The 144,179-nt window shown below is 36.9% G+C and overlaps 2 protein-coding genes and 1 pseudogene across 2 annotated transcripts in view; 1 reads left to right on the forward strand and 2 right to left on the reverse strand.

Annotated features, from left to right (window-relative positions):
* Positions 1-914: 914 nt before the first annotated feature.
* FAP (fibroblast activation protein alpha) lies at positions 915-93,813 on the reverse strand. Its single transcript, XM_004608094.2, has 26 exons — positions 93,808-93,813; positions 93,394-93,478; positions 68,148-68,249; positions 66,618-66,712; positions 63,195-63,269; positions 61,513-61,565; positions 58,176-58,248; positions 57,354-57,474; positions 56,342-56,496; positions 53,996-54,099; positions 51,503-51,638; positions 46,884-46,928; positions 37,172-37,276; positions 37,003-37,073; positions 35,365-35,418; positions 32,877-33,001; positions 27,707-27,754; positions 22,094-22,192; positions 21,594-21,663; positions 20,652-20,846; positions 15,107-15,161; positions 5,220-5,319; positions 4,149-4,213; positions 3,573-3,645; positions 3,223-3,296; positions 915-1,855 (listed from the first exon to the last, which is right to left on the reverse strand). The coding sequence occupies exons 1-26, from the start codon at positions 93,811-93,813 to the stop codon at positions 1,754-1,756; spliced, it is 2,286 nt and encodes a 761-aa protein (XP_004608151.2). The 3' UTR covers positions 915-1,753.
* Positions 93,814-128,987: 35,174 nt separating this feature from the next.
* IFIH1 (interferon induced with helicase C domain 1) overlaps positions 128,988-144,179 on the reverse strand; it is a 70,871-nt gene continuing 55,679 nt past the window's right edge. The window contains 5 exon segments of the mRNA XM_004608093.2: positions 128,988-129,562; positions 129,741-129,834; positions 130,351-130,541; positions 134,519-134,680; positions 137,148-137,297. Coding sequence (XP_004608150.2) covers positions 129,383-129,562; positions 129,741-129,834; positions 130,351-130,541; positions 134,519-134,680; positions 137,148-137,297 — 777 coding nt within the window. The 3' untranslated portion in view covers positions 128,988-129,382.
* On the forward strand, positions 132,712-132,952 carry LOC129400354 (small nucleolar RNA U3; annotated as a pseudogene).

Consider the following 144,179-nt stretch of genomic DNA (forward strand, 5'->3'; position numbering starts at 1 on the left):
CCTGATGACTTTTAATTGCCTAATTTTTTCCTTGAGAGTGATTTAGAAACGATTCCTGGTTAATCCCCTCTCTCTTATTGGAGAAAATGAGTAATTAGAAAATTACAAGGAAATTCAGACTTGCTTCAGAGGCTTCTCTATTGCACAATAGAAAGGAAAAGAAGTAGAAGGATCTTCTCCGTGGTCCTTAGTCCATTCGTGGTGACATAGAGGGGGATAGGTGAGGTAGAGGCCAGTTTTAAATCTGTGAGAGATTACTCAGGCTTCCTGCGTCCTGTAAAGCATGTCTTCCTGGTGTGAGATGGGCTCTGTGATGGGTTCTGGGAGGGGTGGTTTCTCAAAGTAGTAGCAAAGAGTGATGAACTCAGGTATATCTGTAACGTTTAGACATTTAGGGTGGTCCGCGGTCTATGATATTTGGAGCCCCTTTATCTGTAATTTTCCATGCCTGTATCAGTTCTTGAGCTTCAGAGAATCAAGGAAGACTCGAGCTAGAGGTGGGTAGAAATCGTCCCTAGCAATCTCGTGCCAAAGAATTGTTCCCAAGGAGCTGCAGAGATAGCACAGCAGGTAGGGCGTTTGCCTTGCAAGCAGCCGACCCAGGTTCAATTCCCAGCATCCCATATGGTCCCCTGAGCGCTGCAGGAGTAATTCCAGAGTGCATGAGCCAGGAGTATCCCCTGTGCATCTCCGTGGGTGACCCAAAAAGAAAAAAGAAAAAAGAAATATCCCCTAGATAGCAGCTTCTGGGATACTTCCAACATTTACTTAAGAATTATCTTTGGGAGTGAGTCCTGAGAAGAATCATTTTAGTTTTCTTCTAAAATGAAAGAAGATAAGCCCCCTGAAAGTTTCTAATTGATGGAGTCAGTCACCAGAGCATTACCTTTATTGTAGCAGACATTACAACAATATTTTTGTTATTCAAAATGAACACCATAATATAGAACTAAAACCCACAAGAAGACACACATAGATATAACACTTTTCTTTCCTGCTGTTGATTTATTTATTTATTTTAGCTTGATGTGGCTTAGCAATCTGAAGACATTTACCAATACTAATTTTAAAAAGGGATACAAAATAGAAGCATTTCCAAATTTAAAGCACTTCTTAAGAGAAGTCTGAATTTAAAATTCTGACTTTATTCTTATCAAATTTTGTTGGCAATGCTGAAGAAGTCTTCTGTGAGACACTGAGTAAACATTTCTTGGAAGGGCAGCACGAGTGCAAACATCAGCACACTTCTACAAAACACATCTCAAACTTGACTTCTGAACAATGTTTTTTGCGTCCTCACAGTCAGTCATTTTTACAACAGTTGGGATCTAGCTGTCAAAGATCCAAAGCTGCATCTTGTTCTTTCTCCATGACCATCCCAGTATTAGACAGGCACTTACCTAGCATATTTACTTCTTTCTACATAAAACCAGGCACATGAAACCAATGCACACATACACAATCAAAATAACTTTTGACTTTATATTTTTCCTCAGATGGGAAAGCAAAGAAACACTGTCCAAAAAAAAAAAAAAGCAAGGCTCCATTTTCTTCTACAGAGTACAAGAAAATGCAAACATTATTGAGGTTGAACTTCAGAATCATTCTAATTTTTTGCCAGCCTTTAACACAGCATTCCTTTATTTGTTTATAACAATATTTAACAGCATAAAGAAGAGTAAAATAAACAAACAGTCTGAGGCATTTGTACCAAGTGTTGGGATGGTGATCCAGGCTGGTATCTGCATTGTTTTTAGTCTGTCAAAGAAAAACATTGCTTGAGGAAGTGGGTCATGTGGTTGTACAGGTGTTTTGTGGAGAGGCCAGATATGCCATGGTTCTGGTCAGAGTACCACTGGAAGACAAAGGGAAGAAACCAGTTTTCTAGCTATAGCTACACAATACAACTAGGACTTTTTCCAGCCCTCAGGAGCCGATTATTCAAATATTATGGAGAAATTCTACCTGAGAAAACTTAAATCAGAGTTTACATGGAAACATTTCAAATAGAATAATTGAAATCCTTCTTTGTTAATCTTCACTACTATTCTTTTATTTTTGCTCTCCATGACTGAGAGTAGTCAGCATCCTGGGGGATCAGAGGCAGGTTTGGTTTTCAAAGCTGGTGCTCAGTGGCATTACTTGGCTTCTTTGGAGCTCAGAGTCTTTATTTTAGAAAGGAGTAGGTTGGATTTGATTTTCCCTAAGACTTCTGGCTCAAACATTCCATGAGAATTTTAGCCTTGGAATCTTATTCCTCTCTGCTGCAGAAAATCTATAGTACATAATATAATAATTACCCATTATGAGTTAAAGACAGTATTAAATCTCAAAAGACAAAATAGGAAAAAAGTCCTTCAAATTTTAATTTTCTTTTTGAGTATTGTTGATAAGATGAATGTTTTCTACCAAATAAAGATCATAATGAAACTTATTAGATAAATTTACTCTGAGGTTCCAATTGAAAAAAAAAAAGAAAAATTTTATCTCATGATTTGCAAATTATTTTTTAAAAGCTTATTTCCAAAAGACAGGGTTTCCCTTTCTGGGTTCTTGTTTTCAAATATAATCAAGAGAGAGAGAATTTATGCTCCCTGAGGATGAAGAAAGCTAACTACAGGGCTGTCCCTGGTGTTAATATATTTTTCTCTATTTCACATTGTTTTCCCATTCCTATAACCTGCATTTTACCATTAGCTCATTCATTCATTCATTCATTCATTCACTAGTGAAAATATGATCTTTGGCAATGTGGCAGCCCTGGGCCTGGTGTTAAGAACATATTGATTAAAGAATTCTTTAATAGTGAGCAGAGCTGCATAACTTCAGAGAGGGCTTCTGAAGTCTCTTCACATCCTGCAATTGTTTCTTTCAGAACAAAACCTTGTAAAGTCTTTGGAACTCCGAGGTTTTGCAGGAACTCTAAGAATGCAGTGACATTCATGTACACAGGATCATAGAACTATCAGATGCTTGAGCTAGAAGATTTTCTAATCTTACCAGGGTGACTTTATTTTATATGTGGTGCAATTAAGTAAGATCCCAGAGTTGTCACAGTTTCCCTGGTGTCCATCATGGAATTAGTGAAGATGCAAGATGTATTGTTAATGTTCTGCCTACTTTTCTCTGCAACTTTTTGGGTCAGGTTTTAGTTTGTTTTTTAAAGAAGATTCCTCTTTAGGGGCCTAAGGCCATGAACATGAGTAAAATGAAATTATGTACCATTGCCTGGAAATCCACTTGTGCATTAACCAGAGCTTTAGCAATCTGTGCTGAGTTTTGAAAGTGCACATTATCTGCAACAAAGAGAGAGAGAGAGAAAGAGAGAGTTAAAGTGCTGCTAAATACCAGGAAGCATAGAGTGACAATGTACTGCCTGGAAATGAACACCAGCAATTATCTAGTCATGCAGTTGACATTGTCAGCAGTGAGTAATCACACTCATTTATGGAAATGTCCCTGACTCTTAGGTACTGACCCCAAGCATAGGCATAGGAGGATGCTTAATGTTTCTTAAACAAAGTGATGCTGGCTCAGTATTTTTATGTGTAAGAGTCTTGCTTAAACCTCACCATCTGCTGTTCCGTGGATGAGAAGATAGTCTACATTTCTGAAATATTCTGCTCTTGCCATCACAGTTGAATTCTGGAAAAGAGAAAAAATTAACATTTTAGTTGCTGCAAGTTCTAATAGAAAACTAGCTAAATCATTGTGCAATGGACTTAGCACCAATACTGAAATTATGTATTGCTTTGGTTGATAAATATTTAAGAGTCAGAGCAACACATTTTCATCATCATTTGCATTACTTCCATCTGATTCTTAGTTTGAAAAACTGAAAGTTTATGTGTCATATGTTACATATGAGTGAGACCTTAGGCATAAATGATGCCCGCTCAAGCTGTGTGGGGGTTGGTGGGGAGGAGAGGATTGAGGGAAAGGAAAGTTAGGGGAAAGAGAATGAGGAAAGGAAGAATAAAAATCAAAAGGAGTAAATCTTTTCTAGTGAAGTCTTTTGCAGCTAACAAAAGATCATCATATTTTCTGGGGGATGCAGGAAAAAAAGTGTAACCTCAGAAAGATAGCTTTAAAATGATTTATCACTGGTGAAATAAGTTAATGGCCCAAATAAAACTGAAAATGCTTACTTTATAGTGCTCCAGATTATCCTCCTTTGTTGGGAGACCCATGAATCGCTCTGTGTAGATTGATGCTGTGAAGATATAAGAATCTGCTTTGTCATATCATCTATGCCATTTAGCCAAAAAGACGACCTAGTGTAGTGCTCAATTTTTCCCATGTAATGAAGGTTCTTGCTTTCCTTTACATTAATGTTTCACTACAGTCATTTAGTTTGCAATTAATCTCATACAGGCTAAAGAAATTATGAGAAGATTATGGAACTAGGAGCATTTATTATTCAAAAGGGTGACCTTAAGCTCTTTTACCTCTATTTGAATCCCTTTAGGGAGGGGTGTTGAGATAGAAGTAACCCCATGACATGACTTCTCACAAGTCATTTCAAAGAAATCACAAGTGCAGCCATTGTGGATGCAGGTGCCTTCATTAATCTGGGATATAAATAGGTTCCCCCTTTTTCACCCCTCTCCACAACCCACAAATCCTCCTTTGCCACACAAAAAACTTATCATAATAATAATTTCCTACAAGTCACAACCATTTTAAAGTCCCCACAACAGGAAAGAGGTTCTGATGAAAACAAGTTCTTAGGATATTTATTAGAACTAATTTCAAATAATCATCCTGAATTGATGTTAATTATAATCAGAGGTACACCAGGGAAGTGTACTTCTTGAACAAATTGTTTCTTTGCTTTCAGGAGCAATAGCAAGGCCATGTGTGGTGTGAAAGTGAATTGCTTGGCCTCGGCCTGCCTTTGTGGCTGATGTGCTTAAAAACAAGAATGCTGCCACTGTGTGCATGCAAAAACAGTATTCCCTCTGATTTTTTAAGATTTGGTTCAACAAAGACCATATGATTTGGGGGACAGAATAAGCTATAATGAATTTTATCATTAAGATCTCTTTGCTAGAGCATGATTATAAGGAATTATATAAATCAACCTCTTTGCAGATGATCTTATTCCTAATGATTCCAGGGTGAATGTTACTGCATAATTTATTTTCCAAGCAACCTCAAATCTAGAGTAATTATGTGTTAAATGCTTTCGCAGCCCCATTTATGATATGTTTCCATACCGTAATATTCCCAGCTGGAGACTGGAGCCACTGCTATGCCACATTTGAAAAGACCAGTTCCCGAGGCAAGGGCGAGTGATGAAACATATCCTCCATAGGACTGCAGAGACATTGTTTCAAGTCAGTCCCAGGTTTACTGTCACAAACTCCACCTTTCAGTTTTAAACCCTAGTCACTCACAACAAGGACTAATGGGAACTAGGGCATAGGAATCGGATAGGTGAAATGTCTAGTACTCTGTACAGCAAGCTCCACCACATTTAACAGTAACTTCACCTCTTGTCAATTACACAGACTTGGTGTTCTGATCAGAAAGTGATAAGAACAATCTAAGAGATTTAATGATAAACTTTTCCCTAACAATTTCTATTCTGCTTCTTTAATCAAGCTTTTTACTAGAACAAAACTGAAATTTTACTTAAAAGAAATGCACGAAAAAAGAAATCTATTCTTAAAACATAAATACAAGATAATTTCCACAGTTTGCAAAAGTCCTGTGAGGCAGCACTTGTGTCTAGGTATTTATTTTCATAACAGAACAGCAAGAGAAGGATATAAGAAGCAGAAGAAGCCTTTAGATTGCTTAAAGCATGGCCAGAGTTTGTGTATAATGTGATATTACATATTCTGCTTGGAGGATTTCCGACATAGCAGCTCAGAGGAGGAAAAGTCATTGGTGTCTTTCAAGATCTTACATTTTTCTCCCACAATTTTTTTAGGGAAAAAATGCAAAATAGGATACAAATTCCACAGTTACAAATAAGTGTAGAGTCTCTTCAATTTTCTCCTCAAGGAATCCATAGGTGATTTAGAAATGCACCCTTAGTAACAGAAAGTCTCCCCATGTCAATTGGAAAGTTGAAGCGTTTGAAAATGAAGACTTGAACAGAACAAGTCTACATCTCCCTCTGGAAGACAAATTAGGTTTATATTAACATGCTGGAAGAGAGACACTTCCCTTGGAACAGGAAGTAAGTAGTATTCTGGGACATGGGATCCCTCAAAACAGTTGTGCTAAATTAGGAAATGATTCTCAGTGTTTATTCTCTCCCCAACACAAGGATGTCCTACAACTCATCAGAGGACAGAGACTTTACAACTAAGTAGAGATTTTTTTTTAAAAAAAAATCCTCTTTCCACAAATTCTTGGAATCATTTCTCTCAATCAGAAGAACTCATATATCAACTTTTGCTACAGAAAATTCAGTCTTAAAAGAGAATGAAAATGTGAGATTGAGCTGTATTGAACAAAAGAGACCAAGACACAGAGAGGCTTGGTGATGGCAGCTGGCCATTGTCAAGGATCTATTCTAAATCCATAAAATGCATGGGAAGGATAAGCCAAACAATAACTGAATTCAAAAGTTAAGGATCTGTAACTTGCTTGAATGGTCCTACTCAGTGGAATTTGATTGAGAATGCCTGGCATCTCCAGGAATATCAAGGGCTCTTTTTTAAATACTTGGAGAAGAACTAAAGTGGAGAACTAAAATCAAATCAGGGAAAAACAAAATTGAAAAGCAGAAGGCATATTTGTATTTACAAATAATCTCAGTAAGTAAAAGTTTTCTGTCAGGCTTAAACTTTCACTTATAATATAAAATTAATTTGTTTTTGATGAGTAAGTTAGCATCATTATAAAAACAGATTTTTCTTTACTTCTTAAATTTAGATTTGCATAAGAGTCAGTAAGCCTTCCTCTGGAAAAATAATTACTGTTATAGTTTCATTGGAAAAGTATATTTCCTGCCAATAACAATATAAGGGTCTTGTTTCTCCTCTCCTAACTGCCTGAACAGAAACTTGCAAGGAAGAAGTTTAAAATGGAAAAAAATTGCTTATAGGAAAAAGAGCTTCAAAGAGTCTGTTCAAATGTTAGGAACTGTTTATCTGTATCTATTAGTGATTAGATGATGGTAATATATCTATATGATATATTTATTCCAGGATGAATACAAATCACTCCAATAAATTTGAAAGAATATAAACAACCATAGCAGTAACATAACAAACAGAGGTATACTTTTAAATTTTCAGGCAGTCTAGAAAAACTATTTCGATTGTAGAAATAAAGTGGAAGAAAGAAACCGTGTTGACTTTTTTCTGCTCTCCCATCAGTGGGACTCCAAGGCAGAGTAGGAGGCTGCTGCAAGAAAGAACCCACGGAGCAGATTGGCCATGAGAATTCTGGAATTTTGTCCTTTGCACTAAGGATGCCTTGCCATTTTACTAAAATGAAGGATAGCTTAAAAAAATTCTTAGAAGGGCACAGAATTTTGAGGGGTTTATGGAACATGCTTATGTGAGCCATAATATACCTTAACATAGTTTTACCACAGGCAATAACAATAACTAACTAAAGTTTGTACAGCCAATGTACAAAGTTTTCGGTTTTTACAGTTTCACATAATGATCTCTTTTCTCCCACCACGTATCTCCCCATGTTCAAGAGCTCTCTCAATGTTCATTGAACTCTCGAAGCACATGCTAGCCTACAAACCCTGTTTCTCAACATATCATTTGGTCTCCCTGCCTCTCCATTTCATGTCTTAACTCAAAAGAAAACAAAAGACTCACTTCCAGATGACATCCTCTGCTTTTCTAATCTTAAATTGTAGAAACCAATTTACTATTTTCTTCTCTGGTATTGCTTTGTTTTTCTCCATGTGACGTAGCATCATTTGACGTACTATGTCATAATGATTTAACTTGCTCTAATCTGTGTTTCCAAGTACTCCCAATTCCATAGGCTTTTGTGTTAATTACATAAAATATTTGTCTTAACAAATGCATCATCAGCAGTGAACTTTCCATTGATAGTACAGTAACAGCAGAATAAATATTTGTTTTTATAACTTTCCTATTAACTCATCTAACCCTCACAGTTACCTGGCAAAGACACTGTGTTGCTGCAAATCCAGGTGAAGAAACAGAGGCTCAGAGAGCATGTGGAGCAGTCGTGAACTCAGCAAGCAGCTGAGTCTGGACTCGAACTCAACACCTAACCACATCCCATACCATCTTCTCTCTTCTCTACAGTAGAGTAACCATTTGGGGAAGCTTTCAGTTCATAGTCTAATAAAGTCTCATTAGAAGTGCACTTGTCCTACTTTTGCATTGTAGATCACACACAGTAATTCAAATTGCTTATAATTAGTCACTGGAAGAAAAAGGAACTAAGATTAAATCATGAACTAATGCTTATTCAACACCACCTGGCTAGGCCTATATTAACAAAGCAAAGCCCGTAAATGAGGTTGCTGTTCTAATAATTTAGGCAACCCCCCTGCTGCTCTTCAATTGTCAGAATAATTACTTCAGTTTCCTATGCATAAAATTGGGTTTTATGACCTCAGTGTTGTTGACATTCTGAGTTGGAGAATTCTTTTTTCTTTTCCGTTTTTGGTAGGATGCTGTCCAGTGAATTGTGAGATATTTTACAGTATTTCTGGATTCTAATCACTAGATGCCAGTGTCATTCCCCAAGTTGTGACAGTCGAATCTATCTTCAGGCTTTGCCATAGATCCTTTGAGGAGCAAATTTGCCTGGTTAAGAACCACTGTTCCTAGCAGTGCCTGTGTGTAACAGGCACTTCTTTGGTACAGCCCTGGACTCACAGTAGATATTTACAGAGCAGCTGAAAATAAGATTACTGGACTTAAATGAAAGGATGAGATAAATTAATCTCTTTATCTCTTCTAAATCACCACAACATATAAAGAAAATATAGAATTTACAGTTCATTGACCACTTGACTTCAAATAATGTGTATGCATAGATGTGTTATATTTCTTAGATTACTAATATGCCTAAAATTTCATGCAAAAGTTACTTTCTTCTCTGATATAGGATGCAAAAGTAACTGAAAAATCCTCAGTTATTAGCAACATTTTCCTCTTTATTGCCTCCAATTTTTCCAGAGTCTGGTTATGACTTCTTTCTATCTTCTATTTCATGGCCTAAGACAAGTTCTTGGTAATTGTTGCGAGTATTTCTGCTCACCTACTTCCTTGGCCCACCACTCCCTCCCTTCTGTCTCATTTTACTCCTTATTCTGTAGCCAAGATTCTCTTTTTAGGAAACCAATACCATCACTATTGATTTCAAGAGGTGCCCACAAAATCAAGTATGTTCTTTGAGTAATATATATGCTTTCATTGCATAGAATTCACTTACCAAATTATTATACTAAAGAAAATTTCCCTGAAAAATTTCCTAGTATGCACCTGGGGAGAAATGGCAAGGAAAGCTATTTCTTCAATATATAATTTCACCAAGTACCATGCTAATCATTTGAGAAACAAAGGTAAAAAAACAAAAAGATAAAGTCCTTCCCTTAATTTACTAGCATTCACATGAAAAAACCCAATAGTTAAAGTTAAAGTCAGTATGTGACCCTAGAAAATGTGTAAGTAGAAAAACAATTGGGTAAGTATTGTGTTTTGGAACAACTTCATAACCAGCAATTAAGCTTGTGAGGCCAAAGCAAGAAACATAACTTAGTGGCAATTAGAATAGCTAAGTGGGTGCTACTCAATTTTTAGTTCATAGACCCCAAACCCAACACATTACCTGTAATCTTTATAAATGCAAATTCTCAGACCTCATCCTGAAGTATTAAATGAGAATTTTTGATAAAAGAACCTTGAAAACCCTAAAGATTTTACACACACACACACAAACACACACACACACACACACAAACCAACCCTTAGAAATAATAAACCAATATAGTAAGGTAGCAGTTTACAAAATTAATACACAAATCTGTGATATTCCTGGTTGCAAATAGTGAGCTAAAAAAAATTATATGTCTTTTTCAAGATAGTGCCCTCAAACATCAAATACCTCGCAATCATCTTAACACGAAAGGTAGATGACAGGCTTATACAGTGAAATCTGAAAATCACTGGTAAAAGAAATAGGACACAAGGAAATGGAAAGATATTCCCTGTTTGTGGATCAAAGAATCAACACTATCAAAATGTATATTCTACCCCAAATTTTATACATATTTGATGCAATATCCATTACAATTCCAATGACATTCATCAAAGACTTGGAATAAATTCTACTGAAATTTGTGTGAATTCATAAAGCTCCCTTAATAATCAAGGAAGTCTAAAGGGGTGAGAGAAGAAAGAGATACAGGCATTGTATTTCACAACTTTGAACAATACTACAAAGATGTATAATATAATCAAAGCTTCATGGTACTTGTATAAAGATAGACCCACAACTAACAGAACAGGATTAAGAGTCCTGAGTTAAGCCCCTAGATTTATGGACAGCTTATGACAAAGAAACTAAGTTTATAAAGTATAGCAAAGGAAGTATTTTCAATAAATTATGTTGGAAAACTGGATAGCCACATGCAAAAAAAACTAAAATTAGAACTGTATATCACACCATCCACAAAGTGGATTAATGATGAAAATATTAGACTAAAATACATAAAGTGTATTGAAGAAAAAGTTGTGAGAACTCTTCAGGAAATTAATTTCACATGTGTCTTCAATGAGATGACCACAAAAATAATGACAACAAAAACAAAAATAAACAAAAGGGACTACATCATGTTAAAAAGCTTCTGCACAGCAAAAGAAACTCAAACTATGACACCCTGCTGTATGGGAGAAAACATTTGCACACAACAAATTAAAGAAAGAGCTAATATTCAAGATCTATAAAGCTCTCATATAACTCAAGAACAGAAAATTCAACAATTCCATCCAAAAATGGGGAGTGGAGGTAAACAGACATTTCCTCCAAGAAGATATACAAATGGCTATAGGCATATGAAAAAATGCTCATCAATCATGAATAGGGAAATGCAAATCAAAACAACATTGAGATATCTCATGCCAGTAAGAATGGCATATATCAAAAAAGTTTTGAAGCAGTGTTAGCAGGGTTATAGTGAGAAGGGAGTCTTCATCCTGCTGGTAGGAATAATGTTTGGTTCAATCTATATGGAAAGAAATATGTCTTACTCTCAAAAATTAAGGATAGATATCCCATACAACCCAGTGATACTCCTTCTGAGCATCTACTCCCCGCCCATACAAAAGCTTTACTTTAAAAAGATTTATGCGTGCCTCTGTTCACTGTAGCCCTTAGTACAACATACAAGTAATGGAAACAACTCAAATGTCCAACTATGAATAAATGGATCAAGAAGTTGTGGATTTATAGATACACAATGGAATAATATGCAGCTTTAAGAAAAGACAAAATAATTAAATTTGTCATTATATGGATTAAACTAGAAGATATAATACTGAGTGTGGTCAGAAGAAAATATAATACAAAATAATCTCTCTCATATGTGGAACTTAAAGCTACACAGCAAAGTGCCAACAAAGGCAAAACAACTGGAGAATTGATCCACAGATCTGAATTCTCAGTGCTTCAAGCAATATAGATTTTTAAAAAAATCCTTAAAAAATAGTTTAAAAGAAAACAAAATAAAAGCTTCCTTTTAACAATCTATCCAGATTTATTTTCCATGCCTTTATTTTATGAGGGAAGGCAGTTGCAGCCATACCTGGTGACATTTAAGGGTTACTGTGACCTCTGTGCTTGAGCATCCCTCAGGTGCCATGTGGTACCAGACTTAGAACTGGAGTTTGATATGAAGCTCATGGCTTAAACTCTATGCTATCTTTATACTGCCTTCTTCATTAACCTATGCGTCTTAAGTTTGAAGTATTCCTAACCAACTCAAAGTCCCTATGTATGACATTATCTATTACTTCAGGATCTGGGCAAGAATGTCTTCACTTTCCCTGAAATGCTTTACTACTAAACTACTTTGCCAAGTCCAAATGCAACTTTTTTTTCCTCATTCCTTCCTTTGCTCTTATAACCAGTATTTATTCTTCTCCCTACTTTTCTCCACAAGTTTTATCTGACCACAGTTGGAACATTGCTAGGTAGTTGCCATTTGCTATTTCCTATGTGAGAGACCCAGAACTCATCTTTTTATTACCTAAAAAATCCTATATCAGACCCAAGTTGGGGTCCAATAAAAAGGTACCACACAGATGAGGAAATGAATGTACCAATGATAAACTGGATGGAATAATAAATACACATTTTTCTATAACCCAAAGAATGAATTAAAAGACTGCATAGTAATAAGGTATTTTTTTCATTTCTTGGATATCTAGGCATTGGCAATACATTTATTATTCATTCTCTTACATATGCGCACAGATTATTGGGATGCACCTCATAATCATTGCCAAATCATTTGTGCAAAGTACACAAAAAAGGATATCAAAGCACTCTTTCATTCAAAAGTATTTAGATAAAAACAGCGAGAATCTTACGGAAGAATTTCAGATTTATACTAATTATTTTGAGGTGATTGGTGAAATCCTTAAATCATTCCATACAAATAGATCATATAAAACTAATTATAACTTTTAGAATTTTCTAGTAATAAAATTAAAGCTTTCACTTTGTTTTTAAAGCCCAGTTGTAAAAGCAGTTATAACTTTTAGATCAATACTAATGATGAAATAAATTTTCAGCTTGAAAATTTGAACCTTTGAATCATTTGCTTTGTAGGATAACATTTGTTTGTCCTTTCTGCCTTGCTACAGGAAGCTTAGATTTATTGGGTTACTCTAATCACAGTGCTCCCATTCCGTTGTGTTTATTTGTAACCTCTTTGTGCTCTGCTTCCCCAAGGAGGCAATCACCTTTATCTTCTAATCAGACTATGTTAACTTGTAAATACTGCTTTTCACTTCTCCTTAAGTTCTTTGCATAGTTAATTAAGAGCAAAGTCCTTTTTGTACGGACATAGAAGACAGTTAATGCTATGCCTTTGTAACTTGGGAGTTCCAAATAATATTCACTCCAGGGCATCTGTTTTCTCTCTCAACTTAAGCCTAGTTGTCATTACTTCCTAACACCCTAAAAGCAGGGTCCCAAAGAAGGACTGGATGAACCCAGGAGAAGCTGTGAGCTACCCTGGCAATTTGCTTTAGGAAATTTCCTAAAAATGGTTGATAGGGAAACTCTTATCTGAAGTACTTTATTATAAATACATTTCATCTATTTGGGTTTCAATTATCTTTATATTAACGATTTCATCATTTTATGAACTATAGAAATGATCCCTGAAAATAGTCTTTGAATATTTAATAGTTTTTTTTTTCCTTTTTGGTTCACACCTGGCGATGCACAGGAGTTGATCTTGACTCTGCACTCAGGAATTACCCCTGGCGGTGCTCAGGGGACCATGTGGGATGCTGCGAATCGAACCCGGGTCAGCTGCATGCAAGACAAACGCCACACCCACTGTGCTATTGCTCCAGCCCCAAAATATTTGATAGTTTTAAGAGAACCAAGTGACTTGATGTAACAAATTTCCACAAATTTGAAACAGCTCTGGTCACTCAGCTAAGAACTGAGTCAAATGTCACAGCTTCACTTCAATATTGGGTTTCATTCCCTCAGTCTTGGCAGGTCAAGTAAACAGACAAGAAAAACAACCCAACTACAACTGCTGCAATTGACCTATTGCAAATGTGCAAATTCAGACAAAAAGTGAAATAGGAAATCTTAAAACAATAATTATGGGCAAAGCTAAATTCCTTCCAGTATTTCTCTGTAATTTCCACTAAAACCTCATTGCCCAAAATTGATGTTTTGTCCCTTCTTTTTCCTTCTTTTTTTTAAAGCATCTAATTAAATTATCAGGATTTATAATACTATTAATTGCATTTTTCATGCATATGTCTTTCCAGCACCAGACCTATCACCAGAGAACCTGCTTTTCTCAATATTCTCAGGACCCTCCGAAACTCAATCCCATATATTTTTTAAAATCTGTGACTCCTCCAGAAGAGAGACAGACATAGAAAGATCACACTGATCTGTGAAATATAAAGTAACAGAATGGGAGACTAACACCCAAGAGTAGTAGAGATAAGAACCAGGAGGTCTGCCCCAGAGCTTGGAAACTGGCCTCACGTGCTAGGGGAAAAGGCAGTTGAGATAAAGAAGGGAACACCTAGTAGAGGATGTTGGGAAGACCCACTTGGGTTGAAAGATGCATGTCAAAAGTAGACTATAGACCAAACATTGATGGCCACTCAATACCTTCATTGCAAACTACAACACCCAAAAGGAGAGAGAACAAAAGAGAATGCCCTGCCACAGAGGCAGGGTGGGTTGGTGGGGGATGGGGTGGAAGTGGTGGGATGGATACCGGGAACATTGGTGGAGGAGAATGGGCACTGGTGGAGGGATGTAAAAGATCACTGTATGACTAAAATGCAAACATGAAAGTTCATAAATTTGTAACTACCTCATGGTGATTCACTAATAAAAAAATTTTTAAAAAGGAAATGGATTATGAAAATAATAGAATAAAAATAAAGTCAGAAAAAAAATCTGTGACTCCTCAAACATAGAAAGTTTTCTCCATGACCTATATTTTAATATTTTCCTCAAGTTAGTATGAATTAAGAGTGTTACAAAGGATTTTGATGACATGCTGACATATATAAGAAATATATATATATATTTATCTGGATATATATTCAAAACAATATAGATATGTACTCAGGAATGTATACTCTGAAACTTCCTTTAATTTCAATCACTTTATTTTTCATGAAATTGAAATACAAGAAAAATATCAATTATGACTTGATTTGTAATATAAGAAAAACCTTGAAAGATTTTTAAAAAGGAACAAATACTTGAATCCACCACTTTGAGACCCAGATTATCTAAATTGACTGTTTCCACTGACAGATTAAATTATGTTGCAACATTAACATTTCATGAGAAACCTTATAAGGGAACACGATAAAATGATGATTGCTGAGCTGAATAACAGGCATAAATATATAAAACAACTCACCCAGCCCCATATGGCTATTCTTTTTTCATCAATGAAACCCATTTCTATGAATTTTCTAAAGTTAAAGAAACAAATTTTTAGAATTTTAAGTGTGTACACATGACATTTACTTAATTACACAAGCATATTTAATCCAAAAATTTAATAGAAATGCTACATTTTCTTTGTTTAAACACATGCATAATAAGACTGCATTTACAAATAATTAAGAATATTATCATGTCATCTTTAAAGTCTGTTCTACTTCTACTAAGTGAAATTTCCAGAGCTGCAAAGTATCCTATATGAAATGCATGACTTCAGTTTTTTAATATTCAGAAAGGTCAAAAAGACAGGTTCGTAGAAACTTAAAAAATAATAAGACCAAATTTTTAAATCTACAGCTTTTGCAATAAAGATTTTTCTTGTTGCTGTTTTAATTCATTACTATTTTGTTCACTTAACATTATAAGGATAATCACAATTTCATTTTCACTCACATTTAAGCAACCTATTCCTCTTCCATATCATACTTAAATGTCACACTCTCAATTTATCAGGATATGGACAACTGCATGATTCAGGATATGGAAATGATTCATTTGAACTTGATCAGAGAAGAGCCCGACAGGCAATTCTTGCCCAAATAGACCAGTGATTCAGGGCAGAGTCCTGAGAATCAAAAGCTCCTGGAATCCTGATGTGCTGGGACACCTGAGTCACCTTAGCTGTGTTGAAGGCCTCCAGGGCCACACCAAAGGTCCTCTGTGCCCTGCAGACAATGCTCAAGGGACCATTTGATGCCTGAAATCAAACCTGGCACTTGCTAGGCATGCGCCCTAACTTCTGTACTAGTTTCCAGCCCTAAAAATGAATTTAGAAAGAAATATTTCTCTGGGGATGTGGGATAATTTTGAAGAAAAAAATGTTGGAAGCACATGAGAAACCCTCATGTGGTTCTCTTTGCATCACTGAGCGAGATCCTGGAGCACATGGCTGAAACAAGGGTAGTCTCTGAGCCCACAAATAAAAATAAGTAAATTAAATGAAAGGTTATGAGAAATCATTGGAAATACAACTTTGCAAAGTTGATAGAAAATAAGAGTGCTTCAGGCTGATTTATATGTTGCTTTCTTTGGGGTTGATATTCTAGGGATTGGTGATTTATTTGGAGTATATAGTATGAGAGGAAAACCAGGAAACTCTCAGAGATGCAGAAGCAGTAATATAAAACAGAAAGTGAAGAAACCATTGCAGAGGCTGAGTGTAAATGTATCATTGGCAGAGACCAATGTGGCACACAGACCACAGGAGATAAACCTTTTTTTGACCTTCAGTTACATTAATGCCTTTTCTTATTCTTCTCTGGAAATAGGCTGGAGTGGTTGTCATTAGTTAAACAGGAGCATTCTTAAAGGGATTTCACAGCAACCATTTTGCTCCTTGCATTGATTTCAACATGCATATTTCCCATGCATAGAGGAATTGGGCAAGTGCCCGGGACAAACAGATGGGAAGAAGCCCCGTCAGTCACAGCTTACCCTACACTGATTCTTTGGGACACTGAGGAGTCTGCAAGGAAGAAATGCAGTTGAGAGTGGAAAGTTGCTACCTAGGTACCTGCTATTCATTATAAGATAGAGAAAATTTGTAGCAAACTGTGGCACTTTGACAAATATTCCACAAACTTCAAAAACCAAAATAAAGAAGGAAATATTCCCTTGTTAAAAAAAACAATCCTGTCACTGGGGCTTGAAAACAGTTCTAAGCAATAAAATCAATCACTATTTTATGATCTCTAAGAAGTTAACAATCGCATTTCCTTGCATCTGGGAGAAAAGCAAATGACAGGTGACACATGGGAACAGGAAATTCTTAAAAGCTTCCTTCCTAGGTTAATTCTAAAAGGATGACATTTACAGGAAACAATAGTGCAATAGTTAACACAGAAATAAAACATTAACACTTAATGTGGCACGTCTAGGTTAAATGTTAGCTAGATAATCTGATCTCCGTGAAATCAACAAGTCTCTATAAAATATATCTCCAAATTTTAAAGAGTTTCTAGGGAGATTATCAGAAATACTGTTGCTAATGCAGCTAAAGCAACAAAATGTTAAGGCAAATTAAAAATAGATTTTTCTAATCTTGGAGGTTGGCCTGTACTTTACATGTTTTTTTTCTCATCAAAGCTGTCCTAGATCAAAGATCAATTATTATACTATTTGGGGATAGTTCTTACTGGTACCATATATAGCAGTATAATATAATATTTTTTATGTCATACTTATATAATTCTTCCCCGGAATTAGTGAACCAGATTAAATACAAATTTTTTAGTGCCAGTGTCAAAACTCATAAATATTCCCAAAATGAGCAAGTTTGCCATCTAAGTACCAAAGTTTATAAGTTCCACATACATATCATTTCCAGAGAAGCCTGATGATAACAGGGTACAAGCTTCATATGATCTTATAAAATCTCCTTTAAAATATTCATTCTCTTTTGTACCAAAAAAAATCATCAGATTGTAGGAGCATTTTTTTCCTGCTTTGCTTTGTTCAAATTCATCAACCTTATTATTTACTGTTGTTTCAAAAAGTGTTAAATTATTTTAGGTAGATAATTACTCAATGGAGCAAATTTTATTATTCTTTGTGCCATCGATTTGGGAAAAGAGAATGTAAAATTTGAAAATTCCAGGGGGGTGTTATAGTTCCAATTCTCTAAAATTTCAGTGTCTGGTTCTCTAGATAATTTTTGGGAGATGTTAAACTATTCCCAGGATAACTTTATAAATCTATTTTTAATAACTTTTGTTTTCTCAAAACATATGACTCCAAAGGCTTCCTTTTCACTGTTTTTAGAATATTGGTTTTAAGGGACCAAAGAAATAGTACAGAAGGTAGAGTGTGCCTTGCATATAACCAACTGGTATTCAGGGTTCAATCCCTGGCACCCCATATCATTCCCAAGCAACACCCAGATTGATCCTTAAACACAGAGCCAGGAGTCAGCCCTGAGCACAGCTGGGTATGTCCCAGAATAGATGAAGAAGGGAAAAAAAAGATTATTGGCTTAAAAAATAAACACCAGCTCCATTTGATACCTTCTCTTTTGCTTATATATCAGTCATGGGCTCTATACCCACCCTTATTGATTAGTATACATAGTAAAAGTTTCCATGTAACAACAATGCTTTCTACAAACAGGAAGCATTCTATAATATTAGCAAATTGTAAGTACATTGAAAGGAGAGATTGTAAAGTGACAGTCTTATACTGAATGACAATTTTATACTGAAATTTGTGACCACTGTATAGTTTTATATTGAATGTGCTGCAATGTTAAATTCTGATCTATTGTTACTGAATGGTTTTTTGAGTCAGAAGATGTCTGCTCTATTGATGATATAGGTGATATAGGTGATATCATCAATAGAGCAGACATATTCAGGTTCCATCTTGAAAATGGCACAGAGAAGATAAAGGGAGCCAATTACCACAACTAATCTAAATGCAATGATAAGTATCAAAAAACATGTTATTATGAAAATTGGTAGAATTTGTGATTTCATGACCTGTACATTAAACATGAAAAATAACTAATTTTGTTAAGGTTTATACACGGGTCTCAGGTTTAAAGTTTCATTTTATCTAAGAAACACATCATACTATCTGTTTCCTCTAGATATCCTTAAATTTGAATGATGCATTTTTGATGATAAAGGAAAACAAAAATATAATTATCTTGCTATTCTTCATAGGTTTTTATTACCAGATTATGATAATGATGACAATAATGTTGATAATAATTTTAATGATGGTTTTCTAACCAATACAAAAGCAAATCATGTTTTAGCTTCACTAACTTCAGAAAACGTCTATTTGAATTGTAAATGAGACATAATTTGCATTTCTGCCTTTCATGTAAATTCGGGGTTACAAATCCTTAGATGTGGTCTACAGAGACAAAAAAACAAATCACTGAGTGGAATTGTCTAATGCTGATAACTATGTTAGTATTCCCATTGAGGCACATTAGTCTTTACATGAGAAATTGATCTCATATGGAGTTTTTCTTTGAATTACCTCTTCTGTCTCTCCATCAGGCAGAAGAAGACTCTCCCAAACAAAAGTATAAGGGAAAGGCTTATCTGGATCCGTAGGAAAAATGTTGCCTCCTAGAAAGTAGGCATAAATGTTGCCTACAGATTGAATGTTTTTAAATAATCTATTAATCTGTCAGATTTTACTTAAATAAACTTTGTTTTCAGTAGAATATTTTGTGTGTAATTGTGTGTATTACTGTTCACAGAATGAAAGAAAAAAATGAAAACATATGGGTTATGATTTTGAAAAATAATCACTTGTATGTCTAAATTCTTCTGCTTTGCTTAGAGACAAAAATACTGTAGAGTGTTGTCTGGGCCTGACTCCTAGCTGTAAAATACAATCTGTGTCGCATATGATGCATTGAAATTAATAATTATTAATTAGATTAAGAAATGTACTAGTAAATGTTCTAAATTGTTCTTTCTTGTTCTTTCTGCAAAACAGTTTTATCTTAACTATTATACACGCACATATATATCCATGACCAAAAGAGTGGAATAGTGTTTGTTCATTTTCAAATGTACAAGTTAATATTCTCTAACGTCATCTATTTATACCATAACAAAACCTCCACAGCTATGAGAATTACTCAGAAGAATTCTGCTCAGTGTTTTCAAATAAGCAACAATTTAGGTTATTATGTTCTTTTCATTTTCTTTTCTTTTTTTTCTTTTTTGGGTAACACCTGGCGATGCACAGGTGTTACTCTTGGCTCTGTACTCAAGAATCACCCTTGGTGGTGCTCAGGGGACCATATGGGATGCTGGGAATCGAACCTGGGTCGGCTGCGTGCAAGGTAAACACCCTACCCACTGCACTATTGCTCCAACCCCTATTCTTTTCACTTCAGAATAAGATGATTGAGGAAAAAATTGTGGTTCAGAAGTTGGGAATAACTCAGATTATAAATCTGTCTTTCCTCTGAATGTTTCATAATACATTTTCCGTTATATAATATGAATTATTTTGTCAAATGAAAACAGGAAACTACCTTCAAGGTAACATAACCAAGTTTGACAGCTAGTTTAATCAGCAATGAATTAGCAGCTTCTAAAATAATGTAGTACAGATAAAATCTTGAGTCTTTTCTAAATGCTTGTGGTAGAACTCATAGTGCTTGAGTACGTCTGATATTAGGTTTTCTGCAGACCATCAATAAATGTCTTAAAAAACTTCTGCTAACTTGAGACATATAAGTAGATGAAAAGATGCTAGAATTACTGACATATCCCAAAAAGGATATTTGTCATTTTTCTCTATAAATATTTTTCTACATATTTAATAGCTTTCTCCCAAGAATTACATATTTTCAGATTAAACAAAAATATCCCTTTAAAATTAAAGATAGTTTTAGGCCAAGTTAGGAGAATAGATAAAAAGAACTCAGAATATGATTGCATGCTTTGCTTTTTGTTGCATGCCAACTCCTGTTTGAATGAGAAGATGCTCACCTGACCGCTGTGATCTGGTCCTCAACTTCATACACACCCAGTTTTCGATATACTGCATAGAGGAGTTTATCTCCTTGGAAAGCTGTTCCTCGCCCATCTACCAAGGCAACGACTATCCCTTCCTTACTTGCAAGATAAGATATCCAACTAATAGCAAATACAGACCTTACACTCTGACTGCAGGGACCACCATACCTAAATGAAAAAAGAAAAAAAAAAGATAAATTCTGATGCCTTTGTAAAACTCATGTTCCCATTGTGACCCAGAGTTGCCTTTAGTATTTTCCAGTCCATTTGTGTGATAAAATTTCAATAACAATGGAGTTAAAATTGGCACAAAATCAAGTCAGGACCAGGCTTTTCCCAGAGGTTTGCTACAAGGAAGTTGTTTTGGGACACAGCCTCTCCTATTCCCCAAAACGGATACATCTAGGGTTGGCATTTCAAGGAATATGTGTGGGTTTTTCGTCATTTCTGCCACCTGCCACTTGCTAAAAGCAGGCATAAGATATACTAAAAAAAAATGCCTGGTGTTTTAAGCAAATTGTGTGTAGGTCAGCACTGATTTTGGGTGTGATTCCACTAAATGTATTCCATTCCCTTATTTCATTTCTAACTCAATTACATAAGATGTTAAGATGATTTACAATATTTTTTGGCTGTAATTTCTCTACTTCAAAGGTATTTTGACACATTCGGCAATTTGCCATACAAAGGAAATCCAACACAACAAATGCAAGCAAGTCCATCTAAAAACCTCAAAACTCCCTCAATCTATTTTAAATAGCCATATTTTATTTACTCTGATTAGTTGTGGAATATATAAAAACAGCATCAATAGGAACTGTTACCAAGGAGAATGGTTCATTCTATCTCATAAGTGTGTATTTAATCCAACATATTTTCAGTAAATAGTTTTACACCAAAGAAAATATTACATACACTTGGATTAACAAGGGATACTTCTTTGATCTGTCAAATTGAGGAGGAAGAATCATCTTGTACCATAAAGCTTTAGGGAAAAAAAAGAAAAAATACTATTTCACAAGTTATGGAATAATATTAAAACAATGTATACCATAAAATCAATTTATAAATATTAAATTACTTAAAATAAAAATGTTTTAAACTTAATAAATTTGAATTTTTTACATGTTTTGTCTAATTAAAAAATAATTAGGCATATTAAACCAATGTTTGCTCATGAGACACAATTCTAAAATTAAAATTAGAAAGTGCTGCCTTCATTGAAGTGGAAAGAGGGAAAGTATAAGAACAAACTTATTCACAAACATATTAAAAATATTTTTGAATCTCTATTTTAATTGAAATCTTATAGTTTTATAGGTTTTGGACTGCAATACATGCCCTTTAACTGTTTTGAAAGCATGGTAAGCATTCACCACTATATCTATAAATAAAAAGTGTTTAAAAGATCTTACTAATTTCATCCACTTCCAATTTCTTAATTTCCTCCTTTGGTAACTGAATATTTTTCAAAGCAATTTCCAATTCCTTGTTTTCTTCCAGGATTTTAATTTCTTTAAAAAACAAAATGTCCATTGTTAATTAGCAGTATTTCCATAAAAAAATTCCTTTCTTAAACGTCCTTTGGTTTTAACAGGATGAAACTAAAACTGTATAAGGATTTATTATGGAGTTTCATATTTACAAACATATTTTTAATCTAGCCTTTAAAGCAAAAATGAGCTTATAAACGACATCAATCACTGTCTCCTCAGCTGATTCTGATGGTATCAAAACAACATTTTTAACAGAATCACAGAAGCAACACTGTTTATTCAGCCAAATTTCCCCATCTACAGCTTTTATTTTTTTTTTCAGTGTGAAGTCATGACCTAACAGAGTAGGTGACATTTTTTTTTTATCATCTACTGAAAAAAAAAGTAGCATGAGTAAAATTCTATCTTGTTAAAATTTAAAATAACCATATAGTTACAGAATTTGTTTTTCACATTTTAGTGGTTGAAGTCAAATAATGTTACTGTTATTTTTTACATCAATTTCTTAACCATTTTCTTTGGTACTTGATTAATACAGGATAGTCCTTTCTTTCAGTAATTGAATTAATGAGCATCCTATTCCTTCAAATTTTTTCTCTCAAGGTAGTTATGCATATTAGTAAAACAGCAACAGTTATGCATGAAGATCTCATTCTATCTTTTATCTTAAAAATATCTCAAATACTGCTGTTTATATATGTATACACACATTTATGTATATATATATTTATATATACACTTTTAAAAAAAATTTTCAGCCACTCTCAGCAGTACTCAGGGCATACTCCTGATGCTTTTCAGGGATCTCTCCTGGCAAGGCTCAGTGGACCATATAGGGGTGCTGGGATCAAACCATAGCCAGGTACATGCAAGGCAAGCAAAGTACCCTCTGTACTCCCTCAAACCCATGCAGTTTATGTTTGTGTACTTATTTTTCGAAACTAACAAATCAATTGCCATACCAATGGATTTTTATCAACTGATGGTTTTTTGTGAACTTTTATTTAAATTGACATCTCCTAAAGAAGAGTTAGAACTTTCACAAAAATGTGGAGCTTGTAGCTATAGGGCCTGTATGACTTCTGAATATGGTGTTTCTACAAAAGGCATTCAGTGGACTTCTTGTTTCTGTGCCTTTCTAAAAAGTGATCCTTAAAGATAAAAAACTGGAGGAGTGCGTGTAACTGCTCTGAGTTTGCCAAACCACTTCCCTTGTAACTCTCAGCTTTCATATAATCATGGCATTTTGCTCTAACATGTTATATTTAATCTTAGAACAAATATAGATGTTTTGGTATGAGTTGTATAAGATACATAATAAATGTCATTTAAACTTTGGGTAATACATCAGGAAAGAGATACTTGTGGCATCTTAAAAATTAAAACCCAAAAATTAAATATACAAGTCTAAGAGTAATGGAGTCAACTCTCATTCTTCACATTTGAGTTTTGTCTGCAGAGTTGTCATGATTTAAAGGACTCCTGGGTGGAGCAAGCGCACAGTGAGTGCATTATTCATTCATGCATTTATGTATGTATGTATGTACGTGCGTATTTACTGCTATCTCATGTGGTTAAAAGGTAAAGAGAATTCAAGTTGGAAACAATTACATAGGTGCTGTCCTGTGGGTTAGACTTCTGCTCCTTCTTCATCCTATTGCCAGATAGTGAACTTTTCTGATTCATAACTTACTAAAATGTCAAACTTAATTTAAAAGCTTACTAATGTTTCTACACTTTGGGTTATATTTTTATGGATGGAAAGTGGGCACTTTCCCACCCCCTTACTGCAAAATGAAATTACATAGTGTAGAGAGGAGTGGAATGAAGTGTCAATTGGGTTTCATTTTGTGACCGACTAATAAAAATCTGTAACTGGACTGGTGAAATAGGCATCCCCAGCACTGCATATGGTTCCCTGAATACTACCAAAAGTTATTCCTGAGCACCTAGCCAGATATAAGCCCTGGAACTTCCCAGAGTAGCCTGGAAACAAAAACGAAGCTAAAAAAATAACTACCTGGCCCAAGAATGCTATACCCAGTGCTTATACCCTCTTTTACCCTTTGTTATTTCTGGAATCTTTAGTACTTAGCACTTGTTAGGTAGTATGTGCACTTACTACATTCATTTTATTATGATTAAATCAAGGTGTAAGAATAATGGGTCTTAGAGATATTGTTAAAATCATATGAAATGTGATATTTGCTCATTAAACTTCGTGAAAAATTTTAAGGTCATCAGATCAATTGATAATTTTAATGAACACTGATTTTGCCTGAAGCAAAAAAGCTTCAGCTGGGCCTTCAATGTCAAGCAGCCCTTCTGGTTCAAGTACTCTGCTATTTCAAATAATCTTTCTCTACTATGCAGTGAAATGTAGCCATTGCACTGTTACTTTTTTTTTTTTTTGCAACCTATACAAGTCTTCATACATTTGCATCTATAGTTTTTTCGTTCACTCGCCTGGTGTAAAAAGATTAATATCCTCACCAGTCTTTGAACTCCAGTTTTCTCCCTTACATCTACAACTTCTTTTGATATTCTAAGATATCAACATTTATCTATGCGAAAGGGTCTATCATTCAAAAGCAAAACTAAACCTTTATCAAGCTTCTCCAGTCACCTTTCCATTCTGGACAGTCAGATATATTTATTTTTAAGGTTTTTGGGTGACACCAAAAGATGCTCAGAGGGTAATCCTGGCTCTGTGTTCAGGAATTACTCCTAGCAAGCTTGGGGAAACATATGGAGTGCTGGGGATTGAACCTGGGTGTGCCTGGTGAAGGCAAGCATCCTACTTGCTGTAATATTTCTCTAGTCCCCTGGTCTGTCAAATGCAATATTTTCTTTTCTATATATGTCTTAATGCATGCCGAGTTTTCCTTTTATCTGGCTTCTACCTGCAAGCTCCACAGCTCTGGTCAAGGTAGTACTAATCTCTTTCTTGCTAAATCCATTAATTTAGAGTAGTTCTTACTTCACTCTACAATGTTTGATACAGTTGAGCATGGCCACTTTTCCACCCTTGCTTCTAGGACACGATACTTTCAAGGTTGCCCAACCTAGGGTTTGCTCTCTAAGAATCCTTAATGGACTCAATTTTGATTCAAATTGCTCATGTTGATGTTCTGTTCATTTTTTATTCTAAGCTTACAGTCCACTATGACTGATTACCTTCACTTTTTTGCACTCAAACAACTCATCCCTGTCCATGATTTTAATAACCAGGTATTCTGTAAACAAGTTACTTTTTGATAATTCCAAGATTATCATCTAATATGCAGATTCAAAAAACAAAAAGATCATTGCAGGACTGATCTACTTGAATCACTTACCAGCATCTCAAACTCAACATTCAAAACAAAAGTTACTTTTCCACATTTTCTGTAACTGAATTTCTCGGGTGAGAGGAAGCATCAATTAGTATCAGCCCATTTGAGCAACAGCATTAAAGCAGCATTAATCCTTTCTTTATATTAATGGACTCATGGATATATTTGATGTAGCTATCATTAACGTCCTTGAAGATTTAGAGCTTATCTCTCAATGTTTTGTTCATTCTGAAAATCGAATAGCCAGCACAGTGTCTGACTTTAAAGTGGTAATTGCTCAATAAGTATTTTTTGGGTAAAGACTGCCTGCACCAAATGCAATGGGAAAAAATACCAAAAAACTTTAAGATACAGGGCTGGAGCAATAGCACAGCGGGTAGGGCATTTGCCTTGCACGCAGCCGACCCGGGTTCTAATCCCAGCATCCCATATGGTCCCCTGAGCACCGCCAGGGGTAATTCTTGAGTGAAGAGCCAGGAGTAACCCCTGTGCATCGCCGGGTGTGACCCAAAAACCAAAAAGAAAAAAACAACTTTAAGATATTTTTTATTAAAAAGCAACTCCGTATTTTGCTTGGGTATTTATTCGAAATATATATTCTATGGGCCATATTAAGATCTACTGAACTGCACTCTCCAAGGAGAGTCTGAGAATCTTTATTTATAATAAACGTCCAAGAGAGTATCTTCATTAGGGAAATGCATAAAGAACTATGTTCTAAAAGAATTTGCATTTTCTCTCACAAGTTAGTACACATAAATGTACATGATATCGATGAGAGTAGCAAGAACATGGTGCCTATTTTGAAAATATCAGACAAAGTAATAAGGCTTTGTAAACTATGCAGAAATTCTTGTAGCAGGAAGACACAGTAAGTCCCAGTGGAAATCCGTGCTATGCATAAAACACTGACCTTGATTTTGAACTTATAGTAGAATGGGATGATACACTTATGATGGCTTTCATTAAATCAAAACAGTTTTGAAAGTGACAATGATTTGAAATTTTTTATACTAAGATGAACCAAATTCAGAAATCTAATATTTCATTATCAAATACAGCTTTTTTAAATACTTGAAAATGTAACTAAATTTTTATTTCCATTACTATAATATTCCATTACTATAATACTATAATTCCTGAGCACCTGAGTTGATTGTTTTTCCTTGTTATTTTATTTTCCCTTTTACTTGTACCCTTCAGCTGCCAGCCAAACTAATTTGAAAGTAGTTCCCTGACATGTTACCAAAGTTGTCCAGAGATCATCTTAGGTATGAGTGTGAAAATCTTTCATTGTCCCTTAGTCACCACCAACCTCAACCCTATAATTTAATTTAATAGTAAATCAAGAGATAATTAGGAATTTCAGGAAGTATATCTGAGCAATTAAATGCCTGGAAAACTTTGTTGATAGCAAGAACACTCATCATTAAGTTGTGAACGATTTTGAACTAATATTACAAATATAGAATGGAGACCGATGTTGATAGCAGTTGAAAATGGAAAAAGCCTCTAAATCTTAGGACACTCAGCATGGTAGCAGTGTGATATAGCTGTTAAAGCCAAAAAGCTAGCACAGGAATCATCCTCTGCTTTAAATTAGACTTGTATCTGGAACTTGTCTTGAGAAGGAAAAGTAACCAGTGAAATAGAATTTGGGTTTTTGTTTGACTGGTTTTTTTTTTTTGTTGTTGTTGTTGTTTGTTGGGGCCTGCACCCCGTGGTGCTCTAGTCTTACTTCTGTCTCTTCACTCAGAGATCACTTCTGGCTGGGTTCAGATGACCATATGGGGTGCCAAGGACAAAACCTGGGTTTGCCATGTGCATGGTAAGCACCTACCAACAGGTAGGTGCTATCATTCCAGCCCCTAAAATAGAAATCATTCCAGCCCCTAAAATAGAAATTATTATTTTGGAGAGATGTTGTGCTAAATATCTTATATTTCTCCAATGCTCTTTGCTTTTTATAAGGCTTTTATATTTTTTGAGGAAGATAGGATTAATTCCTGTGATATAATCAATTATATTAGTTCTGGTTACTGCAAAAAATAACTAAATTTCATGTCATCAAGTTTACCTAAAAGAAAAGTAATAAGAAAAGAAACATCAGAATGTCATCAGATTCCCCTTGTTGGTGTAGGGTCACAAAGAGTTTAGAAATTTTTTTGACAAAACAACAGCATGCAAGAGAGAGTACCTTGATCCGTGCGGCCATCATGAAGGGTAGAAATGGGGAGACCAGGGCCTGTGCATAATAAGAAAATAAAATCAAAGCTTAATTTTAAAATAACACTTTATTTTCAAGGTCAGAAAGATAGTACAAGGAATAAGGCTCTTGACTTGCCTGGGTTCTATCCCCAAATGTGGTCTCTGACTACAGTGCCAGAAGTAAATCCTGAGCACCTCTGGGTATGGCCCAAAATTAAATAACATTTACCTTTTAAAAAACTACTGATAATTATCATAATTTTTATTAATCTCAACTATATTTTTTAATTATGCATCTGTCCCCCCCAAAGAAGTAAACATTACCTTTTAAACTGTATTTAAATAACACATAAAATCAGAGTTCAATTAAAGAACGGATGTAAGAGAAGAGTTTCTTGTATGCTTTTCCAAGAGTAATCCTGAATAATTCAACTCTAATTACAACCAGAAGCTGCAGTGATAAGTGACACCTGAAAATATGTTATGTTGCATAAGTTGAGTTTTTATCCTCGATGTCTCTATTATCAAATAATGTGCACCAGTACCCAAACTATATTTTAAATCTGGCTCATAGCTTATATTTGGTTTGTTTTGGTGAGTAGAATCCTTCATCTCTTTTTTTCTCTTGTAATGAATACATACAGAAAAAATGTATTTATGTGTACATATGTGTGTGTGTATATATAAATATGTATATATATATATACATAATTTGTTGATGATTTCAAACATGTGGCAGAGCAAATAATCCAAAAATCAGACCCAGGAAAAGGTTTGTGGTCCAGACATGTATCTAAGGGTGCTAATTATATTAGAAGTACCTCTCTGGGAAGGAATGAAGAGAGAGAATGGAGGGAAGGTAGACTTTGGAGAGTTCACAGTCCAGACCTCATGAAGTTCTCCTTTGGAGGGGGGTGTCTCTGAAGCTAGATGGTTGGCAGAGTTGTTTTAAATGGAACCATTGGAACTGACTCTTATACCATAGAATGAGGAGTGGTTATTGGATGTGACCTGTGACCGTGGATGTATCACAGAATGAGATTCTTCATTGTAAGCTATCAGTTATCAGCATCCTATGTAGCTGAAGAAATAAGTGAGTTACTCCTGAAGATGGGGAATCTGGAAGGCACATGAATGCGGACTATATAATCCAACATAGAATTAAAATTCTCTGTGCAGTATCTGTATATTTGAATAGTATCTACAAATAATCAAACATTACCTATCTTATTTACATGACAAACTAAATTAATACAGGAAAATATTCCATTTTTTTTTGTAGGAATTATGTTCAGAGGTGTGGGACACCAAGAAGATTATACCTAGTGTGTCAGGGATCAACTCAGAGCCTCCCACAGGGTAGTCCTGTGCTTAACCACTGAAGTCATATCTATGGGCACTGGCAACATACTTTTGTTATTTTATTTATTTATTTTTGGTTATATTTATATTTATGTGGGTGTGTTTCTGTTGTGTCTCTGTTTCTCTCTGTGTTTCTGTTGTGTCTCTGTTTCTCTCTGTGTTTCTGTTTCTCTCTGTGTGTGTCTGTGTGTGTTTGTCTATGTGCACGTGTGTGCACGCACACATGCACGTGCATGCGCATCCTCAGTGCTAACACCTGACTCAGGAATCACTTCTGGCAGGGCTCAGAGTATTATATAGAGAGCTTTGAATAGAACTTGGGTCAGATGTGTACAGGGCAAGTGCCTTACCAGCTCTAATATCTCTGTCAAAGGATCATTTTACCCAAATAGGCAAGGGCTTAAAAGCAACACATATCAGCACTACAAAGTAGATAGACTTTTCATAGGGTGGGAGTGTCATTGGAGAACCACTAGTTCCCAGAAAGCACAGTGGGACGGACCGTTTTGGTGAGGCGTTAGAGGAATTGGTATAATCAGCTTCTGACTATAGATAACGCACATTTGATCCTGTTCCTTGGTGTCAAAAGTGTGACAGTGCTAAATGCCTGGGGTGTCCTATCCAGTGAGATAGATATTTTTGTGAGTACATTCTGGGGTACAATATTAAGAAGCTGTACACCGTAGCCACATTTTCAACTAATCTCTCTGGAAAATAAGGCTAATATTTTATATCTTACCTGTATCCTCAGTTAAGCTTAGGAATAAGGAGAAAGGATATTATTTATTAGGTTCCCTCAAAAATCTTTTTTTTTATTGGAGTCTCTGAATCTTATAGGATTTACTTTTAGTGATTTGGAGAATTTTTCTTCAAATTTATGAAAGGGGAAATATACAACTAATATTTTTGGCCAGAATGTAAGGAAATGAGAAATAGACCTAATTTCTTCCCCATTTGGTCAGTTAGCATTATTTTGGGAAATTGTCCTAGTAGTGACAACTGGCATTCTCTTTTGTTTTGTTTTGTTTTGTTTGGGGGACATACCCTGCTGTGCTCAGGGCTTGCCATTATCTTTTTGGTAAAACTATGAGACAAACTAATGGCTGGTTACCCTAGATACAAAAAACAGAAGGCAGACCCTCGGGGCCTAAGGATCAATGGCCTGGAATGCTTATCTCCCATAGCCTCAGTAACACAATTTTATCTATTTTAATCCTATTACCTGGAATTTACTCACCATCTCCAGCAGAGAATCTGAAGTTACATAATGAGGCTTTACTCTTAGTCCTAAAGGGAAAGATTTCAAGGTTTTTCCTATGATGGCGCAGTGACTCATTTTACTGGAGCTTCAAAAACACCAGACGATGTGATGCTTCCCACACAGTATATTTTTTGCTAAATGGGAAATTACCATACTGCCAAGGAAGAGTGAGTGTGGAAAAGTCAGGCGATTCAAGTTCTAGAAAGGACTCTTCCACCAACTTTTGATGAGAGCTTAGACTTTGATTTCTTTTCTCTTCAGTCAGTGATCAGTGACGCACCACAGTATAAGGAAGACAAAATAATATGACAAGGGATATATTGCTTAAAATGTGCAAAATAATTAATGAATCATAATGCATTTATGTGTGTATGTGTGTGTGAGTATGTATGAGTATGTGTATCTGTGTGTGTCTGTGTGTCTGTGTCTACACCTAAGTGTAGTGTCACTGAGGTCTGATTTGTAGCTCCATCAGTAGATCAGTATAAAACCAAATTTGGGGAAGCTTTACAAAAAGACAGCCACTCTGATCTTGGTCTTCTGTGTTCATGCAGCAAGGATTCAATGATTATTATGTAATAATTGTTCTGCTTCTTGGCCTTATGAATTTAAAGACTAAAAGCAGAAGTCTACAATCTTCAGAAGAGATATGACTCAAATTAGGTAGTTCAGCAGCATGAGGTGCCTGGCATGTAAGATTTCAGTGTATGTTGCATAAAAATGTCTTGGGTTGAAAAGTGCAAAAAACTTGAGAGGGACATTTAACGTACACCTTTAAATGCCATAACTACAGTCAACATGTACAGTCATCACCAGATTTCTTGACCTTTCAAAGATCCCACTGATCCAACTTTTTCTTTTAAATTTCCAGTCTACTGCTGGTTGTGGTAGGAATAGAACCCAGAGCTCCTTCAGCAAAGCATGCACTCCCGGCCTTGGAGCCAAGTCCCTGGCCCTGACCAGACTTTGAGAAAAGATATCAAACTGACATACCTCTACCTCTCTATCAATCTATCTATTTAAATTTATTTCTATCCCTTTCCTCCCTTTTTGCTGTTGTGGAGATGCTCAAGGATCATACACACTTGGTTGTGGTACTTACACACTTTTGTTGCAGTGTGTGGGAGATAATACATTTTGTTACAATGATCAGATTACATCTTTTGTTATAGTTCAGATTACAAATCTTATTGCTATTGGAGTAAAAATTGGAAGGTGGTGGTGGTGATAGAACTTTAAGCCTCCTGCCTACAAGATAGAACTTAAAGTCTCCTGTCTACATAGTTCACTGAGCTATGTTCAGCCTCCCTAAATTGTACCATTTTATAGGAAGCATTTGAGTTAAAATACTTATCCACCCAAAAGTTAAAGGAGTTGGACTCAGGTTATGAGACTAGGTGAAAGGGCAGAAGGAAGTAGTTGGTCAGACGCCCTGTCTTCTGGTTAACAAAAGGGGTCTTTGGGGTCTTTGGCTCCAAAATAGGGATATCAGTCACCAAAGTTGCCATTTGTTCTCTGAGATTCCTGCATCCACAAGGAAAGTTCATACCAGAAACAAAATAGTCACATGCATTTTGTAGTAATTCCTTCTGTTTTCTGTCCCCTCCAGAGAACCTCAGGAACTAACTATGGTGGGAAAGGGAATGGTGAAAATGGATATTACTCAAGTTCAATTTTCCAAATCCTAAAGAGTATTGTCAAAATCCCAGCCTGTCTTATTGATCTACTGATTGCCTAATCTAACTCATCTTATTGCTTGCATAGGTTCAAAAGTGATATGTAAGATATATAAGATACTATTATTTGGCTTGAAATACACATGGCTCAAGTAGCCAGAATATTTTTAATATATGCATTTAAAATATTTGAATGAGTTATATGTTTGCAAAATACAGAAAGGGCATAATAGGTGGCAAAAGTTTACTTTACTACCCCATTAAAACTACAGCTCGAAGGTTTATTGGCTTCTAAGGGAAAGGAGTTCAGGTTTCTCCGTTCTTTCTAATGGCCATAAGGTGACTGACATTTTTCCAGGCAAAGGTGGTCAAAGTGCAGTAACCATTTTATCAGAGAATAGGACTCTTTTTTATGGCATTGTTCAAATCCTGCTTTTGATAACCAGTGGGTAATATTTACTTACTACCTCAGGTGCTGTGGCACGTGGTGGATAAGAGCTAAGGATTTACCGTCCATCGACCCTTGCTCTCATCCTGTCTCTGAGGCTCACCAGCAGTGCAAACTATTTACAATTTCACTCTTTGTGTCATCAGCAGCAAGAGAGAGAGAGAGAGAGAGAGAGAGAGAGAGAGAGAGAGAGAGAGAGAGACAGAGAGAGACAGAGAGAGAGAGAGAGAGAGTAATACCTTCCTAGTTTCCTTTCACTATTTTCTGTAAGCATTAGATTAGATAGCACAAATAAAGATCCACGCATACATCAAGCGCTCAATAACCTGTAGCTAAAGTTTGATCAGATGGTAGCGATGAGGACAGTAACAGCGGCAGGCGGGTGAGAATTTGTGTTAGGGCCATTACCTACCATAGCAGATGAGTGCATAGTACTTGGCGTAGTCGCTGAAACTTGCTGTGTAATACTGGCACCTTTCTTTCCTTAGATAGCAAGTAACACACTTCTTGCTGGGAGGATAGCTTCCAATGCTAATTCTAGAGGAAAATGAAAATAAAACGAAGCTGAAAGTTTGAGATTGTATTTATCAAAACGTACTACTCCATGTAAAATGACTAGTTTGCATATTGACATCAACCCCACTCTATTTTTTGGTTGCCAGTATCATTTAAAGGAAAGAGAAATCACAGTCTTTTGATGGAGGCTGATTTTGATCCATCTTTGCCTGATTAGCACAAACTTCGAGGGAGAAGCCCTGTGGAGTTTTCCTGGGGCTCGAGAAATGGCTTAACACCTCCACTGGGAGGGAGGTAGTTACTTTCCATAAGCACTTGTCTCCTACATTTAACAAAGTGGTTAAGACTGCATAGTTCATCTTCCCATCTCTCTTTTGTACTTGCATGGCAAAAAATACAGAAAAACTTGGCAGTATCACGAAAGTCCCCATATTTACCATCTATCTGAAAAGGGAAAATAATATTAAGCAACTTAGAAATAAGAAAGCACGGTTGTAGGTGCCTTCTATGTACGTTTATTCCATTTGGCAGGAAATTTGTGTTCCAGGAAATGCAATCTGGGATATTCGCTCTGCACATTTCTATAACAAATCAACTTGCACCTAAGATGTTGGGCCCACACTTTCCTCAGACAGTCCTCAGTGTGGTTTCTGAATGAGGTGACTGGTTTTAATATACAGGCACCTAGAACTTGTCCCACACCATTGGGATTTTGAATATAATTTAGAGTAGGTGAGCTGGCATTAAGGCAGGAAGGAGGCCCAGAGTCCCACTGTGACTATGATGATTATATAGTGCTTGCTGTATTATTTTTAATTCCTTCTGCTGCTGTTTCGACTTGATTGGGTGCGGATGAGGCTGGTCAGAGAAATTGATGCACCACAGAGAAGTGACCAGGATCCAGGAGGGACCAGGAAAAATAAGTGAAGAAAATCTTCCCACTTCTCCTGTTAGGTTATATTTATCTCCCATTTTGGTGTTATTTTTGAAGGTAGACAATTAACAGCAAAGGGTCAAGATCTACATGTCTAGGCACAAATTCTAGTTTCAATATCATGATTTGCCTAGAGTTGTAAAGACTAAGTGAAATTACATCTGTGAAGCAGATTAGAAAAAAAAAATGTCTGGGATGTGGCTCAAATGTTATAACACACGCTTTTCCTATGTGAGGTCCTGGGTTTGGTCCCACTGATGATGGGCCCTCCCCATTAGTATGGCAACAATAACAAGAGATGTGCCTGGAATATAAAACGACCAATCCATAGTAACTACTGTTTTTAGTTCCACTTATAGAAGGGCAGTAGAGGCTGATTTTTCAATAACTCAGGGGATCATTGAACGATACTTAAAAAAACTAATTTAATGGAGGCTTTTGAGATAACTTAAATGATTGGTGCATGTGCCTTACATGCTGGAGGTTCTGAATTACATTCTCAGTACTGCACGGCCACCAAAACACCTCCAGAGATAGGCCAAGAACCCCCTGAGCACCTCCTGAGCCCTGGAAGATCTAAATTACACTGCACTCATGTAATGCACATCTCCAGGGGCAATCATTGAATTACCTGACTGTATATATCTGAAAGTGGTCCTGGGCCCCCTGAACATTGTTTAGGAGCCCTGCCAACCTAAAAAAAGGTAATTTAGGAACAGAGATGGACTGGAGCAATAGCACAGCGGGTATGGCGTTTGCCTTGCATGCAGCCTACCTGGGTTTAATTCCTCTGCCCCTCTCGGAGAGCCCGGCAAGCTACCAAGAGTATTCTGCCCACATGGCAGAGCGTGGCAAGCTACCTGTGGCATATTCAATATGCCAAAAACTGTAACAACAAGTCTCACAATGGAGATGTTACTGTTTCTTTTAACAATTCAGTTCTCCTAACAGTTAAATCTTGAAACAAGTGCTTTGATTTGAATCTATTTTTCTACTATATATATTTGCATCAAGCCATTTCTTCCACTCATTAGTGATTTCACAATATTTGCCCACTCGAACCAATCGATGAACAATGGGACAACAGTGCAACAGTGCTACAGGAACAGAGATGAATGTTCTATTTGGATTCTGGGGGAGTACATAGGTGTTCACAGGGCTTAACTCCTTGTTCTGTGATCAAAATTCACTCCTTGTAGTACTCAAGGAACCAAATGAGGTGCTGAGGATCAAATTCAGACTGGCCACATGCAAGGGAAACACACTACCTTCTGTACTATCTCTCCCGCCCAAAAGTGAACCATATTAAAACCAATTACATATTATGGGAATATAAATAGTTTTAACTTCTATTACAGGCCTAAAACTGGTCATCTCTCGAATACTAAGACAGTTTTTAAAAAATCAAATATCTACAGGAAAAAATAATAGAGTGAATTGACATAATTACCTATAAATATTTCTTCTTCCAGGGTAGCCTTCAAATTCATTGCTGGAATAAAAGCTGAAAATGTATTCAGAATTATTAAATAAGTTTTGATAACTAAATGGTGATAATTTTTTAACAATAATTTCAATTGAGCAAAAAATTTTACCTATTGATTAATTAGCACTTATGTACACAAATCACCATGGCTCATAAAGAATTTTGATTACTTCGCCTCACTTTCCAACTATTAGAAAAGAACATTAAATTAAGCTGAGTATTCTTAATGTTCAAATATATTACATAAATATAAATATGCCTGATCTATTAATTATAAGCCACACAAAATAAGTTACAATTTTTCATTTTGAAGATTGATAGCAATATACTGATTTCTCTATGCTATTGTATTAAATTTTATCTATGATTTTGTTCATGTTTTATTTTACAGAAAGCCTAACATCAAAAGTTTCCGTAAATTATGAAACTTAATCCACCCTGGGATACCAAAGGGCCATGCCAATTTATCCAGATGCAAAACAAGTCACAAGAAGATGTACTTGTTACTTAAGTATCCAGGCCCCAGTTCTAACCTATCTTAATATAGCCATGAAGTGGGAAATCCAATTTTAGCTGCATCATGATTTTCACTCTTCTGTGAGTTCATCTGATATCACAGATACTCCCTGACTTTCTTCTTCCTCCCTCCCTTCCTCCTTCCCCCCTCCATTCCTTCCTTCCTTCCTTCCTTCCTTCCTTCCTTCCTTCCCTCCCTCCCTCCTCCCTCCCTCCCTCCCTCCCTCCCTCCTTCCTTCCTTCCTTCCTTCCCTCCCTCCCTCCTCCCTCCCTCCCTCTCTCCCTCCCTCCTTCCTTCCTTCCTTCCTTCCTTCCTTCCTTCCTTCCTTCCTTCCTTCCTTCCTTCCTTCCTCCCTTCCTTCCTTCCTCCCTCCCTCCCTCCCTCCCTCCTCCCTCCCTCCCTCCCTCCCTCCTTCCTTCCTTCCTTCCTTCCTTCTGTTCTGATCAATAAAACAGAACCACTAGATTCTAATGTTTTTATTATTTTAAGCTGATCCTGTACAGTATGAAAAATGGACCAGAAAGCAAAGATCTGGAAGAGAAGAGTTCCTGTTGGTTAACAATAAAAATCTTAAATCTAATTGCAGAAACTAAGTTTCAAGCTTAGATAATTTAATTGGTCACCTTAGATAATTTAACCAAATTTCCAAGTTTGAGTTTTCTCATCTTGAAAGTAGGGTAATCATTTCTACTTTGAAGTATGGTACACAGTACTTGCTCATAATAATAGCACATATAGATGATAATCTTAAACTTAATCTTAAATTTATATAACAGTGAATCACTATGAAAAAATTTCCATATATATGGATTGCTTTCATTGCTTCAAGTGCTGGAGAGCCAAACATTTTTAGAGAAATTTTACTTTTTATATGTATCATTTATTTATCCTGTATTGGAAATAACCATGTACTAAGTATTCATTTATGGAGGATATTTGACAAGCTATTTAAGAACATGTAGTATTAATAAATACTCAACTAAATAAAAATACTCTTAAATTAGAGGGATGGTGTAGTATCATTTGTATGTCCATCAGTGCCAATTAAAACCTCAATGGCACATTGTGTTTTATGCAATACTTACAGTGAATCCTGTGTTACTCTGACTATATTTATGGCCTCCCACTTGCCACTTGTAATTTGAATAGCATTTTCCTATAAAAAGACAAACATTATGTTGTGTGAAACTGAGCGTTATTTGAGCAACCTAAAGTGAATGATCTTTGAGGAGATAAATCTTGGAAGGAACGTACCACAGTATCTTTGATATAGTGAATATGTTTGTAGCCATCCTTGTCGCTAAATATTTTGTAGTATGAAGTGGCATCATAGCTGAAAACTGGTGTTGAAACAAAGAACTGAAAGAAATGAACAGAGGTTATATGCAAAATTAAAGATTTTTTTTAAGTAGTGCATAGTTATAGGAACCAGAATGCTATGCCTTCTTGGTCTTTTCTTCCCTTTGAAATTCCTTTGTACAAATTGAGAGCTTTTTGGCAATTATAACAGATTCTTTCACATTATAACTACAGTTAATGCTACTACACACCCTGGCTCTATAATGTTTCATTTCTATATTGTGAGATTATGTGGTTTGAAATAAAATTAAAAGAATTGCTGGTGAAACTTGATGTTTGACCAAGTTCAACTTTAAGATATATATTTGACCAAAGAATAACTATTTTTAAAGCTCATGGCCCTTTAAATTCTTGATTTGTCTGATGCCATAGTTAATGCCAATGATTCAGTGAAAAAAATTTATTTTTTACTTTAATCATTATGGTTTAGATCACATATGTATAGTAATATTAATTTATGATATTTCATTGCCACCAGAGTACCCACATCTCATTACTGGTATATTACTTCCCATCCATCTTTATTCTTCTCTATTCTTCTCAATGAAGACATTGTCTGTCACCATCACTGTCAACCCATTGCTCATCGATTTGCTTGAGCGGGCACCAGTAACGTCTTCTTTGTGAGACTTGTTACTGTTTTTGGCATATACAATTCGCCACAGGTAGCTTGCCAGGCTAGTTTAACGACCTGATGGGGCTGGAGTGATAGCACAGCGGGTCGGGCATTTGCTGTGCACATGGCCGATCTGGATACGATTCCCAGAATCACACGTGGTCTCCCGAGCACCACCAGGAGTAATTCCTGAGTGCAGAGCCAGGTGTAATCCCTGTGCATCACCAGGTGTGACTGCCCCCAAAAAAGCAAAAAAAAGTTTAATGACCTGATGATAGCTAACACAATTGTTAATGGTATAGAGGGACTTGTAAGAGCAAAATGTGATCAAGTACAAGCAAGTAGGAAATTCACTCCTTGAGCTCAGGGAGTAGAGTAAACCTCACTGTCTATTGCTAGGCTCTTTCCAGGCCCCAATGGGCAGCTCCCTCATGATATAAGGAGCACCTAATTCTCAGTATAATGTGATCTGTAAAAAAAAAAGTAAGTCACATTTCAGCATATTGAATAGTACAGATAACTAAAATCTAAATGATGTTTTCACACAAAGGTTAGCCAGTGATTCCTTATCTTTACCATTAAAAGACAAACATTGGCCAAAAAGAGACAGGGTTCATGTCTTGCCCACAGACAATCCAAGTCCCATCCCTGCACCACCTGCATGGTCCCATGAACATCACTGGGTCTGGCAAGCAGGCACCAGTGCAGAGCCAGGATGATTAGGTTATCTCTATCACCACAAGGTCTTAGCAGCACTGAATCCTAGGATTCTTGTAATATGAACCACTGTCTGTGTTGACAGAAATTCTTTGGAAGGAAACCTGGGTCTCCTGAACACTGTTTGGGATACACAAAACAAACAAAAAATCAGACACTCATATTTGCTCTCTAAGATTACCTAAAGAAATGCTGTCTATCTCATGTAGTAAAGTTATTTCCATAAACAACCCACAGCACCTTCTCTAGCCTAAATCCTCAAGACAGTGGTCCAAAGTATTCAGATCTCTTACAACTGAGCCAAGTAGCAGAAGACCACTGAAGCTTTTAGCAAAAATATTCATTCTGCTTTCACCTAGTCTGAGACCCTTTTTTGAGCAAAAAAGAAAACAGTGGAAATCTAATAGCTCTTTTTAGCGATGGTGTGATATATGATCTGATACTTGATCCTTTTTGATAAAACTGATTATTACAAGTGCATGGTATTAAATATAATTTTATCTCTTGTATCTGTAGTGGTCTAAATTTTATATCCATTTATAACCTTAGTGTTATGAACTGAATGTGTCTCCAGATTCATATGCTGAAAACCACCTCTCTATAAGTTGGTGTCAGGAGGTGCGGTCTTTCAGAGATCATTAGAGCAGACAGTTCTTAAGCACAGTCTTTGTAAAAAGGACAAGTGTCCATGTAAGGAACACCAAATTTACTTCCTCTGATCTGTTCTCTGTCACATGAGGATATATTTTAGACTTTGAAAGCCTACAACTGAGAAGAGAGTGCTCATCAGGGCTTGACAACGTTGGCACCAGGATTTCAGAATTCCAGTCTCCTAAACTGTGTAGACACTTATTGTGTAGTACTATTGCTTTTATATTTCTAGTAGCCCACACAGACTAAGGCAGTGACCCTATATAGAAATGTGATACTTTTGGATTCATTCAGGTCCAAATCAAGATGTGATGATAGTTCACTAGATACACCTTAAATTCAATTGAGGACATATAAGAAAGGAGAGCAAAGAGACACAGAGAAACATAGGGCAAAACAAACAAACAAACAAACAAACAAAAAAAGCCCTGAAGATGAAAGAAGAGTGGACTTAGTAGCTACCCCAAACTAGAAGAGTCAAGGAGGAATTTTTTTCCCCTGGAGGTAGAGTATATGACTGGGCAGGATAAGTACAGTGGATAAGGTGTTTGACTTACATGCAGCCAATCCAGGTTCAAACCCTGGCACACCAAATCATCCCCTGAGCCCACTAGTAGTAATCCCTGAGAGCAGAACCAGGAGAGTTTCTCCTGACATTGCTGGGTGTGGTCCAACTTTTCAACATAGAAAGAGAATATACGACCTCACTAACACATTGACCTTGGAATTCTAGATTTCATAATGGTACAAGATAAAAATTTCTCTTATTTTAAATATATACATGCTTTATATGTGTGTTTACATATAAATGCATGCATACGTTGTTGTTATTGCGGGGGGTGACATCTGGTGGTGCTTGGGAGGAATGATGTATCAGGAATCAAACTCTGGGCCTTGTATACGCAAACAATGCACTCTACCACTTGAGCACCATTACCACATCACCAGCTTTATGTTATTTCAAGACATCATTTTTTTTAGGTTTTTACAGTATTCTTAGGACTCTGATACAGTATCATTAATCTTTATCATAGAATAGACATTCTTGTCAAAATGGGAAATAGAATAATGAGAAATTGGTATCTGCTTACATGATTTCCTCATTAGTTTTACTAATAAGACCAGTCTAGGGAAGATTTTGTGTATTGCAGCTATTAACAACTTTATGTAAAAATGATACCAAGAGGATTATAACAGGAAAAAAAGAGTTTGTAGATAGAATGTCATCTTTACAATGTCTAATCTGACAAAATTGCTTTCATTTCAGAATGAATCTTTAGCATCTTAATAAATGATAAGATAGGTACTCACTAGTAACCACCTTGCATCGCCTCATTCTCACACCTCAGAGAACAAGACAAAACTGACTCATTTTGATTTTAACTACTAAAATGAAACGGGGTCACAAAATATTTTAAGGTGTCACAGTAAAATAATGTATTCTTACATTTGTAGTGAGAATTTTTTTTAAAAAAAGCTTTTGCTTTAGGTTAAAACTTAAGTTTCATTTTATTAGAAATCAAAAAGTGACAGTACAGAGTGTTATGACTTAAAATATAATAATCAAACAAACGGGAAGGATATTTCTGCTAAGCAAAGACTGTTATCTTCTGTCCTTTTAATGAACACCTGGAAGACAGCTGCTTTAGATGAACAGGTAACTTGGGTGAGGTAAAGAGGGTGTGAAATATTTCCGCATTCATTTTGCAGACCTAAGGCCATAATGCATCCTGAGTTAAGTGCTTCTTGTAGCACATCGCACCTGGACCCTAGATAAGCATGCATAACTGGGCCATCCTCTATTTTAACAAGTCTCTTCATAGATCGCTTTATCCGGCATAGATTTTCTGATAAGTTACTGTCCTTCCATGAAGTTCAAAGCCATTTAAAACATTTTCCTTTAAAGATAAGTTATTTACTTAGAGATGATTTTTTTGCTGTCATTGGATCGATCATTTCATCTGTCAATGAGCTGAGGTCCTGTTTCTCTGAAGTCCATATTGTCTAAACAGAGTCTACATTCGGGCAAAAGCACTTGGATTCACACAAGGCTTCAAGTCCATTTTGTTGGTAAAATGGGTGTTATGAATTGTTTAATTAAACAATAATTAAAAAGGGGTTCTTCAGTGTCAAGCTTTTAGTGTTACTCCAAATTTTAGCATAGGAAATACTAAGATTTCCAAATAAAAGCTTATTTTGACTGTTTTCTCCAAAAGAAAAAAGCAAAATATTTTAAATTATTTTTGTTGCTATTTTTCTGATCAAGCACCAAAGAAGTGAAGATATTTTTTTCTCAATAAGAACTTGAATATCTCACGTTAGAAAAAGTAATGTGGAACATTTCTAAGAAAACTTTTTTTTTTTTACATTTTGTGCTTATTACTATTCTAAAGAAACAGCTACTCTAAAATTGGTCTTTAAATTTGTACTGTTATGAACAGTTCACATACTTCAACTACAATGTTCTGTATATTTTTTGAACAATTGCTTAAGAATGACATATAGATTTATAGATTATTTATAAGTAATTTTTAAGTCATGGATTTAATTTTAGGTCACAAGAAGCTAAGCAGCATATTATTTCATTTGAGATAATACTATAAAGGTAAAAGTCATCAAGTTATATAAAAGTATAAAGTTGTGACATGACTTTATCAAGTATTTTAGAATTTTGAAAAATCAAATTATTGAGCTTATCAAAGTAGTTGCCTTGAGAGAATGTGAACTTATCCTCAAGATATCATAGCAGAAAAATTTGGAGAATTTCTTTTCTAATACTGAGAGCATTTACTGACAATTGAATAAATTTTTATGAGAGTAAAATTAGCACATAACAGAATCATTTTCCCCAACAGAATTCTAAAACCACAAATATTAAATGATCTGGCATTAAATCACATGTTGCAGAAAAATCATTATTCATTAGATTTATGTTGGTATTGACTTTGGATTTAAAGCAAGAACCTTATGTTTCCTGACTGGGCATATGTGTACCTTTTAGAAATACATAAAATAATATTTTATAGCTTTAGAAAGCAAATAATCCACTCATATTCATTCATTTGTACTGTTAATGTTTGTTGATATCATAAGGTTGGTGCTATATGCATTTCAAAATTTAATAAAATGCAGTTATTGATATCAGGATACATATAAGTAGATATTACAAAGTATGTATTCTAAAATATTTCAAAGTCTTATGAATGTTACTAACATGTAAAAGTAAATGTGCATAAATTCCTAAGACCCTATTTTTTGAGAAGACTGCATAACTAATTTCTTTATAAAATCTCAGTATGATTGAGACTAGTAATTATAGTCATATTATCATCATAATAAATATAACTAAAATCTTCAAGCAATATTTTCTTCTCTTCATTCTTTACTGCAGTATTTATAATATAAATGAATTCATAGGCTAATTTTTTACTTTTATTAAACACTTCATTTTTAATTTAGGAATTATTTTTCTGACTGGTGAACTTCTGAGTGACCAAGAATACAAAAAACTCAGAAAATTCTTTTCTTTCTCTGTAGCACTGTCACCCTGTCATTCCACTGTTCATCGATTTGCTTGAGTGGGCATCAGTAATGTCTCCATTGTGAAACTTGTTACTGTTTTTGGCATATCGAATATGCCACCGGTAGCTTGCCGGGTTCTGCCATGCGGGAAGGATACTCTCAGTAGCTTGCTGGGCTCTCTGAGAGGGATGGAGGAATTGAACCTGGGTTGGCTGCATGCAAGACAAACACCTTACCCTCTGTGCTATTGCTCCAGTCATTCTTTCTCTGAAAATTCTTAATTTTCCCCAATTTACTTAATTTGTTATTGCCAAGTATAGAATTCAAATAAGACTTATTTTTTTCTGAATTACATACTAATCCTTGCCACCCTGTTATTTTATAATTAAATTGTCACTGTCACTGTCATCCTGTTGATAAACAATTTGCTTGAGTGGGCCCAGTAATATCTCCATTCATCCTAGCCCTGAGGTTTTAGCAGCCTCTCCCCACTCATCCTTCCCAATGGTGTCACATTAGAGGCTCTTCAGGGTCAGGAGAATGAGATCCATCATTGTTACTATATTTTGCATATAAATACATTACGGGGAGCTTGCCAGGGTCTCCTGTGCGGACAGTAAACTCTCAGTAGTTTGCCAGGTACTCCAAGAGGGAGAAATAGGCTATCACATGTCTCTGGATGTCAGCCATTGACGGGTTTACATGGTGTCGGGGGAAGTCTCTCGGTGTGACTGCCTAGCTACTGGAAAATGGTGAATCTAGGTGGAAGAGGCCCAGTCCTGATCCGAGCAGCCAAGATCTCCAAGGCTGCTTGGATAATCTAATTAATATGTATGATATGTAATTATATTTATACCATATATAATTATGGGCTGGAGCGGTAGCACAGCGGCAGGGCATTTGCCTTGCATGTGGCCAACCCGGGTTAGATTCCTCTGCCCCTCTTGGAGAGCCCAGCAAGCTACCGAGAGTATCTCGCCCACACGGCAGAGCCTGACAAGCTACCCATGGTGTATTTGATATACCAAAATCAGTAACAAGTCTCACAATGGAGACATTACTGATGCCTGCTTGAGCAAATCAATGAGCAATGGTATGACAGTGACAGTGATATATAATTAATCCAGAGGTCTTTAGCTGTCGGGGCTCTGCTCAGGGCAGGTAGGGAAACTAAATCCACCCTCCTCTGAGGGGCCCTGGTGAAGACAGCCAGACATAGGGGCAGGAACACTATTATAAAGTTTGTTTTTTGAGGGAAAAGTTGAAAGCATCACTTTTTTTTTAGTTTTTTTTTTGGTCACAACAATGATGCTCAGGGGTTACTATTCGCTCAATGCTCAGAATCACTTCTTGTGGGGTCAAGGGGACCATATGGCATGACAGGGTCAGCCATGAGCAAGGCAAACACCCTACCCACTGTACTATCATTCCGACACTGCATCACCTTTTACTTACTCAATCCAATAGTTTCCTACACAGAGAATCTTGGGGTATTCTTGCTTTTAAAGAGATGAAGAGGGGCTGGAGTGATAGTACAGTTGGTAGGGCATTTGCCTTACATGTGGCCGACCTGGGTTTGATTCCCAGCATCCCAAACAGCCACGCTCAAGGCCACTCTCCACACACTTGGATGAGCCTCGCACATGAAGGAACCAGCAGAGGAACCCAGGTGTGAGGAACCTGGGGCTAAGATCTCCAAGCCTGCTCAGATAGGGACTGGGCCTCCTCCACCCAGAACCCCCATTTCCCAATAGCTAGGCAGTCGCACCCACAAACTGCCTCCTGCACCGTGTAATCCCATCAATGGCCAAGATCCAGAGACTTGGCCATGCAACCCCTTATTGCCTAGTGTTCTCTCTTGGAGAACCTGGCAAGCTACTGAGAGTATTCTGCCCAAATGGCAGAGCCTGGCAAGCTCCCCATGGTGTATTCGATATGCCAAAACCAGTAACAATGAAGGGTCTCATTCCCCTGACCCGGAAAGAGCCTTCAATGTGGCACCATTGGGAAGGGTGAGTAAAGAAAGGCTGCTAAAATCTCAGAGCTAGGACGAATGGAGACATTACTGGTGCCCACTCAAGCAAATCCATGAATAATGGGATGACATCGATACAGTGATAGTTATATATAATTAATAGTTACAGTTATTACCTAGTTAATATTAAAAAGAAGTTTCTTGGATGGGTTCTCGAACGTTGTATGATTGAAACATAGCATGAAAATGGGTAAATTTGTAACTCTACCCTCATGGTGACTCACTAATTAAAAAATTAATTAATTAAAAAAAGGAAGTTTCTTTAACTGAAAAACTTAAGAAATATGTGAAATCTAAAATTGCTAGGTTCAGAACAATATTTTAAATATTATACTGAGAGTTTTAATATCTGATGATGTTTATTTTAAAATTTACCTTTTCCCTATCCATCTTGAAATTTAAATCTGAATTTTCAGAGGCCAGAGCAAAGTACAAAGAGTAGGGCACTTGCTTTGCCTAATGCCAACCTGGGTTTTATCCCTGGCCGCCCATATGTTTCCCTGAGCCTGCCCCGAGTGATTCCTTAGTGCAGAGACACGAGCAAGCCTGAGTACCACTGGGTGTACCCCAAAGCCACACAAATGAAGCAGATTTATTTTTTAAAATACTGCTTTCCATTTAAAATTAACTTTTGAAAGGCTACTGTATTAAAGAAAGTCTTAAACAGTTTTACTTTTCTTTCTTTCTTTCTTTCTTTCTTTCTTTCTTTCTTTCTTTCTTTCTTTCTTTCTTTCTTTCTTTCTTTCTTTCTTTTTTTTCTTTCTTTCTTCTTTCCTTCCTTCCTTCCTTCCTTCCTTCCTTCCTTCCTTCCTTCCTTCCTTCCTTCCTTCCTTCCTTCCTTCCTTCCTTCCTTCCTTCTTTCTTTCTTTCTTTTTTTCTTTTTCTTTCTTTCTTTCTTTCTTTCTTTCTTTCTTTCTTTCTTTCTTTCTTTCTTTCTTTCTTTCTTTCTTTCTTTCTTTCTTTCTTTCTTTCTTTCTTTCCTTCTTTTTTTAGGTCACACCAGCAATATTCAGGGATAACTTTTGGCTCTGCACTCCGGCATCACTCCTAGCCATGCTTATGGGATCATATGGGATGTCGAGGATTGAACCTGGGTCTACCATGTGCAAGGCAAACACACTACCTGCTGTCCTATCATTCCGGCCACAGTTTTAATTTTCTATATTAAACCAAATCTTAAACATTTTTTATTTGCATATATAGAAATCTCAGAGTAGAATAAAAGCTAGTTGAAGTCACTATTTTTGAGATAATTGACAACAGCCACACAATTCACTTATTCTTTGTCTTATTTTGAATTTCTTCATTTAGGATAAAAGATAAAATGATATTTTCACAACACTTAATTTTTGCACTAAAAATTCTCCAAAATAATTGAACAAATATCCAAGTATTCAGATGCATGAACACAAATCATGATAAAGCATATATTTTCCTATTTGACACATTTTCTTCAAAAATGAGAATATTTATATAATATATATGAGATTCATTTATTCTACTAATTTAAGTTCATAAGACTGGATTGATAGCACAGCGGGTAGGGCATTTGCCTTGCACACGGTTGACCCAGATTCAAGTCCTCCATCCCTCTCAGAGAACCCGGCAAGCTACCAAGAGTATCCTGCCCGCATGGCAGAGCCTGGCAAGCTACCCCTGGTGTATTTGATATGCCAAAAACAGTAACAAGTCTCACAATGGAGACATTACTGGTGCCCACTTGAGCAAATCGATGAACAATGGGATGACAGTGCTACAGAGCAATTTAAGTTCATATAAAATGAAAAAATGATAATAGGTCTCTAAATAACTAAGGTGTTAAGAAGTAACAGTAATTATGGATGCCAGAGTCAACTAAAAAACCTAAGGTTGGAGCATGAGGAATACTATGTATTTTCCATAGAATTCTAAAAATATATACATTGAAATTGACACTAAATTGCTGAAAGAAACACTACTTTTGTGTTTTACCTTGTGCTAGTTTGGATACAATTCAAATAATCATGTAATAACTTATAACTTATTAAATTTCATTAAAATATAAGAAAAAGATAACAAAATCATACTCCACCAGCCCATCCAGTTCTGCTCTCTTCTATATGCTCCCGAGTCTAAAAGACAAAAAGATCATATTAAGCAGCACATCAGGAAGATGTTTTACTCTGAAATCAACACATTTTAAATCAGTCAGGCTTCCCTGGTTATAGTGAACTATTTCTAAGAAGATTATGTCAAACTTGAGTTTAATCTGACTACACTCAAATTAGAATAAGCTCAAGTTTGATATTATCTTTGGTGTTGCATAGAAAACCTAAGTGCTACATTCATAATGTGAATTATTAACAAGTATTGTTAAATCTTCCATGAGGCTGTGACTTAGAATTACTACAATATCCAGAAACAACCCCAAATAGTTGGTGTCAGTTAATACAAAGGTATTTTTTTTAGAACTAAAAGTGGAGTTTTAATTCAGTTTATTTTTTAGCATTTGAAGCAACATTTTTCCCTTGGAAGTACCAATGAATCAAAAATTTGCTCTGAATTTTACTTTGCTATATATTTCAGTTTATGACAATTAAAAATTCATGAGGTAAATATTTAGTAACCTAAATATCTCATTAGGTGTTTCTAGCAAATAATTAGTCAGAGAAAATTCTAGAAACCAGACCCACTAGGTAAACTATAAGTACTTTAATATGTAAGAATGTAAAATGATTAAGGAAAATTATTAGAAAATAGGGGGAAATATACACTGTAACTTAGAGGAAAATTTATTGTATTTTATTTTTTGACCACACTCAGCTGTGCTCAGCTTTCTCCTGACTCTGCACTCAGGGATCACTCTTGGAGGCCGATCTGGAACAATAGTACATTGGCTAGAGCATTTGCCTTGTACGCAGCCACCCCAGGTTCAATCTCTGGCAACCCATATGGTACCCTGAGCACTACCAAGAGTAATTCCAGAGTGTGAGGTATTCCCAAGCACCACCAGTAGTGATATCAGAGTGCAGGAGCAAGGAGCAACCCCTGAGCATCGCTGGGTGTGACACCCCCTCCCCCAAAATCTGTCTTGTACTCCTGGTGGGCTCAGCGGACCATATGGGATATACCAGAAATTGGTTGTCCCAGGGGCTGGTGTCATAGTACAGCGGGTAGGGCTTTTGCCTTGCACGAGGCTGGCCCGGGTTCGATTCCCAGCATCCCATATGGTTCCCCAAGCACCACCAAGAGGAATTCCTGAGTACAAAGCCAGGAATAATCCCTGTGCACTGCAGGGTGTGATTTCCTCCCCCCAAAATTGGCTGTCCTCTACTATCTCTCAGACTCCAAGATCTTAGAGAAACTTTTATGTAGCATTTAACAACAAAAATTTCTCCTGAAAAGTTCTTTGATTTCAAAATGACAACTTGGAAAAGATAATAATGAACACAATAAAGAGAGTGGATTAAAAGTGAGTGAGATAGAAAGAGGCAGAGAGACCAATTAAAAAAAAAACAACTGATTTATGGGGAATAATGAACAAGGTGTAGGTAGTGATAGTGAAGATGGAGAAAAGGTACTTGAAATAACAAACTGTTTAGATGAATTTGAGGAACAAGTAGTAACAGAAAGAGAGCAAGTCAGATAGTGGCAGAAATTGTAGATTCTTTATCCTTAACACTTAGGCTAGATTTTTCCTCCTTTCTCTTCCATTTTTGTTGTGGTTATTGCCACTTGGGGGTGGGGCTTGCACGCTGGGCAGATCCAAGGATGGAAGTCATGGCCTCAAATATGCAGAGTGAATGCTTCACTACTATGTGACAATCCCATAAAATTGTGTGCTACTTTCCCATTCTTACATTTGTTCGACTACATTTTTTGGTTCATTTTCTGTTATGTGGAAAATTTTAACCAGAGGCATATGAATAGAATGTATTCATACTACTTCAGATGTTACCTTAAGCAGAATCTATGAGAGACTCTTATACATGTTCCTTCAATATTTTTTTAATTTACCTGCTGGGTATGGGTACTCAGTTTTGAATAATTTGGAGGCTAACTGTAGAAGCCACCATATGAAGGTAATATAGAGACCATCACTTTTGTACCTGAATACCTATGTGGAACAGAGTATCTCCTGCCACCATATTTTCTGACATTTATCTACATGAGAATGCTATTTTTTTTCCTTGCTATATTAAGCCACTGTTTTTTTTGGGGGGGGGCAGTTGTTATTATTAAAACAATTGGCTAGCTTTCTAATACATTAATTTCGGGGAATATTAAGATCTACTGGAAAGCCAGAAGAAAAGCTGGAAAAGAATAGACTGAAGAAAAAAAGGAAACTAAGGGAGAGTGTTCTGTTTGAAAAAGCAAGAAAATAATAAACTTTTAAAACTGGAATTTTTCGGGCTGGAGCAATAGCACAGCAGGTAGGGTGGTTGCCTTGCATGCAGCCGACCCAGGTTCGATTCCCGGCATCCCATATGGTCACCTGAGCACCGCCAGGGGTGATTCCTGAGTGCAGTGCCAGGAGTAACCCCTGTGCATCGCCAGGTGTGACCCAAAAAGAAAAAAAAAAACTGGAATTTTTCTATAGCAGTTGTTCAATAGAGAGAACAGATTAGAAGAACAGTTTTTAGAGCAATAAAACATTTTTGTTATTTAGTCCTAATGATAAAATTAATATTACTCTCCTTTTCAAAGAAGGGCATATTCGATGAAAGCTGTTTTACCCAAATGACATTTTCAATAAATTTGATTAATATAGTTGTATACAAGTAGTTTGTGCCAGTTTCTTTAACTTCTTTGCTCTGGGTAGGACTTCTAGCCTGAATAAAATGTTGCCACTTCACTTAACCTTAAATATTTGTTTTCAAAATTCTTTCATACACACACACACACACACACACACACACTCAGATATTAGTCATGAGATGTGACTAATGAGTCACATGGGTATCATTGTTGGAAAGTTCAACACTGTTGTTCTTAAATCTGAATATGTGTTTCATATATTTATCAGATTATTTTGAAACAGTGGTTGTTTTGAGATCTTAAGGTTATTCAGACCTGGCAGTCTAAATTTAAGCACTGTTTTTGGCCATAAAGCTAAAGTTTATATACCAGAGAGTTGCACATATCATTGAATGAGCATTTTATATGTTCTGTCAGTTTGGAAAAAAGTTGTCTCAGATTTTGATAAATTAGAATTTCAGATTCCAAAGAAATCACAGTTTTAACATGCCTCATTTTAAAAGCTAAAAATTGTATGTAAATTACCAACATTACAGTTTTAAACTGATGAAATCAAAGTGATTCCTAATACATAGATTCAATAAAAATATTAAAGATATATTTATCTAAAAGTGACTAATCAGATGAATGGTTTCTAATTAACTAGCACAACCAAGATTTCCTACCCAATTTTTTTTTCTTTGCTTAGCATACTGCTTCAAAGCCAAAATATTTCTGCTTTGTATATCAAATTATAAATAGACAAAAATAAGCTTCTAGCATATTCCATCAAAATTAGTTAAGCATCTTAAATACACACTAGTGATTTAAAAAAATATTTTTAGCCTAAGTTATGTTGACTATTATAGTCCTGATATATTTCCAAACAGATTCATCTGACTTTTTCCTTGCAAAATATAATGTCCTGATTTCTGGATGGAATTTAGTGATTTACTTTAATTGCTTTGTATTTTTTTTACTTTATAATTTTTTTATTCTATATTTGGTTTAATGAAACATTTCTTCGTAATTAGAAGTCTCATGAGATGTACCCATCAAATTTCCTATTTAAAATAAACATTTTGTATTTCTTAGTTTTCTTTTTTTATGAGTACTTATGAGCAGTCCTATTTTAAAGCTTTTAGATTGGTGAAGTTGTTTCCTGGCTCATTAATTCAACAGATTATGTTTAGATTTAAGCAATAGAAACAATTAAAAGTCAAAAATAAATCAGTGCCTGATTTCTTTTCATTTTCTCCCATAATTAGCATACAATGGAGTACTTGCTTAAGATAACAGAATAGCAGGATAATTTGATCTGATATTTCATGTCGTGTTCTCAGTAGCTAACTTCAGATTTTAAAATAGGGATATCTGGGGTTCCATATATGACTTAGAGAACTGAGTTTTGCATGAAAGAGGCCCACATTCTATGGCTGGTGTAGTATGGTCCATCCCCTGAGCACCACAAGGAGTGAACTCCTGCATCCCAACAAAAATAACATCACCAACAATAGTCATAGGATGAATATATTTTGGTTTCTTTTGGAAGGTTTACTTGTCAATTTTCCCCAGACCCCATTTTAATTTCTACTCTATTTTCTTCTGAAGAATATGTTTCCTAGCAGAGTCATTTGACTTTTTGTATTTGTTACTTTGCTTCTTACCAGATATTCTTGAATGATAAAAAATGGATTTATTTGAGAATCACATACTCAATTTTCTCAATTTTGCATTGCTTTGCATTCAGTATTTCACCCCATTTAATTTAAATGCTTAAGTTATTCTATAAACAACAAAAAATTGTGTTTATTTAATGAAAATAAGAGACCTACAGCATTTTCTTTGCAAACCAAAGTTGAATGTAGTAATTTTGACTTTATAATGTAAAATGTTTATAATATAAAATGTCTCCACACTTGTTCTTTTGTCTTTAGAAGTACATAGTTTTGGTCTGAATATTACCTACCTTTGGACAATCCCATATTTGCCAGTCTTCCCTGAAATCACATATTGATAAGACTGAAACATTCTGTATTCTTTTTAGCCACTGCAAACATATTCTTCCATCAGTAACCCATGTGAGCCAACTGAAATAATAATCACTGCAAGCAAACAAATGCAAAGAGATAGTCACAGACATAAATTAGTGTCTTAAAATATATACTTAATTTATATTTTTAAAGTTTGCATGTTTTTATTTATGAGACTTATTCCATAGGTAAGCAGCATTTTTCTTTCTTTGAAGGGAATGTTTAAAGGTATATGCTGCTTTAAATAATATCTACACTGGAATTAATTTATCTAGTGAAGTGATTTTACACTTGATTATTTTTCCCATTTTATATTTTGACCTCTTAGGAAAAAATTTCAGATATACTGCAAAGTTATTGATAAATCTGAAGCAGAAAAAGCATAAGCTAGTTTATCTTATATAAGTAAAATTATAAGTAAACTCAATCTCTCACTTTAACTAGTTGAGAAAGAGCCAAGTATGGCAAAAGATTTTCTCTTCAGGCAGGTTTGTGTGGGAAGTCAAGTTTTAGTTGCAAAAACCCATGATTAAGAATTGAAATTTGGAAAGGATCAGTTGTGTGGTAAAAGATAGAGTTAAATCTTAAGTCGTGAATATTATGTAGTTTATACAGATTTATAATGGTGTGCATGTGAAAACTATATAATACTATAATGGATGTTGATTTCATTAAATATGGTATGAAGCAATGACATTTGGTTAGCATAATAATCATTATGGTGATGATTAACTAAATATTAATCACATATAGGGTAAATAACTGGTAGTAATGATCATTTGACTCTAAGGATGAACTTGTTGACAGAGTACCTCAATAAAATTATCCACCGAGTTTAGAGATCTTTATAAAAGAATTTACAGAGCTGGAAGAATTTTTAACTTCAAAGTCTAATTTTCTCTCTTTTACTACTTTGGGCCATTCACTTATATATATTTGTTTTTATATAAAAGGGGTAATATTATCTGCCATGGAGACAGGGGGAGGGTGGGAACAGGGGATATACCGGGGATATTGGTGGTGGGGAATGTGCACTGGTGGAGGGATGGGTGTTTGATCGTTGTGTGATTGTAACCAAAACATGAAAGCTTGTAACTATCTTACGGTGATTTAATAATTTTTTAAAAAGAGGGAATTATAATAATCATACCAATTTCAAAGATTGCTATAAGGATTTGCAGAGAATGCTAAACACTTTAAGTGCTTGACAATTATGTTTTCTCTACAGTGTGCTCCAGAAATATTAGCTACCACTATTAAATTGTTAGCACTTATGGATGTCCAAACATACCCCTTGGCCTCTTATATGGAACTTTATTATTTCGTTATTTCCTAAGGAAAATGACATTTTAATAAAAAGGTAAAAATAAAAATACCTTTTAATAAAAAGATAAAAATGTGTATTATAACTGGATTGAGTTGGGTAAAAGCAACTTTTTTATTATACAAACACATATTCACCATGCAAGGCCCAAAGAGGTCTCTCATGAAGTTCTTTTTCTGTTCAGAGATCTATTATTCAACCCTGTCTGACTCCCTTTCATGAGGAAGGAAGAGAGGCCAAGACGGAAAGCTTCTAGGATTTGGGCAGAGATAGAAAGACACTGCCTGCCAGAGCTCGGAAATACCAATCTTTCATCCATTTAAATTAATAGATCACAAGAACCTGAAAAGGGCCTCAGAAGTTGCTTTAATTGGGATTTATCAGACTACACCCATACAGACTATTATTTTTGGGAAATGAAAATGTTTTATGTCAAAATATGCCTACAGTCAATTTGCAAGTAATTCTATAAACAGATAATGGAGAATAGACTGCGTTCTCAAAGGATTGACAATATCTGAAAAGGATTGACTTTTGTGTCTTCTTTGTCAAATATACTCTATGAACATCCATAAACAAACCTTGGCTGGAGGCAAACAGGGTAGGCCACCTTGGAAAGAAACTAGGTTAAGCATTCACATGCATTTTATATCTTTGCATTTGGCCCCATTTTCATCCACATATCTGAGAAAAATATCACTTAGATTGGGTACTGTGGTGATGAATGTGGAAAAATGCTAATATTTTAAAAGAAATTTCAAAACCCAATTCCTGATTTTTAAGTTTGAATGTATTTAGATTTGCATAGGTTTTATCTATTTATGGTTTGTGTGCATATTGCAAACTTACTAGCAAAGAAGTATATACTGATGAAGAAATATTAGTGTTAAAATTCAGTTGAATAGTGGGAAGTATCTTAGATTTTTTTTCCTTTTTGGGTAACACCAGGTAATACACAGGGGTTACTCCTGGCTCATGCACTCAGGAATTACTCCTGGAGGTGTTGGGGAGACCATATGGGATGCTGGGAATCGAACCCGGGTTGGCCACGTGCAAGGTAAACTCCCTACCCTCTGTGCTGTCACTCCAGCCCAGATTTTTATACCTTGAAGCTATCATTGCTGGAACTGGCACCTCTCTGGGACCTACATGCTCAGGGTAAGTGGTATCAATAATAAATACCCGCACAACAGGATTCTTAGCTCCAGCCTACAAGAAAATAGAGACATATAAGATCATAAAATTCTAAGTATTATCATTATTTTCAAGACACTTGGAAATTTAGGCATATTATGAATATATACGTGTTAATAGTATTGAGTATATTGCTTTTGAAAATGTTCCAATCATAACCAGAAACTTCACTTCATATTTATAATTATGAAGAGCAATTATGTCAAGCAGAGTGAAAATATACATTTTAAATGATGAAAAAATGTTGATTCTCAAGAAAATATTTTGGTTATGAAAATGCTGTCAGGTGATGTGTACTCTCTTCTATGTTTTTATCTACTATTTATATTTGGGCCACACTCTGGTGGCACCCAGAGGTTACTCCAAGATCTATACTTTGGGATGTCTCCTAGCATTACTCAAAGGATCATGTGGTGCTGGAGATTGAACCAGGGTTTCTGAATGTAAAGCATGCACTCTAGCCTTAGAGCCATCTTCCTGGCCAATCTTCTCTGATTGGCTTTGGGAGATAAGAATAAAGTATAAAACAATGAAAGGTACTTACTTATACGTGAGAAATCCTTTTATAATATGATCTAGGACAATGACAATCTTCTAGCTTGTTACATTATTACTATTGTCCCCCTCCATTGACTATGGAAATCTTACTTTTCAATAGTGACCAGAATGTTTACACTTGCATTGTTTTGTGATTTCTGTGCTACTATAAGACCTAAACTTACATGAAAGCATGATGCATGTCCAGCCAGCATCTTAGAGTTTCCCTCTTATTTACTATATAAAAACACATATCGTAATTTTAATGTAATTTAAATCTATATGGTTTTGGTATCCAGTATGAATGACTCCATACTCTATGGACTTATCTACAGAGTTATCAAGCCTTTCCTCTAATCTCTCTACTTCCCCAAGGTTTAGCTGGGACCCTGTGGTTCTTTGGAGTTGTTCCACCTATTAGACAAAGCTAGAAATTCCTGCCACTTCAATATTAAATGGAACAAGAGAATTCAGGTCTCAATTTCCCTGTCAGTGTCACTCAGTGCTCAGCTCTAGATTTCTTAATCTCTTCCTCCTGCCTTAAACACGCCCAAAGATATGAGTCTTTCACATCTTAGATCCCAAGTATCATACCTCTCATTTAAAAACACTTCCAGCTTTCAGACTTAACTACATAGCTTTTAAGCATCTACATGAAGTCTTCAGGTTTATTTATGTTTCTTTCAGGATCACACACAGGAGAGTCATGTGGTCGCAACACTCATCTCATGCTCATTGTCTTTTTCCATAACACAATATAGCATAGCATAGCATAGCATAGCAAACATAGCATAAAATAATCATAGTTTTTAAACATAAAATACTATCTAATTTTAATTTTTCTTATAGTGGCCACAAAGACTAGTTTAGGAATCTACTCCTTTTTATGAACACTTATTTCATCTTTTAAACATAGAGGGCACGTTGAATTCATCCATGATAGTGTTTCCTTTTCTAGTAAAACAGTAGGCACTAAAGAACTGCATTCTAAAATAACTTTCATTACTATGCAAAATGATAGGGAGAGGAAAGAGAGAGAGAGAAAGAAAGAGGGAGAGATTATGCTTTGAAGCCCTTCTTGTAGATTTTTCATCTAAATTGAATTAGGATGCAATGCTTCTCCTCTCTGTAACCTAACCATCCTCTGATTATACATGTAAGTCTCCTTTCTTCAGATATAGGACTAAATTAAAAGTATATATGCAAAGAATGTCTTTGCAAGAAATTTTGGGCTTATACTGTATCTAAGTCCCTCAAAAAAAGACATTAACTTCACAAAATTAATTTATCTTACATATCCAGAAAAGATCATGCCTGCTTCTACCTGACAGAAACATCAAGTTCAACATTTGTATTTCCCAATCTAGTTTGCATATATATATGAGAAATGAAGAGAGAATTGCAAATAGAACTTTGCCCTGAATTTGGAGCATAAAATATGAAAAAATGAAAATTAAGTTAAGCTTGTTTTTCCTCTATGATTTAGACCATATGTTTTTCAAAGATTCTGCAATGGATTTTGCAAAGCTACTTCATCCAGCACAACCAGATGTCCAAAGCAACAGATGTCCACATAAATAATAGAGCACAGTACAATGTTTGCCTTACAATGCACAAGAACAAGAAACTCTCCAAACTTGTTGATCCCACCTCTATTCATGGTATTGATTGCTCATTTTGATATAAGAAAAAAATCATCTGCTTACAGTATTCAACATACCTTTGGGTATGGAATATTAATCGTTCTAGGATATTGTTCATCTCCATAATAAGAATAGGCAATAACTGGTATCTCTGTATCATTGAACTCTGCATATGCCAAAAATTTTCCATTAGGAGACCACCAGAGTGCGTATTTTGTAGCAAGCATTTCCTCTGACAAATAAGCATATTAATTATAATTACATTCCACTATTAAAATTGTTATAGATACTTCAAAGTACACTGTCAATAGCAACTTATTAACTGAAATAATAGTGTTGATGTGACATATACAACCTTCATTATATCAATTAGTCTGGTTTTAGAGGATTCGTTTAACTTTATACTCCATGACAAACAAAACTAAGTCTTGTTATGAATGGGCATCAATAAAATCTTATTTTAAAAAATAATAGATATCTGAAATAATTAATTTTCTTTTGGGGAAAACTCCTAGTTTTTATCATCCTGAATTAGTCAAAATAAAGAGCTACAATTATAATGCAGAATGCATGAGCATTTAAAGTTGTCTTTCCTGAGAATTACAAAAGAAGCAAAAACAGGTTTAGTTTTGTTATATTATTTAAAAATAAAGGTCATAACAAAAGGAACTTCTAAAATCTAGTTATGTTCTAGTTCCTACATGACCCACGAAGAAGATCAAATTCATCAGAGTATCATAAACTAAGAATATTTTACTAAAAATATTATAGGCAATTGTTAAATGTTAGGAAAAGATTTATTTTTTAAGAAAACAAAACCTGTAAAAGGTACTAACATGGCATCTAAAAATAAGATTCTTCTTGGAATGTAAATTATTACTACCACTTTATAATATTCTTGAAAATAAATACCAGTTTTCTGCTGACAAGGGTTTTCTCTTTTAGAACAAATGTCTTGTTTAAGAACAATTACCTCAGAAGCATCATCATTTGCTAAAATAATTTGCCCTTCACCTAAATCCTCTAAATGTATGCCATTATTTTCAGCTAAGACCCTAAGCCAGAAGAACTGAAAAAAGATTAGCTTACCTTCATAAACCCAGTCTGGGATTCCATTAAATATCTTATTTTCTCTTCCATTATATGTAATTTGAAAAGGTGGGTCTTCTGGTCTTTGTTTCAAATAGATATTGTTTTGATAGACATATGCCTAGAAGAGTGATAATTTCCAAAATATCCAATATACAATAGTATGTGCATATATGTGCATAAACAAACATATATAAACACTCATACACATATGTTATGGTGATAATTATTAACCTCAGATTTTCAAAAGTGATGGTGACATAGATGCAGCTAGTACTGACAAGCAAAAATATCAATATAATAGGTTAAAACCCCATTCAATCATGCATAATCAATTATGAATGTTTAAGTCTATATTATATAAAGAAAAAGGTTTACTATAGATTACTTGTTTGATTACTCAAATAAATATGTATATTGACAGAGAGTCAAATAAATCTCTGAATATTAATAGCTAGCCAGATCTAATCTTTATTTAGAGTCCTTAAATAAGAGCTTGGACAAAATTTCATGTTGTCTGAAGCTAGTCTGGGAAACTTGTGAAAACCATATTTTTCCTGAGCTTTCTGGCACAACGCATTCTGGCTGAGTATATGGATAAAGTTTTTGACTGCGATATTTAAAGAAGTCTATCCATGAACTTGAGATTTTGCGGAATTCTCAGATGGGTTTCAATTTATCAAAACTCTTCCCGTTTTTAACGACTAAAATAGTCATGAATGTATTTTTTTTCTTGCAGGCAAAGAAATTTAACAAAGGCCAAAATCAAATGGCTCCTCTTTTATTTAAATGATCAAACACTTCTATAATTTAAACACTTACTAATTTACTACCAACAGGCGACCAGCATAAATACTGAATTTGACGAGGAAGTCTATTTCTTCTCACAAACTGCCTAGAAGGAAAAATAAATAAATAAATAAAACACCTTATAGTTTAATGCTCCACTCAAATACAAACAAAAAATAATAAATGAATAAGAACATTAAAACTGAAGGGTTATCTATCCTCTCTGCTTCTTCAAACCCAATGGAAAGAAAAATGGGTACAAGGTTCTGGAAATTTGGGCAGCAGTTGCAACCATTCACTAGTTACTTCAAAGTTACTTAACTTCTTTTGGTCTCAGTTTCTTGACCCATAGTGTGGGATGAATCGATTAAAACTTCATAAGCAGTGAGAGTAGGAATATTTTTAGAAACTAATAAAACTTGCTCAGTTTACAGAGGAAAATTGCATGAGATTAAAGAAATGATATGATTCTTCCAGATCACATTGCTAGTTCTTGGCAGACCCCTAATTAAACTCTAGTCTTTGAACCCTCAGAATTCTATAAAATTTGTACACACTAAGCTGAGATGGTCTCTGAGTTGTCTTCCAGCTCTAAAATTCTATAATTGTACTGAAGTTTAATATGTACTCTTCCACATTCTCATTCACAACCCCCATCTCTGCAAATGCATATGCATTTCAAATTTTTGAAAATAAGATGCCATTTGACAATCTCCCCAGGGATCTGACTTGAAATCAGAAAAGGAAAGGAACATCTGATCTCAAGCAAAACTGAAAAACAGATCGTATACTGGGCAGTCTGCCTTAAGCTCGTGAAGTCCTCATCCATGCAGAAATTTCAAATATCCTATTGGCCAAAAATCTCACTTTGATGTTGAGAATCACCCTGCAATACTTAATTGACTGACGTGCATTGTAGTTTTTGCGGTTTTGTTGCAAGAATGTGTTCAGATTTTTTTAAGTGTTAAACACTCATGTGATGCTATACTTAAGTTTTGAGTATCTTCCTTTTGATGATTACATTTGTTTCAAGACTGCTATCAAGGAGAAGAAAACCAACACCTGTTTCCAAGGTATAATTCAAGGACCCTAAAGAAAGGATCTGACCTTCCCCAAAAAGTGTCTCTAATCCGGACCAAATATGTGCCTGATGTTCATACTTTTCTTTCTCCTCTTCTCTCCAAGTTTAGATACCTGTAGCTACTAGATGATAAAGGACAAGGACTAAAACAGTAGAGAATCATGCAACTGAAATTTATTAGAGAAACTAGAGTTTGTCATGGAGAAAGCAGATCCTTGTTGCTCCAGTGGTAAACTGGACTGCAAACATACTATTAGACCCCTAACGATAAAGACTCTTGTGAAAAATATTTACGGAATGACCCAGAAAAGAAGTAACTTTCATCTGCTTTAGAATTTTGTTTCACTGCCATATTACCTTTGACATATTAAGGCTGACTTAGGTTGGTGTGTAACATGGAATCATTTATGCAACAATCTAGAGAGCAACATTTTGATAAATCTCAGCACATATTCCTTCATGACAGTGAGCATCAGTTGCCACTTTCTATATTTCCCAAACCATTAAAGGTATCAAGGAAAAGGCAGGGGCTGATTTTTATGAAGGTGACCATTTGCTCAGATTCCTTTCCTAACTTGGAACCAAAACTAGATTAAATTTTTCCTGTGACAGATATTGGTAGACTCTTCAGAAGTTTATAGAATATTTAGAATTAGTAGTATTTAGTTTTATCTTGAATTTTAACCTATTTGCCTCTCCTTACTTTTGTTTTTTTTTTGGCTTTTTGGGTCATACCCGGCAATGAACTGGGGTTATTCCTGGTTCATGCACTCAGGAATTACTCCTGGAGGTGCTTGAGGGACCATATGGGATGCTGGAATTGAACCCGGGTCAGCTGCGTGTAAGGCAAACGCCCTACCCACTGTGTTATCACTCCAGCCCCATCCTTACTTCTTAAATTTTGTTTGAGTTCCTGATCCCCCAACCCACCCCCCAATTAGATGGTAAATTAGATAACTGTGCAGGAAAAATAATAGTAGTTTCATTTAATTTGTTGCACAAAACCAAAATATTTTCATAAATATTTTAGGCCATAAATCTTCTGTAAAGAATTTTTAAAAAGAGCAATTTTTAAAATTGCAATTTAAATTTGGTGAATCTTAATAGAGGGAGATTATTAAAATTTTCACAATGATGAAAAAAAAGAAGTGATCTAAGCCTTTAGAAATTGTTCTGAAAGAGTAAAGTTTCTACCTCATTATTATAAAGATTTCTTAAGAATAGGTGTTGGCATATGGACTCACTTATAACCCTATATCTCCATTTTACATTTTATATAGTAGGTGCTCAAGAAATACTTTTTGAATTTGGAGATAATATGGATGACAGAGAAGAAAGAAACTTGGAGTTCTCTAGATGGATTTAAATTCTGCTTTATAGAGCAGTTTCAATTTCTTAATTTGACAGTTTAAGGAGATCAGAGTCATTCATTACTGAACATTTAAAAGGAGATAGATAAATTTTTTTCAAATTTTTGTGTTCTTGTCAAACAAAAGGTGAAATAGACCATAAGATTTTTCAATACCTCTTCAAGCCATATAATTATTTTTCCTTTTATATAACAGCAAAGAGGATATCACAGTAAGATGAGTAATTAAACCAATTCATTGTACATACTTGGTGAGAGTGATTTTTTTAAGGTGCAAATCTGATCATGTCATTTCCACTTAAAACCCTTCAGTGATTCCCTATTGTCATCAGAATGGGATCTAAACTCTTTTTAATAGTTTCCTTATTATTATCCTGGCCTCAACTCATTCCTGACCTTGTACTGCCTCCCACTAGTTAGCCGGCTCTCCTCCAATTTCAAATCAACTGACCTACTTTGAGTTTCTCAAATACTCCTATCTCTCCCTTCCCCTTAGCCCTTTATATATTATTTCTCCTGCAAAGAAATCATTCCCTTAGTCCTTCTCCCCATTCATTTGTTTAATTAAAAAAATTAATTCCTGGACCTTTGCAGATACCAAAGATGCATAAATTCCTATATAAAGTGATTTTGATAATGTGTATAACCTATGTATACCCTTTCATGAACATTAACCATAACTAGTGTACTTATATCTAATAAAATGAAAATGCTATATAATGGTTGTTGTATAATACTACTAAAGAAATAATGACAAGACAAAAGCCTGTACATATGCAATATTATCAATACAGGTTCAATCATTGTAGTACTATTATTTTCAAACCATAATTGACTGAATCTACATTTATGGAACCCAGATATATAGAGGATTGACTATATATATTTAAAAATATAAACAAATAGATGTGAAAATTTACCCATTCCTAAGGTCATAGATGTGATATGTTGCTGTGTAAGAGTATCTCCAAAGCTGTCAGAAAGGACATAAAGACAATTAAAATTTTTAGTACTACATTAATAATGTATAATCAGAAATCATTTAAATCAAAGGTTAGAAGTAAAAAAGAAATAATTTTCACAAGCACTGGAAATGATATGTTTTAATTCCCAGAGTCTTCATTTAGAGTTTTACTGTGGACTTTTGTGCCGTTTGTCCAAGTTCCAGAACTAATCTCAGCAGTGATGCAACCCTCACTCCATAAAAAGCATATCCAAAGACATAAAAAAAAAACGAAATATAAAAAGATTCTCTCTAACATACTCTATCCTAAGAATTTTCCTTTATGCTTTACCTTGATTGAAACAAAACAACTATGACTTTCTTGGCCCATAGGATTCCCTGAACTGGGGAAATGAATAGTGTTCTTTAAAATTGGTAGAAGAGAATTTGAATAAACATAAATTACTTGCCTTTCTTTGAGTACAGTTTCTTTTTTAACAGTTAAAACTACAAAAATAAACAAAATAATATCCCTGAAGAAAAAGCTCTCTTTCTTTCGGTTACTAAACATAGGGATGTTGTGGCTAATAAAGAAAGTATTGTTTTGTATTTTATTTCATTAAAAAGCCTTCCAAATTCTTGGAAAAGAAATTTCAGCAGGTTGAGACATGTTTCTCTGATGACTACTGGTGGCGAGGATTTGCTTCATTAGAAAGTAATCAACTGATTGAACAACTATAAAGGGGAAAGATTGACTTTTTCTCTTTTGAATTAAGGGAAATTTGCATCTCAAGTAGCATAGAAAAATGGTAGTTAAAACAAAAGGACCTCGATCTGAAAATACTTATTAAAATTTTATTTGATAGATCCTTTGATACTTTTGTAAAAGAATTACCTTGAATATGAATACAAAGGAAAAAATAGGATGATTAATTTCTGAAAGGAAGTCTAAGTAAATGTAAATGTTTTGATGGGTAGTTGTAGAATTGCTCTGCCCCGTGACTGATATTCCAATATTGGGACTGGTTTTGTTTTGTTCTGTTTTGGGGAGTGAGCTGCCTAAATAGTCCTCAGGAGGCCAGGGAGTCCCTTCCAAAGATACTCAGATAACCAGGTTGGTGATTCTGTGCAAAAGTGCTTGGGGGTTTCCAGGCTGCATTGAGAGATGTGAGAGAAACCAAGTAGTATTAGAGACTCTTAATCTCTGTATCCTCTCTCCAGTCTTCTACATCAGTTGTTTTTAAATTCTAGGCTACTGCTAACTGTATTTTATCTTGCTTAAGCACAAATGTGAGTTAACTATGGATTTATCATTTTAATTATCTTTAGAAACATAGGTACAATTCTCTCATATCTGAATAATTTTAGTGCCCTTGAATGGAAAGCAGTGGGAAGCAGTTTCTACCACATGAGGATAAGCAGGCAAAAATATCAAATTCTGAATTATTATGTATACTTGAGCAGCTAAATTTGTAATAATTTCTTGAAGAAGTTTTAGACAGAAAACGTGACACTTGCTTACTTTTTTATAAACCAAACTATGTTTTAAAAAAATAATTACAGATGATAAATATCTATAAATATTTAGATATAATAAATCCAAATCCAAACAAATCCAAATCAGATAGTTATAATAAGGTCAAATTAAGTAGTCAATACCTTTGAGTAATCACTTTCTAGATATGCAAATTGTCGATCAGGTGATAAACCATAATTTGAAGCATTGACGCTTTTCTGAAATTATGAAAAAAGTCAATTAGAATACCAAAACCACTAAATTTCAAGTCATTGATATACTTCACATACATATACTTCCAGTGTAATTTATTAAAGGCTCATGTACAGTAGTGTATACAAATAAATTCTTGACATAGAATTAAAGGAGAGTGGAAGAAATAAAATAGACTTTAACATTCAAAGAGGCTAATAATGTTAAAATTGTAACTAAGTAATTTACCTATAAATGAAAAGTTCTGCAAAAAATATAAATACAATATTACAAAAGTATTTAGGAAAGTGTGACCAAATTCACATGCGGCTTATTGATTGCATGGAGAATGAAAGCATCAACTAATCTTGGGTTTAAAGGATTAGAAGCACAAAGGTGGGGGTGGGTCCAGAAAGATAGTACAACAGGTAAGAATCTCATCTTGCATTCAGCTGACCCAGGTTTGTTTCTGTAACCAAGTATGGTCTCCCAAGCATCAAATAGAGTGATTTCTGAGTACGTAACCAGGTATTAGCCCTGAGAACAACTGGTGTGGCTCCAAATAACAACAAAAAGACTTCATCTTGCTTAGCAACATAAAAGCAAATACAGAACCAAACATAGGACAAAGATTTAAATAGGTATTTCCTAAAAAAAAATAAAGTGTGAAGTAAAATGCTGATTTTATTTCATCACTGATTTATTAAATATTATTAAATAAATTAAATAAATTAAATTATTTATTAAGTGTTATTCATGTTAGCATGAAAACAGATACACTTCAGCTCCTGCTATATCATTAATAATATATAATATTAAAATTATTTATTAAGTATCAGTATATCACTGTCATCCTATTGGTCATGGATTTGCTCAAGCAGGCACCAGTAACGTCTCCATTGTGAGACTTGTTATTGTTTTTTTTTTGGCATACCGAATATGCCATGGGTAGCTGACCAGGCTCTGCCATGCAGGTGAGATACTCTCAGTAGCTTACTGGGCTCTCCGAGAGGGACAGGAATCGAACCCGGTCAGCCACATGCAAGGCAAACACTCTACCCGTTGTGCTATTGCTCCAGTCTATTTATTAAGTATTATTAAATTAATTCCAATCCAAGTACTAACAGGTCTCATTCCCCTGATCCTGAATAGAGCCTCCAATCACTGGGAAAAACAAGTAAGGAGAGGCTGCTAAAATTTCAGGGCTGGGATGAATGGAGATGTTACTGGCTCCCACTCGAGTAAATCGATGAACAATGGGATGACGTTGATATAGTGATCACTGTCACTGTCACTGTCATCCTGTTGCTCATCGATTTGCTTGAGCGGGCACTGCTCCATTTTGAGACTTGTTACTGTTTTGGGCATATTGAATATGCCGCAGGTAGCTTGCCAGGCTCTGCCGTGCGGCCGAGACACTCTCGGTAGTTTGCCGGGCTCTCCGAGAGGGGCAGAGGAATCAAACCCGGGTCAGCAGCATGCAAGACGAGTGCCCTACTGCTCGGCTATCGCTCCAGCCCTGTTACAGTTATACAATGATTAAATAAATTAACATTTATTTATGTTGTCACTGATTATCAGGGAAATTTATAAGATCATAATGAGATTATGCCTCTGAGAATACCTTACATCTAAAGAACTTGATTGGCAGGTGGGAAGATAAAGGGATTCTCACTACTGCTTGGAATGCAAGACAAAAATATTAATCTACTCCAAAGTTTACTGCAACATCATTTACAACAGCCAAAATATAGAAACAGTGAAAATGCCTGACAAAAAATGATTGAATAAAGATATGATACTATACACAACAAAATTTTATCCAGCTATGAAAATCTGAAGATCTGCGACAAAATGGAAAGAGTCTGAGAGAATTATGCAAAAATGAAAGTAAATCAGGAGAAAGGACAAGTATTGAATGATTTCACCTATGTGTACAACTAAATTGTACACATAAGTGAAATTTTGCATGTTGATATGCATGCAAACCAAAAAAAAACCCCAACAAATATTAATGACAAATTAAGGAGGAGGAGACTCAAAAGAATGAGGGCAAGAGGATAGAAGAGAGAGATAATGAGTGTGTGTAAAAGAGATAAAAATATAATACATAGGAATAAAATTAATAAATTAGGAAGAAACTTTATTGTTTGCCAAATATAATTAGAAAAAATGTTCACAGGTTAGATCACAAAACTATTTAGAGCTTATTCCAAAAAATTAATAAACATGAAATAACAAAATTAGTAGGTCTTTATTGTTGATATTTGTTTTTGTGCCACACTCAAAGGTGCTCAGGATTTACACCTGGCTCTCTGCTCAGTGAGACTCCTCTCAGTGTCTGGGGGATAATATTCAGTGCCCGGATTAAACTGCAGCATAAATGACACAAGGGTCTTAACACCTACATTATCTCTCCAGTTGTGAAATTAGGGTTAATATTCCAGGAAGACAGAATTGTATATGCACAAATATAATAGTTACCGTTTACTTTGTGTTTATCCAGTCTTAAACACTGTCCTGAATTCTGTCCACTGTTAGTCATTTAAATTATTTCTTTCACTTTCTGGGGCCAGAACAACAGTATGTTGGGTAGGGCATTAGCCTTGCACAAGGCTGATCAGGGTTCAATCCCCAACACCCCTGAACACCTCTGAACTCCAAACCCTGAACACCCCTGAATCCCAACACCAAACTAACAAGGAGTTATATTTGAGTGCAGAGCTGGAACTAAGCCTTGAGTACAACTGGGTGTGCCCTCCATCCCTCCCTCCAGATAAGATTTTTTTTCACTGTAATATTTTATTTGTTTGTTTGTTTGGAGAACACTTAGCAGTGTTCTTGGGCTACTCCCAGTTCAGTGATTGGGGGTTGTTCCCAGTTGTGCTCAGGGAAATCTCACAGGCCCAGAGACCAACCCAGGCCTTCTATACACAAGACACAATTCCAGGCTTGGAGCTATATTTCACAGTTCATTACTTCTAATTTTGATCTCAATTTACAAAAGATTCATTATCCCTCTCTTATAGAGAAAGAAACTGAGGTATAGTGAGGTTGTTGCTATGTGAACATTTACCCACATTTTTTCAACTCTTGAATGACAAAGCCAGGTTTTACCTGGTTATAAGGACTAAGTTTGTAACCTAACTCCTGTCACAGTAAGGTTTTGCAGAAAAAAAGCTATCAAGTGATTCAGAGAAGGCAGAGACAGTACTCTAGTGTGACTGGAAGAGAGAACTGGAGAATTATAGAGCTGCATGGAACCAAGATGACAGGATGGGACTAGACCAAGTGTGCAGAGTTTGTTCTGTATTTCTTGGTTGGTGATGAGCAAGCAAAAGTTTTTGAGGAGGATATTGAGGTTGGATACATACCATGGTGGCATTACTCAAAATGATATAGGATTCTCCTGTTTCAATATTATAAAATACTATATTATTATCTGTAGATTGACGAAGATATTCTTGCCCTTTAAATGAAATGCAAAACAAAGCTTGAAATGATCTCTCCTAATAGAGAATACAGTTATAACAAAGAGAACTCTTTTTACTTTGTAGAATTACATTGCTTTTCCTTCTTGTACCTCTTAGTATACCTCTTAATATATTGTTTCAAATAAAAGCTGATGATGGAAAGGAGAAAAGGATTTATCTTTTACACTTCACACAAAGATGCTATAGTTATTAGTGTTATTAGTAGCATTTTTTCTATCTCAGAGTGCTTAAGAATGAAATTAAACTTTCTATGCTTTACAAAGAATATAATATGCTTCAAAATAGTATCTATTTTTCAATAAAAATACATTATGATTGAGTTGGGTTTAATTTAGTTCAAAAATCTTTTTAATGTACATTTTATTTTTTAAAGAAAAAAATAAAAGGTTCTATTCTGTATAGTGGTGCTTTACTATAAATTATAATGTGAAAAATCATTTAGTTAGCCTTACTGTTTATTTGAGTTGTATTAACTGAAAACATATAATTTTGGAGATCCATACACTAATTTCAGTTTTATAGCCCTTAAAAGACTTATTAGGCTGTCATTTCTTTATTCCTCAAATTATTCAGAAGGATAATCAAATTTCTCTTTGGGTAAAATTATAATGATGCTTCTAAAAAAATTCAATATCTTCTATTCTGAAAAACCATGCCATACATTCATATTATTCCAACAATATATTGGTGATTTTTTTGCTAAAACTTCTATTACGTCATTGAAAATCTATTCTAAATGACTCTATCAAAAATGCTTTGGTGGTCATAATTTTATAAATAATCAAATGAAATAAATAATTGCACTATTTATATGTATATATGTACCCAAACAGAAAAAATATATATATTACCATATTTATATATACACACACATACATATGTATATATGTATATACATATCCCCAGTGTTATGGGCAATGGCTTTGTGCTACAGACTTCAGTGGAGCAGGGTGGGCACACAGTGCTGGTGATCAGACTCAGGGCCTCCCACATGCTGAGCATATATTCTACCTACTATGGGAACCATATGCAGGTCTCTAAATAATCGCTCTTTTCCCCAATTCAATTATTATATCTTTTGTTAATATGCTCAGAGAGATAGCACAGTGGGTAGGGCATTTGCTTTGCACGTGGCTGACCCAAGTTCCATTCTTCTGTCCCTCTCGGAGAGCCCGGTCAAGCTACCGAGAGTATCCCGCCCGCATGGCAGAACCTGGCAAGCTACCTGTGGTGTATTCGATATGCCAAAAACAGTAACAACAAGTCTCACAATGGAGATGTTACTGGTGCCCACTTGAGCAAATCAATGAACAACGGGGATGACAGTGCTACAGTGCAGTGCTTTGTTAATACAGAGATACATTAGCATTAAATGACAACAAAACATACATTTATATTTCACTTTCTTACCTGAAATCCAGTATGGAAAAAAGGTTTTATAAGAAAATGTCCCATTTAAAATATCCTTCAATGTCAGTGCTCTGGTTGTACTTCCTTCAGCTTTATTATGAACTTTCAGGGGGCAGGGAAAAAAGAAATCATTTTTATTAAAATTAAAGTTAGTCATTAAATGTCTTAGCCTGCTCCCATTCACTAAAAATTTGTTTAACTTCTGTTTTAATAGCCATAAAAGTGATGTAATTTTAATAAACAGGTCACTGAGGTATAAAGCCTGATTGCCTCGAGGGGGAAACTGGTGGGAAAATATTGAGATGAATGAGATATGGAGGACCACTAAAGCATCAGATAGTGAAGAGTGGCCAAAATTTCTAAGGATAGTGAGGAGATTTTCATCACCTTAAAGCCCAGTAAAGTAGTGATTACAGACCATGTGGATTTGACTAAAAAACTTAGCCCCTTAAGCGCTTTGTTGTATTTTCTAACATAGGCTTTTCTTAAACTGGAGTGATAGCACAGTGGATAGGGTATTTGCCTTGCACGTGGCTGACCCAGGTTCGATTCCTCCATCCCTCTCGGACAGTCTGACCAGCTACCGAGAGTATCCTGCCCGTATGGCAGAGCCTGGCAAGCTACCCATGGCATATTCGATATGCTAAAAACAGTAACAATGTCTCACAATGGAGACATTACTGGTGCTCGCTTGAGCAAATCAATGAACAATGGGATGACAGTGCTACAGTGCTATAGGCTTTTCTTGGATTTCCACTGACTTATCAAGTATGAATTTTAGCATACCAGTTGGTCAGCTAAAATCAGACAGATCCTTACCTTCAGATAACTCTAGAGATGTACTCATTACATAGATTGTTTTGTATTCTACCAATTATAAAAAGAAAGTGGATCAAAGAAAACCACATCATATAGTTAGTGATTTTAGAAATTCCAAGAGTAGAGATTTTCCATGTGAAGGCTAATCTAATGTTGCTCATATGTCACAAGCAAATTTCACCTATATTTGAATCCTCAGTAAAGAAAGGCTATGTTTTAAAAACATGATTCTATTCTCAGAACAAACTCATTATAGAGCCCTGAAACAGTCAGATATGCCATGTGGATAGTATGGCAACTAATTTCTCAACTTCCTTCATATTCACATTGTCATTTTCCAACCCTCCCACCTTATCCAATATTTTGGCCACCATTTACAGAACTAAAACAGAAAAATGTCCTATATATATATATCTAGAATAGCACTTATGGTTCTGGCATTTGCCTATCTAAAAATAAACTCACAATGATGAAAACTAACTTTATCCAAACTGTTAAACTCTTCCATAGTTTGTTTGACTCCTAAAATATAAACTAAAAAATATAAACCTAGAATATAGACCCTAGTTGATCTGGAGCAAGCTATATCTTCATTCTATGTTTTGTGTTTTACTCCTCTCTCATTAGCTTCTATGCTCCAAATGTTATGAGCAGTCTGTACTTCAAACATTCACTATTTTTCTTTCCATTAGGACCTTCTACTTAGTCTCTTATGCTTAATCTAAGGGCTCTTCCTCTGAAAGGCCCTTCCCATCTTCCTAATTTGAGTCTGTATTCTTTGTTATATGTTACCATATAACCACATTGTTATATATTTTCACATTATCTTTATTATATATTACCACATTGTCATGAACCATTTCTTTTTGTTACTTGCTTAAGAACATTTATCTTACTTTGTTATCATATGTTTATCCAAGTAATTGCTAATTTGTTTTTTCATACCCCACAGTTTTCTCAAATATAAGCTCAGGGAACATTTCTAATTTTGTTTGCTATTATAATCCCAGTGTCCAGGACTTAAGAGGTAGATAATTATACTTGATGAATGAATAAATATAAAAAATTAAGGATGGATACATGGATGAGTTTCGTCTTTTTTTTTACAGAATAAGTCTACTACTAGTTTTCTGAATGGGTTTTGCATGTCAGTCTTGGTCTACTCACCTCTAATATATAAACTTGCTATAACAGAACATGGTGATAGTACCTCTGGTCCTTGATTTTGATTTTGAAGCTTGAGAGACAACATACTCTGTTTACCTTGTAATTTTATTTTATTTTTTTAATAATGTAAGAATGCTGCTATTTGTTCAGCCATTGATTAAGCTGATTGAATTGGGCATGAACGCCACATTACTTTTTTTATTTAATTGTATCACCATGAGATAAAGTTACAAAGTTTTCATGTTTGAGATTCAGCCATACAATTATGGAAGACCCATCTCTCCACCAGTGCACATTTTCGACCACCCACATCCCAGTTCTCACCCTGCCTCTATGGCAGACAATTTCCCCAATACTCTCTCTCTAATATTGGGCATTATGTTTTGCTCAAAATTTCCCACCACCATTCAAGCCTACCTGCTAGGGGCAGATGCTAGATAACTTATTTTCCATTGCTCACTTTGAATATCATGAGTCTGCACACAATCGTGATTGTAAATGTAAATTTCTAGACGACAAATAATTGGTTCCAGAGACATCTCTGTATGGCACTAATCCATTTTGGGATTCATTTGGAAGTCTCTGGGCCAAGGTTGTTAGCTAAGGTCGCACTAAGATGGAGCCCAGAGGCAAATTGTGGGCAGGGCAACCAATCTGCTGAGTGGGCGTGGACCCTGGGAGGGACAGTTCAGGTCCTCTGCTGCCATGTGGCCTGGAGATTCGGTCCTGGAACCCGCATACCTGGACCTTGCTTGTGGAAGCTCTGGGTCACTGGGGTTCCATCTGGAATAGGTGGGGAGAGCACACCTGCTCCATCTGGGAGGCTCTGGTAAAATTGGTTCAGTATGGGGTCTGGAGAGATCTCTGGTGCTGTGGTGTCTACTGGGACTTGCTGCTATGTCTCTGGGCCACGGCTATTGGTGCTCTAAGATCCACATTACAAAATTTTCAGCAGATTATATCTTGATGAGGTCCATCCTGAGACAGTGGAGTCAGGCTGGAGTATGGCGGTGATTTTGGATTGTTGGAAGCAAGTGGCTGTTGGGGGCTCTGCTTGGGTGGGCACAGGTCAACCCACCCCCATCCAAGTTACAGAAGTTGACGTAAAATGAGAAAACTCAATTTAAACACTTAGTTCTAAGCTTGACACAGAATAATCAGTCAATTAATATTTTTGCTATTATAATTTATTGGTATAATAGTTTTCAAAACTGTTTCATAATTGTTCCCCAAACTAACTTTGACCTCTCGAATATTTTTTTAATCTCAGCTTCTCCAGAGTGGATAAAAGCCTGGTTTTGCTTTTGAATACCTACTCAAATTATAGTTTGGGAAATGGAATTTCAGCTAGGCTATTAATATATACATTAAGGATAATTGAATTATATTATAATAAAATTTATCAGTTTTACTTTGGCTCTTTTTCAGCTCCATTACTGAAATAGAATAATTATGATCACAAATACATTTTATACTAACAAGGATATGCAAATAAATAAAATTGATAAAAATGTAAGTTTAAAGTTATTTAAAAATATTTAGTCATTTTCTTCCTCATATCACCTACTAATCATGCTAATTCTCATTAGCTTTTTCAAAAGAACCTCTAATTTATATTACACAGTAAGTTGTATGAGAACGTATTCATGCTAACTCCTAGTTAATCATTTATATAAATGATGCCTAGTAGCCGGAACTTTCAATAATCTATATGGAAACTTGACAAAAGTCATTTCATGGGTCCAAATGCTTGAAAATCAGTTTTAAATACATTTTCGTTATACTACTAGTTGTCATGATGATAATACTAATACTGTATTACTGTATTACTGTCATCCTGTTGTTCATCGATTTACTTGAGCAGGCACCAGTAACATCTGCATTCGTCCCAGCCCTCATTTTCCCCAATGATTGGAGGCTCTTTTCAGGATCAGGGAAATGAGATCTGTTATTGTTACTGTATTTTGCATATCGAATAGCCATGGGGAGATTGCCAGGCTCTTCTGTGTGGGTGGGATACTCTCAGTAGTTTGCTGGTCTCTCTGAGAGGCATATGTGTGTATATATATATATATATATATATATTCATATATATTTTTTCCTTTATGATGATGTGTCCAGGTGTAGGATAACATAGCCTCTGATAGTTCAGGTTTATTGGGTAACTCCCGTCACAGTGCTCCCATTCCTCTGTGTACATTTGTAGTTTCTTAGTGTTCTGTTGACTTGACTTGTAAATATTGTTTTTCTCTTCTCCTTGAGCCCTTTGCATAGCTTATTCAGAGCAATGTCCTTTTTTTTTATAGACACAGGAACACTTAGCAAATGCCATGCTTTTGTAACCTGGGAGTCATTTGACTCTACGTAATATTTTCTTCCTGGGCATCTGTTCTATCACCCTAAGCCTCACCTGCCCTTACTTCCTAGCACACCCAAAAGCAGGGTCCCGACAAGGGAAGGGACGGACCCAGGGCAAGCGGTGAGTTGTGTGCTACCCTGGCATTGAGATGGGCCTGCCAAAGTGCCTAATGCTTAACTATAAGTTAAGAGCTTGGTCATGGACAAATGCCATCATGATCCAAACAGTGATAACTAGATTCGGACCCTGCTGGGGTTAGGAATGATTAATCTGTCCTGAGCACTGTAGTCTGAGTCTGTGGCAAGATGTTACCAGGAGAGCTGCCTTGCAAGCCTCAATGTATCTCTTGCTATGTCCATACAAAAATAACTAGTATTCAGATGTGAATAAGTTCTTGGACTAAGGAAAGAAGAAAAACCTTAAGAGGTATTTTACCTGCTGGCAGTCAGGAAGGGCTTTGGAATGCCTGGCCCTCAGGAAGGCTTTCTTATGTTGATTTTGCTACTGGCTGTGTGTAGCCTAGAGGGCAAGGTGAAGAGAGACAAGTAGGGGGAGAGACTAGTGAAGAGAGAGAATCCAGAGCTGTGGTAGATCCAGAGAGAGGACGGAGCTAGGAGTGCGGCACAGGAGAAAGATGGAAGATTAAATAAACGGTAACTAATCAGTAACCAGCTTGGTCCTCGTTCTTCCTTTGCCTATACTTGGCCAACGGCCATCCCGATCCAGCCCATACACAGCAGTTCCAGAGCACCGAACACAGGCGGTGAGACAGAGGCGACAGAGGCGCCCAGAGAGCCCGCGAGTACACACGCCCTTTGGCGTGCCTTAGTTTTTTACATCCAGGCATATGTTGACTCATGCATGAGGCTCTGCCTGAGCATGTGGAAAGTAGCTTGGAGGGAAGCATCAGTTGGGTAATGGAGGTCAGCTGCTGGGACTGGGTCCCTTGAGGCGGGGAGGGCTCTCACCCATCCCCCTCTGGAGCACCCCTTGTGTGGAGTCTGGTGGCATGGTTATGGGGGCTTCATTTTATGCTCCCTTCTAAGAAGAGCAGTCATGAGTACTGGAGGGTAGCCGATGAGATTATCTGGCACCAGCAGGAGGTGGCTTATGGGTGTGACCCCTGGGTTGCTGGAGATTGGTGGAAGCAGGCAGAGGATCTCTGCTTACAGGTCCCGTTGAGCCCAGAGTTCAAGGTCACAAAGTTCCACGTTACCTGGTTTCTGTGGGACTTTGATCATGTGTGAGGCTTGGCCTGAGCATGTGGAAAGCGGCCTGAAGCATGGTGGCAGTGGGGTAGTGGAGGTTGGGGCTGGGTCCCTTGGGGTGGGGAGAGCTTTCACCCGCCTGCTCTGGGGCACCCTTGGTATGGAGTCCAGAGGCCTGGTTATGGGGGCCTCATTTTATGCTCCGTTCTGGGAGGAGCAACCATGATGATAATACCCTCTTCTAAAATCTAAGAAGTGTTAAGTGATGTACAGAAAACATAACCTAAAGAGATCATTATATTTATATGAATCATAGCACAGATATGGAAAAATACTCCTAACCTCTCATATCATGTAGTAAGATCTTATATAATTATGCTGGAGTAAGACTGGAAACATTTAGAATGATATCAAATTAAGTGAGAAGAGTTTTAATTAGATATTTTCTCTTCTACATAAAATGATTACATGTTTACATATATAATGAAATAATATATATCTGATTTAAGTTTTTTCATTATATATCATAGTCACATATCAAGAATTTAAAAACTTAGAATATGCTTGTATTTCCTAACTTCTGTTTCTTGTATCTCTAGAAAGATCATAACCATAGTAACTAACATTGTTGATGTGTATGTCAATCACTAACAAACAGACTTTCCACTGGACTCTATGAAAATGAGATTGGCTTATTGCTATATTAGTGCTTATCTAAATTTACTGAACATGATACATTTTCATCTTTATATTTTGATGAATTGTGTAGGTTATAAGTTACTATAACCTATAGTAAGTGCTGGAGCGGTAGTATTGTGGGGAGGGCTCTTACCTTGCACAAGGGTAATCCAGGTTCAACTCAGAATTCCAAACAGTCCCCCAAGCCACAACAGGAGTGATCCTTGAGTGTCAAGTTAGAATAAGCCATGAGCACTACCTGTTGTGACCCCAAAATTAAAACACACACACACACAGATACACATGCATAATAATTTTTTGAGCAGAACGAGACTAAAGGTTTGTTCATGCTGAGTCCCTGTGGCTGCACCCATGGCAGAACCACTTTGGGGGCTGTGGTTGCTGTGGCAGCCTTGGAGCTCAGATAGCTTAATCAAAGGAGCTCCTGGCCTAGGAGGCAGCCCCTGGCTGGGCCTATAAGGACCTTCCTCTGGGCCTAGGGAGGAATCCCAGATCTCAGGGCTGCAATATCCTCCCATGTACACTGAGCCCATCACTCCTGTGCTGACAGACAGTCAGAATCCCAGCCTGCTATGCATCCCCAGGAGAGGATGGAGCGTCTGGTAGTGTCTCCCCCAAGTGGCACTGTGACGTGATGTGGGAAGGTGCCTGCCATCAGGACATTTCCGGGTCCAAGGCAGGGACTTCCCAGGTCAGGTCTGGAGGTTTTTTCTCTCTCTCTCTGCTCACAGCTCCTCCAGGTCTTTTTTTGGAGTCTAATGCTGATCCTTGGGATTAACAGGTGAGGTAAGATGATGCTGAGGCATGGTTCTGGAGGTTGTTTGCATGGAATCTTTATGAATTTTGTTATTTGCATGAAAACATAAAGATTTCTGCTGCATATGCCATCTGTTCAGTCCCTCACTCTCCACTTATCCTGGACCTGGTGACCCCCAGATGTCCTGGTCACCTGATTGAAGGCAAGAAACAGAACAAAATAATTTACATTCCTTACCAAAAAATTAGCCTAGTTCTCCCTTTTGGAGAACCTGGCAAGCAACTGAGACTTTCCTGCCTGCACAGGAGAGCCTGGCGAACTCCCCGTGGCGCATTCATATGCCAAATACAGTAACAATGATGGGTCTCATTCCCCTGACCCTGAAGAGCCTCTAATGTGGCACCATTGGGAATTACAAGTAAAGAGAGGCTGCTAAAATCTCAGGGTTAGGACGAATGGAGACGTTATTGGGCCCGTTCGAGCAAATCGTTGATCAACTGGATGACAGTGATACAGTGATAGATTACTATGAGACTGGAATCTGTAATTTATTTACTTTTGCACGCCTAGCAGCCAGGATGGCACTTGGTATATAGTGGAAACAAAGATAATATTTTTGGATGAAAACATAAATCAAGCTGATAAGAGTTTATGTTATTTTGTTTTCACTAATTCTCAGACAAAAGTTATAGGCTCTTCTGTCTATGTTGTAAATTCCATGTACCTAGACAAGCCCTTATTTAAATAATTACCCAGATTTAATTTTAGAATGATATTTAAAAACGTTTTCATCTACTTTAGACACTAGAAATTCAGGCCTAAAACTTTTTAAAATGTATTTAAAAATTTTTAAATTTTAAAGAGAGCCTCTTGTCCACGCATCTGGCTGTCTTCCCCGAGGCCCCTCAGAGGGGGGTGGGCTCCAGCTTCCCTTCCCGCCCCAAGCAGAGCTCCCATGGCTGAAGACCTCAGGAGCCTAGCCAAAGCCATGCTCAAGGCCCCTCTCCATACATTCGGACAAGCCTCACACATGAAGGTACTGGCAGAGGAACCCACATGTGTGGGACTCAGGGCTGAGACCTCCAAATCTGCTCGGATCTGGACTGGGCCTCCTCCGCCCAGATTTCCCATTTCCCAGTAGCTAGGTGGTCACACCCAGGGACTGCCCCCGGTGCTGTGTAATCCCACCAACGGCCAACATCCAGAGACTTAAAACCAAGCTCCTGGAAGTGACATCTTATAGCCTACTTCTCCCTCTGGGAGAACCTGGCAAGCTACCGAGAGTTTCCTGCCCACATGGGAGAGCCTCACAAATTCCCCATGGTGTATTCATATGCCAAAACCAGTAATAATGCTGGGTCTCATTCCCTTAACCCTGAAAGAGCCTCCAATATGGCATTCTTGGGAAGGACAAGTAAAGAGAGGCTCCTAAAATCTCAGGGCTAGGACGAATGGAGACGTTACTGAGACCGCTCAAGAAATTCGATGATCAAAGGGATAATTATGAAGATTTAAGTTTTTTTAAATTTTATTTTATGCACTGTTATTTACGACATTGTTAATGGTAGGGTTTCATTCATCAAACATTCAGCACCACACCTTCCATCAGAATATCCTCTTCCTTCCACCATTGTCTCAGTGTCTCCTCCTATTCTATTTCTCCTATCTCACCTGCTATGGCATGCTCTCTACTAAAAAACAGTTTTCCACAAATTTTCAAATAATGCTTCTGCTCCAGAGTTAATGATTGTACTGAATTTACTCTGTTCATGGTTGCACTATATCTATCTGTGGAAACAATCCTTTAAGCTTCCAATGGGTAACATAGATAAGTGAACCTCTTTAGCCTAGGAAGACACATCTTTAGAGCTGACATACTCAAGACTCTCTCAGAATTTATTGACTTCCTTCCCAGTTTATGACCTATCCAGTTCTCTTGCTTATTCTCTTGCTACAATGAACTCTTCTTTAGACACATTTCCTCCCCTAACACTTGAGGAGTGAAGACAGGACAAGACTGATTCTGCCCTAGATTAGATTTAAGCAAGACTGCAGGGAAAGCATTAGAGTCCTCTGTGTGTGTGTGTGTGTGTGTGTGTGTGTGTGTGTGTGAAATCCATTTAAATGACATCAGTGGCACTAAATAAACTCCAGGCACTTGAAAAATATGCTAAAAGTAGAAAGTAAGTAATAAATGATCAAGTTTATTATGGATAATGGTTGCCTCTTTCCAGATAATGTTTATAACAGTAAATAATATGTTGATTATTTTGGAATTTAATGCTGGCGTCTAGACTTATAAAACTTATGTGGAATAAGCAAGTAGATATTTATGTCTTTTCAAAATAGTGTTTTCAATATTAAAAATAATATTTGATTAGTTCGGAATGTAACTTTTGCATCTAGAATTTTAAAAATCTGCTATATGAGTAGAAGTAGAAATTCTGAAAGCATATTTCTCTTTTATATGTGACTGACACTTAGCAATTAACACTTAACTCCTGACAGCACCCTTATCTTCCATTTGGCCCATCTTTAGCATAGTCACTCATCTGCTACTTAAACATCCTAACTATACTTTCATTACTTACACTTCAACTTATTAAAGCAGAGATAGAAGTTATTTCAATTACAAATCTAAGAAATTATGATTCATAGAAATGATCCAGAAGCAAAGTAATGATTCAATATTCTCATTCTTGTTTAAAACAGTGATTATTCTTTATTAGAACTCTTTTTATTTGTTGCCATTTAATTGTCTACTGAGAAATCTGAAATAAACATCAGAGCAGACTCATTTGATGTCAGTGCTCATATTCACCATAAACAAAATGAGACAATAGGGTTTATAAAGTGAAAAGATAAGTACCTGGGAGGTCCTTTGCACTCACTTTTTGGTATAGATTCAGAAAATGTCACCTATGAGGACATCCAAGGCAACTCACACTGTCTCCCAGGCACCTTGCACTTGTTGACCCTGCAGTGATGTTGCCTATCAGGAGTCATTATCTCCAGCAATCACAACCTTGTTTGTTTTTAGAATACGCAAAACGGGGATGTGGAGGAAATATGTGGGAAGAAAACAATTAGTTAAAAACTATGCTGTGGGCAAAGGCTATCACACTGAATAAATGGATCTGAGACATTTTTAGACCAGTACTAGAAAGTGATAGAACTTTCCTTATGCTTTAATTCTCAAGCACTCCACAGGCATGGAGTAAATCCAAACAGCAACTCCTTGACCAAAATTTTGTTTTTAACACATTTTACAGATCAGAAAATAAAAAGGGAGAGAGGAGAGGCAATTTGCCTAATATGTAACAAAGCCGGGGGTTAAACAATCTGGATTCCATCTCATTACAGTGGCTGGATAATGTTTAAATATCCAATGGTTACAAGAGAAAGTAGGCATATACAAGTGAGAACATGCGTGAAAGAAAATAACAACAAACACAAAGTTCTGGATAGGAACTAAGCAACATCTAGCATAGGTTGAAAATCACCCATGGCTTTGGCCTTTGCAGTCGGAGAGATTCAGAGCTCAGGATGTCAGCTGGGTCACACCCACTGCCCATTTTCTTTAACAGGGTAATGAGACCTAGCACCATATGTGCAATTTCTAACCCCCCCCAGTGCTGCCCACAATTTCTGATCATGTTTACTGCCAGCAGCATTCCATGTTTCCCTGAGCCTAAAATCAGGAGATAAGGTATGAGCTTGGAAGGAAGGAAGGAAAGAAGGAAGGAAGGAAGGAAGGAAGGAAGGAAGGAAGGAAGGAAGGAAGGAAGGAAGGAAGGAAGGAAGGAAGGAAGGAAGGAAGGAAGGAAGGAAGGAAGGAAGGAAGGAAGGAAGGAAGGAAGGAAGGAAGGAAGGAAGGACGGCAGGCAGGAAGGAAGGACTGCAGGCAGGAAGGAAGGACGGCAGGCAGGAAGGAAGGACGGCAGGCAGACAGGCAGGCAATACTCATGAAGGCAGAATCATAGTCTCAGAACCTAGGTTAAGAGAAAATGAGGCAACATGAACTTTCTCAAAGCGAAGAGATCACTAAAAACCTCTTAAACTATGACTGAAGAATCTAGCACCTCTGGACTCCTTGGTTCTTTTTTACAACTCTAAACAATATAAATTATTAAAAGTAACTGTCAGATTTTACTTTTTTATAAAACTCTTTTGGATGTTATTCCTATGCTATTAATTTAGATTATTTTTTGTACCCTAATAAATAGCATAGAAAGTTTTAGAGATTATCTGGTTCTCTAAAGTTTCAAAGATGTGTTCAATATGATTCAATAAAACATAATTAGTAAATGCTACTATGGTGACACTGAAGAAAAGGTCAACCCTTGTTTGTTTTTGAAGGTTTGCTCTGTTTCTTTTGCTAACTCATATTACTCTCATCTCTACTTTAAATTTTGATATGTTTTGCATTGGTGTTGCTTGGGGTCTGAAGAAAAACTACTCTCTTTTTTCCTTCAGTGTTTAGGCCAGACCCACTAGTACTTTGACTTTACTCCTGGCTCTGTGCTCAGACATCATGCCTGACAGTGCTCTAGGAACCATAAGTGGTTCCAGGTATCAAACTTGTGTCGGTTGCATGTCTATAAGGGAAATCTCTTACCCTTATCACAAATTCCTCTGCAGACCAGAACTACTTTCTTTCAGCCATTTAATTTCTTCAGAGCTTCTGTAACATATATTTAGATTGGTTCATCATAACTGTACACCTGACCTGGATTCTCTGAATTCCATATTAACTTCCACATTAACATCTTCACTTTACACAGTTCACAGCATTTTAAAACCAGTATGTTCAAAGTTCAGGAAAAAAGAATTTCATACTATTTCTCATCCTATTTCTTCAAGTTAATGGCATAATGACAATCATTCATGTAGTTCTTCAATTTAATTACTTGGTCTTTATAAAGGATAACAATGCAAAATACATAAATAACTAATAAAACTCAACAACAATACAAACCCAATTTAAAAATGGACTTGAGTATGCATACACATTTGTTTGAAAAATATAGAGGACTAATAGCACACTAATAATATAAAAAGATAGTTTGCATCTTCTATTATTAGGGAATGCAAATGAAAACAAAATGAGATATAATTGTGCACTTGTGAGAAAAGTTATTATCCAAATGACAAGAAACAAGTATTAGAAAATATGTGAAGAACTGGAAGTCTTGAAATTTGTTGGTCAGAATGAAATGGAAAGCCATTATGGAAAGCAGTATGGAAACTTTTTTTTTTTGGCTTTTTTTGGGGGGTCACACTTGGCAATGCACAGGCGCCACTCCTGGTTCTGCACTCAGGAATTACCCCTGACGGTGCTCAGGGGACCATATGGGATGCTGGGAATCGAACCCGGGTCGGCCGTGTGCAAGGCAAACGCCCTACCCACTGTGCTATCTCTCCAGCCCCTGCAGTATGGAAACTTTTCAAAAATTATAAGATACAAATTCTGTACAACTCAGTTAGATATCCCACTTTTGGATATTTATCTAATGAATACACAAATGTGAATTTGAAAAAACATTTGTTCACTGCAGAATTTTTTAATAGTATTATATTTCATAAACAAGTCAGAAATGACAAATACCATGATTTCACTCAGATAAGTTACATAAACAGAAGAATAAGCTAATAGCATAAAAATAAACTGTAGTCTTTACTGTCATATTAGTGACTACCAGAAGGAAAGCAAAAGGAGGGAATTGGGTGAAAGGTAAATTGTATATTGGAGTCTGGAACTGAACTTTTTATGGTGAACTTGATGATTGATGATGTTGTTGCTTAATGTTGTATATTATCAGTACTTTAACTAAAAGAAAACCTAAAAACAACAAAAATATTTACACTTTATCCTTTACCTCACTTTTCCATTAGCACTTTTGTCCAACATTCAGGTATGACAGCTCTCCAATTCTTGGTTTTTGTCTGTCTGCTTTTAAGGGACATATACTTGTTCCACCTATTATTTCATTCCTAGTATTGTAAATATGGCTTTGATTTTTAATTTCCTATGTATTTTGAACATCCTTTGATGTACTTACTGGTAATTTTTGTTTGCTTTGGGGAAATACTCATTTTAAGTTGGGTTATTTTCTTTTTATTATTATTTCTTTTTATTGTTAGTGCTCTTAATATATTACTATATTATATAATATAATACATATATAATATAGTAATATATAATATACTGTAGCACTGCCTTCCCATTGTTCATTGATTTGCTTGAGTGGACATCTGTAATGTCTCCATTGTGAGACTTGTTACTGTTTTTGGCATATCAAATATGCCATGGGTAGCTGACCAGGCTCTGCTGTGCGGGAGGGATGCTCTTGATAGCTTGCCAGGCTCTCCAAGAGGGATGGAGGAATTGAAAATAATAAAATATGTCATATATTAACATATGTTGGACACAAGTCCCTAATGAGATATGATTTGTAACCATTTCACCCTTATTACAAATAATTTATTCACTTGTGTAGTGCTATCATTTGTAATACACAAGTGATAAATTTCTAAATCAATTGATTTTTTTTAATTATTTAAAAATAATTAAATTATTTTTAATTTAATTTTTTTTTAATTTTTTTCTTTAATTATTTTTTCTTTAATTATTTCTTGACAGAATTTTCAAGGACATGATAATAATTTTTTTAAAATTTATTTTATTGAATCACCAAGTGGAAAGTTACAAAGTTCTCAGGCTTATATCTCAGTTACACAATGCTCAAACACCCATCCCTTCACCAGTGCCCATATTCCACCACCAATAAAAACAAAAACAAAAGCAAAAACAAAACAAACCAAAAAAAACAGTATACATCCCACCCCTCACCCCCCAACCCACCCCGTACGTGAGTGATAATTTCACTTCCTTTTCTCTTTACCTTGATTACATTCCAGATTTCAACACATAACTCACTATTGTTGTTAGAGTTTCAAAACAGACTCTCTATTTTTGTTGGAATTTATCCCCTAAGAATACAGCTCTATTAACAGGGAAATATTTGATAATAAGTTTTCCACTGATGAGAATGAAGAGATAAAATGTCTTACAATTTCTGTATTATAGTAATTAAGTCCGCGAAGATTTAAGTTTGAAAATGAATCATTTCCCTTCCTGGAACAGCATGTAGCCAAAGTTAGTTCACAGTCTCCATACAACGGACCCACAAAATGTCGGACACCACGCCTTCTCCCGGAGGGGAGAGTGACCAAGAAGGAAGGTTATTTCCTCTGTCAGCCGGCGTGGGGCAAAAGCTTAGTTCACAGTCTCCATACATGGGTGCAAGCACTTGCTGGAACCCCAATTCCTAAAGCTGCCTCTGGTTCCCACTCGTTCCACATCCACCGGCTCTGCAGAGGCATGGGCACCCGGGCCGAAAACCCGGCCGGCCGGCCGATAATAATTTTTTAAATGTTTGAAAGAATTTAATAATGAAGCCATCTAGGTCATTTTTTTCTTTTTTAATCACTAAAGTAACTTCTTCAATTTTTATAAGTCTATTCAGATCCTCTGTTTATCTTGAATAAATCTAGGAAGTTCATATATTTCTATATATGTGTATTTCATAGCTATGAAAAATCCAGATATTAAGCAGTTCTATTGTTTAGATATAATTTAGGTATTTGACAATCCTATTTTTATTGATAGAAGTGAAGGTCTATAGGGATTAAAGATCTTTACACTCCATCACTGTATCACTGTCACTGTCATCCCATTGTTCATCGATTTGCTTGAGCGGGCACCAGTAACGTTTCCATTGTGAGACTTGTTGTTACTGTTTTTTCGGCACATTGAATACGCCATGGGTAGCTTGCCAGGTTCTGCCGTGCGGGAGAGATACTCTCAGTAGCTTGCCAAGAGGGGTGGAAGAATCGAACCCGGGTTGGCCGACTGCAAGGCAAACGCCCTACATGCTGTAATTTATGTTAATTCATAAAGATGCTAAAATGAAAAATAAGGCTGCCTATTTCACATATAATAGGAAATGTGTTTTAAAAGATTGATTTTTTATTTGACAGTATATCCTATGGGAACATCAATTTGAGCCTATTATATTACTATAATATTTTAAGACTCGTTAAACTGTCTCTGGTTTTTAAATACATTTTAAAGCCCAGATTCTGTGTTCTTGAGTCCTTAAAATGTTTTTCTCAAGGTATATCTGTGACAAGATATTCTTGTATAAGTTGTAACACAACTCACTTTGGAAATCAGAGACCAGTAAACTTCGCATTATGGGGATCATCTAAAGACTTGGATTATTTTCTAAATTATTTAGAATTTGGCAAAACGCAAAGAGAGTTTGCCAAGATTCGTCCTCTGTGATTTTAAAATTCAAGTGCAAATTAAAGAAATATAATATGCAAGCTTGATTTATTTACACTCAAACTCAAAAGCTCTTTTATGTCCACGAACTTTCTGAACCTTCTCCTCAACCCTTTAGACTTCCCATATTTCCTCCAAAAGAACAGTGAATAAATAAGCTTAAAACTCTTAAGATGTTTGAGAGAGTCTGTTTCACAGTTCTGAATGTTGATACTGGGAAAATTTCAAGCCTTAAAAACATATTCACATCTCCTTTGAAGATGATTTTATCCCACAGATATCTTATGTTAAAAAAAGTTATTGTTAAGGCTACAATAGTAGTTATAGCAGCAACAATAAGAGTAATAACAATTAACTTCTGGCTAAAATAATTTCTAAATGAGGTTACTCATTTAGAATAAAATTTAGACCTGAAATCCATTGTTCTATCTCTCTAATCTCTATAGGTACATTTTCCTGTGTTAGCTTAGCCACATACATTTGGCCTCACAGGTATTAATTTCCTTCTTCAGATAAATTTTCCCCCAAACAAATCTTCTTTAGGGGCTTTGTACCTATCTCCCCTCTGCACTGAGAGTTTATATCACAGGGTGTGTCCTCCTCTTAATGTCTTGGCTCAAACATTATTTCAAAGAAGTCTTCAAATAAACAAATTTGTTTATTAGTTAGAGATCAAATTATCTACCCTACAACCACCACCACCACTGATTCACAGATGGAAGCTCTAACCCTCACTGTCACTACATTGAAGACAATTTTTTTTTAAAAGTTAACTAAGGTACATAAAGTTGTACTCACAGAGCCCTAATCCAGTACCCTAATAAGAAGAGACACCAGAACTACATGTGCGTAGAGAAGTCATGTGAGGACACAGCAAAAGGGCAGCTATCTGCAAGCCAAGGAAGTCTCCAGAGACCCCAAACCCGACTTCACTTTGATCTTAGACTTCAAACTTCCAGTGCTACAAAAAAACAAATTCTGTGATTAAAGCCAGGCTATGGGATTGTGTTATGGCAGTCCTAGTGGTCTAACATAATCCTCACTCCAGTTGTTCTCTATAAACTTATGCAAATTTGAAATATTTTTGTTAATTTGTTTATTTGTTTAATATGACTGACCTTTCCTTAGGTCAGAGACTTTCATAACAGGTTCATGTTCTAAACCAATGTCTGACATTTTGAAGGTGCTCAAAAAAATAACACTAGGACAAATAACTAGTGCGTAGGAGCCATGTGAAAATACAGATAGTCACAGGAAACGAATCTAGGCTTTTTGTTCATCCACAGATCATTATTTTGAATACATGGGGAATCCTGTTTGTCTTTCAGTCCAAAGGTTAAGAATACAACTGTACGCAGGAATCAGGCAAATATTATGAGTAGGGTAGCACTGTAGCACTGTTATCTCGTTGTTCATCAATTTGCTCGAGCGGGCACCACTAAGTCTCCATTGTGAGACTTGTTACTGGTTTTGGCATACCGAATATGCCACAGGTAGCTTGCCAGGCTCTGCCACGTGGGCAAAATACTCTAGGTAGCTTGCCGGGCTCTCCGAGAGGGACAGAGAAATCACATCCGTGTCGGCCGCGTGCAAGGCAAATGCCCTACCTGCTGTGTTATCGCTCCAGTCCATGAGAAGGGTATCATGTGCAAAATAGAATAGAAGGTTGTAGTGTCTCTGGAAAACTGGAGAATATATTGACCATATAAAGTCAACAACTTATCGTACTGAATGGAAAAAAATTCACACACAGCAAATGACACAAAGGACAAAGCCCAATATATAAGGAATGCACAAAACACAAGAAAAGACAAAATCATTCAATTTGTTCCCACATGGATGGAGCTGGAGCAAAGGCAGCCAGAAGGAGAAAGACAGATACAGAATGATAACTTTCATATATGAAATTTTAAACAGCAGAGTAAATGGATAACAAATGGCCAAAGACAACAAAACCTAGTGACTGGTCTACAGTACTGAGCTCACATAGAGTATGAGGTGTTGGTAAGGGAGCACTGAGACAATGTAAGAGAGAAGTGGACACTTTGGTGGTGTTCAAATCATGGTGACAAAAGTATTTTTCTTTTCTTTTCTATTCTTTTCTTTTTTTTTTTTTGCTTTTTGGGTCACACCCGGTGATGCATAGGGGTTACTCTTGGCTCATGCACTCAGAAATTACTCCTGGAGGTGCTGGGGGGGACCATATGGGATGCTGGGAATCGAACCCGGGTCAGCCGAGTGCATGGCAAACACCCAACCCGTTGTGCTATTGCTGCAGCCCCCAAAAAAGTATTTTTCTAAATGGGGAGAAAAACTGAAAGGATATTTCACTAACGTTAACATAGAGACTGCAAACAAGCACATGAAAATTCTTTCACTGATTTTGAAGAAAATGTCAACCAAACTAGAATAAATAGCTTAAGCAAATATAAAAATCAAAACCTTCATAGACTGTTGAAGGGAATGTAAATTTTTCCATCCTTAATGAAAAATACTATGGAGTAGTAAAATACTGAAAAAAAAAGTAGCTCTATCTTAAGATACAGCAATTCCTCTCGTGGGTGTCTATTTACAAAATCACTAACTCTAAAAGATTATCTATGCACCTATATTCATTGCAGTGCTGTGCTATTTACAATAGCCAAAATCTAGAAACAACCGCAATGTCCAGTTATATGTTGTTAGAGATATAGCACTGCATTGTAGCACTGTCATCTCGTTGTTTATCAATTTGCTTGAGTGGGCACCAGTAACATCTCTATTGTAAGACTTGCTGTTCTACACTGTAATAGAAAAATATATACAAACAACAATAAGAAAAAAATGAAAGCTTGCCTTTTGTGACATTATTGATGTAAAGAGTAGAGATTATGCTAAGTGAAATATTCTTTTTTTTTAATAAAAGGGCAAGTGCTGAATGATCTCATTCATATATTGGATATAGAGAAGCAAACACAGGAACAAAAAAACACAAAAACAAAAGAAATACAACCTTGGACTATGCCCACAGTACTGAGATCATGAGAGAGGGAGAGAGAGAGTGAGAAAGAGATAGAGGGAGATGGTAACATATTGATGAGAAGAACAGCTAACCATTCTGAAGAGCTGTGAAATTTTACCCCTAAAACAATACAGTCATATAAACAAATGCCTTTTCTTTTTTTTTCTCAGCATCATATTCATTTTATTCTGGTTAGCCATGGAAGCATATGTTAATGACAAGTGAAGTAGAAATGATTTTGTACAGAAATCTGTATTTTTAAATTCCAGACTACATTACCAATAATTTTTTTTTAATTTTTAAAATTTTATTGAATCACCGTGAGATAGTTACAAGCTTTCATGTTTGGGTTACAATCTCACAATGATCAAACATCCATCCCTCCACCAGTGCACATTCCCCACCACCAATATCCCGGGTATACCCCCCCTTTCCAACCCCGCACCTGCCTCTAAGGGAGACAATATTCCCCATACTCTCTCTTTACTTTTGGGCATTATAGCTTGCAACACAGACACTGAGAGGTCATCATATTTGGTCCATTATCTACTTTCGGTATGCATCTCCTATCCCAACTGGTTCCTCTAGCCATCATTTTCTTAGTGATCCCTTCTCTATTCCATCTACATTCTCCCCTCAGCTCATGAAGCAGTCTTCCAGCAATGGGGCAATCCCCTGGCCCTTGTATCTACAGTCCTTGGGTGTCAGCCTCATGTGATGCTACCTTACACTCCACAAATGAATGCAGTCCCTCTATGTCTGTCCCTCTCTTTCTGACTCATTTCACTTAGAATGATACTCTCCATGTTTATTCATTCATAAGCAAATTTCATGACTTCATCTCTCCTAACAGCTGCATAGTATTCCATTGTATAGATGTACCAAAGTTTCTTTAACCAGTCATCTGTTTTAGGGCACTTGGGTTGTTTCCATATTTTGGCTATTGTGAGCCAAAATGGCCAACATCCAGAGAGAGACTTAAAAGCAAGCTCTCAGAAGAGAATGATGCAGAGAGTCTCTTGCCCGCACGCCTGGCTCTCTTCCTCGGGGCCCCTCGGAGGGGATGGGCTCCAGCTTCCCTCCCCACATCGAGCAGAGCTCCCGATGGCCGAGGACCACCGGAACCTAGCTACAGCCATGCTGGAGGCCCCTCTCCACACGTTCGGACAGGCCTCATGCATGAAGGTACCAGCAGAGGAACCCAGGTGTGCGTAATTCCATCAATGGCCAAGAGAGACTTAGAAGCAAGCTCTCAAAAGCACGCGGCCACAAGCGGCCGCATGGGCCGCATGATATCTTTAGCCTGCTTCTCCCTTTGGGAGAAACTGGCAGTCTTCTGAGAGTTTCCTGCCCACATGGGACAGCCTTGCAAGCTTCCCATGGTGTATTTATATGCAAAGTCCAGTAACAAGCTGGATCGCATTCCCGTGACCCTGAAGAGCCTCCAGTGCGACATCGTTGGGAGGGCCAAATCCAGATGGACTCCTTAAGATCTCAGGGAAAGGACGAAATGAGATGTTACTGGGCCCACCCAAGAAATCGGTGATTAACGGGCTATTGTGATCGTGATCGTGGCTATTGTGAGCAGTGCTGCAATGAATATATAGGTACAGATGTCATTTCTACTGTTCTCTTTTGCATCCTCAGGATATATTCCCAGTAGTATTGCGGGGTCATATGGAAGCTCAATTTATAGTTTTTGAAGGACTGTCCATATTGTTTTCCAGAAAGGCTGGACTGGTTGGCATTCCCACCAACAGTGAAGAAGCATCCCTTTTTCCCCACATCCTTGCCAGTACTGGTTGCTTTTGTTCTTTTCAATGCAAATACAAAATTAAACGTAGCTAAAATAGAATAAAGATAAAGCTTGCCTTTCAGTCAACTCTTGTCAGGTAGAGTAGCTAAGAAAACTAAATGTTTATGCAAAAATCTTGTACTTTAAAATAATGCTAACTGATAGAAATTTACACTAATTCTTTAAGTTTCAGGTCAAAACAATAATAGTAAATGAAAAAAATGACCAGAGTTGGAGAACTTCAGGAAAATAAGAGTAAAGGAAAAATTGTTCTTTTTAGAGAAGAGCCACAGACACTGTCCAAGAGAACTTAACAATATTTTTCTCACTGTGTATCCTCTCTCTTCATTTTTATCACTCAACTTTGTTCTCTATCTCTCATCATATCAAACTTTAACTTCCTTTATCTTTCATCACTCTTTCTTCTCATGATTTTGACTGAGCTGTCAACATCCTTGATAAATGCCATGCACACAAAACTTTCTAAAAATTACTTTTTTTTAATCAGGGATTTGGGTGTAAGGTGAGAGGAACAGATTGATGCCAGGATATATGAAAACTTCTGTTTTCAGAATTAAGAAGAGCACTGTCACTGTGACACTGTCATCCTGTTGTTCATCAATTTGTTTCAGCAGGCACCAGTAAAGTCTCGATTGTGCGACTTGTTGTTACTGTTTTTGGCATATCGAATATGCCACGGGTAGCTTTCCAGGCTCTGCTGTGCGGGTGGGATGCTCCGGTAGCTTGTTTGGCTCTCCGAGAGGGATGGAGGAATTGAATCTGAGATGAATTCTGAGAGTTAAAAGTATATTTGGTGTGTGTTTAAATGTTGGACTGCAGCAATAGCACAGCACGTAGGGCATTTGGTTTGCACATGGCTGACCCAGGTTCAAGATGAACACTATTGGACTTAAAATATATCACAAAGAAAAGCTTAATTGTTGGGGCTGGAGCAATAGCACAGCAGGTAGGCATTTGCCTTGCAAGCGACTGACCTCGGTTTGATTCCCAGCATCCCATATGGTCCCCTGAGAACCACCAAAGTTGCTCAGGAGACATTCTTGAGTGCAAAGCCAGGAGTAACCCCTGTGCATTGCCAGGTATGAGCCAAATACTTTGGTAAAAGAAAAAGCTTCATTGTTGCTTTTGTGTGTGTGTTTGTGTGTGTGTTAGGATGTAGAATAATAAAAGTCTAATTGTCATTTACTACGTAGCTATTGTTTTTCCAAAAATAATAGCTAATACTGAGTGTTTCGTTTTCACCCTGTGAAGATCTATACTTTATAGAAGTCAAGGAGAGAGCAGATCTCTAGCTCCTCCTTTTCCAGTCATAAAGATCCAGGAATTAAGAAGGTGTAAATTGTGAAACAAGAACATATTACTTGCTTATAAAATTCTCGACCTTCAATCATTTTACAATTTTGTTTTGCCTCCTCCCACCCCTTAGAAGCCCCCTTAAAGAAGTCTATACATTTGTTTCGAATTTCGCAAATAAGAGTTAGGAACTTTCAGATTTGTTGGATCTTCTCAAATGGGTAAAATGGGAGATTCATGAGGAGAGAAAAGTCACATAAGAAAGATATCTCAATGGGTTGGGTGCATGTTTTGCCTGAAAGTGGTCTGAGTTTGATCCCAGATTCCACACCATTCTCCAGTTATTGCTGGGAGCAAGCCCAATACTGAGAATAGCCCCCAAGTACTGCTAGTTGTGACAAAAAATTATAAATAAAAATAAAAGAAAGACAGAAAGATTAATGAGAGGCAGGAAACAATCAGATAAAAGGAAACAGGTTAAGTCCCGGGAATATAGGCTGGGATAAATGGGTAGGAACACATATAGATTTGATTGTGATAAAAAATAAAAATGTGAAAATTTATTTTTAAAGAAAGTTGTCCTAATCTTAACTGTTATGTGAATGAGCTATATGATCTTTCTCATTTCACTACTAAATTTTTCTATTAGTTCCTAAAGTCCTACCCAATTCCTCCCATGCTTTTTTAATTCAGACTCAGGAATTTCTGGGACACTTATCTTCTCTTTTTGTTTTTCATTTAGGCCTGATGAGAAATGACATAAATCCTTCCTAAACTAGTGGTCATGACCACGGATGGGTCTTATCTCTGCCTTTTAGTGAAAAACCTAAGTTGCTGCATCTTCTACATCCCTAAATGCTAGCACAATTGTGGGTAAGAGGCTAATAGGACTGAATTCATCATTAATCCTTCTGTTGGTGGCGATAAACCTTGAGTGAAGTATAGAAGACAATGTAAGGCAAGAAAAGGTATTGGGATTGCTGATGAAGTATAGAAGAAAGCCAAGGAGAAATTTACTTAGTTTTGAATCCTCTATTCTTCCTCTTTCACCTTTCACTCTCCTGTTTTGCTCTCTCAGAGTATGGGGAGATGTAACTGTAACCATGGAACCTGAAGCTTCCGAAGGGATATGGTTGAGGTTGGGGAATCAGGAGAAAAAAGGTAGGTTTAAGGATGAGTCAACCATCAAGACTTCTAATAGACTGACTGGAGGGAGAGAGGGCTTCCAGTCTTGTCTCTTTCTGTTAATATCCTATATTTATTAAGCAACATTCTCAGAAAGTTTTTCTTGAATATATAAGGTGTATTCTTCAGGCTTTTTTTTGGGTGACTCTTGACTTCTAGTTAGTAATAAAATAAAATTCCATCTAAAGGTTAGTTTGATCATATCACTCCAAGAAATTACTTTGGGAGCCAGCCAGCAAGATTACTACAGAGTTTAGGGCACATGCCTTTCAGGTGGTAACTAATCCAGATTAGGTCCCTGGCACCATGGGATTCTCCCACACTGCCAAGTGCCACCCTAGAGACTCCCAAGCACAGCACTGATGGTTTAAGTAATTTGTAGGGCCAGAACTGTACCATATCCTTGACCCTTGCATTGAAACTCAGGCTCAAATGGCCAAAAACCAAAGGACTCAGAGCAGAATCATAAACTCTGCTTAAAAAGCTTCTCGACCCCCCTTCACCCCCTAAATTACTTTACTCTGATAATTGTCCCATTGTTTGAAAAGGTGTCTTTGCTCTAAATGGTATAGGACTTCATTAATATGCAAAGTTTAAACATATATTTGTCATATACTACACATCAAAACTTCAGAAAATTATAGAAATTGGAATTATACACAATTACACATAAGTCTATGTGTACATTTTATATACTACTTCTAAGTGTTCCATAGTATATAATTTTGTTACTGTCACTGTCATTCCGTTGCTCATTGATTTGATCAAGCTGGCAATATAATTTTGTAAATAATATTATATGTTTTAATAGAAATCATGTCTCAATTTGAAAGAACAACAAATCATCCTTGCCTGTGTATTTAGGGACAAGTTGAAAATAATACCCATACGCTATTGTTCTGAGGACATTTATTTATGAGGGAGCAAGTTCTAGTGTGTTTCTTTTCTTTAAAAATCAAGAGCTAGCGGCTGGAGAGATTGAGTAGAGGGTAAATTGCTTGCCGCAACACCAAGCTGGGTTCAATCCCTGACATCCTATAGCGTCCCCTGAATGTGTCCAGGAGTAAATTCTGATTGTACAGTTAGGAGCAACTCCTGAGCATCTCTAGCTATGCCAATCCCCAAAAAAGACAAATTAAAAAATAATAAAAATCAGGACCTTGTTTTGAATAGATTAGCATTTAATCAGTCTATAGAAATTAATTTGTTATTTGACAATTGCTAATACAGGGATATATGCATTCCAAACACTTAGGCACATAAAACACTGGTCTCAAAACAATATTAACTTAAAAATTATGAAAAATATGTATATACAAAACATCCTTCAACAAAATCACTGTTAGTATTGAATGGGAATAATGACTAAAGATGAACACAAACGTTGCTTTTCATTTTTATCTTTAACTTCTGTTAAAATCCCAGGGGTATTTTGAATTTCTAAAATATTTTTTCTACATTTCATACCTTGTAGCAATAGATCATTCTGGATTCATGTATTCTTTAACAAAAGGCTTATCACTGATCCTCATTTTATCAGACAACTTTTAATTTATTGTTTTGGTTTGTTTGTTTTGTTTTGGGGCCTACACCAGCACTGCCCAGGGCTGACTCCATGCTCTGCAAAGGCCAGAGATCCCTGCCAGTGGACTTGGGGGACTATTTGGTGTGTCAGATCATACACAGGTCAGCCACCTGCAAGGAAAATGCTGTACCCAATGTACTATCGCTCAGGTCCCTCAGACAACTATTAACCAAAGACATTTTCCACCTTAGTTCTTACAGGATTTTAATAATTGCTGGTAGAAAACTTTTCTCTTACCCTAGACTTAAGACACAATATTTTGCATCATTTTAGAATTTGAGTTTCTCTTCAAAAATAGTTCACAGAAAACTTTCCTTCTTATATCAACACCAATGAGTTAATTATAGACAGGCTTTATTTAAATTCAAATTAATCCCATATCACTTCATAGTAACTTCCAGTTTCAGCAACAGAAGATCACTTTTATTACACACTTTGAAAAAGATCAGCTTATTGCTAGTCTTAATGGCTGAATAATTTTATTTTGACCTCTAATTTGTTCATTAAGACTGCATTTAAAACAATTTCACTTTTTTTATACCTCTCTTCTCAAGATTTCTATCCTTCATTTCCTCCAAAATTTGCTTGAAAGACCCAATTAAAAACTCCTTAATTTCTTTAGCTTTTCCTCTCTAATCACTTTTACTTTCCAATAGAAAACAACTAATATAAAAGATAAGTGTTACTTTAAAATACGATCCTTTGAAGGAAGGACTGTCAAAGATTGTAATTTAGCATATATTTTGGTGGGATGTGGGGGTGCAACAGACTAGTGCATAGGTTTTTCTGTTGCTGAAATAACACTGTAAATCTCTTCCTACTCATGCCTTAAATTCCTCAGTATTTCTGGTTGCACAACAACATATCTGTGAGCTGATATGTCTTAGAAAAAACAGACTTATCTTGGAAAATAAGCATTTAGGAAATGTTCAATCAGTTGTGACCAGGCATTAGAGCATTTTCTGATATTTTCTAGGCAGATAGAGAAAATTTAAGAACATTCTTACCTCTTGAAGGACCTAAGACAATGCACATCACCAATAAAGCAAAGCCAGCAGAAGTAGCAATTCCAAATACAATTTTTTGCCATGTCTATATAAAATAAAGAAAATTAGACATATGCACAGTTTCTGCTAAAGAGTAGTAGTGGCAAGACTTTGTTTACACCTAAATCCTGTTTTCCCTCCCCACAAAGCTTTAGATTGTCTTCAACTGATCTGGCTATAATTGCTGGACTTCATCCAACTCCACAAGGACAAAAGTTTCTACAGTATATTTAGAACAATTTCCCCATCCCAGCCCATTCCAGGAAGCAAATACTTATGCACAAACCTTCACTTTGCAAACAATAGAAAACTCTAATCTCACTCAATTCAACCAGTTCTCATTCGTTAGCAATATCTGGAGCTACAGATACTAACCTTCATTTTTCCAGATGTTTTTTAAAATTAGCTAATTCTGACTTCAGAGCGTGGGTCACTGGATTTGTGAAAACCGTTGAAAAGAAGCAAGTCTGTCTTCGTAGTTGGAAGCTGACGCTAGAACAAGTTTTGATTTTTTTTTCTTTCCACGGACTTTTGAATACCGTGCCAAATTTCAAAAGATTTCTGTAAAATTGGAAACAGATTTTGGGGGCGTTCTTGGCCTTGAAATGAACTGTGAGTGGCTCAAGGGAGGTTTTATAGCCTTCTCATCCTTGTAAATTCTACACCAACATCTGCTTACGTTGACATACAGAGGTTTGTTTTTTTTTTTTACTTTTTTAAAAAATAATTTTATATTTATGTTTAATTTTCTTCCAGAATTCATTCACAAACCAAGTTCACAAATCATTGGACTTAATATAACCTTCTTATTGGAAAAAAAAAGAAATTTTAAGATAATATAAACTTTAAGGCACATAGAATACACGTATCTACAATTTTTAGCAGAGTAAACAAATTAGGGCCACAAAAGTTTTTGAAAGAAATATACTGTATAATTGCACTTTTTCTTCCTCTGGGAATTTAAAAGGTATTGCAGACAGAAATGTTTTTCTTCCAGCAAAATTTCTTTGTCCATATAGCACCATATGCACTTTCAGTAAATACAGAAGTTTAAAAATTCAACTGTCTAAACCCACGAATGCTTTTCTTTAAAGAAATAAAATGCCATCTGGTGAAATTTAGTATGGGTTAGGTGTGTATGCACAGGCCAGGAAGATGGAAAGATCAGTAAGAATAATTTACCAGCAGACCTTTGAAAGAATGGAAATGGCTTTGCAAAAGTTATATTTTTACTTCCCCCTCTGAATATCTTCTGAGAGAATAGAACATTTAGTAATTATAAAACAGTTAAAATAAATACAAAAGGATTTGAAAAGAGAAGTAAGCCTATGCAGAATTTAACTTTGGCTAAATCTGCATGATTCCAAAGCAATTAGTCAACTTTAAAGATAAGTAAAATAGTCTTACTGAATTTAAATTTAACACACACACACACACACACACACACACACATACATGAGTTTTGAGAAAAAATGTTCAGGCTAGTTCAACATGAATCACTTGGGTAGCTTCTGGATACAACATAAATACATGTTACCCTATGTGTCTTCAACTTTTTCACTAATGGTTTTTCCTCTTTGAAAAGTTTTTACTGTTCTCAACCTGACTAAAACGTACTTCATGGTGACCTTTCAGAGATTGTTCCTGAAAGGTAATGAGGAAATATTAATGATTTCTGTTGCTGTTTGCTTTCATTAACATGTCCAGCTCCCACCAGAGGTTTTCTCCAGCAAAGAGCAAGACAGTGGCTTGTGTACTTTCCCTCTGACATTATCCAGACATCCCTCCTTGAATTCCAGTCTTATGAAAATTGTATTGAGAAAATGAGTCATTAAGCACTTACTGGCAGAAAGATGTAGCCACCCTGCTTCTAAAATCACTCCCTTGCTTTGCCGTTGTTAGGCCAACTCTACAAATTGTAGCAATCACGAAGAATGACATCCAAGTTTTGCTATATTCTTTTATATCTGCTGAGACCTGATTATGAAATTTAAACATCCAAGATAAAAGCCCCCAGCCAGGGTCCAAAGGAACTGCTCCCATGTGGTTTTCTCTGATTGATTTCCTTCTTTGGAAAATTCACACAACGTCTTCTCAGAAGTCCTGTTTCTGTCTGCCAAAGTCCCAAAATTTACAACTACATTTTAGTGGTTTATTTTCAAGATTCGTGTTTAAAGAGAAACTACTAGAAGTGATTAGGGTATAATTAACATGGATACTATTCTTTTTAAGCAATTAAAAGGCACTGACATATGACTGGTTAGAATACCGCTTAGGATGGCAGCCAAGTGTGGGCGTCCACTAGAGACTCATTTGACAGGTTCTGTGGAGAAATTAGGTGCTTTAAGAGGGACTGTTTAAGTTGAAACAGTGTGGAGGAAAACGATGAGGTTAAAACATGTTTATTTAGTTTTGCTTGTTTTTTTTCTTGGAAGACTGAGTTATTCAAATTGTAGTTACTGGAAAATTCTTACTAGCTTGTATTGCTAAGGGAAATGAGACAGACTACAGAAATAAGTAGTTTTTGAGTCTGAGTTTATGGTTTGTTTATCCCTTTCGGATAATTAGCCCCCTAGGTGGGCTAATTTTTATTTAAACAGGAGCACCCACAAATAAATATATTTTTTTAATCCTACAGTCTCTTTATTGACCTTTTCCCTCTTTTTTTAGTCAAAATATAAATGCTTATGCTAATACTTAAAAACTGATGAAGTTAATATTATTTTATACTTATACTCTACATTCAGTCAACATTTTTAGGGGGAACACAAATATAAATAAGCTCTGCCTCGGGAAGTTTACATTCTAGTAGTAGTGAGTTATTTAGTGTTCAAATATTTGATTTTTCTATTCTTAGAACCTTGCTAAGAAAGCTGGGATTGTGATTAGTAATAAAGAATTCCCTGGTTGCTATTGATTTCCCTACTTATCCAGGTCTGACTATATGAAGAGCACAAAGTCCATAATATTACATAGAACAACTCTGAGTGTTTTCTAACTGGGGGCTTTTCTCAGAAAACAATGATAAATCTATTCAAATGCCATAAAATGAAAAAATATTTTAATCTGTAAATTTAAGAGGAAGTTAGTATATGCTCGTTCAAACTTTTTCCGAAATTGAACCTTAAGTCTTCACTGGGAATTTAACCACATTATAGTAATTCCTTTGGGTAATCTAGGTTATAAAAGTAATTCTTATCCAGGCATAGCATAGATTCTTAGAGAATGTTCTTTAAATATTTAGAAAGAAAAAATGTGTAGAGAATTTTCTAATAATATTTAATAGTCAGTATATGTCACCTCAAGTGATTTTGTCTTAACATTTTGCCAGAACATGCAGTCAATTAAACTTTTCTAGAGTATAAACATAATCCTATGCTAAAAGCATAATAAAGATGCTATCTTTTAATTTGGTGATAGGGAGAATTAGAAAATGAGGGATGGATTCATTAAACTAAGCATTATATAAAACTAAAGACTAGTGAAAAGTGAAGAATATGAAGACAAGAGAACTGCCAATGTAAACCTTAACCTTAATCTCTTTAAGATAGATTTTTATCTCTAGAATGGCATGCCTGCTTGATTCTTCAGATTTAATAAACATCCCCTGTTCACCACTATCTGCAAAGTTCCTTGGCACATTGCTTCATTTAAATTGTACCAAAACTCATTTTATTGATTAGGAAATGGAGACCACAAAATTAAAGAAGTTTCTTAAGATTACAATAGGACCCATTGTTACTGCATTATTTTGATTTGTGAAATTTCATAAAGATGACTCCAGAATAAAACATACTTAAAAGATGTTTTATTAAAGTAACATTATACTGTATCATTATATTTTGGGTCTATTCACCATTTAATACAAAATATACACTATACATGCATATATATATATAATTATCACTGCAATGATTTTTTTTGGAAGACATCATAAGTATTTGGTAGTAAAATACTTAAAACTACACTATGTTAAGTTCGTAATATTTGATTACATTTCATATTCAAACACCAATCCCACTATCATTACACCTTCCCACAACCAAATTTGGAATGTTTCCATCCCAAGCCCCAATCTCTGTCCCAAAACACAACCTAAAGAATATATTTTGTATTGTCTGTTATGAAGAATTGCTGAACATGTTACAAAAAATTATTCATACAGGAAACAGCATGAAGATTGTTCTATTTTGGCAGGAGTTATTAAGACATTCTGTAGGATATCACTAACATGTTGTTAAAGTTTGGGTGATGTGAGCTTTGGTATATATAACTGAAAATATGTATATATGCATAAATATATATATGTATATATATTCTGCTATGATTTGTTGCCTACTGTCTGAACCCCAACAAATGTGGTGTGGTAATTATGGAGAATGGGTAGGAAGTGTCTTATGATGTGTCGTGCAGCTGCTTTTGTGGCCACGCGGCCTAGGAATATATTCACTCATATGTTAGGCTTCGCCTGAGCATGTGGGGAACAGCCTTGAGTGTGGTGGTGGTTGGGTTGTGGAGGTCGACTGCCAAGGCTGGGTCCCTTGAGGCAGGGAGGGCTCTCACCTGCCCCACTCTGGGGTGCCCCAAATGAAGCAGCCTGCAGCAGAGTCCAGTGGCATGGCTATGGGGGCCTCATGTTATGCTCTTTCCGGAAGAAGCAACCATGTGATCTTAGATGGTGCCCAATGACAAAATTATTTGTCGCTGGCAGGAGGTGGCTTATGGGTGTGACCCCTGGAGACTGGGAGAAGACTGGGAGAAATGGGTAGAGCATCTTCAATCCAGGGTCCCATTGAGCCCAAGGTCACAAAGTCCCGCATTACCTTGTTTCCGTGGGTGAAGTCTTCAGAAAATATTACTCATTTCAAGAAATCAGAGTTAGTTCAAGGACAATGTTTAAATATTTAAATTAGTGAGACTTTCATTAGAATTGGGGTCTAGTAATCAGAGAAATAGTTAACAGGTGTTAAATGGTCTTCCTCCAGGGATTTGTCTAGATTAGGGATTTATTAGAATACCTGTCACCAAAGATATTTTGAGATACACACTGGGAAAAAAATCCTGGGATTTTTAAAATTCCTAATAACTATGAATCCCAGCGAGAAATAATACTACATTTGGTTTTATCTGTCTTTTGAATTGTTAAACAAAGGAAAATATAAAGCACCATGCCTAGATGTTTATAATTATTATATACTATATTAATAGATGTTATAATTAGATGTTTGAAGTTCATTATTCTATAATAATTATGACAATTTTTTAGATATCCAAAGAGGTAACTATCAATTTAGTCTTAGAAAAAAAGAATAAGAGAAACACCGATTTCTTTCGAGGTTTTTAATGTAGTTTCAAAACAAAAATATTTCTTCTCCATGGTTAATAAATTGGATGACTGATTAATATAAGTTGAATGCTTGAGGACTTACATAGTTTTCTTTAATTTTATTAAAACACACTATTATTTTACCAACAGTTTAAGATTGGAGAACATTACCACTACTGGTTAATGGTTAATTGTTATTTGAAGGGGATGCAAGGCACAGTCAACAGTGCTTAAGGCTTACTACTGGCACTATTCTCAGGGATCACTCCTGGTGACATGGGGATGGGAGTTGCCATACGAGGTTCTGTGGAACCCAGGTCGGACACAAGGCAAGAGTCCTACCCACTGTGCTATTCATCCACCCCTATGTAAAAACACAAAAGAGGAGAGGGCCCAATGAGGCTCTATCTCTCTCGCTGCCCGTGTTTGGTAGTCTCCAGCTGCTTTCCCACCCCAGGAGGGTGATGGCGATGATGAGGCAGGTGAAGGAAGGAAGAAGGCCAAACTGGTTGCTCGATCAGTTTATTTCGTTCTTTCTCTCTGCTTCTCTCCCGGTTCTCGATCTCTCTCTGGATCTTCCTCTATCCCCCTTTCTGCCCCGCTCGCTCTCACTTCTTTTACCTTGTGCTATGCTTATGTGTGTGCCACTGTGCTCTCTTCGTCTGTCTCTCTGTGTCTGCCTCTCTTTGTCTGCCTCTCTTTGTCTGCCTCTTTGCGCCTGCCTCTCTGCATCTGTCTCTCTGCGTCTGCTCTTCTCCTTGTTTCTGTCCTACCTCTGCAGCTTCTGTCTTACCTCTGCCTTCTTCTTCTGCCTCCTTCTTCTGTCCCCTTCTTCTGTCTCTCCTCAGTGCCCCACAGTCTTAGTTTATATAGCAAATTACATAGGGTGGTGACACAAAGGTGGGTTGAACATTAACAAAGAAGGGTAAAACCATTTCTCCAGGAGATTAACAAAATCTCATCTAAGGAAATCTCATCTAAGGGGATCCACTCAAGGGTGGGGGTCCAAACAAGGATGTACCAGGGTGTGAGCTAGTAATCTACTTAAATAGTTATAGTAAATCTACTTCTAATATTTCTAACAATGTTATTCTGTATGAGCACAGTAAGAGATATAAAGTTTGGTTTTTCCTGAGCACATCTCCAGACCACAGTCCTCAGGCCAGGTTAATCTTCCTAACCCCAGCAGGGTCCTAGTCTCTTCCTTACCTTTGGATCATGACAGCATTTGTCCATGACCATGCTCTCAACTTATAGTTGAGTATTGTGGCGCTTTGGCCTGGCCCATTTCGATGTCAGGGTAGCTCACAGCTTGCCCTGGATCCATTCCGTCCCTCGTCGGGATCCTGATTTTGGGGTGCTAGGAACTAAGGACAAGTGAGTTGAGGAAGCAGATGCCCAGGAGTAAATATTATTGGAGTCAATCAACTCCCAATTTGCAAACATAATATTAATTGTCTTCCTGTGTTCATACAGAAAGAACATTGCTCTAAGGTAAACTTAGTTCCCTGCGGCAAGGCTAAAAGAACAAATCCCATGTTCTCCTACACACCCCTGTCTATTGAACTTTTCATTATATTTTCCAAGCAATTTACATGTGCTATTTCATTAATAGTACATGAATCTTAGTCTTATCCTAATTTTAAAGATCAAGATATGGGTTCACAAAAAAATTTTAGCAACTTCATCAAATTCCCTTTTCTTATTAATATATATGCAATGGCCATGTAGTTGTTGGAGACAGTACATGAGTCCAGAAAATCTTATTGTAGAATGCAAGTTGATTGGTCTATGTTTAAGGTTCTGACAGGAAGTACATGTAGATACTCATGAAGGGTTGTGCAATCTGAGCTGAATCTAAAAGGAAGTGAAACAGAAGGATAAACTTAGGTATCATGATAGGGCTAAAGTGTGGATTACGTAGAAACTGAGTGTAGTGTGTGAAGGAAAGGAGTTTGATATCAGAAATTAGCAGAGTTCAGTATAAGATTTCAATTAAAGTTGCTGATAAGAACAGGAGTGGGTAATGGAAGTAGAGAGCAGAAGCAGATACTTAGAAATGGAAGGTGAAACAGCAAAGGAATGTTATTTGAGATGTCCTCCTAATAACCGAATTTGCCATAAATGTGGTACTATGTAAAAGGGGAGATAAATACCCCGAATCACTGCTACATTCTTATAACTGAAAACATTTATAGTTTAAGATGAGAGTATGTGTTGCACGCGCGCACGCACACACACACACACGTTGATTTCATTGCCTTCAGAAACTCCATTAATCTGACTCTCTAGGAAGGAAAAAAAGAAGATATGCAGAAATGAAGAGAAGAGAGAATATCAGCAGTGAATGAAGCAGAACATAAATAGCAGCTGCCTGGCACACACCTAGGAAGGAACCAATTAGCCTGACAGAAGTATGGAAAAGTTCCAGAATTGAGACTTACCACAGAGGGTAGGAGAGAGAAATAGGGATGAAATAAAAGAAGACTAGTAGAACATACACATATGGACTCTTCATCTTAGGGGGTAGAACAACCTGCATCTGGGCATTTATCCCAGGCAATAAATAAGGAATTCAATTTTTGAAGAGTTTAACCAGTTGAGGAGTTAGTATGGAGGGGTCAGTATATCAGTGAAATCTGTTTTCTAGCTCAATGACTCACTAGAACAAGACCCATCTGAAAACAAACGTTTCTCCATTCTTATGCTTATTTGTGCTGCTGATAAACAGAAATTAGTAAATCAGAGCATTCTAAAAATATTTATTTAATTTGTTTATATGTATAGTACTAGCAATTGAAATCAGGGTCTCATACAAGACTTTACTGATGAACTAAATTCACAGAAAGATGATTTATTTTCAAGAAAAGTAAAATCACAACCTAAAATACCAGAGAAAAAAAATTATTTGCAAGAAACATAGAAAAATGATCATGGAAATAACTTAGGCACGAATTTCAAAGCCTGATAAGTTTTGTTCTAGTGAGTCATTGAGCTGGAAGACAGATTTCACTGGCATACTGACCCCTCATACTAACTCCTCAACAGGTAAACTCCTAATTTTACTTTTAAAAAATTTTGAATCAGCATCATCAGTGGGATTCATCAAGATATTTCTACAATATAAACACCAGTTTATGAGAAAGTAAGATTAAAACCCAGATTTCATATTGAAAATGTAATTTCCAAAAGTTTAAATCAATATATGCTTTGAGAAATAAAATTGAGTAAATCTCTGAGAACAAAAAAATGAACACAGAAATGGGGCAGAAAGATAAAACATGTCTTAAACTTAGAAAGCTCAACAACTACTTCATAGTATTTTGAGGGATAAAGCAGAAATAAAAGACTATTCCAAAGAGAATTTCCCAATGCTGAGAAAAGGAAATAGGTTTTGGAAACCCACAAAACATGCATTCGAAGATATGAATAAATATTTATGCCCCCAAAAGAAATCATGAAATTTCAGAATATCAATTACAAAAGGAAGATTCTAAACTCTTCCAGGTGGAAAAATAAATCTCTTACAAAAGAATCAAGAATTGAAGTGACAAGAATTTTACCATCTGCTAAGTAAATCCTACAAAACTCTTAAGAAACATTTTCAAAGTTTTAGAGAAAATGTTTGACAAAGAGAATCTACCCCGCCGTGAAAGATACCAGTAAAACATAAGAACAAAAAGAAAGATGTTTTCATATGAGAGAAACTTAGAAAGTTTGTATCTCAAATATCTCTTCCTAGGAGGGAACTTGAGAGTGTATTTTAGCGAAATGAAGGAGCACTGAAGTCCTTATTCAGAGGAGGAAGACTGAGCCACACAGTGAAGAAATTTGTCTTCAGAAACTGAATCTCTAATTATTTTTTTTCACATATATTCTGTGAGTAACATCCGCTCCTAATTTTTGTTTTATTTTGGGGCCACAAAATGCTCAGTGGTTACTCCTGGCTCTGAGCTCAGTAATTACTCCAGGCAATGCTCTGGGGACCATATGAGATGCCAGGGACTAAACCCCAGGTCAGTTGCTTACAAGGCAAACAGCCTACCTGCTGTACTATGCTATACTTCCTTCCCCCTTTAATTTTGAGTTATTTTTCCAGACAATGGGTAAAGAATCTGTATAGTCACATAATAGAAGCAACTGATGTACTGTGGATGTAGTATCTTACGAATATTCTCTATAGACAAGCTTGAGCAGTACTATAAGACCAGTAAATAGTGAAATAGAATCCCACATAACTACTTAGTTTAAAGAAATCCTTACATAGTTGAAATAGCTTTAGGGGTCTTTGGTTTTTAGTTTTTAAAATTCACTAAGGCTGGAACACATCCAAGCCGAGGGGGGGCACTGGAATGGGGCAGCGCCTGCCCGAACTCCAAATGGTCCCGGCCACCAGAAGTCCCACCCTTGACCCACCCTCGGCGCCATCTTCCCACCTTCAACAGAGAAGAGGCCAGGCAGTCTGGTGAGCAACGCGGCCGGAGAAATGCTCCGGACCCGAATCCGGGCCAACAATACCAGGGATCCAGACGGAGGAGGTACAGCTAGCACACCTTCTCCGGATGGGGCCCTGGCGACACTGAACAGCAACTAACACGGCTCCGGGTTGCAGGACTGGAACACATCCGAGCCGCGCGGCCGCTAATGCGGCCGAGCGACCTTTTCTAAAAACTGAAAACATACAATCTTTTAATGACAAACCAATTATCAAATGCTTCCTTAGTAGGGCTGTCTTCCTTGGGGGGAAACTCCAACAACAATAGTGAGTTTTGTTTTGCAATATGGAATGTAATCAAGGTAGAGAGAAAATGAAGTGAAATTCATCAGTTATACAGTTGGGGGGGGGCTGTGGCGGGGGGTATACTGGGGATTTTGGTGGTGGAATATGGGCACTGGTGAAGGGATGGTGTTTGAATATTGTATAACTGAGACATAAACCTGAAAACTTTGTAACTTTCCACATGGTGATATAATAAAAATTAAAAAAAAATAAAAAAAATAAAATTCACTAAGGATAAATAACAGAAAGATTAGTTTTGTATGTAAAAGGTATCAATCACACATATTTATTTTTTACATATCAATGAAATTAAATCTATATCTACTGAAAGTCACAAAGTGGAAGAAGTGAAGAGACATATATAAATGGTCAGGAAAATTAATACCCTCACCTCCCCAAAAGGAAGAAAAGACATCTCATCAGTGCTGAACAGAGTAACAGTTGGAGGTACACATAACTGTTCATGCCATATCATCTTCTGATGACATTGAGGATACACAGTAGAAGGGGAATATTACATTACAAGAAATATAGAGCTATGTGATTTTCATATCACTTAAAATATATAAATCAATCTGCATATTCATGATGAAATTAGAAGGTCTTCTACTATTAAGTAGTCTCATATAACAGGTGACATTTGTTCTTGGTGTTTTTTCCCCTTCCCTTTAAAGAATTCATAGAAAATAAAATGGATAAGTGAAAATAGGCTTTTTTCTCAGGAAATTCGACAAATTATAGATATATACCCAATGTTATTAAAATGCACATAGGTATTAAATATTTCTTAAAAAATGTAAAATAACATGCCAAAATAATATTTTCATTTATTGGATTAGAAGATATTAAAAGTGCCAGGAAGGTTGTAAAAATAAGTTGTAAAAACTTCTCTACAATCAGTCATTTACTCTCATAAATGGCTGATTGTAGAGAAAAATATTATAAGCTTCCTGGAGAAAAGTTCAGGAGTAACTCTGAGAACTGAGATCGTGTCTTTAGTGTAGCAGTTCTATATAAAGGAATGTACTTGAAAACTGACATTGGTTAAGTGTACAAAGATTAAAATGAAAAAATACTAGTGAAAAGCAGCTTATAATGCCTAGAACATCATCCAAAAGTCCATCCAGAGAGAAATGACAAATCTTTAGGGAACATAAGAGAATAAATAATTTGAACCTAGCTTTATTGATGTTGGAACATCTTCAATCTATAGTATTATGGTATGATGTCATTAAACAAATTTGTATTGAAGTACTGTGATTTGCAATGTTGTTAATTATACTTTTTAATGCATATGTTGTTTCGACACCACACCTATCACCACAGTGCCTGCTTCCCTCCATCTGTGCTCAAGTGCTCCTCTCAGTCACAACTCTCACATCAAGTAAGCTCCTTCCTGTGGACAAAATTTACAGTTCCCTGCCTTTGGCCATTTGTAGCTCCCATACTATTTTTCTTTATATTCCATGTATTAGAGAGAGACATTTTTAAAATGTCATTGTGGTGACTCATACACATAGAGAGAAATAAAGCTCAGCACTGGAAATTCCACTAAACTGTAAATCAATGATGCTGATAAATCAAAATTATAAAACACTGTATACCTTTTTTAGGCATGTAAGTTAAAAACTTAATAATATGAATAATTTTATATAAATACTTTAAAAATTTTATATGAAATAGATAAATCCTACTTTATGCAAGTTAGTAAGAATGAGAAGAATTTACTTAAATTTTATGTAAAATTTGAATAGGCCTAAGTTCTTGATTTTTTTCCCTAAGAGGGGGATATTGTCTCCATTTGAGAAAATATATTTTTTATTATAGATAATGCTTAAGATTAGAGTATTACAATAATGTTTAGAGATAATTCTTCTTCTTTTTTTTTTTTTTTTGCTTTTTTGGTCACACCTGGTGATGCATAGGAGTTACTCCTGGCTCCGCACTCAGGAATTACTCCTTGCAGTGCTCAGGGGACCATATGGGATGCTAGGAATCAAACCCGGTTGACTGTGTGCAAGGCAAACGCCCTACCTGCTATGCTATTGCTCCACCCCCTGAAGATAATTCTTAAGATAAGGCATAAATAAGTACAAAATTTAATAAAAATCTCTGTAGATGTAAAATAAAATCACCTGACATTGAAGATACACACTAGGAGGGGAATATTGAAGGCTTGGGGGTTAGTTTTTACTATATCTAACCATTCTCTTTTGGTTTGTAGAATCGTACTTGATAGATTTGTTGTGAAATTTATGGACTTTTCTTTGTATGTAAAATCCTTTTTGATCTTGATGATTTCCATGTTTTGTCTGTATTTTTTTTTTTTGCCATTCAAGTTATAATGTGCTTGAATTTTTTCCTTTGTTGACTATTTTACGCTGTTATCCGGTTTACCTTTTGGATCTGGGTGTCGGAATTCTCCAACTGGAAAACTCTTATCTATGATTTCTTAGCTAGAGGTTCTTCTTTAAATTTACCTTCCTATTCTTCAGGAACTCTGATTATTCTTCCACTTGAATTCATCCCATAGATTTCTGGTGTGCTGTTCATTTTAGAGTCCCCTTGTCACCTCTTCTCTTGTTTTTGAGAAGTTTTCTGCATTTTATAGCTCGCCAATAATTCCTCACTATGTAGTAGGTGTCTTCTGCTCTTGGTTGTGGCCTGTGAGGTCCTAGACAGTGACCTTCTCTTCTAGGTGTGTGGAATGTGCATGCACTTGTGCACAGACATGGAGCAGCTGCTCGCAGCCTGCATTCGGCACTTTGGGGGCGTCGCTCTGTTCCTGCAGAACGGGTTCTCATCAAAATGAGAGCAAAAGCAGTGGCATTCTAGTGCAGTTCCGTACAGCTTTTCCAGCAATAGGTCCCATAGTTTGGAAGAATGTAGCTACAGTGAATTCTATATAGGATGCTACTTCGTACTATAGGTAATGATCTCACAGTTCACATTATTGAAAATGGTTCTAAATGCAGTGTTATAAACAATCGACATTTCCCTTTAGGCCTTTAGAGACACAGTTGACTGCGTTTTTTGATTTTGTTTTTTTAATTAGTTTGACATTGACCTGGGGCGATAGCACAATGGGTAGTGAGTTTGCCTTGCACGCAGCCAACCCGGGTTCGATTCCTCCCTCTCGGAGAGACCGGCAAGCTACCGAGAGTATCCCTGCCTGCACAGTTGAGCGTGGCAAGCTACCCGTGGCATATTTGGTATGCCAAAAACAGTAAGTAACAAGTCTCACAATGGAGACGTTACTGGTGCCTGCTCGAGCAAATGGATGAACAACGGGACAACAGTACTACAGTGCTACAGTTATTATTCTGCCACCCTGACCTAGAATACTCAACTTCTCTCACTTCTGATCATAATTTTCTCATTTTTTTGGTTTCACACTTTTTTGTGCTTTGATGACTACCTCTGCCATTATTTCTTTCAGGTCATTAAATATCCTCACCATGGTGAAGCTGAGGTCATTCTCTGAGAGTTTGCAAAACTGGTTGGTACTGTTAGAGCTTTCATAATATTATTTTTACCCAGTGAACTTGGTGGGCCTCTTCTGCAACCTCCTGTGCTGAGGGTGAATTTGTGTAGTGTACCCCACTGTAAGTCTCTTAAGAGATTAGGCTGGGTATTGCTCTTTTCTTCCCTGCTGGTCTTCATCTAGTGACAGGAGGTATAAGTGTGGACAGTATGAGAGTATGAGGTATCATGAGCATAACAGTTGCAACCACACATTCAGGATATAAGGTTATATGAACCAACAGAGGTTCTGAGATATGGGGTGGGTCAACTGAGATGATTGAGGTTGGTGTGGAGGCTGCCAAGATTCAGCCAGAAGGGAGGAAAAGCCACTTAGAGTTCCAAAACAGACCCTGACATGTCATATAGGATGTTTGACATGTCATATATGGAAGTTTGGATGAGTAAATAGAAGGTCTAATATGTGAAAATGGGTCTCCAATTTCGTTTTTGTCAAGTGAGAAAGTCAATGTTTCCATAGTGCAGACACAATAAAACTTATAGAATATATGCCTAGAACATCAGGCATCTTAATGGGATTCGGTGCCATATTATTCAGTGGGAATAAAAAAATTAAAGAAATGCATTGTTTGTAGTATGTGAGGAAAAATCCTAACATCAATCTACTTTTATAATCACTATGTCTAGCAATTTTAAATTATTTTAGATACAAAGTGCTCTTTCTTGCTGAAGCAGAATACTCGGCAGTTGTACCACATCCCAATTTGATATTGCCAGTTCACCAAAAGTTAAAACGTGGATTTCAAAAAAACAATTAGATCCATAGTGATCGGCTAAAATTGTCTAGAATGTCCAAGAACATGCTTCTTAATGGGAATAAAAAGTATTCCTGTGCTTATTATGCAAAATAGTTGAGGCCGAGATTAAGTCCTTAATTTTTGGTCTCTGTTCTTCTGCTTCTATTATTCTTCGCTCCATGTTGATGCTGACCATCCAGTATAAAGTTGAAAATTTCTACCTACAAACCCACCAGCATATATTATAGATACAAACATTTCATTTCCCTTCATGATTGTGCATTTTTTTAAATTTCCATGAGAACTTTGAATAAAAGTTTCTAATAATGCTATACTTGTATAAAATGAATATGTTGAAAGTAGTTGAAAATTTAGGCAGTTTGACTGGTAGGGACATTATATAAATTATTTGGGAAATGCATTTTAAGATAGTAAGGGACCTGGGAGAAGTAGAAAAAATATTTCTTTTTTCAGCACATCTTACATTACTTTATTTGGTTATCTACTTTCTGCTATAATGAGTAGATTCAGGATTCTTGAGTTTAAGATATAAGCTTGCTAAGCACAGAAAATCATTTTGCTTTTAACCTGAGATCTATATACTTTTAAGGCTCACATAAAAAATATTTCTGGCATGTCTATTTGATGACATCAAAAAAACAATGAGAAGGATAGCAAACTTTTATGAGTGAGAAAATAGGAAAGACATTAAAAACATGGATTTAGGTCTTTACTCAAATGTCACCTTCTCAAAGCACCCTAATAACTAATGTAAAATTGATATCCCTCAGTTTTTTGTTTTTCTTAACTTTCTCTTTATCTAATAGAATTTACCACTTCTTAATACTTTGTAATAGTTGCTATTTATTCACACAATTGATTATTGCCTCTGTCTTCCATATAGAATCCTTATCCTTTTATTTTTTTTGTTTTCTCATATAACCTAAGAATGTAGAAATGATGCTTGATCTAAAACAAGTGTTTAATAAATATTTCTAACAGAATGAGTGAATGAAAAACAATGGAGAGGTTATGGAATCCACCTGCTATTTCCTGTGATGCCCAAACTAGATAACATGCACAAGGAGAGTACCTCCAGGTGTGACCACCAAAGGACCAAGCTTTTTGTTGTTAAACTCTCAGATATTAACCATTGTTATCTAACAATGGTCATTTAATCCTTGTGCTACTGCTTCAGGGTGCCTTTCAACATGAATAGCAGTTTCTTTCATTATAACATGGAGAATTAGTAATCAGACACTTTACTGCAGCTATTCAGTTATTTTTTCCTGAGAACTGAGGAAAGATTACCACCTATTTATGAGAAGTATCTGTTTTATGGATTAGTAAAGTGAGAATTAGGTGAAATCTGCCTACTTCCTTTTGACATTCTAATTAATAAAATTTTAATGAATACACAACCTACTCAATGTTGTGTTCTGCTCTGAAAATTTTTCTAACAACTTTTAGAAAATTTTATTACATATACTAATATCATATTATAATTATAAGATCGATCATTTGACCAAATTCCAGAAATTCTGATCTAGAACAAATTATGAAATACATACTCCAAAATTTTAGAGCTGTTTTCTTTTTTCTAACAATGAATTTGCCATATTTTTGATATGTGGCTGATTTAATACTCAGCTTGATTGACAAAACTAAGCTGAGATTCAAGGGGTTGAATGAACCAAGAAGAGTCCATGGGGGTGTTTAACCACAGACAGTCAAGTTAGTGTGCTCTTCCTCTCATTGACAAACTTGGAGGCAGCATAATTTCTCTTGTATTTGGCTTTTCTAAGCTCATACTAATGAACTTTCATAGGAGAAGAAGTTGACAAGGATAATAGAAGCCTAGTAATATGAAGGAAATGGAAGAACAGAGTAGATGGATTCAATAGAACTACCCAATCTTTTTAGGTGTTAATTAATTAATTGTCCTACTTTGTAGTGTCACAACTGGCCAATGATAAAAACTTGAGTCCAGATCTTCAGTATTTCAAAGTACACCAAAGTTGGAGAGAAACTATTTTTTCTGTGATAGTGAAGAATTTTTTGCCCCTCTCTTCTGTATTCTTTCTCCTATCACAGGAAAAAGAAACATTCCTAGGTTCTATATAAACATCCAATTTCTAATAGGTTAAAGAATTCCCTTGTTGACTGCCTGAGAACTTTTTCTAGTAGTCCTTTAGACTCTAGTTTGGTTTTTATTCAACTAGCAGAACTATCCAGTGCACCACAAGTATACGTCAGAATCCTCTTATTCTCATAATTCCCATATATCTAACCTTTCCTAACTTGAATTTTCCTTTGGAAAAACCATTACTCAGTGACTTCCTGGAGCCTTATAGTACCAGCCTAGTGACAAACCTTACTACTTCATTAAAACACAGAAAACTCCATGGGTTTAGTATTTCTAATAAGCCAATCTTAAAAACACAATTTTTAAAAAACTCCCAAAATAAAACATTTTTGACACTTTAGGAAAGTACCTACCGACTCCAAAGTTCTTTTCCATCACTTATTTAATTTTTTCAAAGGCTACCAAATTCCAAGTATTTGAAGAATCATTATTTTATATGACACTTTATCTAATATTCTACCTTGGATTTATAGGCTGGGTAGGATTTTTAAGGACACAAAGTATTTTAAAACCATTATATTGTTATGTCAATACAATAATTAAGCTATAAAATACTCAATAAATATTTATATCACAGAAATCAGACAAATAATATCTCCTATCACATCAGTTCTAAGATATAACCACCTCATTCTAAAGGCACTAAGTAAAAGGGAGGGGAAGGAAAAGTAATGGAAATGATATCTTCTATTTTTTTCTAGGTTACATTGATCATAGGTCTAAAAACTGTTTCAGAATATTAATCTGAGACTTTTATTGTCTGGAAATAAATCAGAGACTCACAAAAGCTAGTGGAGGAAAATAAAAGGAATATAAATGCTAGAGAAGGATTTCCTTGAGGAAGAGGAAGGAACTGGAAACAATGACCACATTAGATGATATTCTGGCATAATTGCTCTGCATCTCCAGACACGCAAGTAGACATGTCAGTGTATAGGCTACTGTATTATGTATTTGGTGCCTTTTTGGTGTGGGCTAAGGAATACTCTTCTCATGATTCAGTCTATTACTCTTGGTGAATCCCAATTTTGACCAACCCTCTACTCAGTTCTCACTTTGACCTGTGGGAAAAAGAAATGTTAGGAAAGAAAGGCAAAGAAAGCAGCTATGACAAGAGAGTGGGTCAGAGAAAATGCACTTGTATGGAAGTAACATTATATAGTATAATAAAATGAGTAAAAGCCTGGTTTCTGTTTTTATCTCTTTGCCTTCAATATACAATTTATACTCTTGCTTCGGTAGAAGAGCAACTGCTCTATATTCTCTTTAAAACTGTGCTCTATGGAAACAGAGGGTGAGATGTGATCAGGGTATTGTGTGTGTGTGTGTGTGTGTGTGTGTGTGTGTGTGTGTGTGATGATTGGGGTTTAGGAGAGTGTTCGAAGCAGATCCTTCTGTAGAGAAGTGAAGATAGCATTATGGAAAAGGAAAAGAACTTCAGCCATAGTCATAACAAACTCAGGGAAAGGGAACTAAGAAGCAGTGGAAGCTCACTGAAAAAAGGGCGTGGGAACAATAAAAGAATGACTCAATATGGCCAATGTGGCACTACATTACATGCAAGGGGCAACTATTGAGTCGGACTGAAAGCAAATTGCACTTAAAAAAAAACACTAGTATTTGTTGTTATTAGCACCTGTGACTTTTTATATTTATTCATTCATTTCTATCAATTCCTTGACAGATTCATCTTCCCAAAATTGTGACTTTATTTTAACATCACACAGAAATGTTTATTCCTTTCATTGTTACTGCCAATGACCAAGTTTAAATTTTTATTTTCAGACTAAGGCTACAATTAGTTCCTTCCATGTTCTTTTTCTTTTTAGTTTTCGCTAGTTATCCTGTGAGTTAGACTTCGCTATATGTTGTTGCAAATCATATTTTCCAAAACATTCATTCCTCTCCTCAAAAACCTAGATAGATTTCATAATGGCTGCCCAATCAAGCCCAAACTCAGTAGGGCATTTTAATGGATGTGCAGAATATATTCAGAACTGTTGTCTTCTTAATCTTTAGGAATTAACTTCCCATTCTTCCTCCATTTCTAAATTTTTATTTATTTATTTATTTATTTATTTATTGAATCACCATGTGGAAAGTTACAAAGCTTTCAGACTTGAGTCTCAGTTACACAATGCTCGAACACCCATCCCTTCACCAGTGCACATATTCCACCACCAAGAACCACAGTAAACTTCCCCCCACCCCTCTAACCCCCCTGCCCCTGCCCCACCTATGTAGCTGATAAATTTCACTTTACTTTCTCTTTACTTTGATTACATTCAATAATTCAAATAAAAACTCACTATTTTTGTTTGGAGTTTCCCCCCCAAAGTCAGACTTGCTGGAAAGGAAACATTTGATAATTAGTTTTCCATTCCTGAGAATGAAGAGATTTGGGGTCCTGTGGCCACAATGGCGGCCATGAAGTTTTGGATTTCTGTATTTTAGTATTTTAATAACTAAGTCTAGAGAAATTTCTGCCAGAAGTTCCATCATTGCTAGCTCGTACCTCTCTGCTACTTTATATTCCACATATGAGTGCAATCTTTCTGTGTCTGTCTCTTTCTTTTTGACTCATTTCACTCAACATGATACTTTCCATGTTGATCCACTTATATGCAAATTTCATGGCTTCATCTTTTCTAACAGCTGCATAGTATTCCATTGTGTAGATGTACCAAAGTTTCTTTAACCAGTAATCTGTTTTTGGGCACTCCGTTTTTTTCCAGATTGTGGCTATTGTAAATATAGTAATGCAAATGTCATTTCTACTATACCTTTTGGCCTCTCCGGGATATATTCCCAACAGTGGTATTGCTGGGTCAAATGGGAGCTCAATTTCTAATTTTTTGAGAATCGTCCATATTGTTTTCCAAAAGGGCTGAACAAGTCGGCATTTCCAACAAGTCGGCATTTCCACCAGCAGTGAAGAAGAGTCCCTTTCTCCCCACATCTGCGCCAACACCGGTTACTTTTGTTTTTTTGGATGTGGGCCAGTCTCTGTGGTGTGAGATGGCAATAGACTTGCATAGTAAAGTTGCAGGCTATAAAATCAACACCCAAAAGTCCAGGGCTTTCCTATACGCAAATAATGAGAGAGAAAAAAGCGACATGATAAAAGCAATTCCGTTCACAATTGTGCCTCAAACGATCAAATACCTTGAAATCAACTTAACTAAGGAGGTAAAGGACTTCTATAATGAAAACTACAAAATGCTACTTCAGGAAATAAAAGAGGACATGAGGAAATGGAAAGATATCCCCTGATCATGGATGGGAAGAATTAATATTATCAAAATGGCAATACTCCCCAAAACATTGTACAAATTCAATGCGATCCCTATAAGGCTACCCTTGACATTCTTGAAAGAAATGGAGCAAGCACTCCTGAAATTCATATGGAACAATAAACCCCCACGAATAGCTAAAGTAATTCTTGGGAAAAAGAAAATGAGAGGAATCAACCCCCCCAACTTCGAACTCTACTACAAAATGGTAATAATTAAAACAGCATGGTACTGGAACAAAGGCAGAGCTGCAGATCAATGGAACAGGGTTGAATATTCTGACACAAATCACGAATCATGAAAATCCCCGTTAATCACCGATTTCTCAGGTGGGCTCAGTAACCTCTCATTTCGTCCTTTCCCTGAGATCTTAGAAGGCTATCTTGACTCAGCCCTCCCAACGATGTCGCACTGGAGGCTCTTTCAGGGTCAGGGGAATTATATCCAGCTTGTTACTGGATTTAGCATATGAATACACCATGGGAAGCTTGCAAGGCTGTCCCATGTGGGCAGGAAACTCTCAGAAGATTGCCTTTTTCTCCCAGAGGGAGAAGCAGGGTATATGATATTGTGCAGCTGCTTTGCGGCCGCACGCTTCTGAGAGCTTGCTTTTAAGTCTCTCTCTGGTTGTTGGCCATTGATGGGACTACACACACCTGAGTTCCTCTGCCGGTATCTTCATGCGTGAGGCCTGTCCAAACGTGTGGAGAGGGGCCTCGAGCATGGCTGTAGCTAGGTTCTGGTGGTCTTCGGCGGCCAGGAGCTCTGCTGGGGATGGGGAGGGAAGCTGGAGCCCATCCCCTCCAAGAGGCCCCAGGGAAGACAGCCAGGCATGCAGGCAAGAGACTCTCTGACACACCACCCCAAATATATGATCACCTAATCTTTGATAAGGGAGCAAGAAATGTGAAGTGGAGCAAGAAGAGCATTTTTAACAAATTGTGCTGGCAAAACTGGAGAGCTATATGCAAAAAAATGGACTCAGATCTCCACCTATCACCATGTACAAAAGTCAGAGAAAAATGAATTAAAGACCTCAACATCAGACCAGAATCCCTAAGGTACATTGAAGACAAGGTCAGCAAAACCCTCCGCAACATTGTAGCCAAAGGTATCTTCAAAGCTGATGCGCCACTGGCCAAGCAAGTGAAAACAGAGATAAATAAATGGGACTACCTTAAACTGAGAAGCTTCTGCACCTCCAAAAATACAGTGATCAAAGTACAAAGACAGACTACAGAATGGGAAAGAATATTTACCCAATACCAATCCGATAAGGGGTTGATATCAAGGATATACAAGGCACTGGTTGAACTCCACAAGAAGAAAATTGCTGACCTGATCAAAAAAATGGGGTGATGAAATGAACAGAAACTTCCCCAAAGAAGAAATCTAAATGGCTGAGAGGCACATGAGAAAATGCTCGACATCACTAATCATCAGGGAGATGCAGATCTAAATTATTTTTTAAGTAACTAGATATCTAATATAGGTGATGCATGATTCAAATTATTTATTAATTCTAATACAAACGTTTTTCTTAATTGAGCCTTAGATTTTTATTTTATTTTTTACTTTTTTATAGACTTAAAACTTCTCCGTGCTTGTGTTTCAGTTATACAATGCTCGAGTATCCATCCTTCCACCAGTGCCCATTCTCCACCACAGATGTTCCCAGTATTCCTGATGTTTGGGGACAATAATGGCTGAAATTTCACTGGTAATTATTCATTATTATGTTGATGTTGGTGGGCCCCACGGGTGATTTATGTGAAGCAGGAAGGAGAAAGACAGTCACTTTCTCCCTAACCGCCTCTACCACCCGGGACCAGGGTTACTGGGTTCTTGTCTCGCTCATGGAAAAAAATTTCAGGAGTAGACAAGCAGTGAAATAAACAGATTTTATTTAGAGGTTTTTGAGGGAATTAGGAAGGGAAAAGTGGGAGAGAGAATAGTAAGAATAACGTGCTCAATAGAGAACGTGGGATTCTCTAAGGGTGAAGAGAGCCCCTACACACATCTGAGCTTTAGACACAAAAGTATGAAAATACACATCTCAAGAGGGGAGATGCAGGTGGCACATGTGTTTGGGCACCACATGTGCTCGGCCACGTGGGCTCAAGCACATGGGCTCAGGCAGCATACGCATGCCCTTCCTTTGTTCAAGGTGTCTTTCTTAGGGTTTCTTCAACCAGGAAAATGTTTGTTGCTAAAGAGGTTACCAGGAAGGTTGGGAGTGGTAATGGTCTTCTTTGAGCTGAATTAATCAGATTAAGGGAGAGTTTGAGGAACTTCCTTGGGGAGGGGGTCCATTATCCTTAGGGTCTGCCAATGGTCTTATGTGGTCTTTTGTTTTCTGAATCTGCAAGGTGTATCAGTCTTAATACTCTCCTTCCTGGAGATTTTGATAATCTAAGTTTCATTGCCCAGGGCCTTTCCCTATCTACCTGCTTACATCAATCTATGTGAGATAAAACTTCTTGCTATGCTCCTGGCATTCCATATGTCTTCAAAATTTTCTCCCTTCCTCTCAACTATTTCAGACTCATCGTATTTTAAAAGTTTAATATCCATATTTTTCAATAGTATTATGCATGTTTTGAAACTAAGGAGCAGTGAAAGCAGTGTTCCTATGTGTACATATTTAGTAAAATGATCTTTTATTTAAAATAAATATTTTTAAAATCAGCTATTGGTATTATAAATCTGGTTACTTAGGTTTTAGAAAAGGAATTTTACTTCTGTCTTGTTACTAAATTATTCGTTTAATGACTTCTCATATGTGATTGAATAAATTTCTATGCAAAATATGATATTTATACATATAGCTTTTATACAATCTATATATTTTATATTTACAATATAAAATATATGTAAAATCATGATCACAATCACAAAATCCCGTTAATCGTCGATTTCTCCAGCAGGCTCAGTAACCTCTCCATTTGTCCTTTCCCTGAGGTCTTAGAAGTCGATCTCGACTGGGCCCTCCCAAGGATGTCGCACTGGAGGCTCTTTCAGGGTCAGGGGAATGAGATCCAGCTTGTTACTGGATTTAGCATATGAATACACCATGGGAAGCTTGCAAGGCTGTCCCATGTGGGCAGGAAACTCTCAGAAGCTTGCCGGTTTCTCCCAGAGGGAGAAGTAGGCTACAAGATATCGCTTCTGGGAGCTTGCTTTTAAGTCTCTGGATGTTGGCCGTTGATGGGATTACACACACCTGGGTTTCTCTGCCAGTACCTTCATGCATGAGGCCTGTCTGAACGTGTGGAGAGGGGCCTCGAGCATGGCTGTAGCTAGGTTCTGGTGGTCTTCGGCTGCCGGGAGCTCTGCTCAGGGTGGGGAAGGAAGCTGGAGCCCAACCCCTCGAGGGGCCCCAGGGAAGACAGCCAGGTGTGCTTACATATAAAATATGTAGGATATTTTATATATTTTATACATATAGCTTTTATACATTTATACAAGAGAGTCTCTTGCCCGTGCGCCTGGCTGTCTTCCCCAGAGCATCCTTGGAGGGAATGGGCTCCAGCTTCCCTCTCCACCCTGAACAGAGCTTCTGCTGACCGAAGACCTCCAGAGCCTAGCCACAACCATGCTCAAGGCCCCTCTCCACATGTTCCGACGAGCCTCAAGCATGAAGGAACTGATAGAGGAACCCAGGTGTGTGGGACCCAGGGCTGAGACTTCCAAGGCTGCTCGGATCCGGACTGGGCCTGCTGGCCCAGATTTCCCATTTCCCAGTAGCCAGGCGGGCACACCCAGGGACTGCCCCCAGTGCCCTGTAATCCTGTCAACGGCCAGCATCCAGAGACTTAAAAGCAAGCTCCCAGAAGCGACTGGCAAACTACTGGGAGTTTCCTGCCCACAGGGGAGAGCCTGGCAAGCTCCCCATGGTGTATTCATATGCCAAAACCAGTAACAAGTTGGGTCTCATTCCCCTGACCCTGAAAGAGCCTCCAGTACAGCATCATTGGAAGGATGAGTAGAGAAAGACTTCTAAATTCTCCGGGCTTAGACAAATGGAGACGTTACTGAGACCGCTCAAGAAATTCGACAATCAATGGGATGATGATGATGATGATGATGATGATGATGATGATCCATATAGCTATAGGGCTGGAAAGATAGTACAACAAGTAGGATGCTTGCTTGCACTAATCCAACCTGGGTTTAATCTTTAGTACTTCATATATGTTCCCCTGACCCCTGCTAGGAGCGATTCTTAAGTATAGAGCAAGGAGCAAGTGCTGAGCATAGCTAGGTATGACCCAAGAAGGAACAAACCAAAAGTCAATGGCTATTTTAAAAATGCAACTTCTTATGAATATATGCTCATGTTTACTTAAATTTTACCATATGTGATGTAGGCAGGTAGATAGGGAAAGGCCCTTGGCAATGAAACAGATTAATAAAGTCTCCAGGAAGGAGAATCCTGAGACTAACCCACCCTGTGGATACAGAAAACAGACCTGATAAGACCTTCAGTGGACCTTGAGGAGGTTGGACCCCTTCCCATGAAGTTCCTCAAATTCCGTCAACCTCTCCCTTAATCTGATTAAAATGTGATCCAGCCTAAAGAAGACCGTCACCACTCCCAACCTCCCTGGTAACCTCCTTAGCAACGGACTTTTACCTGGGAAGAAGCCCCACGTGGGGGCAGGTTGAAGAAACCCTATAAAGGCCACCTTGAACAAAGGAAGTGCGCGCATATGCTACCTGAGTCCATGTGCTGCTTGTGCCATGTGGCCGAGCACATGTGTCGCCCGCATCTCCCCCCTTGAGATGTGTACTTTCATGCTTTCATGTTTGTGTCACAAGGGATACCGGACAATGCCTTCCCTGACCACATTTAATTTAAAACAAAACAGGGGGAGATGTAGGGAGCCATCTTACAGAGTTTGGCTCTTATCGTCTAGTCAAGCGGAGGCTGCTTGGGATTCCTGTGATCTTATCATTTCACCATTTGTCTCACTAGCCAAAGGCCATGCCTGATCAACATTCTACTACTGTTCCTATGGGGGTCCAAGCATGCATACCACCCCCTCCCACCAAGAGGTATAAGTATTGTAACTGCTGTGAATAAACTCTCTCTCTCTCTCTCTCCTCCTCCTTCTGGCTCTGCATCTCTTCGTTCGGTTGCGTCCCCTCCTTAGCCCCACGAAAGGTCCTCCCTGCGGGACAGGATGATGCCCGCAGGGGGGACCCCCACAATGTGAGTTAGAGTTAAGTCTGGTAGAAAAAAAACAACTGAAACTCTGAAAAATAAAATTAAAATAACAATTATCAACTTTAAAGCGACTTCATTGAATAATTATTAACTCTAAAAGGACTATAAAAAGGAAGAATGCTAATCAAAATAGCAATAGAAACTCCATGAAGCAATCACATTTCTTTTGTCTAATATATAGCCTCAAATGTTGAGTACAGACAGATTAAAGATGGAAATCTTTACTTACTGAAAGAAAATAAGTTGCTAGAATTTGCCAGAAATCTAACTTTTGGGACCTTACTGGAAATTTATCCCTTAAGTAGCAGGGAAAATTGGAAAGTGCCTAACTGGAGGAAATTTGCCTGAAGAGTTGAGGTTGCTGGCCACCTAGGGCTGTTGACTGCCTGGCTTACAAGAGCCTGGGGCTGGAGAAAAGCACACATACACAGGAACTGGATCTTGGACAAGCTGTCCACAGCCACTGCAAAAGCTTATTTAACAAGCACATTAAAACCTTTTCATTATGTGAAGGCTCTGCAAGGATCTCCAAGCTGTGCTTAATTTCATGTCAATTGGCTAAAAGAAAAGGAAAAAAAAATGAAAGACCTAAATGCATTTTTTTAAATAATTGTTCTTTTTTTAAAAAATTTATTCTTTTATTGAATCACCATGTGGAAAGTTACAAAGCTTTCAGGTTTAAGTCTCAGTTATACAATCCCATAACAATAATCTCCCTTAATGTAAATGGTCTAAATTCACCTAAATGCATTTTTAAGGGGCAGGTTTGAAACATTGAATTTGGACATGAGAGACGATGATGTAGCTGCTCATTCCTGATATTATAGAAGCTAAAAATGATAATATATTCACACAATTTCACTACTCCCTTATGACCACTACAGAAATGGGAAAATTTTGTGGTTCAGACATACATCAAGCCATTCTTTAAGTTCTGTTGGAGCAAATAATATCAACATTTGTTCTTTACTATATGAAAGGTCCTGTGAAAATGATCTTAATTTTATTTGCACTTTTAGTGACTAAAATATCTTTAAAAAATAATAGGACCTTGGAATATTTGAGAGGGCTTGGAGAAGGCTCAGTGGCTAATGTGGCAGCTTTGCAAGTGTAAAGCCCAGTTTTGATCCCTCTTGCTATCTTTATTCTCAGATCACCATGCCAGCATCTCTGCTGTTCATGCAGAAAACCCTTCTGTTTGTGAATCTCGTACCAGTGATTCCTGACCACGCTTCAGCCAGGTATATGGAAGTACAACTAAAGGGCCTGATTCTGGCAACTGTCAAAACTAAAATGATGTGCTAATTCCCTGGAAAGGAGTTAAAACTCCACTATAAGCCCCAGCAAGCACACATGTCAGCACCACAACCTTAGTGTGCAACTCCAAAAAGTAAAATGGCCAAGTGTGTGAGCATTTCAAACCAAAGTATGACCTCTAGATGATGGTTAGACCTCTAAATGATGGTTGGAGAGATAGCTCTGGACAGTAGATGTGTGCTGAAAGTAGACTATGGACCAAACATGATGGCTTGCTGATACCTGTATTGCAAACCAATACACCTTAAAGGACAGAGAAAGTAAGAGGGAATGTGCCTGCCACAGAGGCAGGGGGTTGGGAGGGGTGGGGGTAGGGGGAGGGATACTGGGAACATTGGTAGTGGAGAATGGGCACTGGTAGAAGGATGGGTACTTGAACATTGTTTGACTGAAACACAATCATGAAAGTCTGTAAATGTATCTCACGGTGATTCACTTAAATAAAAACAAAACAAAACAAAAAACAAAGTATGACCTCTATATGCACTAAAACCAAGTATAGGGATCAGAGAGTACAATAGATAGAGTTATTGTCTCACATTTGACTGAGAGGGTTCAATCTCCGCACCTCATAAGATCCCCCAAGCCCCAAAAGGAATGATCCCTGAGTAAAGAGGCAGGAATAATCTCTGAGCACTATCAGATATGGCCCCCAAACAAATGATCAAAAATTCTAATTGGGTGAGTACAATAACCAAGCATGTTGGAAACTTTTATTCTTTCTTTCCTTCCCATTTCTTCTGTCCTTCTCACATATTTGTCTATGTGTTTTGCTGTATCTATTGGTCCTTTTGAGCTTATATTTTATTTTGTTTTTTCTACTTATTTCTTATAGCCTTCATATCTCTTTTTCTTTGCATGCATGGAGCATAACACTTTATATAGAACGAAGCTTACTTTTTGTTTTTTGCCACTACCTGAGTTTTGCATATTTTCTTAAGATGAGTGATAAAAATAAAACACTGAACTAAGTTGTTTATTATAAAATTTAAGAAACTGTAGCTGATCTTTCTTCATGAGGTTAGAGTTTTCAATAAGAAATACTATTTAGTCAAATTAAACAGAAGAAGCATCATTATTTTAAAAAAGATTTAGAATCCACTTGTCAAATGAGGAAAATATGTTAGCAGTTATAATATGTGCAATTCAGAACTAAACAGGTAATTTAGGGGTCAGAAAGATAGTACAGCAGGTAGAGTATTTGCTTTGCATGTGGCCAACCTGAGTTCATTTCTAGCACCCTATATGGTCCCCTGAGTGCTGTCAGGAGTTATCCCTGGCACAGATCCAGGAGTAAACCCCAAGCACTGCCAGGCATTGCCCCCAAATAAAACAAAGAAAGGAACCAAAAGAAAAATCAGGTTATTTGTACAAATCCAGGAAAATATAAAAGTGGGTCAAATGTTAAGTTAAAAATGTAAATTTAGAGGACTGGAGAGATAGTCTCTTGCAGAGAGTCTCTTGCCTGCATGCCTGCCTGTCTTCCCCAGGGCCCCTCGGAGGCAATGGGCTCCAGCTTCCCTCCCAACCTCGAGCAGAGCTCCCGGCAGCCGAAGACCACTGGAACCTAGCTACAGCCATGCTGGAGGCCCCTCTCTATACGTTCAGACAGGCCTCATGCATGAAGGTACCGGCAGAGGGACCCAGGTGTGTGTAATCCTATTAACGGCCAACATCCAGAGAGACTTAAAAGCAAGCTCTCAGAAGCGCGAGATATCTTGTAGCCTACTTCTCCCTCTAGGAGAAACTGGCAAGCTTCTGAGAGTTTCCTGCCCACATGGGACAGCCTTGCAAGCTTCCCATGGTGTATTCATATGCAAAATCCAGTAACAAGCTGGATCTCATTCCCCTGACCCTGGAGAGCCCCCAGTGCAACATTGTTAGGAGGGCCAAGTTGAGATAGACTTCTAAGATCTCAGGGAAAGGACGAAATGAGATGTTACTGAGCCCACCCGAGAAATCGATGATTAACGGGATATTGTGATTGTGATTGATTGTGTAGAGATAGTACAATAGGGAATGAGCTTACTTTTCATGTTGTTGATAGGGGATTGATCCCCCAACATCACATATGGTCCTCTGAGCCTGCCAGGACTGATCTCTTGAGCACAGAGCCAGGAGTAAACCCTGAACATTGCCAGGAGTGGTTCCAGAATACCCCTAAAAGTAAGTGTAACAGTAGAAGTTTTGGTTTGATATTGAATTTTTATTAATCTCACATGGACACCCATCTCAAGATAGCATTAAATAAGATGTTTTGTGCAGTTTAGCATTATACAATTTCATAAAATGATGAGTTAACAGTCCATGACCTGTTAAGAAATCTGAGAAGATCAAACTGAGCATCCAACAGTACATTTATCCTATCTTTACTCAATAAAATGTGACTTCTCTTCAAGAATGGCAAAGGGTAGTGTTTAGAATAGACATTGCAATTACTTTTTTAGTAGTTGAGCAAAAAAATCACCTTTTATTATTTATTTTATATACATAATTGAATTAGCATTTAGATTGGGACTGTGAGAGAGCTCAAGGAGCTAAGTATATGCTTTGCAAACACTGAGCTCCAAATTCAATATAGGTGTAGCTCCCAGGAACCACCAGTAGTGGCCCTCGTGGGTCTTAGCACCACTTGGTTCTGAGTCCAAGCATCTCTGGGTCTGAATCATTAGACTTTCAAAGCTGGGCTGAGTATCTCCAGGAGTAAACCCTGGGTCCTTTGAACACTGCTTGGGAAGTCCCCCAAATAAAATTAAATAAAATTTGGGCTTTTGTTTGTGTCAAATTGTATCTTTTTAATTAATATGTAAAATATTAATAGCCCAGCAAGCTATCAAGAGAATCTCGCCCATACGGCAGAGCCTGGCAAACTATCCAGTGTGTATTCGATATGCCAAAAACAGTAACAAGTCTCACAATGGAGACTTTACTGGTGCCCGCTTGAGCAAATCGATGAGCAATTTGATACAGTGATACAGTGATACCTTATTAAACATTCCCAACTTCAATAGCTATTCAAATGTGCTCTAACTATTTCATAGTTAAGTACGCTCTAGAAATTGTCTGTTCACCTGCCATGGTTCTACTTAGGATCTGACCTACAGTGTGAATTTTTTAAATGAACTAGTATTGCTTACTGCTATCCATTTCATCTTTAGACAAGATGCTGATGGAATCCTTATCTTCAAGTAAAAAAGGGCTTGGTGATAGCCTATAGAAAATATCTTAAAATAATAAAGATTAGGTCCAGTGCCTTGCACATTACCTCTAAATTTTTTAAGCTACAACTTGAAAATGAAACAGTGAGTTAGAAACAAAAGACAAAAGCAGTGTTTGTGCTGGACAAAATTTACTACCAACATGCTATGACCCAATATTTAGTACCACAACATTATTCTCAAACATGATGACAAAACCTAATTAAAGCTGTAATTGGTATAATGACCTAGTTAAGGTCTATAGCCATTGGGTAAATAAATGTTAATTTTATATTTGAATTGGCACTTATATTTCTCTAACATGAAAAAGAGATCACTAAATAACTCCTCCAGCTACACTGAATAGCAGTCTGAGATAACATATTTCATTATAGCATGACTTAGTTATGGCACACCATTGGAAATAGGGTTTCTAATCCTTTTTATCAAATAGAGCTCAAACATTCACTGTATTTATGCTATACTGCTAGCTGTACTATGAAAGTTGCTACTGATTTTCTGGAATTTCTGCTACAATGTGCTGTCTGTGAATTCCTACTGACTTCCACTTGTTCAGTTCAACATCCAAATTCTTTCAGTCTTCCTTTAAGGTTTGTATTAATTTCCTTCATTCTCAGAGAGATTGATTAACTTTCTAATGTCACAAAGCTTGTGAACATTAAAACCTGTTAGTTTCATTCTATATTCTCCTCATAAAAATAAAGATATAAATTTACCATCAGAAGAAAACAGAAGCTTGTCATTTCAAATTAACTTCATGACTCTTATAATAAAATGGAATAATTTTCTTGCTAACTGTGATTCACATCACTACATTTTGGAAAAGAGCACTTTATTATGTTTTGGATGAGTGAATGTTATTTTCCATGTGTGTACTCTCTATTATAATTCTGAAAACATTAACTCTGCTGGAAGTTGGGTAGTGACATATGGGTTATGTCTTTGAAGTACAAAATGGATGTCTGCTGAAGAAGTAGCAAACACCAGGTCCTTACCATGCACAATGTGATACAGTGCAGAAAGGAAAGAGATGGCCAAAAATATCTCATTTTATTAAAGCAACATCAAGAGTTAGAAACTTTATTTCTACCTTAACTTTATTTATACACAATTTAATTGAAAATCTCACCAGACTTAGTTTCTCTTTGGTATAATACTCAGATATATGGACTTTAAAATGTAAAGAAAAATGCCACTCTCTTTACCATTCTTGACATTCAACAGTTACTTTATATTCTAATCATTTTTTGGAAAACCATAATTTTGTTCATTTTTGTTGCCATAATGCCTTCAATCAAGCTATTTACACAAACTGAAAATTACTATATCTGTATTTTACGTGATTTGAAATGGTCTCAGACGTTGGTAAAACAACAACAGTCACAAAACTTTTATTTCTTATCCCAAAGGTTTCTACTGGTGGCTTAGAAATGATTGATGTTATTGAACTTCCTGACAATTTCAGATCCCAAACCCTGCTTTAATTGCATGACTATCTATAGCCAGTGTACCAATTCTGAGACCTCTACAAAGTCCCTACTAGACAAGAACTACCTTTATTTACACCCACAGGTTTTGAGTTTTTATGTACCAACACAGGTTGAGTATAAACCATTTGAAACATACATCTAAATTTTTTAAGTAGAAATAACACATTCGTTTTGTTTTGGGGCCACACCTGGAAGTACTCAGGGAAAACTTCTGGTTCTCCACTTAGAAATTACTCCTGGTGGTTGGTCAGGGGAACATGTAATGCTGGCCATGGAACCTGGGTCTGCCACATGCAAGGCAGGTGCCCTACCAGCTGTACTACCTCTCCAGCTCCTAAAATATTTACGTACCAAAAAATGTATTTACTGGGAAAGCATCAATGAAAAAAAAACCATAGATATGTTGAAACCTCAAAAATAGTGTATATATGTTGGAGAAGTACAATTAGAAATTTAATATAAAGGGTTTCTTGCATGGTGTCCAAAATGTTGTATAGAAGATTAACAGTATATTAAATGGAGTCAGCTAGGGTTTTGAAAAGGATCTTAAGAAAAAATGACAGTGAGACAGAAGAAGACAGAAGAGAGAAGAAGATCCAGAGAGAGATCCAGAACCAGGAGAGAAGCAGAGAGAGAAAACAAAATAAACTGATCGAGCAACCAGTTTGACCTTCTTGCTTCAGTTGCCTGCCCTTGACCAACAGCCACACATGGCGGTTCCAGAGCAGGGAACAGCACCAAACACGGTGAGACAGAGCCTCCCGGAGAGCCCAAAGACTGGACTAGCTGGCATTCCCACCAACAGTGAAGGAGCGAAGGAAATTGCTTTAAGCTGGGAGTCAAGCTTTGCCATCTCCTCCAGGCTACCATCCTCCGAACCCGTGTCTAGAACCTGCCACCAGTGTGGAAGCCAGGACAATGGAAGCACTGCGGGTCATGGTTCCCAGCGTCTTCTGTGGGAGCCCGGGACACAAGGACCCTGGGCCCAGAATAGATGTAACAATGCCTGAGTCAATCAAAATAACAAAGGACAGGGTTAGAATGACATTGGTCGTGGCAGGTAGGGAAGTCAATTTTCTAGTATCTACAGGATCTGACCACTCTGTGTTAAATTCCTTCTCTGGACCCCTCTCCCCTCCGATTCCTGTCAGGCGTCTGGAGTGGCCATGCCGCAAAAAAAGATATGGTTTACTCGGCCTCTTCACTGTTTCTGGTACGGGGCCTCATTTACACACCAGTTTTTGTTCATCCTTGAGAGTCACACCCCAATCCTGGGATGGGATCTTCTCTCGAGAATCGGAGTCGCTCTTATTAAGGAAAGGGACCTTAATGCCTCCCTGCGTAGAATGCATATCTGGGAAGATGAGCTCTATCCTATCCCGGGACAGAGTCATCTCTTAAGGGGCACCTACTTTAGTTTTGACTCAGAAAATGAAAGAGAAGAAACAGACCCTGAGGCCTTAGTAGCTGCCCGCGTTGATCAGCGGCTCTGGGAAGATGACGTCCCAGGACGGCCCAGCTCAGCCACCCCCGTCAACATGGAGCTGCACCCCTGCGCCTGCGTGTACCAGAAACAGAAACCACTAGCGCCAGAAGCAAAAGCTGGACTTCAACCCCTCACTGACAGATTCTTAAAATGTGGCTTACTTAAACCCTGCAGATCTCCTTGTAACAGCTCCATTGTTCCCTTGCAAGAGGAAGATGGAGAATACCGCCTGGTCCTGGATCTGAGAACAGTTAATCAGGCTCTGCCTGCCAGAGGCCCAGGAGAACCTAATCCGCATGACATTCTGGGTCAGATTCCTGCTGGTTTACAGTGTTCAATGTTTCTTTCTGTATCCCGTTGCATGAAGCTTCACAATACCTCTTTCCTTTTGAGTGGACAGGTGGACAGGGGAGACCCCAGCAACTGACCTGGACAGTGATGCCCCAGGGATTTAGAGATACCTCCCGGTACATGGCAGAGGCCCTAGCTAGGGACCTGGGAAACTTGCGCTTGGACCAGGGAAGGGTCCTTCATTACTTCAATGATATCCTCATCTGCTCTCCTACTCAGGAGTTGGCGGCCCTGCATGTGGTCCAGGCTCTGAACTTCTTTGCCCAACAGGGTTACAAGGCCTCCAGAAGCAGAGTCCAACTTGTCACTCAGAGTGTCTGGTATATGGGCCTCGTCTTGACCCCAGGACAAGTCAGTCTCTCCCTTGAGAGGGTCGATGCCATCAGTTGCCTGCCCCGGCCCACCACGAAGAGTGAGTTGCGTGCCATTCTTGGGAAGATGAATTTTTGCAGACAGTGGATAGTGGGCTACCAGCTCAAAGCTAAACCACTCTATGAAGCTTTAAGGGGTGTGGAAAGATCCATCATTTACTGGGGTCCAGACCAAGATAATGCCTTTGAGCAGCTGAAACAGGAGATCTTGATGGCCCAAGTCTTAGACCTCCCCAGAATGGACAAGCCATTTCATTTGTTCACAACTGAGGCACAGGGAGTAGCCCTGGGAGTGCTCACCCAGCCTGTAGGGCCTGTCAGACACCGCATGGGGTATTTGTTGCAGCAGTTAGATCCGGTGGCCCAGTGCTGGCCAGAACATCTGAGGCCCCTGGCGGCCACCGCAGTCTTGATAAAAATGGCATCTAAACTGAGTTGGGGGCAACCCTTGGAGGTCTTCTCTCCCCATCAGCTCACTGACCTTTTAGAGCGAGAGGTGCCTCGTTGGCTGAATGCCAAGAGGCTTATAAAATACTATGAGCTCATGCTACAAAACCCTAACGTAACCCTTCAAACGTGTAATGCCCTTAATATGTCTTCCCTTCTTCCCTGTGGTGCTGAAGAGACCCCCGGCAGCAGGAACCATTAGCCACAATATCACAGTATGCGGAGGACCCTGTCAATTCCGTCAAGCTTTTTTTCGAGAGAAATTCTTAGTTATCCCTCCCCACACTCCCTCACCCCCATCCCCACTCAGTCCCACCCCCAAGCCCTAGTGGGTTCCACGACCATAACACAAGCGGATGCTGTGTCTAGAACCTCGGGGTTCTCTATAGAACACCACTTAGAGGGAACATTCTTGCATATGCTGCCAATACCTTTGTAAATCATGTTATTGATGGTAAATTAAAAAAAAAAACAAAAAAACAACAACAACAAAAAGACAATTCTTCTTTGCTCTCTTGTATTCCCAAGAGCTCTGTTTGGTTAATACCCATTTTTACTTAGGTCTTCTCAAGAAAATACTCAAGGCTCCTGCTAGATCTAATTGCATTAACTTATCAAAACCACAGAAGAAAATTCTTTCCACTCTTCCCAATGTTTTGTTTCTCTTAATTTCAGTAGGGAACTGCTTCTGTGGAGCAGTCATCGGTGAGACTGGACAAGATAAGGTTGAAAAGGTCAATTGGGCTGTGTCTCAATCATGCCACTCTTCCATGCCACAAAAGGCTACTGTTACAATAGGAGAATTATCTCTAGCAATGGGTCCCATGACCATCTCCGATGATTCAAGTTAGCCCAGAAACACTGAAAATGTCACAGGAAGGTTACTCTCCTGCCTGGGGCTAAGCAACAGAGGTTTTCATTGCTCTCTAATAACATACAGCATCTGGGCCCTCTAAATCCTGAGGGCCCTGAACCCCGAAATCTCCACCAACACAGATAAACTTCACTGTCACTGTCATCCCGTTGCTCATCGATTTGTTCGAATGGGCACCAGTAATGTCTCTCATTGAGAGGCTTATTGTTACTGTTTTTGGCTTATCCAATATGCACAGGTAGCTTGTCAGGCTCTGCCGAGTGGGCACGATACTAAGGGTAGCTTGCCGGGCTCTCCGAGAGGGGCGGAGGAATCGAATTCTTGTCAGCCAGGTGAAAGGTGAACGCCCTACCGCTGTGCCATCACTCCAGCCAACAGATAAACTTACAGGTGTTAATATTAGTTTGGATCAAGACATTGCTGCTGCAAGTCTCTTGATGTAGTATTATTTTCTATAACAGGAGGCTCTCATCTCTGCCTTCCTACGTAAATTCCTTGAAAAATCCCCTCACCTTGAGTGTGAGCAGTATCTATGAATCATATTGGCACAGTAACTCCTGTGATTATATTTAAGACAAGAAAGAGATTTTTTTTTTTTTGCTGGAATTGAAGATGCACACAGCTGTGCTATGAAAAGGCCTGCAAATTCGTTTATGCTAAGGGCAACCCTAGAAGCTAGTGTAATTCTCAGTGGACAACCAGCAAAAAAAAAACCACACACATCTTTCTCATACAGCTGCAAGGAAATAAATTCTGCCAACAACCAAGAAAAGTTTAAAAGTGATCCTTTCTCCGGTACATTCAGATTAGAATGCCATTTGGCTAATACCTTTATTTTAGTCCTCAAAAACCCTTAGTAGAGGATTCTGCTCCAGAACCCATGCAAGAAATAGTGGGTGCTATTTTTAAAAAAATGTTTGTGATCATTTTTTGAATAGTTTTTTATTAGAAAAGTAATAAAAACAAAAGCTGGTAGGTAATACTATAACCATTTCATGTAGTAGGAGGCTGATTCAGAAAGATAAACAGAATTGCATTATTGTGAAATGAATGATAGGACTGAAATTAGAGTCTTGGATTCTTTTGTATACTCAACTTTTTTCTCCATTATTTCTGCAGCATTATAATGTTCCATTCTACTGAACATTATTGGTAGACTTTTCACTCTTTCCCACTAACAAGCTGGGTATTAAAAAGATAACATTCATCTTCCTCTACACAATTCAAGGGAGAATTATAATGCTTTTATTAATTGTCACATCAACTCTGTAGTATGAAAATATTAATCAAGATCATATAAAATGCTAAATTTCCGATGTTTAAGAGAGGTTGAGTTAAACGTCAGTCCTCATCACTAATTGAGCAATATTCTGAATAGTCGAGATCAGGAAATCGGATGTGTAATTCTACCCATTTTTTGTATTGTTTCTTTGATAAATCATCTTTGAAAGATACTACAAAATTCTTTATCTTCAGACAAGGCAAATCTAAGCCTTTGTGCACCATCATCGTTCCCCAAGACTAGAAAACAAAAGAAAAAACAAAAAATAAAGTTAATTTAAAAGTCAATTTAAAAGTAATTTAAAACTTAAAGTTTACTTAAAAGTTTACTTAAAAGTTACATTACTATTTGATAAAAATTTTCTTTTGCCCCTTCCCCATCCCCCCTCCCCAAAGTACTATCACACAGTTTACTCACTTGGCCACACTGTTTGCAAATAATCTCGCCATTTGTTTGATAGTCAGCAAACTTTTCTTTTAGTGCTTTGTTTTCTATGACAGTGTAGAGGTTCCTAAAATTATCAGGAGTAAGAATCATCCTCGAGAGTTCACAACTGACCAAAATACAGCCTATGATACAGTTGTAGCATGAATATTCTTCTGAACACATGAGCTATCCTATTTCCCATTCCTTCTCTCCTTGTTCCTCTCAGTTACCAGGCAGTGTTCTGCTTCCTCTCTAAAACACATCCCCCAAAGGATTTGTTGCACTTTGGGACTTGTCCCCAGACTGCTGATTATTTTAATTAGGCTTAAATTGTTTAAAAGACTGAAAACAAATATGAGCACATACTAACTTTTGTGCTTCAAATGAAAATGATTTGGGGTCTTATATGTGTCTCCCCATCCCTGCCCCCACTTGAAGTATATCTGGGAATTTGATATGTGAATGGGATATAATTTGGGAACTTAAGAAGAAAAATTTCTAAAAAAATAATGCATCTTAATTTTACGGTATTGGAAGGACCTTTATAACACATTAATTTGCTCTTTAAAAATTACTTGAAATTGAGTTTTCCTAGACTTACTTGAATTCTTGTGTCATATTGACGTGGTGCATCTTCTCAATTACATGGATAGCATCACCAGAGCAGGCAAGCACACTGCAGCTTTTGCAGAGAAATTTTATTAATGATGGGTTACCCTTATATTGTTTTGAAATATTTTTCCTGATTTTCATTTTCTTCTCCATTATGCTTTGCATCTGTAACTCCAAAATCTGCATAGAGAAAAGATTATAGATTTTTCCCCACTTACTTCAGGGATGAAGTAAATTTCTTGGAATTCAGAAATATTAGCTATGAAAATATATATTTGGCCTATCATCTAGAAATAACAATAAGACAATGGTCCTTAACAAACTGAATATATTATCTTCTCTTATAATAATGGGCTGGAGCTATAGCACAGTGGTAGGGCGTTTGCCTTGCACGTGGCCGACCGGGATTCGATTCTTCCGCTCCTCTCGGAGAGCCTGGCAAGCTACCGAGAATATCTCGCCCACCCGACAGAGCCTGGCAAGCCACCCATGGCATATTCAACATGCCAAAACCAGTACCAAACAAGTCTCACAATGAAAATGTTACTGGTGCCCGCTGGAGCGAATCGATGAGCAACAGAATGACAGTGACAATATAATAATAACAGAAATGTGGCATATACAGGTATTTAACAATGAGCTCAGAACAATGAGCTTAGAAAAGTTCTATTTTGAGAAAGTTCTTGTTGATTTTCAATAAAATATCTCCTTCTAGGGCCAAAAGCAATATTACAATGGGTGAGATATTTGCTTTTCACATGGGTTATCCAGGTTCATCCCCGCCCCCCCCCCCCTCCCCGCACTCAGTCTGGCTCCCTGAGCAGCGGCAGGAATGATCCAAGACTACATCCAGGTGTAAGCCCTGAGTACTTCTCGGTATGCCCCAAAAAGCAACCAAACAAAACAAAATCTCCTAATCTCCTCCCCATTTATTTAAATTCTGACTCAAAAATAAGTCTCATCTTTCTTCTACATGAACTATCTTTAAAAGAACTGAACTATTATTACATCAATCAGAGAATTCTGACATTTATAATAAGTGCCTAGCTTCTTTCATTTTTCTTCGTAAGTTATAATTTACTGACCATTCACTATTTTAGTTTATTTTTTTCATTACATATTTGTGGCAGAAACCACTAACTTTTTACCCAGTTTAAAGTCCTACCAGGAAGAGAATTACAATTTTATTTTGGGTGGAAATATACTAGGTCAATGAGTACATGTGTAGACCAGGGGCCAATAAAATGTAATAAGGTGTTCAGTGAAATTTCAGAAAATTTTCTTGAATATCATATATATGTCATACATAAGCAAATATAGTGAAATATCTCTCTACCTATATCTAAATCTTACTTTTTCTTCCTCTCTTCTTCCTAGAATGAGCACGTGAATTTTTGAGAAGTATGAAACTTGAGATAGAGATGGCTGGTGCTTACACCTGTACAATATGGCAGCGACAAAACATTCTTAAGTTATTAATCTTCCAGCTGAATCTGTCAGGGCTGGAGAGACAGTACAGCAAGGAGGTATCTTGTCTTGAACCTAACTAGCCTTCATTTGATCCCCAGCACTCCATATGATCCCTCAAGACCTGACAAGAATGATCTCTAAGCACAGTCAAGAGTACTGAGCACTGCTGAGTGTGGCCAAAAATACCCCGAATTTAACAAATTTATATTAAATTGTGGGGAAAAAAAACCTTTGATTTCTTTAAGATCTAAGGATTATGCTTTTCCGTGTGTCAATAAACAAAACTGATAGTAAAGCTGATAGTTAAATTCTTAACTCTCTCAATAGTTTTAAGCCTTGACTAAATGATGTCATATTTAACACAGAAAAACAATGAACTTTGCAAATAATCTTCTGGGTAACATAACAGTTTGGTAAGACAAATATAAAGACTAATTTCTTGTGTAAATTATAACAATATAATATTCTATTAATTAAAAGCTTAATTAGGTTGTTCTTGTAAGATAATTATGGTTCAGTTAGCTGATTAATAGATGATTTGGCATAGAATCATAAACACGTGGGCAATTAAGAAATATCTGAGTGTGAAGAAAAAAATTGGAAAATAAAACAAGCTAGTAAGTGGAAATATAAGCAGGATATCATAAACTAAAATAATAGTTCTGAAACAGTAAGTGTTATACAAATACTAGACAATACTGTAAGTATAAAAAATAAATATAATCATAAAATTACATTGCAGATACAGCCAAAATCAGTTTAAGTTCCAAGTAAAATGTAATAATTTAGGAAAAAATTGTTGGGTAAAAGCCAGGGAAAATATTTATGATCTTTAACTTTTCACTAGAGATTGGATTTGATTTAGGAAGCTTTTACTTAGAAGATTACACTTCCAGGAATTATTTCTATAGTTTGTTACTAGAGAGATTTCTCTGATTGTTAGAGAGCTCGAAACCACTAGGATAGCCAGAAGAAGGAACAGGAAGCCAAATTTAAAACCCTTTAAATTTGACAAACCAAACGTTTTCTTAAACGTTGCTTTTGCAACTGCCTTTTATTATGGATGATTGTTCTTCTTTTCTCTCAGAAAAGGGAGAGGGAGAGGGCAGAGTCTGGGTGGCTCCAAACATTATTTTTTAAAAACTAATCAAAGCTTTTAGTTATATCTAATTTCTGCATTTGACACGGAAACTATACCACTCTTATGGATCACTCTCACCATTTATTAGTGTTGCCTGAACACTGTGCTATGAAAGGATACTCATACAGGAGAGAGGAGTGTTATGAGCCAATAATAATGTCAACTGGGAGCTTTGAACAGTATAGTGTTGGCATGTGCCCAGCATTACCACCCTTGCTTTGAGTTTCTCAACATGGAGTAGTTTTAGAGGCAGGTTTTTTGTTTGTTTTGTTTTTTTTTGATCCAAAGGAGACCATAAAACATAGTCCACTATTGGAACCCTCGGCCCTCACCCCTTTGTCCCCACCTAAAAAGACTGTCTTGTTCCAAATATTACCTAGGAAAATTTGACTTATAAACTTAAGGGTTATACTAGAGTTTACCCAAAACAACTAATCTTGACATTATTCTTTGAAAAGGTTAACTTGATTTATTCATTTAGGATATCAAATGTAAGACAATTTTCTAGTGTCATTGTTTTACCATAAATATTTGGCTTGACACTAGAAAACGTCTGGTTTGTCAAATTTAAAGGGGTTTTAAAATATAAGTTTGTGTAGAAACCTGGCCAGGAAACCTTGGAGTTGGTTACAGCAATGCACACCAACTTGAAAGCATCCCTTTCGTGAAACTCTATTTAGGGTAGAGCCAATTCCAATGTTAAGAAACTAACATTCACACCCATATGCAAGGGTGTGAATTTTATTCTAAATGGATTGTTTGCTATTATAGTAGTTACAGTCTTTAATTCAGTGGTATGGGGGATTTCCTGAAATATTGTAGAAAATATACTCTTCACTGTATTGCTCTCACAACTCAAATGACTAAACTCAGATGCAGCTAGCTGGCATAATATGTATTTTCTTATTTTTCAGATCCAGTTTCCATGTCTCTTCCCCAACCATCTAACTTAGAGTACTAATTTAGTGACTTGCTTCATATTGCCCACTTTGAATTCACCAGCACTTATGACTATATGACTCTATTTATATATATTTTGTCCTCCTCAAATTTTACTATGTACATATCAAAATATAAGCCTCATGCAACAGCTGTCCTAAAACTATTACCTGTAGGCCTCTGTGTGTTATCTGCCATCATGTTCTATTTCTAGAACTTACCTGGCATACAGTAAACAGGTTGTGTTTTATAGTTATTTCTAGTATTTCAAAATATATTCATAAAAATGTGATAATACAAAGAGATTGGATGAAATTAAGATCACCATGTTGTGCTGAATGGGTGAGTTGCACTAGGCTTTCTGAAGTAAGGAGGGCTTAGATATGTATTATTAAAGTTTGTGGTTTGTTCCACTGGAATGGCTGATAATTTCTGCCACCGTGGACTTGGTTCTTCATATGAATCTGTTCAAAGCACAGCTCATCAAACTGGAATTTATAATTCAGCACAATTTCTGTCTGGGTACTAAGCCACAAAGATATCAATGACAACCACATACATGCATTTAAAAGTGAAAACTAACTTCAGAGAAGACCAAAAATAATACCTTATGAGCATACTCCTCTGGTTTCATATTTTGAACACGATCTAAGGCTTTATACATCATTTCCTCTCGGAAGTTATTTACTGTCTCACGCTCAACAACTCCTGACCCACTGGGGGCAACCAGTACGTAGGTGCTCTCATCAGCTCTGGCTCGACCACGGGCCTGAAAAATAAAGTAATCAAGTAAATGGAGATCTGTGTCCATGTTGTGAATGTAGCCACTGGGAATTTACTGTTCAGTGTCCCACCCATCCAGGGATCTTGCTATTCTAGGTGAAGTTTGATATCACTCAATCTTTTATCACTGTCACTGTCATCCCATTGCTCATTAATTTGTTCAAGCGGGCACCAGTAACGTCTGTCATTGTGAGACTTATTGGTACTGTTTTTGGCATATCCAATATGCCACGGGTAGCTTGCTAGGCTCTGCCGTGTGGGTGCGATACTCTCGGTAGCTTGCTGGGCTCTTCAAGAAGGGTGGAAGAATTGAACCCCAGTTGGCCGCGTGAAAGGCGACCACCATACCGCTGTGCTATGGCTCCAGCCCCAATCTTTTGTAGGTTGACTATTTGAAATTCAAATTGCTCTTAAATGCAGAAACAATGTTCTAGAGTGATGACAGTTAGTTCTCAAAGATCCCAATGTTAATCACCACTCTGCATTTTTGTCCCTAAACCTGCTCACTCACAGAACTGAGGAGCCTGGGAGCCATCACAGTAACTTATACTGGAGAGCCCCACTGTCTGCTTGGAAGGAAGGATGAATGAGGAGAAAGGGAATCTTACCTTCAAACCAGTGCTAAAGAAGAGCACTTGTCTTTGGTTTTTTTGTTTTGTTTTGTTTTTGGGTTTTTTGTTTTTTTGCTTTTTTGGGTCACATCTGGCCATGCACAGGGGTTACTCCTGGCTCCTGGCTCATGCATTCAGTAATTCCTCCTGGTGGTGCTTGGGGAATCATATGGGATGCTGGAAATTGAACCTGGGTTGGCCGTGTGCAAGGACAAACAACCTACCTGCTGTGCTATTAATCCAGCCCAAGAGCACTTGTCTTGAACAGTCTGTTTTGAATTTTAAGTCTATTTACTGAGAAAATAGATCCAACATAGTATTTCTGTAGTTCTTTTCATAAAAGTGATATTTGGGCACATTGTGACTAACATAAAATTTTGTGTCTTAGCCCAGAAATCTACCAACTATATTACTTTTCTCATGAAAAACATATTCTGGATAATAAACCACTAATAAACAAATTAACTTCTGAAAAACAACTACTTCCTAGTTTGGTGACAGTCTGGTTAATGTAGTCTTCCTAGGTTTCTCTGACATTGAGGAACACTATTTAAGTATTTAAAAAAAAACACCTTTAGGACTGGAGATATAGTACAGTGAGAAAGGTGCTTGCCTTGTACACAGTTCATTCGTGTTCAATTCCTGGCACCCCATTTGGTCCCCTGAGACTACCAGGAGGGTCCCCTGATCACAGAGCCTGGAGTAAGCTCTGAGCAACACTGGGTATGGCCCCCATCAAATCAAAGACACTTATTAGTTAATTTTATAGAAAGTGTATTATATATGATAATCAATATACAAAATCTCTGAAGACAGCATGAGTAAAAGTGAACTTAAATGAAATATGACATACCACTATTTTTCTCTTCTTGTATTCATTGGACTAGAACAATAACATAGTGGGTAGGGTATGTCTTGCATGCAGCCAACCCAGGTTCAATTCCTCCATCCCTCTTAGTGAGCCCTGCAAGCTACCCAGAGTATCCTGCCCACACGGCAGAGCCTGGCAAACTACCCATGGTGTATTAGATATACCAAAGATAGTAACAACAAGTCTCACAATGGAGATGTTACTGGTGCCTGCTCGAGCAAATCAATGCACAACAGGACAACAGTGTTATAGTGCATTTATCAGTCTTCTCTTCACCTCTAAAATTACATTATAGAAAATATGGGGGGAAAGAGAAAACTTTAAATATTGTGGGAGAAACTGCAGGGATCTCTGAAGTTTGGTTAAATTATTTTTCAAACATGGAACACTGTGCTCCAACTGGTCTAGTTAGAGCCTACAGAAATCCCAGGAGTGATGTCAGATCTTTTGACTTTTATACAGTGGGGCCAGATTGGTGTTTCTTCGAATATCAGTAGACAGCAAAGCGACAAGAGTTGTTTAAAATTGCAAAAGGCCACCAGAGAGATAGTAGAGGGGTTTAGTACTTTATTTAGCATGTCGTAGATCCTGGTTTGGTCTCTGGCAGATCAGATATGGTGGTGGATCCCTGGTCCCCAAAGCACTACCAGGAATGATGCCTAAGTAAAAGTTCCAAGAACCACCAGACATCGTTCCAAAACTAAAACCAAAGCCAAACAACAATAACAACATAGCCATTTAGTGATAAAAGGAATTATACTACAATTTAAAGGATTAGAGTTAATCTTCCTCCGAGATGGCTCTTTTATTTGGAAAACATATTTTTAAAACTAAAAGGATATTTTTGATATTTTGTTAAAAAGAAATAATTAGCTCCAGGTACAGAGTCAAGAGTACCGCCTTTCCAACACTGCCAAGTGAAGCCCAAATAAATGAACGAAAAATAAAATATTAAAAGAATCTGAGTGTACCTGCATCATGGCTATTTCATTAGTGACGAGACCATACCGGATAACAATATTGCATTCTTTGATATCCAGACCTTCTTCTGCCACTGTGGTAGCGATAAGCAGATTTATTTTTCCTGTGCGAAATTTACTAATGACATCTCTTTGTTCATTCTGTAGAAACATTTTAATAAATTAAATTTTGTGATGCTAAACACATTAAAATCTTCTAATTAGGAGAAAAAATAATAAATTGCAAATGGTCAGTGTAAATCAAAGGATTAGCTCATACATGGATTGGCTGCCATCTGTTTTTGGCAATGAACAAAGACATTATGGTGAGACAACATTTGATTTCCAATCTGGGATTACCACACAATAACAAAAATATTTCCATCCTTCAGTCTGGAGGTGGGAAGACCATCATTAATGCCAAGAAAATTAATTGATGGATGACTTGGGAGGAAGAAAAGAGGAACATGATTTTGGTTCAAAGAGGATTAGGTAATGAAAAGCTAAAATAGACTATTTTTTCACTGCATTAACCACTGAATCTTTAATATTCAGAAAATAAGATGCGGTGACATTTTTAAAGATTGTTGAATTTTTAGTTACAGAAAAATAAACATTACATAATGTACTTAGTTATTTTAAGTGCAATTCAAGAAGAACTCTATGGAATATTCCTGAAAGATTATGTGAAATAGTAAAACAATTTAGTTGCCTCCAGAAAGGGGAGTTAGAATTCTGGAATTCTAGAGGATAATAGCATTTTTTTTACTAATTTTGAAAGTTTTTAATATCTATAACATATATTTTTACGTTTATAAATTTAAACATTTATAAATATATGTTTATATATAATCAATTGCATATATTATATATAAACATGATCAGTTGTATGTATATTATATACAAATATATATGTTTACATATGATATAATCAGTTAAAAATGATATTACAAAGGGGAAATAATAAATTCTTAAAAGAATAATTAAATCACTATATTTACATAAAAATGTGAGACTTTTGAAAGCTTATTTAAGTAAAGAAATTACCATAAAATATGTACTCTGACCCTTGCTCAGGAGAAAAGGGTAAGCATAGGCCTAGACCATGAAGTGAGGTTTCCTTTTCCTAATGCCACTCTCATCAAATCTCAATGACCTTCTGGTGTCTATTGACACTATCTCTCCCCCTCCACAAAAATAAAAAAATAAGCATGACAGACCGATAGTGGGCTCTATCTACCTCCTTACTTTCTTCTCAGAGGCATAATGTGCTCTATATAACTCCTATCCTGGGGAGAATCCACAAGATGGCCCTTCTTCAATGCTCACTGATATTTTCTACCTCTTCATTTGCATCCACAGATCAAAAGCATACATACCCTTGATTTTTTTTTATAATTTATTTATTTTTAATTAGTGAATCACCGTGAGGGTACAGTTACAGATTTATACACTTTTGTGCTTATACTTCCCTCATACAAAGTTCGGGAACCCATCCCTTCACCAGTGCCCATTCTCCACCACCAGTAAACCCAGCATCCCTCCCACCCTCCCCAATCCCATCTCCCCCCACCTCACCCTGCCACTGTGGCAGGGCATTCCCTTCTGTTCTCTCTCTCTAATTAGCTGTTGTGGTTTGCAATAAAGGTGTTGAGTGGCCGCTGTGCTCAGTCTCTAGCCCTCATTCAGCCCGCAACTCCCTTCCCCCACATGGCCTTCGACTACAATGTAGTTGGTGATCGCTTCTCTGAGTTGCCCTTTCCCCGGAACATGAGGCCAGCCTCGGAGCCATGCATACCCTTGATTTTTAACAGAAGGTATTGTTGCCTTGTTTCAGAAGAATAGCCTTAATAATGAAAATTTCAGACAGAGTTTCAGATACCTGAACCAAAGCAAGTAAATGCCTCTTTCCATATTTACTAAGTCCTCCTCAGTTTACAAGGTGAGGATATAGTAAGAGTTGTAGTAAGGGCTGTGTTCTGTATTTTGGCATGAAATCTCCAAGGTTTAAATTAGGAGCAAAGAGTAATTTGGAAACATATATTCTATCTGCCTTTCAACTTGCATCTTTCTTCCGAGGCAAAATGAAGCATTATATCAATAAATTTAATAATAAAAACTCTAAAAAGAATCAAAATGATAGAATATAGATATATTACTTCTAAGGATTAACTTAGAGACTTTTAAGACAGAACCTCAGCCTTGCCTAGTAGCCTCCAGAAAAATAGAACAAACAGAAACATGTCAAGGAAACTAGTTATCACAAAAGAAAAATCAAGTTCCCACACCAAGGAAACCAGTGTATTCTCATTCACTACAGACAGGGATTTAATAGACACATACAAGGTTCTTCATTCTCCCAAAGCTGAATATACAATCTTGTGTACAACAAACATCCATGATAGAGTACATACCACAACACAAATGTCAACTCATGAAGAGCAATGTCATATGAAATATTTTTCAGATCATAATGGTAGAAATTTCAGATCATAAGGGTAGAAATTAACCTTTAAAAGAAAGCTGTGAAATGTACAAGCTTCTAGACACTAAACAACATGCTATCAAAGACTACTGGGTGAATAAGGAAATTAAAAAATAAAAGAACTCCTAGTCACAAATGAAAATGAAGTTGTGAATTACTGAATGTATGGAACACAGCAAAAGAGTTACTGAGGTTAGTTCATAACAGTACTGATTTACATCAGAAACAATAAAAACTCAAATAAATGCTGATGCCATAATAAACTAGAAAAAGTAATGATTTAAATCCAAAGCTAATTAAAAAGGTAAAGAATATTAAAAACCAGAATGGAAAGAAACAAATAGATATTTAAAAGATAATAGGAATATTGTGAAACCAAAGTTGGTTTCTTTGAAAAAATAAACTACCGGACCCCAGACCAGGCCACAGCACTGAGGTGCCAAATGGAGAAGGTACAGCCAGCACGCCTTCTCCAGATGGAGCCCGGCGACACTGAGCTTCTACTAACACGGCTCCTGTATGTGGGACTGGGACATCTCCAAACTGCGCTGCTTATGTGGACGCGAGACCTTCCCTGATATACAAAAAATATGCTGAAGAATGGCTCCGCCACCCCTGAGCGTCCATTATCCCAGAGGCACAGAAACCAATCTCAGAACACAGCGGCTGCTGGCAGATATACTCCTGGACTGTGAACTAAGCTACGGCCCTGTGCAGCCCCGGGAGGGGAAAGGTTTCTGTCCCTTGGCCTTTGGCCTTTTCCCCCCTGGACAACATGGCGACCACCACCGTTCAGAACCAATTGGACAGAGAGGTAGGAGTTTGCAGTGATGGGACAGGATGCATGGGGAATCTTGTGATGGGGGAAGCAGAACCGGCCGTGCCTCCTGCCCAAATGAGACCCTGAGCGGTCAACCATGAACAGTTCCTCCGCTCCTAAACAGCCATGATCCCAGCACCACAGAAACCAATCTGGGAATGCAGTGGCTGCTGGCAGAAATACCTCTGGACTTAATACCAGAATTCCAAATCTGGGCGGCCGCTTTCGAGACCATGCAATATCATATGCTCTTTGTTACCAACAATAGAAAACGTACAATCTAATGATGCCGTTCCAACAGGTCTGACTGTTGGAGGAAAAATCCCAAATAATGATATTGAGTTTCCTGTCGAAAATTGAATGCAATAAAAGTAAGGAGAGAGTAAAGTGAAAATCATCTGTTACACAGGCAGAGTGGGAGTGGCGGGGGGGCTACGCTGGGGTTTTTGGTGGTGAAACAAGCACTGGTGAAGGGATGGGTGTTTGAGCATAGTATGACTGAGACTCGATCCTAAAAGCCTTATAACTATTCTCACGGTGACTCAATTAAAAAATAAATTTAAAAAATTTCATGATAGTTGATAAATACAAAATATAGAAAATATTTTTAATGTGGACCAAAAAAAGAAAAGAAAAAATAAACTAGATTTTCAAGCCGTTAGCTGGACTCTTGAAAAAAAAAGAAAAATCCTAAGAAACATAATCAGAATTAAAAGGGATAAATTGTGACTGAAACCATAGCTGTACAAAAGATTGAATAATAAAAAAAACTATTATAAACATCTTAATGCCAGTAAATTGAATAACTTAGAAGAAATTTACAATCTTCCACTTGCAATAGTTGAATTAGAAGGAAAAGAAAAGTGAAACAGTCAAGGACAAGCAAGGAAATGAAACATTAATCAACAATAAATTCCAGGTCCAGATAATTTTATTTTTTCCTTCTTCCAAATCTTAAAGGATGACCTATTACTTATCCTTCTGAATTTCTCCTAAAAAAATTTAAAAAGTTGGGGGCTGGAGCGATAGCACAGCGGGTAGGGCGTTTGCCTTGCACGCGGCCGACCTGGGTTCTAATCCCAGCATCCCATATGGTTCCCTGAGCACCGCCAGGGGTAATTCCTGAGTGAAGAGCCAGGAGTAACCCCTGTGCATCGCCGGGTGTGATCCAAAAAAAAAAATTTTTTTAAAGTAGAGGCTCTTCTTATCACCAGAGTTTCTATCATCATTATTCTGACACCCAAAGCAGAAAGATACATAACACACACACAAATATAATTACAGACCAATAAAACTGATGTACATATGGTGATCAGGAATGATCACTGAGCACAGAGTCCGGAGTAACCTCTGAGCATCTCCAGGTGTGGTCTCGCACCGCCGCCCCCCACTACTACCAATAAAATTTAGCAACATGGTAAAAAGATAGTACATGTTGACAAAATAGAATTATTCCAGAGACATAAGGATGATTCAATACACACAAATCAATTATATCCTACTTCACAAAAGGTATGATATAAATCATATAATCATATAAATAATGTAGAGAAAGCTTTTCAAAGTATTCAACATCCATTTATGATAATGATTGGAGGTAAAAATAAAATAGTTTTAATGACACTTTTTCTCCTGGAAGGAAGCAATATGACGCTCGCCATAGCCATGTCACCAGACTCCGGGCCAGGCTGTTTCACTCAGGGCTCCCTAGAGGGGGGTGAGTGAGAGCCCTCCCCGGCCCAAGAGACCCAGCTCTGGCAACCAAAAACCTCTAGAACCCAACCACCACTACGCTCAAGGCTGCTCCCCACATGCTCAGCCTCATGTATGAGTGATTGTATTCCTGGACACATAAGATACTCCCTACCCATTATCCATAAGTACCACACCACATTTGATGGGGTTCAAATAGCAGGCAACAAATCATAGAGGAAAATGCACATATATATGTGTGTGTGTGTGTGTGTGTGTGTGTGTATACATATATATATAGTTTCAGATATATATATGAAAGCTCACACCACTCAACCTTTAACAACATGTTAGTGATATTTTAAATAATGCCTTAATGGCCCTGCCAAAATAGAACAATCTTCATACTGTCTCCTCTAGGGATACTTTTTTGTAGCATTGTCAGCGGTTTTCTATAACAGAGAATACAAAATATATTATTTCGGTTATGCTTTGGGACAGAGATTGGGGATTGGGATGGAAACATCCCAAATCTGGTGGTGGGAAGGTGTAATGGTGGTAGTATTTGTGCTTGAATATTAAATGTAATCAAATATTGCGAACTATCTTATAAAATTAAAAAATTAAAAAATAAATAATTATTTTAATGACTTTCTTCAAGGAAATATAATAACATTGCTAAAATTCATATGGAATAACAAAACTCTTCAAATGGCCAAAATCATGCTAGGGAAAAGTAGATAGGATTCACTGTGTTCCCTAACCATAAATTATATAATAAAGCTATAATTATCAAAACAATGTGGTACTGTAATAAAAAGAGATACTTGGGTAAAAGGACTAGAGTTGAGAATCCAGAAATAAATACTCAGATTTATAGGCAGTGAATTTATGACAAAGCATCCATAAGCATAGGAAGCCTTTTTCATAAATGGTGCTGGGAAAACTAGTTAGAAATATGCAAATGAATATTATACACACACACATATATATGAACAGACAAATTACCCCAAGATATTGACTTCTTCAATATCTTGAAATATTCTGTACTGCAAAAGAAACTATCACTAAAACAAAAATACTTCTTACTGAATGAGAGAAAAATTTTACACATTACACATCTTACAATGGGCAGCATCCAAAATATGAAAAACACAAAACTCAAAAACAAAATAAATCCATTAACATATAGGAGAAGGATATGAACAAACACTTTTCAAAAAACAGAAAGATGGCCAGCAATCTCATGAAAAAAATATGTCATTATTATTTATCATCAGGGAAATGGAATTCAAAACAACAATGATATATTACCTCATGCCAATGAAAATGGTCTATATCAGAAAGGTTAGAAATAAGTTGGTGGCAGGAATATGAAAGAGAATAGATCCATAAAACCATAATTCACTGTTGTTGAGAATATAATCTATTCAGCCTCTATGGAGAAGAGTATAGAGATTTCTCCAAAACATAAAGACATAACCACCACACGATCCACAAACTGCACTCTTAGTCATTTAACAAAAGAACACAATTTAAAAAGTAGCACACACAGCTATGTTAATTGTGTCACTACTTAAAATACGAAGAGCAAAAACTCAGAAATATTACTTCTGTGTAAGAACAAGGTCTTGCTTTTGGTGCATGTATGGAACTGAAGGATGCCATGCTAAGTGAAATGTCTGATGAGTGTTTTGGATGATTTCAGTCATATGTCTTATACAGAGAAATAGAGCAAAGAAATACACAATATTCAACCTCCAAAGCTTTAGCGGCTGCCAATGTTATTTGGCCTGCTGCTCTTTATTCAGAGAAAATAATCAGCCAAATGTCCTCTTGGAAACTTACATTTTTTAAGACAATTAAGAGAAAGTTCCCCAAATTGTACCAAAGGCCACTGCTACCTTCTACTCACTGCCACATCTTCCCTTCCAACTTCACTCCAAAAAGTAATATAGCCCATTTTGGAAAATAGTGTCTTAGCTTCTGATGACGTGACGGAGGACACTGAAGGTGGGGGATAGATAGAGAGGTCAAAGGGACAGTA

This window comes from Sorex araneus, chromosome X (genome assembly GCF_027595985.1).
Source record: "Sorex araneus isolate mSorAra2 chromosome X, mSorAra2.pri, whole genome shotgun sequence".
Lineage (NCBI taxonomy): Eukaryota > Metazoa > Chordata > Mammalia > Eulipotyphla > Soricidae > Sorex > Sorex araneus.

Excerpts from the sequence above, each read along its gene's own strand:
- FAP (XM_004608094.2), bottom strand. Across the intron at positions 37,277-46,883 it reads GAACTGGATGGGCTGGTGGA|TTCTTTGTTTCAACACCAGT; the intron begins GTATGATTTTGT and ends CATTTCTTTCAG. Across the intron at positions 27,755-32,876 it reads CTATGCACTCATCTGCTATG|GCCCTGGTCTCCCCATTTCT; the intron begins GTAGGTAATGGC and ends TATTATGCACAG.